Source organism: Triticum urartu, chromosome 2A (genome assembly GCF_056163025.1).
Source record: "Triticum urartu cultivar PI428250 chromosome 2A, HENAU_Tu73, whole genome shotgun sequence".
Classification (NCBI taxonomy): Eukaryota; Viridiplantae; Streptophyta; class Magnoliopsida; order Poales; family Poaceae; genus Triticum; species Triticum urartu.
In genome coordinates, this window is record NC_141874.1 from 33,991,196 (window position 1) to 34,135,374 (window position 144,179).

Sequence of the window (144,179 nt, forward strand, 5' to 3'; positions counted from 1 at the left end):
CTTCTTCGACGGCTTCGCACTGCGGGCCAACTCGCTTGGTCACCTTGAGCAGATCGAAAGTTACGCCCCTGTCCATCAGGTCAGGTTTGGAAGCCTAAACTACACGGCTGACATCCGCGGGGACTTGATCTTCGACGGATTCGAGCCACAGCCAAGCGTGCCGCACTGTCTCGATGGGCATGATATAGCTCTGCCGCCGAACAGCGCCTTGGAGGCTGCACACGCATCAGTTCCGACCATTGATTCGGAGCCCACTGCGCCAATCGACGATCAGCGGTTGGACGCTGCCTCAGGGGCTGCGATCTTAGAGGCGATCGAGCCGAACTCCAGCCCCGCACTCCGCATGGCCCGTGACTCAGAGGAGCCGGATTCCTCTCCGAACTCCGAGCCCCCCGCGCCCCCGCCGATCGAATCCGATTGGGCGCCGATAATGGAGTTCACCGCCGCGGACATCTTTTAGCACTCACCCTTCGGCGACATCCTGAATTCTCTAAAGTCTCTCTCTTTATCAGGAGAGCCCTGGCCGGACTACGTTCTGCAAGGTTGGGATACGGACGAGGAAGAAATTCAAAACCCACCCACCACCCACTTCGTAGCCACTATTGACGACTTAACCGACATGCTTGACTTCGACTCCGAAGACATCGACGGCATGGACGATGATGCAGGAGACGAACAAGAACCAGCACCTGTAAGGCGTTGGAAGGCCACCTCATCATATGACATATATATGGTGGACACTCCAAAGGATGGAGATGGCGATGGAACAGCGGTGGACGATCCCTCTAAGAAACAGCCCAAGCGCCGGCGTCAGCGGCGCCGCTCTAAATCCCGCCAAAGCAAAAACGGTGATTTCGGCACGGGAGATAATACTACTCCGGATAGCGCCGAAGAACACCCCCTCCAGCAAAATTCGGCACAGGAGGACAGAGAAGCCAGCCCTCACGAGAGGGCGGCGGACCAAGAGGTGGAGGACGATAATTATATGCCTCCCTCCGAAGACGAGGCAAGCCTCGACGACGACGAGTTCGTCGTGCCAGAGGATCTTGCCGAACAAGAGCGTTTTAAACGCAGGCTCATGGCCACGGCAAGCAAGCTCAAGAAAAAGCGGCAACAGCTTAGAGCTGATCATGATTTGCTAGCTGACAGATGGACTGAAGTCCTTGTGGCCAAAGAGTATGAACTCGAACGCCCCTCCAAGAGTTACCCAAAGCGCAGGCTGCTACCCCGACTAGAGGAGGAAGCACCTACATCAGCAGCGCATGACATGGCCGACCGGCCACCTCGTGGCCGCGACAGAGAGGCCTCTTGGCCCTCCACTCAAGCCATGCCCCGGCACCGCGTCAAGCATACTAAGGCACGGGAAAAATGCGCCCGACCTGCTCGACATCCTAGAGGACAAGGCAAGGCAAACAAGATCGATCTACGGATCGCGCAGGCGCCCCACGACACGTGACGGTGATCGTCACTCCGGACGCAATGAATCCGGCCGGGCCGAACTCAACAGACAAAGCTCCTTCGAGCTGCGTCGTGATATAGCCCAATACAGAGGCGCCGCACACCCACTATGCTTCACAGATGAAGTAATGGATCATAAAATCCCTGAGGGCTTCAAACCCGTAAACATCGAATCGTACGATGGCACAACATATCCTGCGGTATGGATCAAGGATTATCTCCTTCATATCCACATGGCCCGCGGCGATGATCTACACGCCATCAAATACCTCCCACTCAAACTTAAGGGACCGGCCCGACATTGGCTTAACAGCTTGCCAGCAAACTCAATCTGTTCTTGGGAGGACCTGGAAGCCGCATTCCATGACAACTTCCAGGGCACTTATGTGCGACCACCGGACGCCGATGACCTAAGCCACATAATTCAGCAGCTAGAAGAATCGGCCAGGCAATTCTGGACACGGTTCCTAACAAAGAAAAACCAGATAGTCGACTCTCCGGACGCAGAGGCCTTAGCGGCCTTCAAGCATAATATCCGTGACGAGTGGTTGGCCCGGCACCTGGGACAGGAAAAGCCGAAATCTATGGCAGCCCTCACGACACTCATGACCCACTTTTGCGCGGGAGAAGATAGCTGGCTAGCTCGCAGTAACAACTTAACCAAGAACACTGGTAATTCGAATACCAAGGACAAAAGTGACAGGTCGCGTCGGAACAAACAAAAGCGCTGCGTTAACAGCGACAGCAACGAGGATACGACAGTTAATGCCGGATTCCGAGGCTACAAATCCGGTCAATGGAAACAACCATTCAAAAGAAAAACTCAGGGCCCGTACAATTTGGACCGAATACTCGATCGCTTGTGCCAGATACATGGCACCCGAAAAGCCAGCCAATCACACCAACAGGGATTGTTGGGCGTTCAAGCAGGCAGGCAAGTTAAGAGCCGAAAACAAAGACAAGAGGCTACATAGCGACGACGAGGAGGAGCCCAGGCCGCCGAACAATAGTGGACAGAAGGGATTTCCCCCGCAAGTGCGGATGGTGAACATGATATACGCAACCCACATCCCCAAGAGGGAGCGGAAGTGTGCGTTACGGGACGTATATGCGATGGAGCGGGTTGCCCCAAAGTTCAACCCATGGTCCTGCTGCCCGATCACCTTTGATCGAAGGGACCACCCCACTAGCATCCGTCACGGCGGCTTCGCCGCATTGGTTCTAGACCCAATCATTGACGGATTTCATCTCACAAGAGTCCTCATGGACGGCGGCAGCAGCCTGAACCTGCTTTACCAGGATACAATGCGAAAGATGGGCATAGATCCCTCGAGGATCAAGCCCACCAAAAGACCTTTAAAGGCATCATACCAGGTGTAGAAGCCAACTGTACAGGCTCAGTTACACTAGAAGTGGTCTTCGGATCTCCGGATAACTTCCGAAGCGAGGAGTTAATCTTCGACATAGTCCCGTTCCGTAGTGGCTATCACGCACTGCTTGGGCGAACCGCATTCGCAAAATTCAACACGGTACCGCACTACGCATGAAGGAAATATGCCCTAGAGGCAATAATAAAGTTATTATTTATTTCCTTATATCATGATAAAAGTTTATTATTCATGCTAGAATTGTATTAACCGGAAACATAATACATGTGTGAATACATAGACAAACAGAGTGTCACTAGTATGCCTCTACTTGACTAGCTCGTTAATCAAAGATGGTTATGTTTCCTAACCATGGACAAAGAGTTGTCATTTGATTAACGGGATCACATCATTAGTTGAATGATCTGATTGACATGACCCATTCCGTTAGCTTAGCACCCGATCATTTAGTATGTTGCTATTGCTTTCTTCATGACTTATACATGTTCCTATGACTATGAGATTATGCAACTCCCATTTGCCAGAGGAACACTTTGTGTGCTACCAAACGTCACAACGTAACTGGGTGATTATAAAGGACCTCTACAGGTGTCTCCAAAGGTACATGTTGGGTTGGCGTATTTCGAGATTAGGATTTGTCACTCCGATTGTCGGAGAGGTATCTCTGGGCCCTCTCGGTAATGCACATCACTGAAGCACTCATTAGTTGCGGGATGATGTATTACGGAACGAGTAAAGAGACTTGCCGGTAACGAGATTGAACTAGGTATGGGATACCGACGATTGAATCTTGGGCAAGTAACATACCGATGACAAAGGGAACAACGTATGTTGTTATGCGGTCTGACCGATAAAAGATCTTCATAGAATATGTGGGAGCCAATATGAGCATCCAGGTTCCATTATTGGTTATTGACCGGAGATGTGTCTCGGTCATGTCTACATTGTTCTCGAACCCGTAGGGTCCGCATGCTTAAGGTTACGATGATAGTATTATTATGAGTTTATGCATTTTGATGTACCGAAGTTTGTTCGGAGTCCCGGATGTGATCATGAACATGACGAGGAGTCTCGAAATGGTCGAGACATAAAGATTGATATACTGGAAGCCTATGTTTGGATATCGGAAGTGTTCCGAGTGAAATCGGGATTTTACCGGAGTTCTGGGAGGTTACCGGAACCCCCCGGGAGGTATATGGGCCTTAGTGGGCCTTAGTGGAAGAGAGGAGAGGTGGCCAGAGATGGGCTGCGCGCCCCTCCCCCCCTTGGTACGAATAGGACAAGGAGAGGGGGCCGGCCCCCCTTCCTCCTCTCTCTCCTCTTTCCCCCCTCCGTGAATCCTATTCCAACTAGGGAAAGGGGGGAGTCCTACTCCCGGAGGGAGTAGGACTCCTCCTGGGGCGCCTCCTCTTGGCCGCCCCCCCCCCTTTGAGCCTTTATATATGGAGGCAAGGGGCACCCCTAGGAACACAAGTTGATCCACGTGATCATATTCTTAGCCGTGTGCGGTGCCCCCTTCCACCATAGTCCTCGATAATATTGTAGCGGTGCTTTGGCGAAGCCCTGCAACGGTAGTACATCAAGATCGTCACCACGCCATTGTGCTGATGGAACTCTTCCCCGACACTTTGCTGGATCAGAGTCCGGGGATCGTCATCGAGCTGAACGTGTGCTAGAACTCGGAGGTGCCGTAGTTTCGGTGCTTGATCGGTCGGACCGTGAAGACGTACGACTACATCAACCAAGTTAACGCTTCCGTTGTCGATCTACAAGGGTACGTAGATCACACTCTCCCCCTCTCGTTGCTATGCATCACCATGATCTTGCGTGTGCATAGGAAATTTTTTGAAATTACTCCGAAACCCAACAGTGGCATCTGAGCCTGGTTCTATGTGTTGTTGTTATATGCACGAGTAGAACACAAGTGAGTTGTGGGCGATATAAGTCATACTGCTTACCAGCATGTCATACTTTGGTTCAGCGGTATTGTTGGACGAAGCGGCCCGGACCGACATTACGCGTACGCTTACGCGAGACCGGTTCTCCCGACGTGCTTTGCACAAAGGTGGCTAGCGGGTGACAGTTTCTCTAACTTTAGTTGAACCGAGTGTGGCTACGCCCGGTCCTTGTGAAGGTTAAAAAAGCACCAACTTGACAAACTATCGTTGTGGTTTTGATGCGTAGGTAAGATTGGTTCTTGCTTAAGCCCGTAGCAGCCACGTAAAACTTGCAACAACAAAGTAGAGGTCGTCTAACTTGTTTTTGCAGGGCATGTTGTGATGTGATATGGTCAAGACATGATGCTAAATTTTATTGTATGAGATGATCATGTTTTGTAACTAAGTTATCGGCAACTGGCAGGAGCCATATGGTTGTCGCTTTATTGTATGCAATGCAATCGCGCTGTAATGCTTTACTTTATCACTAAGCGGTAGCGATAGTCGTGGAAGCATGAGATTGGCGAGACGACAACGATGCTATGATGGAGATCAAGGTGTCGCGCCGGTGACGATGGTGATCACGACGGTGCTTCGAGGATGGAGATCAAAAGCACAAGATGATGATGGCCATATAATATAACTTATATTGATTGCATGTGATGTTTATCTTTTATGCATCTTATCTTGCTTTGATTGACGGTAGCATTATAAGATGATCTCTCACTTCAAGAAGTGTTCTCCCTGAGTATGCACCGTTGCGAAAGTTCTTCGTGCTGAGACACCACGTGATGATCGGGTGTGATAGACTCTACGTTCAAATACAACGGGTGCAAAACAATTGCACACGCAGAATACTCAGGTTATACTTGACGAGCAAAGCATATACAGATATGGCCTCGGAACACAGAGATCGAAAGGTCAAGCGTGAATCATATAGTAGATATGATCAACATAGTGATGTTCACCAATGAAACTACTCCATCACGTAATCACTTACAGGATTAGAGGGATGTCTATCTAAGTGGGAGTTCTTTAAGTAATGTGATTAATTGAACCTAATTTTATCATGAACTTAGTACCTGATAGTATCTTGCTTATGTATGTTTGATTGTAGATAGATGGCCCGTGTTGTTGTTCCGTTGAATTTTAATGCGTTCCTTGAGAAAGCAAAGTTGAAAGATGATGGTAGCAATTACACGGACTGGGTCTGTAACTTGAGGATTATCCTCATTGCTGCACAGAAGAATTACGTCCTGGAAGCACCGCTGGGTGCCAGGTCTGCTGCTGGAGCAACACCAGATGTTATGAACGTTTGGCAGAGCAAAGCTGATGACTACTCGATAGTTCAATGTGCCATGCTTTACGGCTTAGAACCGGGACTTCAACGACGTTTTAAACGTCATGGGGCATATGAGATGTTCCAGGAGTTGAAGTTAATATTTCAAGCAAATGCCCGGATTGAGAGATATGAAGTCTCCAATAAGTTCTATAGCTGCAAGATGGAGGAGAACAGTTCTGCCAGTGAGCATATACTCAAGATGTCTGGGTATTGTAATCACTTGATTCAACTAGGAGTTAATCTTCCGGATGATAGCGTCATTGACAGAATTCTCCAGTCACTTCCACCAAGCTACAAGAGCTTCGTGATGAACTATAATATGCAAGGGATGAATAAGACTATTCCCGAGCTCTTCGCAATGCTGAAAGCTGCGGAGGTAGAAATCAAGAAGGAGCATCAAGTGTTGATGGTTAACAAGACCACTAGTTTCAAGAAAAAGGGCAAAGGGAAGAAGAAGGGGAACTTCAAGAAGAACAGCAAGCAAGTTGCTGCTCGAGAGAAGAAACCCAAGTCTGGACCTAAGCCTGAAACTGAGTGCCTCTACTGCAAGCAGACTGGTCACTGGAAGCGGAACTGCCCCAAGTATTTGGCGGATAAGAAGGATGGCAAGGTGAACAATGGTATATGTGATATACATGTTATTGATGTGTACCTTACTAATGCTCGCAGTAGCACCTGGGTATTTGATACTGGTTCTGTTGCTAATATTTGCAACTCGAAACAGGGACTATGGATTAAGCGAAGATTGGCCAAGGACGAGGTGACGATGCGCGTGGGAAACGGTTCCAAAGTCGATGTGATCGCGGTCGGCGCGCTACCTCTACATCTACCTTCGGGATTAATATTAGACCTAAATAATTGTTATTTGGTGCCAGTGTTAAGCATGAACATTATATCTGGATCTTGTTTGATGCGAGACGGTTATTCATTTAAATCAGAGAATAATGGTTGTTCTATTTATATGAGTAATATCTTTTATGGTCATGCACCCTTGAAGAATGGTCTATTCTTATTGAATCTCGATAGTAGTGACACACATATTCATAATGTTGAAGCCAAAAGATGCAGAGTTGATAATGATAGTGCAACTTATTTGTGGCACTGCCGTTTAGGTCATATCGGTGTAAAGCGCATGAAGAAACTCCATACTGATGGACTTTTGGAACCACTTGATTATGAATCACTTGGTAATTGCGAACCGTGCCTCATGGGCAAGATGACTAAAAAGCCGTTCTCCGGTACTATGGAGAGAGCAACAGATTTGTTGGAAATCATACATACAGATGTATGTGGTCCGAAGAATATTGAGGCTCGTGGCGGATATCGTTATTTTCTCACCTTCATAGATGACTTAAGCAGATATGGGTATATCTACTTAATGAAACATAAGTCTGAAACGTTTGAAAAGTTCAAAGAATTTCAGAGTGAAGTTGAAAATCATCGTAACAAGAAAATAAAGTTTCTACGATCTGATCGTGGAGGAGAATATTTGAGTTACGAGTTTGGTGTACATTTGAAACAATGCGGAATAGTTTCGCAACTCACGCCACCCGGAACACCACAGCGTAATGGTGTGTCCGAACGTCGTAATCGTACTTTACTAGATATGGTGCGATCTATGATGTCTCTTACTGATTTACCGCTATCGTTTTGGGGTTATGCTTTGGAGACAGCCGCATTCACGTTAAATAGGGCACCATCAAAATCCGTTGAGATGACGCCTTATGAACTATGGTTTGGCAAGAAACCAAAGTTGTCGTTTTTGAAAGTTTGGGCCTGCGATGGTTATGTGAAAAAGCTTCAACCTGATAAGCTCGAACCCAAATCGGAGAAATGTGTCTTCATAGGATATCCAAAGGAGACTATTGGATACACCTTCTATCACAGATCCGAAGGCAAGACTTTTGTTGCTAAGTTCGGAAAATTTCTGGAGAAGGAGTTTCTCTCGAAAGAAGTGAGTGGGAGGAAAGTAGAACTTGATGAGGTAACTGTACCTGCTCCCTTATTGGAAAGTAGTGCATCACAGAAAACTGTTTCTGTGACACCTACACAAATTAGTGAGGAAGCTAATGCTAATGATCATGAAACTTCAGAACAAGATACTACTGAACCTCGTAGATCAACCAGAGTGAGATCCGCGCCAGAGTGGTACGGTAATCCTGTTCCGGAAGTCATGCTACTAGACCATGATGAACCTACGAACTATGAAGAAGCGATGGTGAGCCCAGATTCCGCAAAATGGTTTGAAGCCATGAAATCTGAGATGGGATCCATGTATGAGAACAAGGTGTGGACTTTGGTTGACTTGCCCAATGATCGGCAAGCATTTTAGAATAAATGGATCTTCAAGAAGAATACTGACGCCGACGGTAATATTACTGTCTACCAAGCTCGACTTGTCGCAAAAGGGTTTCGGCAAGTTCAAGGGATTGACTACGATGAGACCTTCTCACCCGTAGCGATGCTTAAGTCTGTCCGAATCATGTTAGCAATTGCCGCATTTTATGATTATGAAAATTGGCAGATGGATGTCAAAACTGCATTCCTGAATGGATTTCTGGAAGAAGAGTTGTATATGATGCAACCAGAGGGTTTTGTCGATCCAAAGGGAGCTAACAAAGTGTGCAAGCTCCAGCGATCCATTTATGGACTAGTGCAAGCCTCTCGGAGTTGGAATAAACGCTTTGATAGTGTGATCAAAGCATTTGGTTTTATACAGACTTTCCGAGAAGCCTGTATTTACAAGAAAGTGAGTGGGAGCTCTGTAGCATTTCTGATATTATATGTGGATGACACACTGGTAGAAAAAGGGCCTATAGTCCCGGTTCGTAAGGGCCTTTAGTCCCGGTTCCTGAACCGGGACTAAAGTATCGGTACTAATGTCCCGACCCTTTAGTCCCGGTTCAATCCAGAACCGGGACTGATGGGCCTCCACGTGGGCAGTGCGCAAAGCCCAGTCAGGAGACCCTTTGGTCCCGGTTGGTGGCACCAACCGGGACCAATAGGCATCCACGCGTCAGCATTTCTGTGGCTGGGTTTTTGTTTTTTTTAAAAGGGGGGGGGTTGGGGGTTTTGGGGGGTTAATTTAGGTGTTTCATATATTGTGTTAGCTAGCTATAATTAATAGAGAGAAGTGTACTCTCTTATGTCCGTGCTTGGTCGACGCTACGTACTATACATACGTATAGAGAGGACTAGACACGCTGGCTAGCTAGTAAGAAAACAAAGGAAACAGAAGATCGTCATGAACATACATGCATACAGAGAGAAGTGATATCGACCACCTCTCCTTCTCCGAAAGATTGGTCGAACAACAAGTTCTCGTATATCTATCTGACACTACCGGCTACATATATACAATAATTATCTCTTACAAATATAATCATACGGACTCAGGGTCCACATAGAATTCTCCGTCTTCAGGGATCACGTGCTCAAGAAAGAATGCCGCCAATTCCTCTTGAATTGCTCGTATGCGAGCTGGTGCTAGGAGTTCATCCCGCTTCCGAAACATCTAATTTGAAGAAGGGGGTCAATACATATATATATGAATGAATGAAACTCAACACAAATGATGGTAATAAAATAAAATTGTGAATGTTGTTATTTACGTACTTCATATTGTTCGTTAGAGTACCCGCCCCGCTCACAGGTCGTGTGGCGGATGGACTCGCAGATGTAGTATCCACAAAAATCATTCCCTTGTTCCTGCCACAACCACTTTACAAGAAATAGAGGTCAATCAAATTGATAAGCAAGAATGCTAAATGGTATTGATGAAACTAGCGCTTGAATAGCTAGGAGATGCGCGGAACATGCTACTATAGTACTTACTTTCGGGTGTCTAAATTCCAGCTCCTTCGGCAGTCCCGGAACTGTTTTGGTGAATTTTCTCCAAACCCTGCCGGACAAAGAAAACAATTACTTGATATCAGGAAATGAACAAAGTTGCTGATATGGTGGATAATGATCGATTTAACTTACTTCTGGAGTATTTGAGTCATGTTGGCATAGTCCTGGGGATCTTTTCGTTTTGAGTCTAAGACGGTTACTAGTCCCTGCTCAAGCTTAATCTCTAGGAGAATATAGTGGAAACTGCACACGCATGCATAACTCATGAATTACATTACTATAACCTTGACTAATATATAAGGGAAACCGAATACGCACAAGACAGTAACACTCACCTGAAGTTGTAAGGAAAGAGTATTATATCTTTGTTTTGATTTATTATGAACGATCGTAGCAAGTTGGCCTCGGTAGCTGTGGCATGAAGTTTAACCTGAGTTGCATCTATGAGATATGTGTTAATGAACCCAATATCACCGACTTGTCTTTTCTTCAATTCGGCAATCTTCAATCTGCATAATATAGTGAGGATGATTATAAATACATGCAATGAAAGAGCTAAGCTATATAGAGAAACTTAATGACAGAAGTAGTACTACTTACAGACAGTAGCAGGCGACCGTTGTTTTATCGAGGGCCAATTGATTGAAAAACTGATAGAACTCCTCAAATGGAACAGGCAACAGATCAATTCCAACGAGGTCATGCTCCTTTTTAACTTCCACATACAAAGTACTCCTCCCCCAGAGTCTCTGCAGATTTTCAAGTACCAATCATGCAATCTTCGCATCATCGTTGATAGAGATCTTTCATCTTTGACGAGAGGCTTCCCGTACTCGTATCTTTGTATCTGCATGTCCATGGGTTCATAATGTACTTCGTCGGGCAGGTAATCTGCAATATTGCTATAACCGGGCACCATCCTCGGATCATTAGCGACGTTGTGGCTAGGCACCTTGAGTGGGGGGCACGATTGTTTCGCTTGTTCGCTGAGCTGGGAAATTTGTTTCCCAGCTCGTCGTTCTTTCAGCCTTTGATCACTGACAGTACTTCCCGACCGCTCCGGTTCGGCAAATTCCTTTCCAATAATGCGGTCATAGTTTCCTTTCGATGGATCAGACTTCGGTGGTTTTGTCAGGGCAGCCAGAGTGCGCTTCACTTTCACCCGATCTACCTTCTCCTCTGGAGGTGGATGTTTCTTTGCTTTCACCCCTTCAAAGAAGTTCCTCACTTCTTCTCGCGCGATCTCGGCGTTCTCCTCCAAGGTCCTCTCATATGGTAACTTCTCTGGAGTCTTCAGAGAAGGACCGAATCTGTATGTCCTCCCGCCTCTGGTTGTACTGCTAGACGCCGACCGAGCAGACGGAGCGGTTGTCTTCTTTACTTGCTTAAGAGGCGGAGGAGAAGGACTACGACGCGCCGGAGCAGCTGGAGCGGCGGCAGGTCTCTTCCGCCCTTGCTGACGAGGCGGAGAAGGAGGAGGCTGGCTGCTCAGGCGCGTCCGTGCAGGCGGAGAAGGAGGCGGAGTGCCGCCACGCGCCGGAGAAGGAGCCGGCCGAGGGCCCTGATCGTCACTCGCCGAAGGAGGAGGCGGTGGAGGCGGAGTGCCCTGACTTGCCGGAGGAGGAGGAGGAGGCGGAGGCGTCCAGTTCGGAAGGTTGATGAGCTCCTTCCGCCATAGGCATGGAGTCTTCAGAGCAGACCCCAGCCGAGTCTCCCCTTCACCGGTAGGGTGGTCAAGCTGGAGGTCCTCAAATCCCTCCGTTATCTCATCCACCATCACCCTAGCATATCCTTCTGGAATCGGCCGGCAGTGAAAAGTTGCGCCGGGTTCAGTAGGATAAACAGAGCCAACAGCCGCCTTGACCTTCAAATTCATCCATTGCGTCATAAGGTGGCAATTTTGAGACTCCGTTATAGCATCCACGGGATAGCTGGCAGGAGCCATCAAGGCATGCTCCGGCTGAAGCAGCTCGGTGGAAGCCACGCTGCTTCTGCGCTGAGATGGCGGGGTAGCTTCAGGGGAGGCTTCGGCAGTACGTTTGCTGTGATTTGCTTCTCGTTCCTCTATCGCATCTACCCTTGCTTGCAGCGCCTGCATTTGGGTCTGCTGCACTTTTTTCCTCCTCTCATGGGATTTGTAACCGCCTGCGTCCGGAAACCCAACCTTCCACGGAATGGAGCCTGGCATGCCTCGTGTCCGTCCAGGGTGCTCAGGATTCCCGAGGGCCATTGTGAGCTCGTCGTTCTCTCTGTCTGGAAAGAACGTCCCTTCCTGCGCTGCTTCGATATACTGCTTAAGCTTACTGACTGGTATGTCCATTTGATCGTTCGTCCAAATGCACTTCCCTGGTACAGGGTCCAAGGTTCCGCCAGCCCCGAAGAACCAAGTCCGGCAACGGTCTAGCCAGTTAATTGTCTCTGGTTCGATCCCTTTATGAACCAGATCATTCTCAGTCTTGGACCACTTAGGCCGGGCTACGAGGTAGCCACCTGACCCCGTGCGATGGTGAAGCTTCTTCTTCGCAGCATTTTGCTTGTTTGTCGCCGACATCTTCTGACTCTTTTCCGATGTGTTGTGGGCCACAAATGCGGGCCAGTGATCTCTGATCTTCTCATATCTGCCCTTGAATTCTGGTGTCTCAAATCGACAAACTTATTCAGCTCTTTCTTCCACCTCCTGAATAGTTCTGCCATCCTCTTCAGAGCAAAAGACTTGATTAATTTCTCTTTAACTGGGTTCTCTGAATTATCCTCAGGCGGTAGGGTGACATTTGACTTAGCTCAGTCCAAAGATCATTTTTCTGCATATCATTGACATAAGACACCTCAGGGTCTTCTGCAGCCGGCTTAAACCACTGCTGGATGCTTATCGGGATCTTGTCCCTAACCAGAACCCCGCACTGAGCAACAAATGTGCTCTTTGTCCGGAGGGGTTCAATAGGTTGGCCGTCGGGCGCGATTGCTATGATCTCAAACTTTTCATCCGAGCTCGACTTTTTCTTCGGGCCTCGTCTCTTTACCGAAGTTGTGCTCGATCCGGAGGGCTAGAAAAAAGAACAAAGACTTAATTAGTATGTGTACATACCAAAACAATGAATGCATCAATCAGCTAGTCAGCATAGGCTTAACTAATATATATACCTGGCCAGACTCGGTTCGGTCACCGGAGCCGTCATCACGGTCTCCTTCTTGCACCGGCATTGGGTCACCGGAGCCGTCCTCATGTTCTTCTTCTTGCACCGGCATTAGGTCACCGTAGCCAGCTTGTTCACCCTCTCCTTCCAGACCATCGATTTCGTTGAGAAACAACGAGATGGCATCACTTCCTTTTGCGATTATGTCCCTCAACAACGCTTCTTTTGTTGCTTCGTCTAGGACGGTGTCCATAGTTTCTACAAATATTTACAACATGGCAATTATTATTCAAACATGACAGATGGATATATTAGTGCAAGACGTAGAACTAGCTACCTAATCATAGTAAGCTATCGGGAGGGGGTATATATCGACAACGACGACACTCCATCTATGTCCCTCGATGACCCTCGTTCCCGATAAAAAAAAGAGGAAGAAGAAGAAAAAAAAAGAGGAGAAGAAAGAATAGAGGAGAAGAACCCTCGAACCCTCGAACCATCGACGACCCTGGAACCCTCGACCCCTAGACGACCCTCTTCTTCCTCTCATGTTTGAGAGGATCGCCGAGGGGTCGGGAGGTTGCCTAGTGTCAAAGGATTCAACAAAACCATGTCTTCATCATTAGGCGAAAGTAACATGTGCATGATGGTACGAAGCTCTTCAAAGTTGTTCTGGAACGGAGTCCCAGATAGGATAATTCGCCTTTTGGTACAAAGTTCAGAAAGAGCCTTCCGAATATCGCTATTTGGAAGGCCTTTGCTGAATTCGTACCAAAAGGCGGATTATTCTATCCGGGACTCCATTCCAGAACAACTTTGCAGAACTTCGTACCAACATGCCCTGGTTACTTCCGGCTAATGATGAAGGCCTGGATTTCTTCAATACTTTGACACTAGGAAACCTCTCTCGACCCCTCGGCGATCCTCGACCCCTCGAACCCTCGACGACCCTGGAACCCTCGACCCCTAGACGACCCTCTTCTTCCTCTCATGTTCGAGAGGATCGCCGAGGGGTCGGGAGGTTGCCTAGTGTCAAAGGATTCAACAAAACCATGTCTTCATCATTAGGCGAAAGTAACATGTGCATGATGGTACGAAGCTCTTCAAAGTTGTTCTGGAACGGAGTCCCAGATAGGATAATTCGCTTTTTGGTACAAAGTTCAGAAAGAGCCTTCCGAATATCGCTATTTGGAAGGCCTTTGCTGAATTCGTACCAAAAGGCGGATTATTCTATCCGGGACTCCATTCCAGAACAACTTTGCAGAACTTCGTACCAACATGCCCTGGTTACTTCCGGCTAATGATGAAGGCATGGATTTCTTCAATACTTTGACACTAGGAAACCTCTCTCGACCCCTCGAACCCTCGACGACCCTGGAACCCTCGACCCCTAGACGACCCTGCTGGAACCCTCGACCCTCGAACCTATAGAACCCTCGAACCCTCGACCCTGAAACCCTCGACCCTTGATCCCTTAACGACCCTCGACCCTCTACCCTAGTTCCCGACCCTCGACCCCTCGAAGAGGAGAAATAAATAAGAAGAAGAAAAAAGAAGAAAAAGAAGAGGAGAAGGAAGAAAGGAATAGTGGAGAAGAAGAGAAAATAGAATATAACTTCTTCTTATTTATTTCTCCTCTTCTTTTCCTCTCCTCTTCTTCTTTCTTTCCTCTTGTTATTTTCTTCTTTCCTATCCTTCTTTTTCTAAAATTGTAATTTTTGCATATATAGAACTTTTCTAAAATTGTAACTTTCTATATAAAACTTTCCTATCGGGAGGGGGAGAAGATCGAAGAAAAAAAAGAAGAAAAAAAAGAGGAGAAGAAGAAAGGAATAGAGGAGAAGAAGAAAAAATAGAAAAAAATTCTATTTTTTCTTCTTCTCCTCTATTCCTTCTTCTCCTCTTCCTTTTCTTCCTCTCCTCGTCTTCTCCTTCTTCTTCTCCTTCTTTCTCTACTTATTTTCCTTTTCCTTATTTTACTTTTTCCTCTCCACTAACATAAAATGCACTAACCTAAAATGCAACAAACATAAAATGCACTAAAGAGGCTCAACTAACCTAAAATCAGTGATAAAATGCACTAACCTAAAATCGATATCTACTAACAACTTAAAAAATTAATACATATATGAAAAAATGCATATATGAAAAAAAAACATCATCATATCATCAACAGAAAAAAACATCATCATATCATCAACAGAAAAAAAAACATCATCATATCATCAACAGAAAAAAAAACATCATCATATCATCAACATCATCATATCATCAACCTAAAGGGCGCCGGCGCGGGGCGACGACGGGCTCGGGGCGGCGACGGGCTCGGGGCGGCGACGGGGCGGGGCGACGGCGGCGGGCTCGGGGCGGCGACGGGGCGGGGCGACGGCGGCGGGCGCGGGGCGACGACGTACGGGCTCGGGGCGGCGACGGGGCGGGGCGGGGCGACGACGGCGGGCACGGGGCGACGGCGCGGGGCGACGACGGGCTCGGGGCGGCGACGACGACGACGAACGGCCTGGGGGCGTCGGGGCGAATGGGAGCGGTTGGCCAAAATTTCACAAGTGGTGGCTTATATAGCCAGAGCAATGGTCCCGGTTCGTGCTACGACCCGGGACTAATGCTCCCTTTAGTCCCGGTTGGTGCGATGAACCAGGACCAAAGGCCAATTTTCGGCAGCCGAAAGGGCGGGAAGCGAAGGCCATTGGTCCCGGTTGGTGGCACCAACCGGGACTAAAGGGGGGCAATGGTCACGGTTGGTGCCACGAACCGTGACCAATGCCCCATTTAGTCCCGGTTGGTGCCACCAACCGGGACCAATGGCCTTGTGCTGCATCGCTAGCTGAAGTTTAGTCCCACATCGCTAGCTGAAGGGCGTCGGCACTTGTTTATAAGCGCTGTTGTGCCTCCCCATTCGAGCTCCTCTCTAATGCAGGCTTTCGGACCTAAACTTGTTACTGCCTGTGGGCCTATTGGGCCTCTGCGGGCCTGAATCCTGGCCCATGTAGGGTTTCTAGTCGTATTCAGGCCGTGGAGGCCCAGTAGGTGGCATTTTTTTGGTTTTTTCTTTTTTATTTCTACATTTTTTTGGTTTTTTATTTTTTTATTTCTACTTAAAACTAAATACTTACAGTTTTTTAGTGATTTCTTTTTGCTTTTAGGTCACAAAAATTATAAACTTTCTGTTAGTGCCATTAGTTTTAAATTTTGAATAGTTTAAATTTGAATTTTTAAAAATTTGTGTGAATCACTAGTTTATGAATAACTTTACTATAAAAATAGAATTTTTTTTCTATTTATTTTTTATTTATACTTACAATTAAATACTTATAGTTTTTTAGTGATTTCTTTTTGATTTTAGGTCACAAAAATTATAAACTTTCTGTTAGTGCCATTAGTTTTAAAATTTTGAATAGTTTAAATTTGAATTTTATAAAATTTGTGTGAATCACTAGTTTATGAATAACTTTACTATAAAAATAGAATTTTTTTTCTTCTTTGCTATTTATTTTTTATTTATACTTACAATTAAATACTTATAGTTTGATTTTAGGTCACAAAAATTATATTCTTTTTGCTATTGAAGAATATTATAGTTTTATTTTAGTTCATCATAACATAATATTTTAATTGATTGTTTTTATTTTCATAAAAGTTTTGTAGTTCATTCTGTTTGCTATTAATTCATTATTGGAGCTAAATGACTCTGAAATTGGAAAGCATTTCAAAATGAACTCTGAAAAGGTTGAAAGTTGGCATGGTATCATAATTTCACCCACATAGCATGTGCATGTATAAAACGGACAATGGTAGCATGTTCGTCTGTTACAAATTTGGCATGGTACCATCATAATAGTTGCGGGAGAAAGTCTTCACTTTTTCTTCGCTTGTGTCATTTGCTTATTGCGCCGTAACCATGGATAATCTTCATTGTTTATCAGGATGCTTGGGTCAGCCTTGACATTGAAGGGAGGAATTTCATGAAACTTTTCATAATCTTCAGACATGTCTGTCTTGCCGTCCACTCCCAGGATGTCCCTTTTTCCTGAAAGAACTATGTGGCGCTTTGGCTCATCGTATGATGTATTCGCTTCCTTATCTTTTCTTTTTCTCGGTTTGGTAGACATGTCCTTCACATAGATAAACTGTGCCACATCATTGGCTAGGACGAACGGTTCGTCAGTGTACCCAAGATTTTTCAGATCCATTATCGTCATTCCGTACTGTGGGTCTACCTATACCCCGCCGCCTAACAGATTGACCCATTTGCACTTAAACAAAGGGACCTTAAAATCAGGTCCGTAGTCAAGTTCCCATATGTCCACTATGTAACCATAATATGTGTCCTTTCCGCTCTCGATTGCTGCATCAAAGCGGACACCGCTGTTTTGGTTGGTGCTCTTTTGATCTTGGGCGATCGTGTAAAATGTATTCCCATTTATCTCGTATCCTTTGTAAGTCAATACAGTCAAAGATGGTCCCCTGGACAACAAGTACAACTCATCACAAATAGTGTTGTCACCTCTGAGACGTGTTTCCAACCAACTGCTGAAAGTCCTGATGTGTTCACATGTAATCCAGTCATCGCACTGCTCCGGGTGTTTGGAGCGCAGACTGTTCTTGTGTTCATCGACATACGGGGTCACCAAGGTAGAGTTCTGTAGAACTGTGTAGTGTGCTTGAGACCAAGAATATCCGTCCCTGCATATTATTGAGTCTCTTCCAAGAGTGCCTTTTCCAGTCAGTCTCCCCTCATACCGCGATTTAGGGAGACCTATCTTGTTAAGGCCAGGAATGAAGTCAACACAAAACCCGATAACATCCTCTATTTGATGGCCCATGGAGATGCTTCCTTCTGGCCTAGCGCGGTTATGGACATATTTCTTTAGGACTCCCATGAACCTCTCAAAGGGGAACATATTGTGTAGAAATACGGGCCCCAGGATGACAATCTCGTCGACTAGATGAACTAGGACGTGCGTCATGATATTGAAGAAGGATGGTGGGAACACCAGCTCGAAACTGACAAGACATTGCGCCACATCACTCCTTAGCCTTGGTAGGATTTCTGGATCGATCACCTTCTAAGAGATTGCATTGAGGAATGCACATAGCTTCACAATGGCTAATCGGACGTTTTCCGGTAGAAGCCCCCTCAATGCAACCGGAAGCAGTTGCGTCATAATCACGTGGCAGTCATGAGACTTTAGGTTCTGAAACTTTTTCTATGGCATATTTATTATTCCCTTTATATTCGACGAGAAGCCAGTCGTGACCTTCATACTGAGCAGGCATTCAAAGAAGATTTCTTTCTCTTCTTTCGTAAGAGCGTAGCTGGCAGGACCTTTATACTGCTTCGGAGGCATGCCGTCTTTTTTGTGCAAACGTTGCAGGTCCTCTCGTGCCTCAGGTGTATCTTTTGTCTTCCCATACACGCCCAAGAAGCCTAGCAGGTTCACGCAAAGGTTCTTCGTCACGTGCATCACGTCGATTGAGGAGCGGACCTCTAGGTCTTTCCAGTAGGGTAGGTCCCAGAATATAGATTTCTTCTTCCACATGGGTGCGTGTCCCTCAGCGTCATTCGGAACATCTAGTCCACCGAGACCCTTTCCAAAGATTACGTAGTGTAAATCATTGACCATAGCAAGCACGTGATCACCGGTGCGCATGGCGGGCTTCTTCCGGTGATCTGCCTCGCCTTTGAAATGCTTGCCTTTCTTTCGACATTGATGGTTGGTCGGAAGAAATCGACGATGGCCCAGGTACACATTCTTCCTGCATTTGTCCGTCTAAACAGTGCGTGCATGCGTGGTATCCTTTGTTTGTCTGTCCTGAAAGGTTATTGAGAGTGGGCCAATCGTTGATGGTCACGAACAGCAACGCCTTAAGGTTAAATTCCTCCTGTCTGTGCTCATCCCACATACATACACCATTTCCATTCCACAGCTGTAAAAGTTCTTCAACTAATGGCCTTAGGTACACATCAATTTCGTTGCCGGGTTGCTTAGGGCCTTGGATGAGAACTGGCATCATAATGAACTTCCGCTTCATGCACATCCAAGGAGGAAGGTTATACATACATAGAGTCACGGGCCAGGTGTTGTGATTGCTGCTCTGCTCCCCGAAAGGATTAATGCCATCCGCGCTTAAAGCAAACCATACATTCCTTGGGTCCTTTGCAAACTCATCCCAATACTTTCTCTCGATTTTTCTCCACTGCGACCCGTCAGCGGGTGCTCTCAACTTCCCATCTTTCTTTCGGTTCTCACTGTGCCATCGCATCAACTTGGCATGCTCTTCGTTTCTGAACAGACGTTTCAACCGTGGTATTATAAGAGCATACCACATCACCTTCGCAGGAACCCTCTTCCTGAGGGGCTCGCCGTCAACATCACCAGGGTCATCTCGTCTGATCTTATACCGCAACGCACCGCATACCGGGCATGCGTTCAGATCCTTGTATGCACCGCGGTAGAGGATGCAGTCATTAGGGCATGCATGTATCTTCTCCACCTCCAATCCTAGAGGGCATACGACCTTCTTTGCTGCGTATGTACTATCGGGCAATTCGTTATCCTTTGGAAGCTTCTTCAATATTTTCAGTAGCTTCTCAAATCCTTTGTCAGCCACAGCATTCTCTGCCTTCCACTGCAGCAATTCCAGTACGGTAACGAGCTTTGTGTTGCCATCTTCGCAATTGGGGTATAACCCTTTTTTGTGATCCTCTAACATGCGATCGAACTTCAGCTTCTCCTTTTGACTAATGCATTGCGTCCTTGCATCGACAATGACCCGGCGGAGATCATCATCATCGGGCAAATCGTCTGGTTCCTCTTGATCTTCAGCAGCTTCACCCATGGCAGCATCATTGGGCACATCGTCTGGTTCCTCTTGATCTTCGCCAGCTCCCCCCATTGCAGCATCACCGTATTCAGGGGGCACATAGTTGTCATCGTACTCTTCTTCTTCGTCGTCTTCCATCATAACCCCTATTTCTCCGTGCCTCGTCCAAACATTATAGTGTGGCATGAAACCCTTGTAAAGCAGGTGGGAGTGAAGGATTTTCCGGTTAGAGTAAGACCTCGTATTCCCACATTCAGTGCATGGACAACACATAAAACCATTCTGCTTGTTTGCCTCAGCCGCATAGAGAAACTCATGCACGCCCTTAATGTACTCGCGGGTGTGTCTGTCACCGTACATCCATTGCCGGTTCATCTGCGTGCATTATATATAATTAAGTGTCCAAATTAATAGAAGTTCACCATCACATTAAAACCAAAGTGCATACATAGTTCTCATCTAACAACATATAGCTCTCCAAAGCATCTAATTAATTAAACCATACATTGAAACTATGTAAAACATTTCAATGCGAAAACAAATGCGATCATAATCGCAACCAAGGTAACAATTGATCCAACGGCATAATGATACCAAGCCTCGGTATGAATGGCATATTTTCTAATCTTTCTAATCTTCAAGCGCATTGCATCCATCTTGATCTTGTGATCATCGACGACATCCGCAACATGCAACTCCAATATCATCTTCTCCTCCTCAATTTTTTTTATTTTTTCCTTCAACAAATTGTTTTCTTCTTCAACTAAATTTAACCTCTCGACAATAGGGTCGGTTGGCATTTCCGATTCACATACATCCTAGATAAATAAAATCTATGTCATGTTGGTCGGCATAATTTTCATAAACAATAAATGAACCAATAGTTATAAAGATAATATACATACCAAATCCGAATCATAGACAGGACGGGGGCCGACGGGGGCGGATACCAAAACCATCGCACTATATAAGATGCAATAATAAATGTAAGAAAATGATACAAGTATCTATCTAAACATACAAGTAAGAATATTTTTTCTTTCAGAAAGAAGATAAGAACAAGAGCCTCACCACGGTGGTGTCGGTGATGAGATCGGCGCGGGTGATCGACGGCGGTGAAGACGGGGACGGGGCGTGACGGACCGCTAAATCTAGACAAATCTCGAGGAAAATGGAGCTTGGAGGTCGAGCTTCGAGAGGAGAAAGCTTAAGTAGTGTGGCTCGGGCATTCCATCGAACACCTCATGTGCATAGGAGGTGAGCTAGAGCACCACAAAGCCCTCTCCCCCTCGGCCAGAAAAACAGAGCACTGTGCTCTGCTCTTGCGCGAGGGGGTATATATAGGCACCTCATTGGTCCCGGTTGATGACATGAACCGGGACTAAAGGGAAGCCTTTGGTCCCGGTTCAAGCCACCAACCGGGACCAATGGTGGTGGGCTAGGAGCGAGGCCCATTGGTCCCGGTTCGTCCCACCAACCGGGACCAAAAGGTCCAGACGAACCGGGACCAATGGCCCACATGGCCCGGCCGGCCCCGTGGGCTCACGAACCGGGACCAATGCCCACATTGGTCCCGGTTCTAGACTGAACCGGGACTAATGGGCTGAGCCGGCCTGGACCATAGCCCTGTTTTCTACTAGTGACATATTACTGATTGGAAATGATATAGAATTTCGGGATAGCATAAAGGGATACTTGAATAAGAGTTTTTCAATGAAAGACCTCGGTGAAGCTGCTTACATATTAGGCATTAAGATCTATAGAGATAGATCAAGACGCTTAATTGGACTTTCACAAAGCACATACCTTGACAAAGTTTTGAAGAAGTTCAAAATGGATCAAGCAAAGAAAGGGTTCTTGCCTGTGTTACAAGGTGTGAAGTTGAGTCAGACTCAATGCCCGACCACCGCAGAAGATAGAGAGAAAATGAAAGATGTTCCCTATGCTTCAGCCATAGGCTCTATCATGTATGCAATGCTGTGTACCAGACCTGATGTGTGCCTTGCTATAAGTCTAGCAGGGAGGTACCAAAGTAATCCAGGAGTGGATCACTGGACAGCGGTCAAGAACATCCTGAAGTACCTTAAAAGGACTAAGGATATGTTTCTTGTATATGGAGGTGACAAAGAGCTCATCGTAAACGGTTACGTTGATGCAAGCTTTGACACTGATCCGGACGATTCTAAATCACAAACCGGATACGTGTTTACATTAAACGGTGGAGCTGTCAGTTGGTGCAGTTCTAAACAAAGCGTCATGGCGGGATCTACATGTGAAGCAGAGTACATAGCTGCTTCAGAAGCAGCAAACGAAGGAGTCTGGATGAAGGAATTCATATCCGATCTAGGTGTCATACCTAGTGCATCGGGTCCAATGAAAATCTTTTGTGACAATACTGGTGCAGTTGCCATGGCGAAGGAATCCAGATTTCACAAAAGAACCAAGCACATCAAAAGACGCTTCAATTCTATCTGGGATCTAGTCCAGGTGGGAGACATAGAGATTTGCAGGATACATACGGATTTGAATGTAGCAGACCCGTTGACTAAGCCTCTTCCACGAGCAAAACATGATCAGCACCAAGGCTCCATGGGTGTTAGAATCATTACAGTATAATCTAGATTATTGACTCTAGTGCAAGTGGGAGACTAAAGGAAATATGCCCTAGAGGCAATAATAAAGTTATTATTTATTTCCTTATATCATGATAAAAGTTTATTATTCATGCTAGAATTGTATTAACCGGAAACATAATACATGTGTGAATACATAGACAAACAGAGTGTCACTAGTATGCCTCTACTTGACTAGCTTGTTAATCAAAGATGGTTATGTTTCCTAACCATGGACAAAGAGTTGTCATTTGATTAACGGGATCACATCATTAGTTGAATGATCTGATTGACATGACCCATTCCATTAGCTTAGCACCCGATCATTTAGTATGTTGCTGTTGCTTTCTTCATGACTTATACATGTTCCTATGACTATGAGATTATGCAACTCCCGTTTGCCGGAGGAACACTTTGTGTGCTACCAAACGTCACAACGTAACTGGGTGATTATAAAGGAGCTCTACAGGTGTCTCCAAAGGTACATGTTGGGTTGGCGTATTTCGAGATTAGGATTTGTCACTCCGATTGTCGGAGAGGTATCTCTGGGCCCTCTCGGTAATGCACATCACTGAAGCCTTGCAAGCATTGCAACTAATGAGTTAGTTGCGGGATGATGTATTATGGAACGAGTAAAGAGACTTGCCGGTAACTAGATTGAACTAGGTATGGGATACGGATGATCGAATCTTGGGCAAGTAACATACTGATGACAAAGGGAACAACGTATATTGTTATGCGGTCTGACCGATAAAAGATCTTCGTAGAATATGTAGGAGCCAATATGAGCATCCAGGTTCCGCTATTGGTTATTGACCGGAGACGTGTCTCGGTCATGTCTACATTGTTCTCGAACCCGTAGGATCCGCACGCTTAAGGTTACGATGACAGTTATATTATGAGTTTATGCATTTTGATGTACCGAAGTTTGTTCAGAGTCCCGGATGTGATCACGGACATGACGAGGAGTCTCGAAATGGTCAATACATAAAGATTGATATATTGGAAGCCTATGTTTGGATATCGGAAGTGTTCCGGGTGAAATCGGGATTTTACCGGAGTACCGGGAGGTTACCAGAACCCCCCGGGAGATATATGGGCCTTAGTGGGCCTTAGTGGAAGAGAGGAGAGGTGGCCAGAGATGGGCTGCGCGCCCCTCCCCCCCTTGGTCCGAATAGGACAAGGAGAGGGGGCCGGCCCCCCTTCCTCCTCTCTCTCCTCTTTCCCCCCTCCGCGAATCCTATTCCAACTAGGAAAAGGGAGGAGTCCTACTCCCGGAGGGAGTAGGACTCCTCCTGGCGCGCCTCCTCTTGGCCGGCCGCCTCCCCCCCCTTTGAGCCTTTATATACGGAGGCAAGGGGCACCCCTAGGAACACAAGTTGATCCACATGATCATATTCTTAGCCGTGTGCGGTGCCCCCTTCCACCATAGTCCTCGATAATATTGTAGCGGTGCTTAGGCGAAGCGCTGCAACGGTAGTACATCAAGATCGTCACCACGCCGTTATGCTGACGGAACTCTTCCCCGACACTTTGCTGGACCGGAGTCCAGGGATCGTCATCGAGCTGAACGTGTGCTAGAACTCGGAGGTGCCGTAGTTTCGGTGCTTGATCGGTCGAGCCGTGAAGACGTACAACTACATCAACCAAGTTAACTCTTCCGTTGTCGATCTACAAGGGTACGTAGATCACACTCTCCCCCTCTCGTTGCTATGCATCACCATGATCTTGCATGTGCGTAGGAATTTTTTTGAAATTACTACGAAACCCAACAATGCATACCTCAAGCTCAAGATGCCAGGCCCTAGAGGAGTAATCACGGTCAATGGGAACACTGAACGCTCCCTCCGAACGGAGGAGCACACGGCAGCGCTCGCGGCAGAAGTACAAAGCAGCCTCTCTAGGCAGTTCTCCAGTTCGGCCTTCAAAAAGCCGGACACTGTCAAGCGCGCCCGGAGTACCCTACAACAAGACCGCCTGGCACGTTCCGAGCTAGCGTAGCAATGCGGCCCCAACCCTAGCCCTCGCGATATAGCGAAACCAGCGCTTCGCGTACATAACTACGCTCTTGAAATACCATGGGCACAGGGGAAGGGGCACTATCACGGCACGCCCGAAATACGTCTTAAACCGCACCAGGGGCTGCCGGATTCCTTCTTTTTTTCTCTTACTCTCAGGACTCCATACTTCGGACGACCCGTTCGGCAATTCAACTGCCGCACAAACGATGCAAGATCCAGGGAAGCAGACAAGCTACGCCGCATTATGGAACTCCCAGGTGGTCTCTATTGCGAGCAGTATACCTGTTTTTTAATACAATTCCGCGGCCTGCCACTGGCCAGGACATGTTAAATAGTCCAATTTATTTTGCTTATCGCACTATTTGTATCGTTCCGCTTTCATAGTAGCCTTTCTATAAACAATGCATAGCTTTTTGTCTATTTCTTGCATTACCCTCTTTTTATATATATGTTTGTTAATAACATGCTGCATCCGTACACTGTGGTACGGCAAAATACGCCAGGGGCTTCAGTACCCATCAATATGGCGTGAGAAGTCCATCCACTTTCACAAGTGCGGCACCCCGAACTTATAGCACTATATGCATTGGCTCCGAATCATGATTTGGGTCAATAGTTGGGTTTGCCCGGCTCCTTTGTTTTGGTGCCTTACGTTCCGCTATATCGGCTAAGGTAGCACTAGGAGAACCACTGCGATTGTGCCCCAGTTGAGCTGGGCCGAGCACCTCAGTGGAGAAAGCTAAAACTGACTGTCATGATGAGGCCAGAGACCGGTCGCTGTTCGAGAGGTTTTTCGAGTCCTTAAAGGCTTATGCCGCTTCGAGCGAGGAACCGGCTTTGTCCGGCCAAGGCGTGGATAGCGCCCCGAACTCGGTCTTCCGAATACTAGGGGCTTCGCCGAAATTTAAAATTATAGAGTTCTATGGCTAAGTGAGAGTGTTCAACCATTATAGTCCGATTGCCTTGTTCGTTGTGCTGACCGCCTCCCTCGACGGACCCAATCATGGGAAAAAGAGCGCTCAGGTTTATCCCGAACACCCCAGCACTAGTGGCATGGGGGAAGAATCCGACGACTGGCCATCTCTCAATTTTTTGATAAACGGCCGCACAGAAAGTAATATTTTAAATTCAAGCATTGCTTAGCGCATATGAACAAGTTTTCAGCGCACAGGATAACACGAGCGAGTTCATTCAAAAATTACATCCTTGGTACATTCATCCGCCACAAGGCGGGCACCAGCAAGAACATCCTTGTAATAGTTCTCGGGCTTGCGATGCTCCTTCCCCAGCGGTGGCCCGTCCTTCACAAGCTTCTCACCGTCCAGCTTACCCCAGTGCACCTTTGCACGGGCAAGGGCCCTACGGGCACCTTCGATGCAGACGGAGCGCTTGATGACCTCAAGCCTTGGACAAGCCTCCACCAGTCGCCGCACCAATCCAAAGTAGCTCCCAGGCAGGGCCTCTCCAGGCCACAGCCGAACTGTGAAGCCCTTCAGGGTCTGTTCGGCCGGCTTGTGGAGCTCGACCAGCTGCTTCAGCTGATCGCTCAAGGGCACAGGGTGTCCGGCCTCAGCGTACTGAGACCAGAACACCTTCTCCGTCGAGATGCCTTCCTCGTCTCGGTAGAATGCGGCGGCATCGGATACGCCGCAGGGAAGATCTGCGAATGCCCCTGGAGAGCTCCGGATTCGGGTAAGTAACAAGTAGTTTACTTTTATATGTCTGCTTTGCATATATAATGCCTTACCTGCCGCTATCTTTTTCACCGCATCCAATTCCTGGAGGGCCTTCTGGGCTTCGGCCTTGGCAGATTTGGCAGTTTTAAGGGCCGCAGCAAGCTCGGACGCTCGCGTCTTCGAGTCGAGCTCCAAACTCTCATGTTTTTGCATGAGAACCTGAAGCTCTTGCCGCACCTCGCTGACCTGCGCCTCAAATTTCTCCCGCTCGGCGTGCTCTGTGGCCGCTTTCTTCTCGGCCTCGGAGAGCGTCTGCTTGAGGGTCGCCACCTCAGTTGTGGCCCCTACAATAAGCAGTATACTCCTGTCATTTTTTGCAATTGCGCCTTCCTATAGGCATTTTTTCTATAAGGTATCTCTTACCTTCTTTCTCCTCGAGCTGCCGTTTGGCAAGGCCGAGCTCTTGCTCGGTCCGCTCGAGGCCCTGCTTCAGGGCACCCACCTCCGCAGTCGGTGCGGCGGTGGCCAGCAGCGAAGCCTGCATACGTATATTGACTTCTTTTTAGTTAGACTCCTGCGATATTTAATAGATCATCTATTCGGCTTTTCTTTCCGAACGCCAAACTGAGCATCAGGGGCTACTGTCTATACGGTAATATTTTTACATATTTTTACTTACCTCAAAGCCTGTTAGAAGGCTAGCACAAGCTTCAGTCAGTCCGCTTTTGGCGGACCGAACCTTCTGTACCACCGTACTCATGATGGCACGGTGCTCCTCGTCGATGGAGGCGCCCTTAAGCTCCTCCAGCAGATTGTCCGGCGCCTCCGGTTGGACGGGGGACGCCGGCTCAGTAGGCTTGCTCCTCTTGGCAGGGGTTCGCCTACCGCAGTCCGGAACCGTTGATGATTCCAGCGCAGTGTCCGGCTTAAAGCCGGACTTGGAGCCCAGGGGGGTCTTGTCCCCTTCACTCCTGGAGTCCGGGAGGTCGCCTCGCGGCTCCTCCTGGACCACCTCCTCTCGCCCTGGAGCTTGTCGCGACGCCACTTCGGCGTCATCCGCAGCACAGGGGGAAGCAGCAGGTGGAACTGAATTCACGTCCGATGAATCCAGGGAGCCGCTCGACGACTCGTCGAGCCCGTCCTTGGGCGGACTGCATGATTATATCCGACATTAGGGAAAGCTGTGCAACAAAAGGAATATCACGAGTTACTCTGGTATCCGAACACTTACGATCTCGCCGGACGCTTGGCCCTGTCCGGCCACTCCTCTTCGTTCCCGGACGGCGTCGGGGACGTAGTCCTGCGGAGGGGTTTTCCTCTTCTTGGACCCCTCGGCATCCCCTACTGGGGCGGCCTTCCTCTTCTTACCTCCCCCCGCTGGAGGGGGAGAGGTTTCTTCTTCCTCCTCCTCGTCTTCACGGGAGGAGTGCGTCTCGGACTCGTCGGACGACGAGTCCGACACCACCATATGCTGGGAAATCTTTCCAGTCCCCGTGGCCTTCTTATTCTTGGCCTTCTTCTCCGGCACCACATAAGGTGCCGGAACCAGCAGCTTCTCTAGGAGAGCAGGGGCTGGGTCTTCGGGCAAAGGGAGCCGGACAGTTAATCTGTCCGGACTTCTCCCGCCAATCCTGTCAAAGGTGAGGGAGTTTAGATCCCGCATAGAGTCAAACTATGAAAAACTTAACATCCTGTAAAAGGTGGAAATATCTTACCTCGCCAGCAGGACGCTGCGAGCTGAATCCACGGTCTTCGGAGGCGGATGTGGGAGCCTCAGCGCCTTTGGTTAGCCCCCTCCAGACATCTTCATACGTCGTGTCGAAGAGCCTGCTTAGAGTTCGGTGCTGCGCCGGGTTGAACTCCCACAAATTGAAGTCCCGTTCTTGACATAGAAGGATCCGGCGGACGAGCATGACCTGGATTACGTTGACAAGCTTGAGCTGCTTGTTCACCAGGGACTGGATGCATTTTTGCAGTCCGGTCAACTCTTCTTCGTCGCCCCACGACAAGCTCGTCTCCTTCCAGGACGTGAGCCGCGTAGGGGGTCCGGATCGGAATTCAGGGGCTGCGATCCACTTCGGATCACGTGGCTCGGTGATGTAAAACCACCCTGATTGTCACCCCTTCAAGGTCTCCACAAAGGAGCCCTCGAGCCATAGGACATTGGCAATTTTGCCCGCCATGGCACCTCCGCACTCCGCCTGGTTGCCGCGCACCACCTTTGGCTTGACGTTGAAGGTCTTGAGCCAGAGGCCAAAATGGGGGCGAATGCAGAGGAAAGCCTTGCACACGACGATAAACGCCGAGATATTGAGGATGAAGTTTGGGGCCAGATCGTGGAAATCTAGACCATAGTAGAACATGAGCCCGCGGACAAATGGGTGGAGAGGAAAACCCAGTCCGTGGAGGAAGTGGGGTAGAAATACTACCCTCTCATGGGGCCTTGGGGTGGGGAGAAGCTGCCCCTCCTCAGGAAGCCGGTGCGCGATGTCTTTGGACAAGTATCCGGCCTTCCTTAACCTTTTGACATGGCCCTCCGTGATGGAGGAGACCATCCACTTGCCTCCCGCTCCGGTCATTGTTGGAGAGGGTTGAGGTAGGAAGTGCGGGCTTGGGCGCTGGAGCTCGGGTGCGCAGACGATGGATAGGCAAAGGAGGAAGAAGGCGTAGGTAAAAAGGTGGATCCTTATCCCCTTATATGGGCGGATGCGACTATGCGTCACCACCAGCCTAGTAAAACTCGCTTGCCTCCCAAGCGCCGTGATAAGTGGCGCGGTTGGGTTACCCACGTCCGTATTAACGAAACAAAGGGGACACGATCTCCGCTTTAACAAGACGTGCCAAGGAAACCGCCTCGCAAAACACGCCGAGGTGGAGAAGTGAAAATGATTCGAATAAGGGCTTGGCCGTAGTGTGATGTCACGCTGCGGAATACGTCAGCAGATTAGATTGGTGTTAATATTATTCTCTCTATGGCAATACATGGAAGCTTATTTTGCAGAGCCGGACACTACTCTTGGTGTTTACAAACTTTTATGAAGAATTTGGAGGAGGAAACCGCCTTGCAATGCCGAAGACAATCTGCGCGCCGGACTCGTCGTCATTGAAGCCTGGTTCAGGGGCTACTGAGGGAGTCCTGGATTAGGGGGTGTTCGGGTAGCCGGACCATATCTTCAGCCGAACTCCAGGACTATGAAGATACAAGATTGAAGACTCCGTCCCGTGTCCGGATGGGACTTTCCTTGGCGTGGAAGGCAAGCTTGGCGATGCGAATATTCAAGATCTCCTACCATTGTAACCGACTTTGTGTAACCCTAACCCTCTCCGGTGTCTATATAAACCAGAGGGTTTTAGTCCGTAGGACAACTTCATCATACAACAATCATACCATAGGCTAGCTTTTAGGGTTTAGCCTCCTTGATCTCGTGGTAGATCTACTCTTGTACTACCCATATCATCAATATTAATCAAGCAGGACGTAGGGTTTTACCTCCATCAAGAGGGCCCGAACCTGAGTAAAACATTGTGTCCCTCGTCTTCTGTTACCATCCAGCCTAGACGCACAGTTCGGAACCCCCCACCCGAGATCCGCCGGTTTTGACACCGACAATAGGCAACCCCCACAAACAACTGACATCTTGCAACGTAATGGTCATTTCTCCTACAGGTAGGTGAAAACTGTTTGTCTCGGGCCTCCAACGCTCCACCAATGCCGATATCAAATATTTGTCGACATTGATTTTCCTCATCTTAGCAATCACTACCCCAAACTGACTTTTTCCTGACGGCCAAAATCCGTCAGGAACGAACCGATTTTGTCAGGAATGATACCCCACCGTCAGGGAACTCCCGTCAGCAACAGCTTGTCAGGAAAGATAGCCGTTCCTGACGGTACCCGTCACGAATAGATTTTCCTGACGGCGTTTTCCTGACCAGTGCCTGGAGCCACCCAAATTCATATTCCTGACGGCCGTACCGTCAGGAGATACCGTCAGAAAACTGGCCGTCGGGAACATGTTCTGTTTCCTGACAGCTAGTGGCACTCAGGACCATACCTTCAGGAATGAGCTCTACATATCCATGACGGCTGGCTTCGTCAGGAAAGAATTAAAACGGTCCTCAGGAATGAACCAAGAGCAAATAAAAATATTATTGGAAAGCGGTATATATATTCACAGCCACATGCCAAATCATTTCACATTCATGCATACACAAAGATCATATAACCCGGTTTAAAATCACATCCAATTCCTAGGTCACAATGTACCCATCCAATTTATTTAAATCTCGTTATTCACAAGATCTACATATTCATATCCAAGTCATGATTCATGGAGCCTTAACTTAACAGGAGGTGTCACCAAATACGAAACACGCATACTGGTTGATTCCTAAATTGCCAAGAGAAGCAATTGACAAAGAAAGCCTACCTGCACCCTATTTCACAATATTAACAACTAATTATACTACTGGAATTTCTAAATGTTGGAGTAGAACTATGCTCATCCACATGAGTAGCATGAGGATGGTCTTCCATCATGGGAAGATTCTGTTAATGGAGTGCATTCCCTTGGGCTTGGAATGTTCCATTCACCTATACAATAGAAAAATATAGGAGATTTTAATGAACAACGGTGAAAGGCAAAACTGTGATATGTACAAGCTTTCAAACCAAAAGGTAAACTACAGCTCATGACTTTTCTTATTGCCAAGTATAGGCTGCAATTAAATGTAACATGAACATAATTAAAAAAAGGCAAGAAAAATTAAATGATTGCCATCCAATGCCCTATACCCATAGTTTTCATGGCAAATGAAAATTTGTCATGACCAACCACCTTCACAACTTTACGTGGTAGCAAAAAAAATCATCACTTCATAGGAAAAATCTAAGTATGACAAGCACTAAACTGCATGTACAGAACTAGCACTACATGTAGAAAACTAGCAGTAAGCGTCATATTTATAGCTTTGCAATGCAAGTTCCGAACATCGGTAGTTTAACATTACTACAAGAACTTGCTGTATCTCAAGTAAGGACAAAACATGGGCATGAGCTAAAACAGTTGGGGAGCCTAAACAAGCTGCAAGGTAATCTGAAAATTCATCATCTTGAATATGTCAAAAACAAGAAGGAAGCAGACGATGCAAAGCTAGCTGATAAGAAAAGACTAATATGACTGGAACTGTCCTGGGGTGGTTCCTTACAGACTTGCTCACCAGAAGTTCAAGTGGAGGTGCTCAAGGGCGTTCGCCCACCCAAGGGTCTTACAAGTCTATGTCTCCATCACCACTACGCCCAGTACCTGGAACGATTTCTTCTCAGAAGCTGTATTCATGAAGGAAATTAGAATAACTGGAGACATACTCATAAATGCAGTCCTTAGATATAATATTAAGAGTTTAAGACAATGTTTTTTTGTCGCAAGAACACATTAATGAAAACTGACTGGAATAGAAATTAGAAACTCTAAATGATCTATAAATGGATCTCACCAGTCATAGTGAATCATTTCCTAAAATTATAAGCTAACATGTACAGAGAACATATTTAATTTTGTATGACAACTTAAATCATGAACTAAGTTATACTGACTACATGGTTGCAGTACACAGTCACTTAAGAAGGCAGCAACCACTAACTGAAATACACAAACACTTGGGCAGCATGAACAAGTTTACAAACCAAAAGGAAACTTCAGTTCACGACACACACATGTTGTTATCCACCAAGCAAGTGAAGAAGTCTTTTATTAAAGCTAAGTGTAGGCTGCACTTATGAAGAGCTAACAGGAACATAACGTACAAGGAAGAAAAGGAAATAAAATAAATGTTTATAATCCAATCCAAACTGAAAGCCAAGACCATGCACCTTTCGTACTTGAACTTGCTCCTCTACTTGTTGAGGTTGTCAAATATTTTAATACATGAATAAAATGTCAATACCATGCACATTCGAAACCATTCCAGCTTGCTATATAGCATCTATAGTGCGACAAACAGTTAGGTTTATGTGCAAATCATCAACAAGACCTATAGCACAGTCAGAGCAAACATGTGTAAAAGACATATATATGCAGTTGTGCACTGCACTGGCACTACACTACAAGGACAGAACTAGCACCACATTTACACAGAAAGAAACAGAGCAGCACATAAGCAAGCAGCAACCACTAATTGAAATACACAGGCACTGATTAAATAGATTGTTTCATATCATAAATTATTAACACATGAACTAGTTTGATGCATCCCTGTTTTGATGACACCACAATCTTACATGCACTATACTACATTGCTCTACTTGTATAATTCAGCTGCAGTTTACTTTGCTAACCATAGAAGTAACATGATCACAACCATTGTCAAGTTTGTGCATAGAGGAATTGGGGATCATAACAACAACTTACTGTATCACTATCTTCCATCTTCTAATCTTGAAAAGGAAGAAGCTCTTGGGTATTTCTTATCCATCTTGCTATATACCAACTGTAGTGCAACAAATGGTATATATCCTGTCTTGGGGTAGAACCATGCTCATCCAGATGAGTAGCATGAACATGGCCTTCAGCATGGGAAGGATCTGCCAGCGGAGTACCGGCATCCTCTTGGGCTGGGAAGGATCAATTCACCTACAATGGAAAAGAATATAGCATATTTCAATGAACAATGGTGAAAGGCAAAACTGTAATATATGTATACAAGTTTTCAAACACAAAGGTAAACTCCAGCTCATGACACACATGCTATTAGTCACCAAACAAATGAAAAGGTCTTTTCTTGGTGCCAAGTGCAGACTGCAACTATGAAGAAGTACCAGGAACATAACTTTGAAGACCGAGATGACGTTCCTTCCAATATACTGGATGTGCGTCTTGAAGATGCTTTGTGGTGGGTTCTTCTGAAACCATGGACATAGCATGTCGCTTTAATTTCAGATTAACAATAATTGTAGTGTTCAAGTTTGTTGCTGCTGCAGGCCCATACTTTCTTTCCTACATATGAAAACATGCTCTTTCAACAAACTTTCCATGAGTGGAACTTACCAACATGCCTGGATTGGACTTCTTGATCGAGAGGGTTGTGGTGTGGCAATGTCACTTCTCAAACTTGGCCTTTGTAGCGCTACAACTTCCTGATTTTGTAAGACCTTCAATGAAGAGAAAACAATAAAGCATGCATACGTAAACTGCACCTTCCTGAACAGGGGACATAACCTACAGCTTGCAGGTATTGACACGCATACAGATATGTATCACAACTCATCAATGAGACCAATTGAGGAACAACCCGATTTAATGTATGCACAAACTTAAAATTGCGCAGCACACTACCTAGACAGATGGCGACTATAATACCCCATGGCTGTTGCACTCAATCCTTTCAGAAGAACAACAAAACATCATTGTTTTAATCTCAAGAAGAGTGTACTAAACAATGAACATATTGCTGCAGCACATGTAAATTATTTGGAACAGCAATAGATGGGGAGGGGGGAGGAGAAGACGGGCACTCACTGGTCGGGGAGGGAGCCACCTCCACACGGCGACGGAGGTGGATCTGGAAGTTCGCCGGCCAGGGAGGCGGATCTGGAAGTCGCCGGCGATGGGGGCCGCGCTAGATGGGGAGGGAGGCTGTGCTGGAGGCGTGGAGTCGGTGCTCAACGGCGATGTGGGCGGTGCTCGATGGGGAGGGAGTCGGCGGATCAGAACTGGACGGCGGACACGGGGGCAAGCGGCGGCGCTGGTCGTGGGAGTGGGAGGAGCAGACCGATGGGGGAAGACCGGACCCTGTTTTAGGGATTTTGACCAAGCGCTCCACACGTGACCACAGCCACGCGAAAATATCCGACGAAAATATCCGATATCCGCGCGCTTTTCTCTCCCAAACGAAAAAATCAGCGCCTCCCGAGCGAAAATATCAGCGCATCCCGCGAACGTGTCTTCCTGACGGCCAGGTACACGTTCCTGAAGGTGCGTATCTGATTCGCGACGTGGATTGGGCCCCGACACGAACGTGCCACCTCGTTCCTGAAGGTTATTCTATTTCCTGAAGGCTATCGTGAAGAGCGTCAGGAACGTTGCCATCTTTCCTCTCGGCGGACCGTCCACGTCAGGAACGTGCCCACGTTCCTGAAGGAGGCATCGGGCCCGTCACGATGGTGCCTGGCCGTCACCAAAAAGTCTGCTTCGGGTAGTGAATCTGATAAAAACCAAGATTCTCTAAAGCTGATGTACATAGGGGGTCAAATGGGATGCCAACACGATGACACCGTACATTCAAGCAAATGTTAGGCTGCATCAATACACACAACAATTAGTCTTTAGTTAGTCGCTAAGTCTAATAGATGACATGCGAATTTAAAGGATACTCACATTTTCCCAAGTTTTGGATATTTTGTGTTGGCTGTGAGGCATCCATAGCAAATCACTGAAACATCCATGTGTATCCATTTTAAGACCCTGTTGCGGCATAAAAGCAATGAGTAAGATGTTGACGTGAAAGATCAAAGCAATCAATTGAATTTATTCTTCACAATACTACACTGATAAATAAAACTCAAACAATCCAATGTTTTCAGCTATGCCTACACAGTCAGTGTAATCAGTAAAGCTACAAGAAAATAGCAGAGGAATCAATTATGCTCAGCTGCTCAAGTACTATGTTATTTCGTAACAGTTCCGAAATTTATAATATTTTGGTTCGATGCACAATACCTTTTATGAAAGACAAGGAACTAATTTATATTATTTCATAAATGTTACTTCATATGAATCTATTAGACAGAATAAGAGACAAGTAGTAAATCCTTAGTCAGAAGTAATTTGAAAGCATTTGCTCCTGGTACAGTTTAATTTGAAAGCATCGACACTGTAATCACTAATTAGGGGCTAGTAGAATGCGTGGCCGGAGTACTGTTGTTTAATTGGGGAATAGCACAATGCGTACCTTCTATGACTGACAAATTACAGTGTAGCACCCTGGGAAGATCCAACAATGATAGGGACGGCGTACAGAGAAGCAATGGAGATAAGGGAGAGGGACGAACACCTCCGGCCAACTTGCTGATGCCGCCACAGTGGCGTCCTCCTCCCACCCCCTTTGGACAAGAGGAGGTCGGAGCCAGCCGTGAGGATGTGGGCGTCGGGGATGAGCCGAAGGGAGGGGCGGTCGTGAGGAGGCGGGGGACGAGGCGGAGGCCGAGCCGGTCGTAAGGAGGTGGGGGACGAGGCGGAGGCGGAGGCGGTCCGAGCAAGGTGGGCGGCGGGGATTTGCCGGAGGCTAGGGCGGGCCGTGGTAGGAGAGTAGATGAAGGTGGGCGACAGGCACAAGATGGATGCAGGCTGGACCCAACCAGATGGTGAATGGATGCTATCCAAAATAGCGTCCAGGGTGGACGTCATTAGCATGTGCGTCCGTATAGGTAAAATTTCCATTTACACTTTATTACTTTCCTAGTTACTGGATTATTAATTACTATTAATAAAAATTTCAGTCTATACGCAAGCGACATTATTATTTTCATTTTTTACCTTCAAGTATTTGTTAGTACTACAAAAGAAAGAAGGAATAGCAGCCCAGCATAGTGCCACGTCAATGTACAGTGGGACCCACATGCCAATACACGAGAGACAAGGAATAGCAGCAAAACAAATTGCAAGACGAAGGTTAGAACATGAGACCACTGGTTGCTGATTCAGAACACGCTTAATCTAAACACAAAGCACAAAAATGCTTTTGTTTTCGGAGATACTAACGCCCATACGTGTGGGCGTTTGCATCTTGCCGACACGCGTGCATCCACGTCCGTTTGTGGTTGCACGAATCTTGGCATGTTTGTGGTGTCATGTAGGACTAGGCTAGTGTGCGGTCATTTATCCGGTCGCCCACACGTCCATTTTCATCACACGGAAGGACCGGTGTGTGGGTGTCTAGCAGTTCGCCCACCCGTCAGTTTTCACTCACGCACAGGGGCTGGTGTATGGACATTTATCAGTTCCCCCACACGACCGCCTCCTCTCCCACACCCAAAGCTACCAGTTGCCATGTGTTTTGCAGGGTACATGGCAACAGCCCTAGTGTGCTTGTAAACAGATGGCAACTCTCTCTTTTATCCGAACATGTCAGTTGCCATGTGTTTTGCAGGGTACATGGCAACTACCCTGGTGTGCTTGTAAGCAGATGGCAACTCTCTCTTTACCCGGACAAGTTATTTTGCCATGTCTCTTTGTAGCGCTACACGGCAACTGCCTAGTGTTAGTAGGTGGCAACTCCTAAAGTTTTCAACTCATAGCAACTGTAGTAAACTAGACCATACATGGCAACTGCGTACTGTTAGTAGGTGGCAACCCCTAAAGTTTTCAAATCATGGCAATTATAGTAAACTAGACCATACATGGCAATAGCTGCAGTTGTCAAAAATGGCATCTGGCACTTGACCTCAGATGGGAACTGCAGTTGAGCAACCATGACAACTGTAGTTCAGCGCATGGCAACTGCACTTAAACGAACATGGAAGAGGGTCCGCACCATGGCAACCGCGGGGCGCGTGGTGACTGCCACGCGGGGCGTGCGGGACCATGAGGTAGGAGGCCTGACGTATGGGCGTGTGGCCGTTATCTATTTTGACCACACATAGGCGCGTGAGAGGGACCGGGAGGAAAAAACGAGGCGTGTGGGCATTACTTATTTTGCCCATATGTAAGCGTGTGGACTGATCTTTTTAGACACCATACAAAACGTGTGGTCAGACTCCTTAACACCATACGTGTGGGCGTTATCGGCGTCCTTTGTTTTATTTCTGAGCTAGACTTTTACGTGCATCTCCATGTACCTCACGAAGAGACTATGACATTCCTATTCTACTGTTTTTCTTTTTATTCTTTTAAGTTCACGTTTTTCTTTGATAACTTCCTCTTGTATTTTGTATCTTCTGTGGAGATTTCATTTGAATCGAAACCTATCTTAGAAACAGTTTACTGGCTGTTAAACCCATTCATTATTTTGGAAGCTCCCGCAGCACCTATGTGTTTTTCCTAAAACAATTAATCCGATTTCAATTGGATACCCATCATACATCGGCCATGCAACATGAAACCTGGGAGGAGGAAGTACAAGTGAGATTTTACATCAATTGGTGGTTAATATTGATGACGTCGAGCAGGAGCGTAGAGCAGTCAATTATTCTACAAGCATCGGCAGCATTATGTTTCTAATCGGAATTTATTCTCTTTGCCTATTTATATTCGGCGTCTTTAGTCGTGATGTATCGACCCAATTGTTTTTAAGAGTTCATGCTTGTAATTAAGTAGACGCTGATCACTACCCGGCAGAGCCCTCGGTGTTACGGGACACCAGGGTTCCGTCCCTCCCTCCCCCGCCGCCACCCGCGTGGCGCCAGGGAGGGCCCCAAGTTTCCGCCGCCGAACACCCATCCGCCTCCCCTCTCCTCCCTCGCCATCGCCAAAGGGCGCGGCCGGGCAAAGTCCGGTCGTTGCCAGCAACGGCGGGGCCTTCTCATCCCCCGCGCGTGGGGGTTGGCACGGATCCGATCTCACGGGCAGGGCGCAGCGCTCGGTGTCAGGCGTGGCGGCGCGGCGGCGCCCCGGAGCAAGCCGGCGATGGTGGCGTGGCGTCGGGCGGCGGATGGCATGGCGGTGGTGTGGGCTGGTGTGGCGTCGGCGGCGGCGTTCTGGCAGCGCCTCGGTGTCACGTCCGGCGCCGCGGGTTGTGGCTGACCGGGTCGCGGCCGGCCTCTCGCCATGGTCTCTGGTGGGGGCGGCGCGACGGCGGTGGTGGTGAGCTAATCCCTCCTAGTCGGCCCCTCGCGGCTGGGTGGCGGCGCTCAGCTTGGGCGGTCCCCCTTGTGGCGTCTCTGGGCGGCGGCGGCGACAGCTCGGGCACCCTCCCTCTTCGGCGTCTGGCGGAGCCAATGCCTCCCGGTGCCCTGGGCCTTCGACACGGGGGTGGAACTCGGTTTCGGGAGGGGAGGGGGCAGCTGGAGCCGGCAAGGCATCGGTCGTGGCCATGGGTCACTTCTCCACCTTCCCCTTCCCCCGATCGATGTATGGTTGCGGCCCTTCCCGAGGCAGGCTGGCCGCCGACAATTCTGGAGGTGGTTGGGGTTACAGACCTGAGCAAAGCCATGGCTTTTGGTTGCTACAGGGTTGTCTCATGACCGGGGCGGCGACCCTGTCAGTGAGAGCCGTGCGTTGGTCGTGGGCGGGCTGCGCGGCTCGGATGCGGGCAGGCAACCATGGCCACTTGGGCGGCATGGCTGCGGGTGTTGACAGACCGAGGCGGCGGAAGAGGTGAAGCACCGGGATACATCACCTACCCAGTTTGTGTACTGGTCGACGGTGATGGTGTCCGTGGACTTCGTGTCCTTCTTGCAGGCTCCGTCGTGGTGCTTCTACCCCTTCCATCTTACTCCGCGTGAAAACTCGATTCGCAGGTCGGACGGTGGCGACGTTCGTGGTCATGCCCTTCCTGGATGCACCGTCTTGAGGTCCTCGGTCCGACATGTCCGTTTCCCATCCTCCCGGACGACCGCTTGTCATGGTGGTGTTCTCCGTCGGCTCTAAGCAGATTCGTTTTGCTCATCTTCTAGGTGCTTTGTAGTCATTGTGGTTATGAGTTGATGCCCGGCATTCATGTATCTTACCTTGGGTGTATGGTGTGCATTTGTATCGGATACTTTGTTGTTGTGGTTCGTGCTTTATAATATAAAGCGGGGGAAAACCCTTTTTCGTATCTACAACTTCCTGGAATTCTCCGTCAGGCTATAACACTTGGTTCAGAATTGACAAGGTGAAAAATTGGTGGACTCATGTGGTGCATGATTCGTGCGGTAGTCGTAAAGCCACGGCGTATGTGCTTCTGTTGATCACTTTGGGAGATTTGAAAGGGGTGGAATACAAGGTTATTCACGGACAAGTCCTCGCCGCTGGCCATTCTCATGTGCTGCATAAGAAGCGAAGCCTCAATTTCGATGATTGCAGGTGTCAAAAATTTGGGTAAAAGAATACAATGAGAGTAAGTTGTTGTAACTTTTGTAGTAGCCTTTGGACTTGCGGAGTTGTTCAACTATGTTATTCTCTATTAAGGAAAGTGCAAAATTTATGGCCGCTTTTGAAGTAAAGAAATAACATGAAGAAGTTTCACCCTCATTTTTAGGCTAGGAGGACGACTAGTTGAGCTTGTTTGTAACTGGTACATTTACATGTGGTAGAGTTTGTTAGGGAATGGCCACTGTTAGTAAGGATTGGCCTGTGTAGAGTTAGCGGATAACACGAAGTTTTATTCATTAATTCTGAGAGCGGGCCATTGCATAGCTGGCTTATATATTGGGAGAGAGAGGAAACGGAATGAATGCTGAACACCTATATAAGTATTCTGTATCATTTTCAAGGTTCAGCTCAAGTAATTTATTTGGTTGTGTCAAAGATATCTTGCAGGCACTACATGGTTACACATTGTGTTCGTGTAGGATCAGGAGTCATTGGGAAACATAGTACTACTGTTTGGGCTCGTTCCACCTTAGTGCCCTTCGTATTAGCTACCTCCGCTTAAAGTTGGAGAGCAATCTCGTACTAAGACAGTAGCTACCTGTTCGGTCTTGTTTCAGAATACGTCGCCTTTAGCATGCCCAGTTAACCGAGCAGTACTGATCGTAGGTCTTCTGATCGCGAGAGCTTAACATGATGCACTGTAAAGGTTAAGTGTTTCAGTTACTTGGGACTTTTCCACGAGTAGAACTGCATGACTATCATTGTAGTAAGATTTTACTGTTGCCCGGCTGAATAGACGTCCATTCCCCTGTATTTTACTTCTCCACCTATAAAATTACCTTTCCCTTGCTGTACCTGCTGGACTAACAAAGGCTGACAGCTAGGATGGGGTCAACAGAATTATAGATCGAGCAGGAAACTAATTTTTCAAAATTCGGACAGCTCGAGTCCAAAGCGCATACATGATTGAAGAGCCACTTCCACACGCGATCTGCTGCACCTGCGACTATCATTGGCACAGTAAATGCGACTGGTTTGGCCGAATTACGAATACAAGTCTACGCTTGCAAGTAATTGCGCATACAAAGTACAAACTGCGCTGATTTACTTTCTCTGTTTCACTTTGTCTTCAGTCTTTGTCCTCTTCCTCAAATATCATGTCGTCCCTGGTATTTTGCACTACTGCAGTTTGCTGTTTGCATGCCCATGCGTTCAACACCCTCCATGGGCACTCGCTGGAGGCGGAGGACAACGGACCGTCGCATGAGGAGACTTTTGGTGCCTGGGGCAGCATGCCACGTTCTGTTAGAGTTGTGTCGAATATAATGTACAAGGTAGGTTATAGTTGGACTATGAGTTGTATTGTGTTTATATAGAATGTGGAGTCGTGTCCTAATAGGACACTTGTATCCTAGGCCTCTTATATATAGCGGGGGTAGACACACGATGTAACCTATGCCAACATAATAACACTGGAACGCAGGGGGAAGCCGGCGGCATGTGCCGGTGTCCAGGGCGACCGGATGCGGTATTGTAGCGGTGTCATGAGGAGGAGCGCCCATAGTTAGGCCCCGGAGATGTAGCCATATCGATGAACCTCGTTAACAAATCTCGGTGTCGTGCTCGTGTGGTTGCTTGATTCTCGGATGATCAACGGTATGCCTCGGATTTATTCTAACAAATGGTATCATGAGCTAGGTTGTTCGAAGGTTGTGGATCATTGATTCAGAGGAAAGATTGAGTTCGAGAGGAGACTGCCGCTGGCTGCGGCGTAGTTCTCGACGAGATCGGAAAAGGCTGATAACACAAGACCCACGGATTCAATGGATCAGCGGCAGGTTGGACGTGTGGCGATAGGTCGGCGGATCGACGGGCGAGCGTACAAGCGAGACGCGTGCGTGGGCAGACGTAAGGCGAGACGTGCGGCGGTCGATTGTGATCAATCGGGCGAGCGTCAGGCATCGTGCGTACACGTGATTGCCGGCTGGCGGCCCATGGCAGAAGGCCCATCCGAGGGTGCGAGGAAGTCGCGCGCTGGAGCAGCTAGCTAGCAGTGCGGACTGGCCGAAGCGCCGGGAAGGCCCAGGCAACGGGCAGTCCTGGTCCGCTGGAACATACAGAGGAATCGTGCAAGTGAGATTTGTTTGGACAAAAAAAAAGAGAGGACCGAGTCCTCAGTATGGCGCAAGGCAGCAGATCTTATCGAGAAAGCAAAATCCATTGGTACATCCATCGGGAACTAGCAAGGGACTTGGGCAAATAGCTTAGCATTTGGAGTTGGGCTTAGGAGCTACGCCATGTGAGAAGACCAGAGGATGTTTTGCGTTGATAGCTTGGATTATTTTTTCACAGTCAGTTGTACAAAGAACTATGGCATCAACGGATATCTGGTTTGAGGTGGAGAAGTTCGCGGAACTGAAATCCTTGGGTTATGGTAGACACGGATGAAAAATTTGTTGGCACAACAGGGATACTTGAAGGCGTTGCGGAAAATCATGTCAGCTAAGATGTAATTATCGTGTGACAGATGGAAATTCTTGAAAGACGATTTGGGAGCCTCAAGCGTGTCATACAGCCGGACAAGTTCGGCTGGGTCAGACTAGATAGTCTGACGGATCGACGCAAGTCGATTGGTACAGGAGACGGTGAGATCGGCGATGACGACATAGGTGCGTGATGTTGATGGTGACCGACTTCTGGGACGTGGAAACACTGGCGCAGGCCCGATGGCTTGTGCGGCTTCGACAAGACTATGGCGCGGGGTTGATCCAAGACGGTGCACATGAGATCTTGAAGTCGACGGGGCGCAAGGGGTGGACTGATCATCTACCATGGAGTCATGTTGAAGGTGGAGCTGGATTGAGGGGGCTGCGATGTAATGATCCAGGGAATCAAAGCCTATTCAGCAAGGGGGAATAGCGAGTGGCACGCAGTTCGGACTGGAGCCCAGTGGTCTGATGGAAGCGTGAAACTCGTCATCGGTCGGTGATGATCGATGGTACTCCGCAGTGGGGTTGAGTGGTGTGGTTTTGCGACCCTTGAGACTCGACCAAGACAGTGGAGGCTCGACGCGGTAATAGCGGCGAGGCATGCGGTATGCACGGGACATGGAGACGGGTCAGGGCTCTGGTGGTCATACATGTGATGAGACAACTGCGAATTTGACTCGGGATGATTACAAGCTATGGTGAAATTCCTTCAAGTTTCAGACAGACTGTCAAGAAAGGAGCGGCGATGTTGAGTTCAGGTAACTCTTATGTGTGACATCCAATATGTGAGTTGTTCATTTTCACACAGGTCAGTGATCAGTGTGTGATGGCGTTGGACTGATACTCTGGAAGTAGGGATCACAAACTAGAGTGACAAGGAACTTTATTTTGCTCGAGTGTTGACTGTGGTCAAGAAAAGAAGGGACTACAAGTTGCAGGTGGAGTCATATGGAGTCTTTGGAGTAGCAGCAGTGCTCATGGGATAAACTCAAGTTCAATGTACATGGAAGTTTGACGCATGGACAGATCCAGGGTGGTGGAGTATATTCGCCAAGGTGGAGTTTGTTACACTACTAGGAAAAGGGCTACTAATGGCGCACCAGTTTTGCCTACTAATGGCGCACTACTGGTGCGCCATTAGTATCACGCCACTAGTATTTCTTACTAATGGCGCACCATGCAGTGCGCCATTAGTATAGAACACCATGCGCCATTAGTATCTGGCATACTAATGGCGTACTGTTGGGTGATGCGCCATTAGTATGAATATTAGGTTTTTTTACTTTTCTGAATTTTGCACAGGTTACAAAATATATTATTGGACAGAATATAGACAGCACCCCACAGCACGAGCAGATTCATCGAATACAATAGAAGATTAGTCTCCGAATACAATTCATCATATTAGTCTCCGAATTCAAAAGACCGAACAAAGATAGAACATTACAAGTCTCGAGACCGCGAGTAGCGAGTTTGTCGGAAGTAATAGTAATGCTAGCAAGTCCTACTAATCATCATCATACAACTTCTACTCGTTATTAATAACAAGTCATACGATCATCATCTTGATAGTCATCGAACCAACCCTACTTAATTGTTCTTAGCACATGATCATCAGTATTAGGCAGGACCTAAATACCCTATTTAAGCTAAAATAGCATAAAACAATATAGACCGTGACTCTCCATTATGGAGAATGGATAACATCCTGTCTCCAATTCTTGCGCTTCGCTTCCTTTTGCTTTCAAGAACCTCCTTACGACTATCCATACATTTTTCCATCCTTTGATTTTTCATGTCTCCACTTCTTTTAGAAATCTCGTATGGACAGTTGAGATTCGTAGGATGACCTGACTGTATGTTCAAAACATTAAGACTACCTTTCTTATACATCAAATGAGGCACACAATTCTCTGGGATTATCTGTTGAAAAACATAGTAATAACTTCATAGTTAGCAATGATGTACTAGTTTTAGAAGTATGCAAAAGATGCATGGATGTCGTAATAGTAAAAATCTTACCAGGGTATCTCCATGGCAGTTACCGTAGTTGAACACATGCACTAGTGACACGTATTTACCATAACGTTGAGGAGTTTGATTGTGGATATTGTAATTCTCAATGTCAGTACAAAATCCGATCAGATGATTTTTCTCCTTATAAGTTGTTAATTCGGAGCCATCGGTGTAGTGGGTTTTGTTTACCATCTCCCGCACATTCTTTAAACAATAAAAATAAGCTGTCAATGGAAATAAGCTGTCAACTATTTTGAAATAAACAATATAAATTAGCTAATAACTATGTTTGAGAAACTCACATAGCGATAGAACTGGAGGCGTATCAACAAGGACCCAAATGTCCATATTGTCTTGGTTGATGTCAGGATTACCAAGATCCATGGTGATAAGCATACCCTCATCAAAACCATACTACTTGCAAAATGCTTCCCAATTTTTGCAACCAAAATGGGTTACGCTCTCAGAATTATATAGATTTACTTCAAAGTCCACATCGTGATGAGTCCTTAGGTGGATTTTCTTTGTTTCAGAAATTTCATGGTCTTCAAAATCCATCCTCTCCAAGACATAGCGTCTACATGGCATGAGATAAACTATACTCGAATTGTAAAAGATGAAAATTATACGTTGAAATAGTTGAAGTCATGCTTAATTATGAAAATAACACTTGTCGTCGTTGTGCACCGTTTCAACTTCGAAGGTCTCCTCGAGCTTAATGCTGAAGCGCCGATCATCGTCCAGGTGAGGCATGTCGCACAGACCTCGATCGTCATGGCACCAGTCGCACTCCCCCGGGAGACTTTCGTCGTCCGATGACGACATATCCTACGTTCATAATTCAAAACTACATAATTTAGGGTTTGTCGACACCGAGGCATCCTAAAAGCTAAGCTTTTATCATTTAGGGTTTGTCGACGCCGAGGCACCCTAAAAGCCTAAGCTTTCATCATTTAGGTTCTTATCGACACCGAGGCACCCTAAAAGCCAAGGTTTTATCATTTAGGGTTTGTCGACGCCGAGGCACCCTAAAAGCCTAAGCTTTCATCATTTAGGTTCTTATCGACACCGAGGCACCCTAAAACCTATATTTTAATGTAGCAAGAATAATGGGGTAGTTGATCCTACTTAATTAAGTACTAAGATACCCCGGCCCATGCATTAGTCGCAAGTACCCCATATGTCCTATTTTTAGCAAAGTCATGCTAAAATTCACGGAAAATTTCAACATGACCTTTGCTGAAAATAGGACATATACCCGAATTTGCCAGAATGGAAGTTAATCGACATTCCGGCAAACTCAAGGGCCTCTCGGGGTACCTGCAAATTCATCACGACACAATGGTCGGAGACAAAACCCAGCAAACTAGCAAGATGATCATCATATTTGCAAGTCATTACTTGTCAAACGCAGAAGTGCATAACACAAGCTCACCGACATAGACACACATAACAACCGCACAACAGCATAGACATTAAACATGTGCAGAGATCACAATCAACAAAGGTTTCCATCAGGTGTATTTCAGACTATTATTCCCATCCCGAGAAAGCATCGACTTCAGAATATCCCCTTTTCAAAGAATGTGTTCTGTGATGAAAGCACTAGCGAATCATGTTAAAGCTAACCCCTACTTTTGACCCTCAACTATAACAACCGCATGCAGTACAGAGAAGTGTTGATGCAAACATTATAATGCCGCAGGGCAAGGTCTCAAGTTACATGATCAGTTGTGCTTCACTGAAAATTTTGACAGGAAAATTTTGACTGAAATTTTGACTGCAGTAACAAAGGCATAACAGTAGAAATTACAGGTGTAGATTGCTTTGTTCAACAAACTTCCTATCAGTCCAACAATGTTTCTGAATCTAAACTTTTTCAGTTAACAGAACCTAAACCTGACAATGTTCAGATAACAGAAAGGGGGGGGGACCGGTGTAGCTCACCGAGAGGAAGACGATGGCGAGCTCGTGCGGGGCCGGGGTTGACGAGGTGACGCGGATCGATGGTGAGGCGTCGGTGTCGTAGAGGCGCCGGAGACCTTGCCCTGCGAGACAGAGAAGGGGCCGTCAGCCCCGGCGCAGGCGGGGGGCAAGGGGAGGAGGAGGAGGGGGAAGGGGAGGAGGAGGGTCGGGGGGGGGTACGGTGATGCGTCGCTGCTCGGCGCCGACGGCGAGGAGGAAGGCGAAGACGTTGAGGGTCAGGGCGGCGGGGGTGATTGCGCGGGGGCATGGGGGCGGCGGGGGTGGGGGCGCGGGGGTGGAGTCCGGCGGGGGTGGGGGCGCGGGGGTGCGGGGGCGGCGGGGGTGGAGTCCAGCGGGGGTCGGGGCGGCGGCGTCGTGGGTCTGGCGAGGGAGAGAGGGACGAATGGGATCTGGCGAGGGAGAGGGAGGACTTAGCTATAGGGGGGATGCTTACTAATGGCGCACCACCCGTCGGTGCGCCATTAGAAATCGTTTTTTTTAGATAGCAATGGCGCATCCACCGCCGGTGCGCCATTAGAAAACCTTTTTTTAGATAGCAATGGCGCACCACCAGGCCGGTGCGCCATTAGTATATTTTATTATTATTATTTTTTAATAAATGAATATGAATATGAAACAGTAATCCATGCATTTAAATAATTATTGTGTATTTGTATTCTGATAAATATTTGTTAGTTATTATGCCTGATTTATAGAATGATTGAAACTAGTTTAGTGGGTAAACCAAGTTAAGATTTATTTGTGGTGATGTTATAAATAATTTTTGTTATGAATGTTAGTAATTGTTTAAAGGTTTGTTCTTGCATACATAATTTGACCAGAGCGGGGGAGGGTGCGGGGGGTGCTCTTCGGCGGCGGTGGAGCGGGGGAGGGTGCTGGGGGTGCTCGTCGGCGGCGGTGGAGCGGGGGAGGGTGCGGTGGGTCGTCGGCGGCGGTGGAGCTAGCAGGGGAGGGTGCGGGTGGAATCGAGATCGAGATGGAGGGTGCGGGGGGTGCTCGTCGGCGGCGGTGGAGCGGGGGAGGGTGCGGTGGGTCGTCGGCGGCGGCGGAGCTAGCGGGGGAGGGTGCGGGTGGGATCGATATCGAGTGTCCTCATGAATTCAAAAAGTGCCCATGAAATTTAAAAATATTCATGATATCAAAAAGTATCTGTCTTGGTGATATCAAAAAATATCAAAAAGTGCCCATGAAATTTCGCGGTGACGTTTGCGCCCGCGGTCTTGGATTTGGCTTCGGGTATAACCATGGTGGTGAAATACCGGTCTTCTTTTACGATGCTTTTGGCCCATCTGACACGGAACATCGGGACCTTCTCTCCAGCGTAGCTCAGCTCCCAGATCTCCTCGATCCTTCCGTAGTATCTGTCCTTGTCGTTACCAGTGTAGGATTCCATCGTTACCCCGGAGTTCTGATAACCATTGCTCTTCATGTCCTTGTCCTCGGTGTAGAATGTGTAGCCGTTGATATCGTATGCCTCATAGGTCATTAGGTTGTGCTCGGTGAGGAGGAGGAGCCAGCCGACAAGCTTGGAGAAGAAGGTGGAGGGAATATATATACTAATGGCGCACCGTGGCAGAGTGCGCCATTACTAGTTTAAACTAGTAATGACGCACTTTGCAACGGTGCGCCATTAGTAGTTTTGCAAAAAACAGAATAAAAAAATACAGTAGTGGCGCACTTTATGGCTGGTGCGCCATTACTAGTTAGAACTACTAATGGCGCACTTTGTCCGGATGCGCCATTAGTATGTTTAGAAAAATGAGAAAAAAACATTTTGTTACTTGTGGCGCACCTTGTGACACTAATGGCGCATCACCACATGGTGCGCCATTAGTATATAGTAGTGGCGCACCACTTCTCTGGTGCGCCATTAGTGTCAATTTCATCTATAGCCCTTTTCCTGGTAGTGTTAGAGTTGTGTCGAATATAATGTACAAGGTAGGTTACAGTTGGACTATGAGTTGTATTGTGTTTACATAGGATGTGGGGTCGTGTCCTAATAGGACACTTATATCCTAGGCCTCTCATATATACCGGGGGTAGACACACGATGTAACCTATGCCAACATAATAGCACCGAAACGCAGGGGGAAGCCGGCGGCATGTGCCGGTGTACAGGGCGACCGGGTGCGGTATTGTAGCGGTGTCATGGGGAGGAGCGCCCATAGTCAGGCCCCGGAGATGTAGCCATATCGGTGAACCTCGTTAACAAATCTCGGTGTCATGCTCCTGTGGTTGCTTGATCCTCGAATGATCGACGGTATGCCTCGGATTTATTCTAACACGTTCATCAGATAGGAGGGCAATAACAGTGATTTGCGCCAGTGTATAGTAGCGATTTGGGCCCCACGCTACTCCAATCTACACAACTTCCATAGCCTTGTTTCTCCAATCTACACACCTCCCCCACCCGCTGGTAATTCTGGACATGATGATGATGCATACCTTTTGTAGTTATAAGCTGGTGATGTGTGTATCTATCTGTGAAATAACTGATTGGTTCAGAAGCTGCGTGTGCACGACAGTCTTGCAAGTTGAAATGTGGGCATCTCTATATCTATAATTATTGGAGAAGGCAATGCATAGGTTTGTTTAGCAAACGCCTGATGATGAGCAGTACGCATATGATAAATAACATGACCATTTATATTACTGAAGCAATCCAGCGTGGAAGATTTATAATTATGTAATTTGTTTAAAAAAAATGAAAACTCTGATATTGGATCTGAAAGGAAAAAAGAAATGAACAGCATGTGAGGTGTTCGGTGAAGGCACATCGTCTAGCGAAGTTACCATGATTGTGGTTCCGTCAACCATGTGCTATAGTTACATTTGTAGTAGAATGAAATAGGAGAAGTTTAAGAAAGAGGGCGGTTAATCATGTGTTCATTTTAGTTTGATTTTCCGATATATGCATTGTTGGTGTCCTTATTTATGTTTCTTGCTGTCAAAAAAACATTATCTTTGTTGTGACCGAATAATAAGGCAGACAAACATTGTCACAACATTACATGCTTATTCCATTATATATAAATATCAAATTAATACGCCATCATCCCTCACATGTACAATGCACCAACATCTCTAATTGTACGTGAGGACCATTCAAAAGGTTGGTAAATTTTAAAATGTGTCCAATTGATAGGCCGCATCAGGATTGGGTGTGCATCCCTGGAACAGGAGGAGTGGAGTAGAAGGCTTTAGGTATGTGGTTGCGGCTTGCTGTGTTCGTCGGGCTATCTCAAACAAGAAGATGAGCTAATGTGAATTCTACATCTCGCCGCTTGCTGTTTAATTGTATCCACTTTGAGTAGTGACTCTGTGGCTATGTGGAGTTGTCGGTGAATTGCCAGCTTTGATGTGGTTGAGTTGGTGATGAAATGAGATGGTTAGTAGGTGCAGGTGTGAAGCATCCGTTTGAGTATATATAGGAGGATTGATGGCATATGTAGTGCGCTGAGGCATAAGGGTGCGCACAGGTCAACTAACATCTGGCCCCACGACCTCAATAGTGACAGAGCCACATACACAGCCAACCATTCACTTTCCTCTGAATTGGGATTGATGATTTCAATGATGAGGATGGCCTGTGTGTTCGTATCCAGTTATTGATGAATCGTAGCCATAGGGTGATGTTTATCATTTGAAAGTTCTTGCAAACAATTGCGTTGTAAATTGTAGATACCATACCCAAAAAAGTTTCCGCCTTGCTTTATATATAATGCACCGAACCACAAGTACCACGACACAAACTCATGCCGCAACCGCACATGACTCACACACCCAAGGGAAGATAAAAGGTGCCGAGCACAGTCACACCACCCCAACGACTACCAAGCTAAGCCACTACATATGCGCTAGGACGAACCGCTTGGAGCCACCGGAGACCTCCAATCCTCTGAGGAGAGGTGAGATGGAAACGATGGAACGACGACTCGAAGATGGTGTCTCCAAGAAGGGAACGAACACTGGTAGTCGCCACTATCCGATCCCAAAGATCGGGTTTTCACCCAGAGCAACCCGAAGGAGAAAGGCCACCGCGATGGAGCCTATAAGAAGGATTCGGTGTCCACGGACGCCGCCGCCGTCAGCCAATACAAGATTGGGCAAGTGATGTACCCCAGCATGCCCACCCCTCCGAGGCAACCTAGCTTCGCCAACACCAGCGACCACCCACCCCCGTGCCCATGGCCGCTCACCCATCCCCGAGGTGCAAGTTATGCCCGCGAACGTCGTGCCTCCTGCTGCCAGGGCCGCCGCCCTGCACCCAGACACCCCAAAGACAGACCAAAGTGATTGGCTTTGGGCCAAAGGACACATCTGACCGAAGAAACCGCAACATACGTCCCACCTCGAACAAACGAAAGAGCTGTGTCAGGCCACACATGGCGGGGAACGGGGGAGGAGGGGGGAGCGGACGCATCCGGGTCGGCACGCCCCTGTGCCAGCGACGGCTGGCCTGAGCTCGTCGGTGCCTCCCATCCCTCCAGCCTAAATTAATACGGCATTAAATTTATAATATTGAATTCAAATATACAAACAATTACAATCTTGTATTCATCACAGTTACATTCTTCTATTCATCACAATATACCATAGATCAATACACAACATACCATTTAACATATATAAAATATTCATTAGTCTTCTTTACTCAAGTTAGCTACAATGGATACAAAATCTTGCATTATGCACTGTTATTACACGTTATGGTGTAATTCTTGTGCCTTTTATCTTTTATTTTGCAAAATTTACATTAAGAGGCAGAATGTCGTCAGCTGGAATTCTAGACCAAAAATGAGCAAATCCGAGATCCCTATTCTGCACAACTTAAAAAATCCTGAAATTTTACGAAGAATTATTTTGGTTTATATAAAAAGTATTGGGCGAAGAAATACCAAGAGGGGACTATGCCCTTGAAGAATTTCTCCACTCCTTTCGACAGCACGAACATTTGAAGATTCTGACGTACATCTATCTGAACCGTAAACGGCTAGGGGTATGAACATCAGGAACATGGCCTGTTTTTTTGGACGGCCCCTGCCCCTGTACTCACTCCTACGTGCCCCGGCAATATCCACAACTCCCGTCTTGGTGAAAACTCGTTCTTCACAAGCTGGTTGTGAGGTCAGTCTGGGCGTTCCGGTGAAGCCGGACGAGGTTAAGCACAACGCTGGACCAGTGCAGCAGGAGCAGCAGGAGAACATGCAAGGCTATAGATAGATGAATCCTGCAACGAGGAAATTACGCTGTGAATGTAGGTTGAAGCGACAAAAAAACTTCTTCTGTACTTAACGCAACGCGAGTTACTTACACCACCGGGCGCAATGGTCCTTGCTTGCTGCGTACAATCAGCCAATACATCTCTGTGTCTTTTCTTCTCACGTTGCGCTGGAAGCAAGGAGCCCTGTACAGTTGTCTCCGCCAGCGTTGAAATACGAGGTGCTGGCAGGCCATGGTTCGGTACTTCATTTTAACCTCCTGCATTCATTTAGCAGTCCGCAAGAACACGGGATTATTTACAGTACAAGCCATATAACGTAGCGATGTATGAAGTAAACATATTAGAAAACCCCAATTACAAAATCATAATCATGAATTTATGTGGTTCTCATAGTTCCTTGTTGGGGATAGCCGTCATTTCAAATACTACATCAAAAAAGTGGAATGCCTAAGAACTTGGCGTTTCTATGTGCTTGGGGACGCATCGAAAAGGTTCAGGTACAAAGGTAGGAAGATCCGTATCTATTTTTGATGAGGATTAAGCCTAGCTTCTAAAATTAATCTAGTGTGACCAATTCCATGCGGTTATAAAAGGAACAACTGTGTATAAAAAAAAACCTTGCAAATCCTTCAGCCTAGATTGGAACGGCCAGATCATTCATCCACCTATTTGAATATAGGCAAAGACGGAGATTTGACAAAACCTAGCACGCAAATCTGTTGTAGCAACAACGACGGGAAGGATTGATTACAGTACGGGGCACATTGCTGCTGCTGGACTGAACATCTCGTTGCCGAGTGCCAGCTATCTCCGCCGCCAGTCTGGCGCTCTATGCGTACTTCCCATCCAAGAAGCTTCGGACTTTGACTCCCCTACTATGTCCTGATCCTAGACGCATACACATTGCATTTTATTTCCAACGACAGACGCATTGCCTTTTGTTTTGCGGGTGAGAGGCATTGCCTTTTTTTATTACAGAAGAAGGATAAAAAGGACCATGGCCAATGAAACGGTGGCATGGATGGAATGTAAAACCTCTATGTACGCGTGTTCTGTCACCATCTATCAAAAAATATTGTTACATGAAAAGGTAAAAAAAAACTCTATATGCTAGGTTGATATACTAAATCAATGGTCAGATGTTTCTGATTATAGTGGGATCTTCTACAATATCTCTCTATTTTTCATCCTTATTTTTCTTTTAGTATATAATAGAAGATAGATAGATAGATATATGGCTGTATGCATGGTCCTGGTGCGGGATATCCTCCTTCTAGAAGAAGAAAAAAACAGAAGCTGGCTATAGGTTGTAATATATTTTTTAATTCTAGGGCAAGAGCAGACGAGATCGGGGATAAGAGTGCAGGAAAACGGCTGCTAACTGCAGGCTGAGTGTAGACTTTCTAAAATTCTAGATCAAGAGCGAATGAGATCGGCATGCAAGCGAGTTGCCGCCATGTCCGCCTGCTGGTGCCCGGCTTGTCCGTCCATCTGTTTGGGCTAACTCGATCTGCTCTACTGCTCCTTACCTCCTCGCACTTGGTTTCAAGCAGCTGGATGTACACATGCATGTCTAGAGCAAACGTGACTCCATGGAATTTGCATATAAGCTGAGCACACATGTACGGAATCCTCCACGAAAACACGGAAACAAGCGGTGTGTATTTATGAGCAATATGCGTGAAATGTACTCCTATGGTAGTTTGAAATAACCAATTTGATTGTAGTTTATCTAATGTTGCTAATGCTTAGATGGGAGTTTTTTAATTGTATTTTCCAGTCAGAGATACAGGAGGTCTATCCATTAATAGTGCAATTACCAATCTATCATTAAATAAATAATAATAATATTAACAATAATAATATAGGTACTGGTCCTACCGATATGTTTTTGAACACCATACAGATGCAGACGCTCAAATATACGCACATACACTCACCCTATGAACCATAGTTCTAAATAGCCGCACATAGGCAAATACACTCGCCATAGCCTTTTTAGCAGGGTGCCGCTAACAGATACTCATGTATAATAGTCGGCTATTAGCCCGCTATAGCTGATTTGGAGGACAGCCACTATTTGGCATATCCCGCTATTTAAAATATTATGAACGCACGCAAGCATATCCTATCCATATGAGCAACTTCGGGAGACTGAGTCAGGACATCATCTTGAGATTGAAAAAGTCGTCACGGATACCTTCCTAGTCGACGGAAATGTCTCCTCCCACAAAACGGACATCGTCGGAAGGCCTGAAATAAATCCAAGAAATGCGACCACCAATGTCAAGTTTTCGACTTGGTTCGATCCACCACAGGGAACCTAATTAACCGTCCGTGTTATGCTCAGTTCTCTGGTCCTATCATTTTTGGTAATGGTAATACCTTTTACGTACTTTCTTATTGGTACCTCCTTTTTTTCATCGTTACATTATTTCTGATGGACAACTCTTACTTTTCTCAACCACCATAAAACTTGTAATGTGATCAAGATGCAATAGCAAAATGAAAGAACACGTACCTTAGAATTCTTGTTTTTTTAGCCAACTGCTACCCTTGACCTAAGGGATTTGTTCAACTTCTCCTCCCGGTCGAATCTGAGAACCATTTATGGACTTTGTGTCATAGAGTGTTCTTTCAATTGGTACATTTCTGCCTATTATATTCCATTTTCTCTCAGATTTTGCTAGATAGATTATCCAAGGACTAATGCCATCCTGCTCTTTTAACACTACTGTGGCAAACCACAAGATGAAAATCACTCGTAACCAGTACTAGGCTGGGCTTGAAGGTTCAGAAGTTGATTATATGCTGAAAACAACTAGCCTAGTGGTGAAAGATGGGATAAAACATGGTTTTATAGTGATGTGATGAGAATTGGAAGACCGGATAATCCAGCTATACGTCGAAACACTTCTAAAGGCGACAAGATGATATGCAAATTTTTTGAACACCTCTGCATACGATTACAAACACCAATGCAAAGGTGTTGCATCGAGGAAGACAACGCAAGTCTCCAACACGATGTTCTTCCTGATGAGCATGCGATTAGGAACACGAATGACCTTTCTAACATCAGAACGTCAGTTAACATGGACAACATATTCGAAGAAACTATCTTCATCGTCTGTAGTGAGTTAAAATGCAAAGCAAACATGTGAACATTTACTGCTATTGTAGTTTAAGTTACTGAATGGAGAGAGGTTATATCAAGTTATAAGTACACTCCTGAGGATATATGTATTAACAAAATCACACATGCTCGCCATGGTTATATATGTTACTCGATCAGGTGTTTATGACACCGAAGTTTGGCACTAGCTACATGGTAGCGCACCTCAGTGTAATAGATTGTAGGATTAGGAGGCATTCGGGAACGATACTATAGATCTTGCAAAAATGCTTTGGCTCCACGCTAGAACTACTAACGCAGCTATCTGCTGCACAGTATTGTCTTGAATACCCCTCGTACTGTACTCAGTGGCCAATTTGCCACAGGACTTCATCAAGCGGTGGACCTTACACGTCACTAGATAGCAGAAGAAGAATGCAACATCTTGTCAACAAGGATAAACCAGTTCCTTTCTCGCATCACTTCTAGGATCTGGTTCTGTGCCTAGTTATGATCTTTTGCCGAGTTCATTTCATCGGGACCTCGGCAGTTATGATCTTTTGCACATGAAGTTTATGTATCTACCGAGTTTGATTCAAACTTGAACTCGGCAATAAGAAGATACTCAGCAAACTTCTCATTTTGATTAGCGTCTGCAAAAAAGGACTCGACAAAAGACAGAAACTCGACAGTACCTCACGTTCGCCCCAAGATAAAAACTCGGCAAAGTATGACACGTAGGCCCCATACACGAGGAGGCGACGGTGACCTGACGGCCGTCCATGTTTGCCCGATTTCGGCTAAAGGAAACTCAGCAACTATTTTCCATTTTCTTTTTTTAGAATGACCGGGGTCATGGCTTTCTCAAGCACCCCGGGAAAAACACCCGGCAAAGTGCCTATGACCCGTAAGTAAAATCAAGCTCAAATTTTGCATCTTCTGAGTTGGTTTGCTATTTTTAAAATTAATTTATTTTCTGGACATTTAAAAAGAAAGAACGCTCTTTGGTTAGAAATAACGTGGAAGCGAGCTCCGAAGAGAATAAAACGTGGCATGGCTTCTTTATAGGACCCTTGTACAAAATTTGAGGATGGTGTGTGTTAACATACTCGACCGAAGTTTGAACTGAAACGTGGCAAAACCTTGATGCATTTCATGTACAAATTGAACACTCTTTGCCAAAGTATCATTGTTTCCAAATGAAAACGACCACCTACCAAACAAAACTCAATTTTCTTACATCATTTATCATTCCAACTTTTTTTGTGCTACCATTGGAAAGTAGCATGCTCAAAATTTGAGGACTTTTAGAGTTGGTTTGCTAAAAGGACATTAATTAATTTTTGGGCCATTAAAGAGGGCAAAAAGGTTTTCGGTTCAAAATAGTGTGCAAACTAGCTCTGAACTGGATGAAAGTTGGCAAGGTGTCTTGATATGAACCCTGTAGGATTTAATAAAATTTTGAGAGCTTTACGGCAAAAACTTAATTTACTTTGTGTACAAACTAGACAATCTTCAGTGATGTATTGTAATTTCGAACAAAAACCACCGCCTATCGCACACTACTCAATTTTTATACTACTTCCATTCCTTTATACTGGGCCACTATGGAAAAAAAATACATTTTGCACCTATACAAGGCCACTAACAGTAATCGAGACAAAAATGAATGATGTTTTCTCGTACTAGCAACTTATTTAATACTTGCATGCATGTAGTCATAATGACACTGTGCTACTTCCTTCTCATTCCTTTCTTGCATGCATGCGACGTATTAATTTTATCTTAGTACCTGTAATATGAGTTTGTGACCTTGTATAAGGGAATCGATGGTTACATCAATTTCAGTTCAAACTTTTTCTATGTTAATACACACCGTCGGAAGTGCCATGCTCAAATTTTAGACTTTTTTAGTTTATTATATAATTTTTTCCACCATTTTTTTACTTACTACATGTGTCGCGGGTGGTCGAGTATGCCGGCCATTGCTAACTTTTGGAAATTGGTGAGGGTCACCAAAATATTGCCGGCGGGCAACCTTTCTGCCCACTACTTCTTTATCTCACGGCTAAATTTGTAAACAAATTACGAGTGGCGTGTGGTAAGTTCCGCCCATCGCTACTGTCCACCACTACAACACGGTGGTTAATTAGAGACGTCATGATGGTGGCATTTTCTAAAATGCATTGTTACTTGCAGTCCGAAGGCGTTTTCAGAAATTGCCTTAAAAGAGCAAAGTATTTCAGGCGTTTTAGAAGAACGCCTCAAAACCGAGACGCAACAGTGGCAAAACTACAAAACGCCGTGGTTCCGTCGTACATACAGAGACGCATTAGCAGAACGCCGTGGATCCTTTTGGCGGCATTTTGAATCGGGCCTTCCTGTATTAGATTTTAGAAGGCGTTTCGACGAATGGTATAGGCGTAGGTTGGCTGGCCTGTAGAGCGGCTGGTGTGTTACGGCAGGCCAGGGACTGAGCTGCTGCGGCTTATGTCGTGAGGGCAGCCGGCGGCCGAGCTGCTGCGGCGCCCATGCATGAGAAAGACGCTGATGCGCGTGACTCAAACTCAATCCTGAATAAGCCGACTTCAAGTCGAAACAATTCTCGGGCGTGAGCTCACAGTGAATCAGTTTAATTAGTCCCACACGGCTTACCGAGTAAGAGTTGGACCTACTTAAAACTAGGAAGCATCTTTACTATTTAAAGATGACAGCAACTGCCTAAAAGATGAAAGCTGCTGGTTACTTTACTCAAGCGTCTAGGGAGCGGCCCCTAGCAGTCCCAAGCGGCCTTCTAGAATATGGTAAGTTTCTGTCCCCCACCCAATCCAAAAGTAAAGAAAGGGAGATGGCAACCCCCCACGCGCACGAAAACCAGCTGGTCCCCAGCGCCCAACCTTTTGCAAAAATACACATAAAACCCCAGGAACACATGAACATGGAATTGCATATTGTGCAAATTTTGTGTTGGTTGCGACCAACTATTTCAGGTAATCCAACCAATTTTGTTTCATATTGTGCAACTCACACACAGATACAAGAGACAAACGAACATAATATCTAAAATGCAGTAAAGTTTTAGTTCAACAGACAAACAATGACTAAAGAAACTAAAAAAGACATAGTAGCAGATTGCTTCTTGGTGATCACTTCTTCTGTGCAAAATTTGTTTGTTAGAAGCTCATCTACCTAGCACCTGATTGGCAGACAAAACCAAAAGAAAAAGAAGATGTGTTACTACTTGTAAAATTGTTGATGCATGAAAAAACAAAAACTTCATGAAAAAAGATGGGACCCCATGTTGTATGCCATCTTGGCGAAAATTGGAAAAAAATGTAACAGACAAACAATGACTAAAGAAACTAAAAAAGACATAGTAGCAGATTGCTTCTTGGTGATCACTTCTTCTGTGCAAAATTTGTTTGTTAGAAGCTCATCTACCTAGCACCTGATTGGCAGACAAAACCAAAAGAAAAAGAAGATGTGTTACTACTTGTAAAATTGTTGATGCATGAAAAAACAAAAACTTCATGAAAAGAGATGGGACCCCATGTTGTATGCCATCTTGGCGAAAATTGGAAAAAAATAAAAACTTCATGAAAAAATGTAATATAACAGCAAAAACCAGTGCCCATCATGTGTGTTATTTGTGCAACTTGTGTGTGCATTTGTGCAACTAATTAGACCCATGTATGCAACTGAGAGAATTTACTTGGATGTTTAGTTTGATAAAAAAAAAGTGCTGCCAAAGTTTGATTTGATTATTTCGAACTCATGTTGATTTTTTTGTTTGTTACCCTTCCACTACCTTTTAGAGAAAAAGGTATAAGCATCAGTGCAACTAGCATGGGTTATTGTGATAGACTGTAATGCCTAGTCGTGCAACTACCAGAACAAACATGTGCTAAGGAAAAAACATGAGAGATGTATTCAAAAATAAAAGAAGGGTAGCAAAAAGGTTTACTCACTTGTAGCTTGCCAAAACACACCAGATGCCTTTAGGTCCATCTTAATGACTCTAGCGATTAGATTGCTATCCCATGCCATTGGTTGGATGGGGCAAATTGCTTGCACACACGTCTAATTGAAATAATTAAGACAAGAAACGTGTTAGATCTGTCTACTTGAAATAGTGAGTTTTAAAAGATGACCACTAATATCTGGTTCATGTGCAACTATGTCTTATATCACTAGTAAAAAAAGGGTCAAATGTAAAGCACATTAGTGCCGGTTTGAATTTGAGCCGGCACTAATGTGACCATTAGTGCCGGTTCCAACGGCTAGGCGGGCGGGCATCATTAGTACCGGTTCGTGGACAACCTTTAGTACCGGTTCATGCCACGAACCGGTACTAATGAGGCTGTGTGAGGCTATGGTCAGGCTGGGGCCCCCACGAAGACCTTTAGTACTGGTTCATGCCCTGAACCGGTACTAGAGTTTCTTAGTAAGCTGATTTTTAGTCCCAACTCGCCAAGAGAGAGGCAGTATGAGCGGTTTATAAGCCGTGAGTGCACAAACAATGACGAAGAGTTGCAATGCTCACCTGCATGTTGATTAGCTTCAAGCCTTGCGGAATAGCATAGATTGCACTAAGCTATGTGCAGTGCAGTCTACACTATTCCGAATGGCTTGAAGCAAATTAACCAGCATTGCACCTCTTTTTTATTTTTAATAACTTATTTGAACTCCGGACTTCTTTTCACTAGTAGAAAACAGGGCTATGGTCCAGGCCGGCTCAGCCCATTAGTCCCGGTTCAGTCTAGAACCGGGACTAATGTGAGCATTGGTCCCGGTTCGTGCGGCTAAGGCATTAGTCCCGGTTCATATAGACCTTTTGGTCCCGGTTGGTGGGATGAACCGGGACCAATGGGCCTCGCTCCTGGCCCACAACCATTGGTCCCGGTTCGTGCCACAAACCGGGACTAAAGATTAGACCTTTAGTCCCGGTTTGAGGCACGAACCGGGACTAATGGGGATGAGACCTTTAGTCCCGGTTCGTGCCAGGTACTAAAGGTCCCATTTTCAAACTATACCCCCTCGGTGGATCGCCTTTTCAGTTTTTAAAAAAATAAAAGAAAATGATGAAAATGTCAAAAAAATAAAAGAAATTAAGTTTCACATGTGATATGTGGTCTAGTTGTTGGGAAAATTTATAAATATGAATTTCGACTTTATTTACAAAATCTCTCTGGAATTTGTAAAATGGGCATAACTTTTGCATACGAACTCGGATGAAAAAGTTTTTTATATGAAAAATCATCTACTCGAAAAGTTACATCCGATGGAGACGGCCTACGGCCTGTTTGCAAATTTCTAGAATCCTCAAATTCCAAAAGGAAAAAAAGTTATGCTCAAATTTCAGTTTTTTTAAATTTTCAGTAAATCTGGTCAAACTATGGTCAAACTACTTATTCAAGAAGTATTAGTGTTACTAAATAATTATTCAAGAATATTAGTGTTATTAAATAATTATTTCACCTTTTTTGAATTTTGGTCAAATCTGGTCAAACTATGGTCAAACAATGGTCAAACTACTTATTCAAAAATATTAGTGTTACTAAAAAATTATTGTTTTTTAGAACAATAGTTTTAAACTCAAACAGTGAAATATGTGACTTCATGCTCAAGCTAAATTCCTGAGGGTTAATAGAATTGACATCTTACTATTGTCAGGAAAACAACAAGTGCAGACTTGGAAACGAGGGAGAATAGAACCCGGAAGTTAAGCGTGCTCAGGCTGGAGTAGTGAGAGGATGGGTGACCGTTCGGGAAGTGAGATGATTTGGAATGATGAGGGGTGATTAGAGATTAAATTGAGCAGTGATGAGGGGTGATTAGAGATTAGAGGTTAAAATAATTCAGAAATTTGAAAATAAAAAAAATTCAAAAAGAATTTCAAAATTTTTTTTTTAGGAAATTTCCTTTAGTACCGGTTGGTGTTACCAACCGGGACTAAAGGTGGACAGGCCACGTGGAGGGCCTTTAGTCCCGGTTCTGGATTGAACCGGGACTAAAGGGTCAGGGCATTAGTACCGACACTTTAGTCCCGGTTTCAGAACCGGGACTAAAGGCCCTTACGAACCGGGACTAAAGGCCCTTTTTCTACCAGTGTTTATGTTCAGTATGCAGCATTCAAAGCGACGTCATCAATTTCCAACATGTTCTGACATCATTTGTTGTTTTTCGGTCATTTACCTAATTGTTTAGAGAGCTAAATGACCGTGAAATTGTTAAGGGTGTGCATACTTTTCTGCTTGCGGCTGAGGCAAACAAGCGGGCGGATGGTTTTATGCCTTGTCCATGTGCTGGCTGTAAGAATGGTCACAATTACTCTACGTCAAGAACCATTCACGTCCACCTGTTTAAGTCCGGTTTCATGCCCCACTATAATGTTTGGACAAAGCACGGAGAAAGAGGGGTTATGATGGAAGACAATGAAGAAGAAGAGGACGACGACAGCTATCCTGGCCATGGGTTCCCTGAATACGATGATACAACAATGGGGGAAGAAGCTGAGCCGGTAATGCGGGAAGAAGCTGAGCCGGCAATGCGAGAAGAACCTGAAGAATAGGCATCCGATGAGCCCGTTGATGATCTAGGTCGGGCCATTGCCTATGCAAAGAGAAACTGCGCAAGTGATTCGGAGAAGAAGAAGTTGCAGCGCATGTTAGAGGATCACAAAAAATTGTTGTACCCGAATTGCGTAGGTGACAAGAAAAAGCTGGGCACCACACTGGAATTGCTGCAATGGAAGACAGAGAATGGTGTATCTGACAAGGGATTTTTAAAGTTAATTTATTCACAACCTAGTGATTCAAACTAATTTCAAATAATTCAAACTTTAAACTATTCAAATTTGAAAACTACGGGCACTAACAGAAAGTTTGTAATTTTTTATACCTAAAGCAATAATATTCACAAAGAAACTCTAAATACACAAAAAAACAACTCAAAAATAAATAAAGCAAAAAAAATAAAAAAAAAACCCGCCTACTAGGCCAGAGACTAGAAACCCAACCTGTTGTTGGGCCAGGATGCAGGCCCGCAAAGGCCCAGTAGGCCAACAGGGCAGCACAGAACATGTAAGCCCAGTAGGCCTGCTTTGGAGAGGAGCGAGAGAGAGCTACCGCACGGGGGTTTATAAACCAGTGCGGTCGCCCTTCGGCTAGCGAGGTGGGACTAAACTTGCGCACCGCACCTGCGCCAGCACACCCCCTTTAGTACCGGTTCGTGGCACCAAGCGGTACTAAAGGGGGGCCTTTAGTACCGGTTGGAGCCACCAACCGGTACTAAAGGGGGTGCGGTTCCCGCCGCTTGGCCCGGCCAAAACAGGCCTTTAGTACTGGTTGGTGGCTCCAACCGGTACTAAAGGTGCCTTCTATATATACAACACTTACGAAAATTTCATTCTCCCTCTGTTTCTTCCTCTGTTTCCCCATTGAAGCACCGCCCACGCGCCCCGATCGATCGACCATACCTTCAGGAATGAGCTCTACATATCCATGACGGCTGGCTTCGTCAGGAAAGAATTAAAACGGTCCTCAGGAATGAACCAAGAGCAAATAAAAATATTATTGGAAAGCGGTATATATATTCACAGCCACATGCCAAATCATTTCACATTCATGCATACACAAAGATCATATAACCCGGTTTAAAATCACATCCAATTCCTAGGTCACAATGTACCCATCCAATTTATTTAAATCTCGTTATTCACAAGATCTACATATTCATATCCAAGTCATGATTCATGGAGCCTTAACTTAACAGGAGGTGTCACCAAATACGAAACACGCATACTGGTTGATTCCTAAATTGCCAAGAGAAGCAATTGACAAAGAAAGCCTACCTGCACCCTATTTCACAATATTAACAACTAATTATACTACTGGAATTTCTAAATGTTGGAGTAGAACTATGCTCATCCACATGAGTAGCATGAGGATGGTCTTCCATCATGGGAAGATTCTGTTAATGGAGTGCATTCCCTTGGGCTTGGAATGTTCCATTCACCTATACAATAGAAAAATATAGGAGATTTTAATGAACAACGGTGAAAGGCAAAACTGTGATATGTACAAGCTTTCAAACCAAAAGGTAAACTACAGCTCATGACTTTTCTTATTGCCAAGTATAGGCTGCAATTAAATGTAACATGAACATAATTAAAAAAAGGCAAGAAAAATTAAATGATTGCCATCCAATGCCCTATACCCATAGTTTTCATGGCAAATGAAAATTTGTCATGACCAACCACCTTCACAACTTTACGTGGTAGCAAAAAAAATCATCACTTCATAGGAAAAATCTAAGTATGACAAGCACTAAACTGCATGTACAGAACTAGCACTACATGTAGAAAACTAGCAGTAAGCGTCATATTTATAGCTTTGCAATGCAAGTTCCGAACATCGGTAGTTTAACATTACTACAAGAACTTGCTGTATCTCAAGTAAGGACAAAACATGGGCATGAGCTAAAACAGTTGGGGAGCCTAAACAAGCTGCAAGGTAATCTGAAAATTCATCATCTTGAATATGTCAAAAACAAGAAGGAAGCAGACGATGCAAAGCTAGCTGATAAGAAAAGACTAATATGACTGGAACTGTCCTGGGGTGGTTCCTTACAGACTTGCTCACCAGAAGTTCAAGTGGAGGTGCTCAAGGGCGTTCGCCCACCCAAGGGTCTTACAAGTCTATGTCTCCATCACCACTACGCCCAGTACCTGGAACGATTTCTTCTCAGAAGCTGTATTCATGAAGGAAATTAGAATAACTGGAGACATACTCATAAATGCAGTCCTTAGATATAATATTAAGAGTTTAAGACAATGTTTTTTTGTCGCAAGAACACATTAATGAAAACTGACTGGAATAGAAATTAGAAACTCTAAATGATCTATAAATGGATCTCACCAGTCATAGTGAATCATTTCCTAAAATTATAAGCTAACATGTACAGAGAACATATTTAATTTTGTATGACAACTTAAATCATGAACTAAGTTATACTGACTACATGGTTGCAGTACACAGTCACTTAAGAAGGCAGCAACCACTAACTGAAATACACAAACACTTGGGCAGCATGAACAAGTTTACAAACCAAAAGGAAACTTCAGTTCACGACACACACATGTTGTTATCCACCAAGCAAGTGAAGAAGTCTTTTATTAAAGCTAAGTGTAGGCTGCACTTATGAAGAGCTAACAGGAACGTAACGTACAAGGAAGAAAAGGAAATAAAATAAATGTTTATAATCCAATCCAAACTGAAAGCCAAGACCATGCACCTTTCGTACTTGAACTTGCTCCTCTACTTGTTGAGGTTGTCAAATATTTTAATACATGAATAAAATGTCAATACCATGCACATTCGAAACCATTCCAGCTTGCTATATAGCATCTATAGTGCGACAAACAGTTAGGTTTATGTGCAAATCATCAACAAGACCTATAGCACAGTCAGAGCAAACATGTGTAAAAGACATATATATGCAGTTGTGCACTGCACTGGCACTACACTACAAGGACAGAACTAGCACCACATTTACACAGAAAGAAACAGAGCAGCACATAAGCAAGCAGCAACCACTAATTGAAATACACAGGCACTGATTAAATAGATTGTTTCATATCATAAATTATTAACACATGAACTAGTTTGATGCATCCCTGTTTTGATGACACCACAATCTTACATGCACTATACTACATTGCTCTACTTGTATAATTCAGCTGCAGTTTACTTTGCTAACCATAGAAGTAACATGATCACAACCATTGTCAAGTTTGTGCATAGAGGAATTGGGGATCATAACAACAACTTACTGTATCACTATCTTCCATCTTCTAATCTTGAAAAGGAAGAAGCTCTTGGGTATTTCTTATCCATCTTGCTATATACCAACTGTAGTGCAACAAATGGTATATATCCTGTCTTGGGGTAGAACCATGCTCATCCAGATGAGTAGCATGAACATGGCCTTCAGCATGGGAAGGATCTGCCAGCGGAGTACCGGCATCCTCTTGGGCTGGGAAGGATCAATTCACCTACAATGGAAAAGAATATAGCATATTTCAATGAACAATGGTGAAAGGCAAAACTGTAATATATGTATACAAGTTTTCAAACACAAAGGTAAACTCCAGCTCATGACACACATGCTATTAGTCACCAAACAAATGAAAAGGTCTTTTCTTGGTGCCAAGTGCAGACTGCAACTATGAAGAAGTACCAGGAACATAACTTTGAAGACCGAGATGACGTTCCTTCCAATATACTGGATGTGCGTCTTGAAGATGCTTTGTGGTGGGTTCTTCTGAAACCATGGACATAGCATGTCGCTTTAATTTCAGATTAACAATAATTGTAGTGTTCAAGTTTGTTGCTGCTGCAGGCCCATACTTTCTTTCCTACATATGAAAACATGCTCTTTCAACAAACTTTCCATGAGTGGAACTTACCAACATGCCTGGATTGGACTTCTTGATCGAGAGGGTTGTGGTGTGGCAATGTCACTTCTCAAACTTGGCCTTTGTAGCGCTACAACTTCCTGATTTTGTAAGACCTTCAATGAAGAGAAAACAATAAAGCATGCATACGTAAACTGCACCTTCCTGAACAGGGGACATAACCTACAGCTTGCAGGTATTGACACGCATACAGATATGTATCACAACTCATCAATGAGACCAATTGAGGAACAACCCGATTTAATGTATGCACAAACTTAAAATTGCGCAGCACACTACCTAGACAGATGGCGACTATAATACCCCATGGCTGTTGCACTCAATCCTTTCAGAAGAACAACAAAACATCATTGTTTTAATCTCAAGAAGAGTGTACTAAACAATGAACATATTGCTGCAGCACATGTAAATTATTTGGAACAGCAATAGATGGGGAGGGGGGAGGAGAAGACGGGCACTCACTGGTCGGGGAGGGAGCCACCTCCACACGGCGACGGAGGTGGATCTGGAAGTTCGCCGGCCAGGGAGGCGGATCTGGAAGTCGCCGGCGATGGGGGCCGCGCTAGATGGGGAGGGAGGCTGTGCTGGAGGCGTGGAGTCGGTGCTCAACGGCGATGTGGGCGGTGCTCGATGGGGAGGGAGTCGGCGGATCAGAACTGGACGGCGGACACGGGGGCAAGCGGCGGCGCTGGTCGTGGGAGTGGGAGGAGCAGACCGATGGGGGAAGACCGGACCCTGTTTTAGGGATTTTGACCAAGCGCTCCACACGTGACCACAGCCACGCGAAAATATCCGACGAAAATATCCGATATCCGCGCGCTTTTCTCTCCCAAACGAAAAAATCAGCGCCTCCCGAGCGAAAATATCAGCGCATCCCGCGAACGTGTCTTCCTGACGGCCAGGTACACGTTCCTGAAGGTGCGTATCTGATTCGCGACGTGGATTGGGCCCCGACACGAACGTGCCACCTCGTTCCTGAAGGTTATTCTATTTCCTGAAGGCTATCGTGAAGAGCGTCAGGAACGTTGCCATCTTTCCTCTCGGCGGACCGTCCACGTCAGGAACGTGCCCACGTTCCTGAAGGAGGCATCGGGCCCGTCACGATGGTGCCTGGCCGTCACCAAAAAGTCTGCTTCGGGTAGTGAATCTGATAAAAACCAAGATTCTCTAAAGCTGATGTACATAGGGGGTCAAATGGGATGCCAACACGATGACACCGTACATTCAAGCAAATGTTAGGCTGCATCAATACACACAACAATTAGTCTTTAGTTAGTCGCTAAGTCTAATAGATGACATGCGAATTTAAAGGATACTCACATTTTCCCAAGTTTTGGATATTTTGTGTTGGCTGTGAGGCATCCATAGCAAATCACTGAAACATCCATGTGTATCCATTTTAAGACCCTGTTGCGGCATAAAAGCAATGAGTAAGATGTTGACGTGAAAGATCAAAGCAATCAATTGAATTTATTCTTCACAATACTACACTGATAAATAAAACTCAAACAATCCAATGTTTTCAGCTATGCCTACACAGTCAGTGTAATCAGTAAAGCTACAAGAAAATAGCAGAGGAATCAATTATGCTCAGCTGCTCAAGTACTATGTTATTTCGTAACAGTTCCGAAATTTATAATATTTTGGTTCGATGCACAATACCTTTTATGAAAGACAAGGAACTAATTTATATTATTTCATAAATGTTACTTCATATGAATCTATTAGACAGAATAAGAGACAAGTAGTAAATCCTTAGTCAGAAGTAATTTGAAAGCATTTGCTCCTGGTACAGTTTAATTTGAAAGCATCGACACTGTAATCACTAATTAGGGGCTAGTAGAATGCGTGGCCGGAGTACTGTTGTTTAATTGGGGAATAGCACAATGCGTACCTTCTATGACTGACAAATTACAGTGTAGCACCCTGGGAAGATCCAACAATGATAGGGACGGCGTACAGAGAAGCAATGGAGATAAGGGAGAGGGACGAACACCTCCGGCCAACTTGCTGATGCCGCCACAGTGGCGTCCTCCTCCCACCCCCTTTGGACAAGAGGAGGTCGGAGCCAGCCGTGAGGATGTGGGCGTCGGGGATGAGCCGAAGGGAGGGGCGGTCGTGAGGAGGCGGGGGACGAGGCGGAGGCCGAGCCGGTCGTAAGGAGGTGGGGGACGAGGCGGAGGCGGAGGCGGTCCGAGCAAGGTGGGCGGCGGGGATTTGCCGGAGGCTAGGGCGGGCCGTGGTAGGAGAGTAGATGAAGGTGGGCGACAGGCACAAGATGGATGCAGGCTGGACCCAACCAGATGGTGAATGGATGCTATCCAAAATAGCGTCCAGGGTGGACGTCATTAGCATGTGCGTCCGTATAGGTAAAATTTCCATTTACACTTTATTACTTTCCTAGTTACTGGATTATTAATTACTATTAATAAAAATTTCAGTCTATACGCAAGCGACATTATTATTTTCATTTTTTACCTTCAAGTATTTGTTAGTACTACAAAAGAAAGAAGGAATAGCAGCCCAGCATAGTGCCACGTCAATGTACAGTGGGACCCACATGCCAATACACGAGAGACAAGGAATAGCAGCAAAACAAATTGCAAGACGAAGGTTAGAACATGAGACCACTGGTTGCTGATTCAGAACACGCTTAATCTAAACACAAAGCACAAAAATGCTTTTGTTTTCGGAGATACTAACGCCCATACGTGTGGGCGTTTGCATCTTGCCGACACGCGTGCATCCACGTCCGTTTGTGGTTGCACGAATCTTGGCATGTTTGTGGTGTCATGTAGGACTAGGCTAGTGTGCGGTCATTTATCCGGTCGCCCACACGTCCATTTTCATCACACGGAAGGACCGGTGTGTGGGTGTCTAGCAGTTCGCCCACCCGTCAGTTTTCACTCACGCACAGGGGCTGGTGTATGGACATTTATCAGTTCCCCCACACGACCGCCTCCTCTCCCACACCCAAAGCTACCAGTTGCCATGTGTTTTGCAGGGTACATGGCAACAGCCCTAGTGTGCTTGTAAACAGATGGCAACTCTCTCTTTTATCCGAACATGTCAGTTGCCATGTGTTTTGCAGGGTACATGGCAACTACCCTGGTGTGCTTGTAAGCAGATGGCAACTCTCTCTTTACCCGGACAAGTTATTTTGCCATGTCTCTTTGTAGCGCTACACGGCAACTGCCTAGTGTTAGTAGGTGGCAACTCCTAAAGTTTTCAACTCATAGCAACTGTAGTAAACTAGACCATACATGGCAACTGCGTACTGTTAGTAGGTGGCAACCCCTAAAGTTTTCAAATCATGGCAATTATAGTAAACTAGACCATACATGGCAATAGCTGCAGTTGTCAAAAATGGCATCTGGCACTTGACCTCAGATGGGAACTGCAGTTGAGCAACCATGACAACTGTAGTTCAGCGCATGGCAACTGCACTTAAACGAACATGGAAGAGGGTCCGCACCATGGCAACCGCGGGGCGCGTGGTGACTGCCACGCGGGGCGTGCGGGACCATGAGGTAGGAGGCCTGACGTATGGGCGTGTGGCCGTTATCTATTTTGACCACACATAGGCGCGTGAGAGGGACCGGGAGGAAAAAACGAGGCGTGTGGGCATTACTTATTTTGCCCATATGTAAGCGTGTGGACTGATCTTTTTAGACACCATACAAAACGTGTGGTCAGACTCCTTAACACCATACGTGTGGGCGTTATCGGCGTCCTTTGTTTTATTTCTGAGCTAGACTTTTACGTGCATCTCCATGTACCTCACGAAGAGACTATGACATTCCTATTCTACTGTTTTTCTTTTTATTCTTTTAAGTTCACGTTTTTCTTTGATAACTTCCTCTTGTATTTTGTATCTTCTGTGGAGATTTCATTTGAATCGAAACCTATCTTAGAAACAGTTTACTGGCTGTTAAACCCATTCATTATTTTGGAAGCTCCCGCAGCACCTATGTGTTTTTCCTAAAACAATTAATCCGATTTCAATTGGATACCCATCATACATCGGCCATGCAACATGAAACCTGGGAGGAGGAAGTACAAGTGAGATTTTACATCAATTGGTGGTTAATATTGATGACGTCGAGCAGGAGCGTAGAGCAGTCAATTATTCTACAAGCATCGGCAGCATTATGTTTCTAATCGGAATTTATTCTCTTTGCCTATTTATATTCGGCGTCTTTAGTCGTGATGTATCGACCCAATTGTTTTTAAGAGTTCATGCTTGTAATTAAGTAGACGCTGATCACTACCCGGCAGAGCCCTCGGTGTTACGGGACACCAGGGTTCCGTCCCTCCCTCCCCCGCCGCCACCCGCGTGGCGCCAGGGAGGGCCCCAAGTTTCCGCCGCCGAACACCCATCCGCCTCCCCTCTCCTCCCTCGCCATCGCCAAAGGGCGCGGCCGGGCAAAGTCCGGTCGTTGCCAGCAACGGCGGGGCCTTCTCATCCCCCGCGCGTGGGGGTTGGCACGGATCCGATCTCACGGGCAGGGCGCAGCGCTCGGTGTCAGGCGTGGCGGCGCGGCGGCGCCCCGGAGCAAGCCGGCGATGGTGGCGTGGCGTCGGGCGGCGGATGGCATGGCGGTGGTGTGGGCTGGTGTGGCGTCGGCGGCGGCGTTCCGGCAGCGCCTCGGTGTCACGTCCGGCGCCGCGGGTTGTGGCTGACCGGGTCGCGGCCGGCCTCTCGCCATGGTCTCTGGTGGGGGCGGCGCGACGGCGGTGGTGGTGAGCTAATCCCTCCTAGTCGGCCCCTCGCGGCTGGGTGGCGGCGCTCAGCTTGGGCGGTCCCCCTTGTGGCGTCTCTGGGCGGCGGCGGCGACAGCTCGGGCACCCTCCCTCTTCGGCGTCTGGCGGAGCCAATGCCTCCCGGTGCCCTGGGCCTTCGACACGGGGGTGGAACTCGGTTTCGGGAGGGGAGGGGGCAGCTGGAGCCGGCAAGGCATCGGTCGTGGCCATGGGTCACTTCTCCACCTTCCCCTTCCCCCGATCGATGTATGGTTGCGGCCCTTCCCGAGGCAGGCTGGCCGCCGACAATTCTGGAGGTGGTTGGGGTTACAGACCTGAGCAAAGCCATGGCTTTTGGTTGCTACAGGGTTGTCTCATGACCGGGGCGGCGACCCTGTCAGTGAGAGCCGTGCGTTGGTCGTGGGCGGGCTGCGCGGCTCGGATGCGGGCAGGCAACCATGGCCACTTGGGCGGCATGGCTGCGGGTGTTGACAGACCGAGGCGGCGGAAGAGGTGAAGCACCGGGATACATCACCTACCCAGTTTGTGTACTGGTCGACGGTGATGGTGTCCGTGGACTTCGTGTCCTTCTTGCAGGCTCCGTCGTGGTGCTTCTACCCCTTCCATCTTACTCCGCGTGAAAACTCGATTCGCAGGTCGGACGGTGGCGACGTTCGTGGTCATGCCCTTCCTGGATGCACCGTCTTGAGGTCCTCGGTCCGACATGTCCGTTTCCCATCCTCCCGGACGACCGCTTGTCATGGTGGTGTTCTCCGTCGGCTCTAAGCAGATTCGTTTTGCTCATCTTCTAGGTGCTTTGTAGTCATTGTGGTTATGAGTTGATGCCCGGCATTCATGTATCTTACCTTGGGTGTATGGTGTGCATTTGTATCGGATACTTTGTTGTTGTGGTTCGTGCTTTATAATATAAAGCGGGGGAAAACCCTTTTTCGTATCTACAACTTCCTGGAATTCTCCGTCAGGCTATAACACTTGGTTCAGAATTGACAAGGTGAAAAATTGGTGGACTCATGTGGTGCATGATTCGTGCGGTAGTCGTAAAGCCACGGCGTATGTGCTTCTGTTGATCACTTTGGGAGATTTGAAAGGGGTGGAATACAAGGTTATTCACGGACAAGTCCTCGCCGCTGGCCATTCTCATGTGCTGCATAAGAAGCGAAGCCTCAATTTCGATGATTGCAGGTGTCAAAAATTTGGGTAAAAGAATACAATGAGAGTAAGTTGTTGTAACTTTTGTAGTAGCCTTTGGACTTGCGGAGTTGTTCAACTATGTTATTCTCTATTAAGGAAAGTGCAAAATTTATGGCCGCTTTTGAAGTAAAGAAATAACATGAAGAAGTTTCACCCTCATTTTTAGGCTAGGAGGACGACTAGTTGAGCTTGTTTGTAACTGGTACATTTACATGTGGTAGAGTTTGTTAGGGAATGGCCACTGTTAGTAAGGATTGGCCTGTGTAGAGTTAGCGGATAACACGAAGTTTTATTCATTAATTCTGAGAGCGGGCCATTGCATAGCTGGCTTATATATTGGGAGAGAGAGGAAACGGAATGAATGCTGAACACCTATATAAGTATTCTGTATCATTTTCAAGGTTCAGCTCAAGTAATTTATTTGGTTGTGTCAAAGATATCTTGCAGGCACTACATGGTTACACATTGTGTTCGTGTAGGATCAGGAGTCATTGGGAAACATAGTACTACTGTTTGGGCTCGTTCCACCTTAGTGCCCTTCGTATTAGCTACCTCCGCTTAAAGTTGGAGAGCAATCTCGTACTAAGACAGTAGCTACCTGTTCGGTCTTGTTTCAGAATACGTCGCCTTTAGCATGCCCAGTTAACCGAGCAGTACTGATCGTAGGTCTTCTGATCGCGAGAGCTTAACATGATGCACTGTAAAGGTTAAGTGTTTCAGTTACTTGGGACTTTTCCACGAGTAGAACTGCATGACTATCATTGTAGTAAGATTTTACTGTTGCCCGGCTGAATAGACGTCCATTCCCCTGTATTTTACTTCTCCACCTATAAAATTACCTTTCCCTTGCTGTACCTGCTGGACTAACAAAGGCTGACAGCTAGGATGGGGTCAACAGAATTATAGATCGAGCAGGAAACTAATTTTTCAAAATTCGGACAGCTCGAGTCCAAAGCGCATACATGATTGAAGAGCCACTTCCACACGCGATCTGCTGCACCTGCGACTATCATTGGCACAGTAAATGCGACTGGTTTGGCCGAATTACGAATACAAGTCTACGCTTGCAAGTAATTGCGCATACAAAGTACAAACTGCGCTGATTTACTTTCTCTGTTTCACTTTGTCTTCAGTCTTTGTCCTCTTCCTCAAATATCATGTCGTCCCTGGTATTTTGCACTACTGCAGTTTGCTGTTTGCATGCCCATGCGTTCAACACCCTCCATGGGCACTCGCTGGAGGCGGAGGACAACGGACCGTCGCATGAGGAGACTTTTGGTGCCTGGGGCAGCATGCCACGTTCTGTTAGAGTTGTGTCGAATATAATGTACAAGGTAGGTTATAGTTGGACTATGAGTTGTATTGTGTTTATATAGAATGTGGAGTCGTGTCCTAATAGGACACTTGTATCCTAGGCCTCTTATATATAGCGGGGGTAGACACACGATGTAACCTATGCCAACATAATAACACTGGAACGCAGGGGGAAGCCGGCGGCATGTGCCGGTGTCCAGGGCGACCGGATGCGGTATTGTAGCGGTGTCATGAGGAGGAGCGCCCATAGTTAGGCCCCGGAGATGTAGCCATATCGATGAACCTCGTTAACAAATCTCGGTGTCGTGCTCGTGTGGTTGCTTGATTCTCGGATGATCAACGGTATGCCTCGGATTTATTCTAACAAATGGTATCATGAGCTAGGTTGTTCGAAGGTTGTGGATCATTGATTCAGAGGAAAGATTGAGTTCGAGAGGAGACTGCCGCTGGCTGCGGCGTAGTTCTCGACGAGATCGGAAAAGGCTGATAACACAAGACCCACGGATTCAATGGATCAGCGGCAGGTTGGACGTGTGGCGATAGGTCGGCGGATCGACGGGCGAGCGTACAAGCGAGACGCGTGCGTGGGCAGACGTAAGGCGAGACGTGCGGCGGTCGATTGTGATCAATCGGGCGAGCGTCAGGCATCGTGCGTACACGTGATTGCCGGCTGGCGGCCCATGGCAGAAGGCCCATCCGAGGGTGCGAGGAAGTCGCGCGCTGGAGCAGCTAGCTAGCAGTGCGGACTGGCCGAAGCGCCGGGAAGGCCCAGGCAACGGGCAGTCCTGGTCCGCTGGAACATACAGAGGAATCGTGCAAGTGAGATTTGTTTGGACAAAAAAAAAGAGAGGACCGAGTCCTCAGTATGGCGCAAGGCAGCAGATCTTATCGAGAAAGCAAAATCCATTGGTACATCCATCGGGAACTAGCAAGGGACTTGGGCAAATAGCTTAGCATTTGGAGTTGGGCTTAGGAGCTACGCCATGTGAGAAGACCAGAGGATGTTTTGCGTTGATAGCTTGGATTATTTTTTCACAGTCAGTTGTACAAAGAACTATGGCATCAACGGATATCTGGTTTGAGGTGGAGAAGTTCGCGGAACTGAAATCCTTGGGTTATGGTAGACACGGATGAAAAATTTGTTGGCACAACAGGGATACTTGAAGGCGTTGCGGAAAATCATGTCAGCTAAGATGTAATTATCGTGTGACAGATGGAAATTCTTGAAAGACGATTTGGGAGCCTCAAGCGTGTCATACAGCCGGACAAGTTCGGCTGGGTCAGACTAGATAGTCTGACGGATCGACGCAAGTCGATTGGTACAGGAGACGGTGAGATCGGCGATGACGACATAGGTGCGTGATGTTGATGGTGACCGACTTCTGGGACGTGGAAACACTGGCGCAGGCCCGATGGCTTGTGCGGCTTCGACAAGACTATGGCGCGGGGTTGATCCAAGACGGTGCACATGAGATCTTGAAGTCGACGGGGCGCAAGGGGTGGACTGATCATCTACCATGGAGTCATGTTGAAGGTGGAGCTGGATTGAGGGGGCTGCGATGTAATGATCCAGGGAATCAAAGCCTATTCAGCAAGGGGGAATAGCGAGTGGCACGCAGTTCGGACTGGAGCCCAGTGGTCTGATGGAAGCGTGAAACTCGTCATCGGTCGGTGATGATCGATGGTACTCCGCAGTGGGGTTGAGTGGTGTGGTTTTGCGACCCTTGAGACTCGACCAAGACAGTGGAGGCTCGACGCGGTAATAGCGGCGAGGCATGCGGTATGCACGGGACATGGAGACGGGTCAGGGCTCTGGTGGTCATACATGTGATGAGACAACTGCGAATTTGACTCGGGATGATTACAAGCTATGGTGAAATTCCTTCAAGTTTCAGACAGACTGTCAAGAAAGGAGCGGCGATGTTGAGTTCAGGTAACTCTTATGTGTGACATCCAATATGTGAGTTGTTCATTTTCACACAGGTCAGTGATCAGTGTGTGATGGCGTTGGACTGATACTCTGGAAGTAGGGATCACAAACTAGAGTGACAAGGAACTTTATTTTGCTCGAGTGTTGACTGTGGTCAAGAAAAGAAGGGACTACAAGTTGCAGGTGGAGTCATATGGAGTCTTTGGAGTAGCAGCAGTGCTCATGGGATAAACTCAAGTTCAATGTACATGGAAGTTTGACGCATGGACAGATCCAGGGTGGTGGAGTATATTCGCCAAGGTGGAGTTTGTTACACTACTAGGAAAAGGGCTACTAATGGCGCACCAGTTTTGCCTACTAATGGCGCACTACTGGTGCGCCATTAGTATCACGCCACTAGTATTTCTTACTAATGGCGCACCATGCAGTGCGCCATTAGTATAGAACACCATGCGCCATTAGTATCTGGCATACTAATGGCGTACTGTTGGGTGATGCGCCATTAGTATGAATATTAGGTTTTTTTACTTTTCTGAATTTTGCACAGGTTACAAAATATATTATTGGACAGAATATAGACAGCACCCCACAGCACGAGCAGATTCATCGAATACAATAGAAGATTAGTCTCCGAATACAATTCATCATATTAGTCTCCGAATTCAAAAGACCGAACAAAGATAGAACATTACAAGTCTCGAGACCGCGAGTAGCGAGTTTGTCGGAAGTAATAGTAATGCTAGCAAGTCCTACTAATCATCATCATACAACTTCTACTCGTTATTAATAACAAGTCATACGATCATCATCTTGATAGTCATCGAACCAACCCTACTTAATTGTTCTTAGCACATGATCATCAGTATTAGGCAGGACCTAAATACCCTATTTAAGCTAAAATAGCATAAAACAATATAGACCGTGACTCTCCATTATGGAGAATGGATAACATCCTGTCTCCAATTCTTGCGCTTCGCTTCCTTTTGCTTTCAAGAACCTCCTTACGACTATCCATACATTTTTCCATCCTTTGATTTTTCATGTCTCCACTTCTTTTAGAAATCTCGTATGGACAGTTGAGATTCGTAGGATGACCTGACTGTATGTTCAAAACATTAAGACTACCTTTCTTATACATCAAATGAGGCACACAATTCTCTGGGATTATCTGTTGAAAAACATAGTAATAACTTCATAGTTAGCAATGATGTACTAGTTTTAGAAGTATGCAAAAGATGCATGGATGTCGTAATAGTAAAAATCTTACCAGGGTATCTCCATGGCAGTTACCGTAGTTGAACACATGCACTAGTGACACGTATTTACCATAACGTTGAGGAGTTTGATTGTGGATATTGTAATTCTCAATGTCAGTACAAAATCCGATCAGATGATTTTTCTCCTTATAAGTTGTTAATTCGGAGCCATCGGTGTAGTGGGTTTTGTTTACCATCTCCCGCACATTCTTTAAACAATAAAAATAAGCTGTCAATGGAAATAAGCTGTCAACTATTTTGAAATAAACAATATAAATTAGCTAATAACTATGTTTGAGAAACTCACATAGCGATAGAACTGGAGGCGTATCAACAAGGACCCAAATGTCCATATTGTCTTGGTTGATGTCAGGATTACCAAGATCCATGGTGATAAGCATACCCTCATCAAAACCATACTACTTGCAAAATGCTTCCCAATTTTTGCAACCAAAATGGGTTACGCTCTCAGAATTATATAGATTTACTTCAAAGTCCACATCGTGATGAGTCCTTAGGTGGATTTTCTTTGTTTCAGAAATTTCATGGTCTTCAAAATCCATCCTCTCCAAGACATAGCGTCTACATGGCATGAGATAAACTATACTCGAATTGTAAAAGATGAAAATTATACGTTGAAATAGTTGAAGTCATGCTTAATTATGAAAATAACACTTGTCGTCGTTGTGCACCGTTTCAACTTCGAAGGTCTCCTCGAGCTTAATGCTGAAGCGCCGATCATCGTCCAGGTGAGGCATGTCGCACAGACCTCGATCGTCATGGCACCAGTCGCACTCCCCCGGGAGACTTTCGTCGTCCGATGACGACATATCCTACGTTCATAATTCAAAACTACATAATTTAGGGTTTGTCGACACCGAGGCATCCTAAAAGCTAAGCTTTTATCATTTAGGGTTTGTCGACGCCGAGGCACCCTAAAAGCCTAAGCTTTCATCATTTAGGTTCTTATCGACACCGAGGCACCCTAAAAGCCAAGGTTTTATCATTTAGGGTTTGTCGACGCCGAGGCACCCTAAAAGCCTAAGCTTTCATCATTTAGGTTCTTATCGACACCGAGGCACCCTAAAACCTATATTTTAATGTAGCAAGAATAATGGGGTAGTTGATCCTACTTAATTAAGTACTAAGATACCCCGGCCCATGCATTAGTCGCAAGTACCCCATATGTCCTATTTTTAGCAAAGTCATGCTAATTCACGGAAAATTTCAACATGACCTTTGCTGAAAATAGGACATATACCCGAATTTGCCAGAATGGAAGTTAATCGACATTCCGGCAAACTCAAGGGCCTCTCGGGGTACCTGCAAATTCATCACGACACAATGGTCGGAGACAAAACCCAGCAAACTAGCAAGATGATCATCATATTTGCAAGTCATTACTTGTCAAACGCAGAAGTGCATAACACAAGCTCACCGACATAGACACACATAACAACCGCACAACAGCATAGACATTAAACATGTGCAGAGATCACAATCAACAAAGGTTTCCATCAGGTGTATTTCAGACTATTATTCCCATCCCGAGAAAGCATCGACTTCAGAATATCCCCTTTTCAAAGAATGTGTTCTGTGATGAAAGCACTAGCGAATCATGTTAAAGCTAACCCCTACTTTTGACCCTCAACTATAACAACCGCATGCAGTACAGAGAAGTGTTGATGCAAACATTATAATGCCGCAGGGCAAGGTCTCAAGTTACATGATCAGTTGTGCTTCACTGAAAATTTTGACAGGAAAATTTTGACTGAAATTTTGACTGCAGTAACAAAGGCATAACAGTAGAAATTACAGGTGTAGATTGCTTTGTTCAACAAACTTCCTATCAGTCCAACAATGTTTCTGAATCTAAACTTTTTCAGTTAACAGAACCTAAACCTGACAATGTTCAGATAACAGAAAGGGGGGGGGACCGGTGTAGCTCACCGAGAGGAAGACGATGGCGAGCTCGTGCGGGGCCGGGGTTGACGAGGTGACGCGGATCGATGGTGAGGCGTCGGTGTCGTAGAGGCGCCGGAGACCTTGCCCTGCGAGACAGAGAAGGGGCCGTCAGCCCCGGCGCAGGCGGGGGGCAAGGGGAGGAGGAGGAGGGGGAAGGGGAGGAGGAGGGTCGGGGGGGGGGGGTACGGTGATGCGTCGCTGCTCGGCGCCGACGGCGAGGAGGAAGGCGAAGACGTTGAGGGTCAGGGCGGCGGGGGTGATTGCGCGGGGGCATGGGGGCGGCGGGGGTGGGGGCGCGGGGGTGGAGTCCGGCGGGGGTGGGGGCGCGGGGGTGCGGGGGCGGCGGGGGTGGAGTCCAGCGGGGGTCGGGGCGGCGGCGTCGTGGGTCTGGCGAGGGAGAGAGGGACGAATGGGATCTGGCGAGGGAGAGGGAGGACTTAGCTATAGGGGGGATGCTTACTAATGGCGCACCACCCGTCGGTGCGCCATTAGAAATCGTTTTTTTTAGATAGCAATGGCGCATCCACCGCCGGTGCGCCATTAGAAAACCTTTTTTTAGATAGCAATGGCGCACCACCAGGCCGGTGCGCCATTAGTATATTTTATTATTATTATTTTTTAATAAATGAATATGAATATGAAACAGTAATCCATGCATTTAAATAATTATTGTGTATTTGTATTCTGATAAATATTTGTTAGTTATTATGCCTGATTTATAGAATGATTGAAACTAGTTTAGTGGGTAAACCAAGTTAAGATTTATTTGTGGTGATGTTATAAATAATTTTTGTTATGAATGTTAGTAATTGTTTAAAGGTTTGTTCTTGCATACATAATTTGACCAGAGCGGGGGAGGGTGCGGGGGGTGCTCTTCGGCGGCGGTGGAGCGGGGGAGGGTGCTGGGGGTGCTCGTCGGCGGCGGTGGAGCGGGGGAGGGTGCGGTGGGTCGTCGGCGGCGGTGGAGCTAGCAGGGGAGGGTGCGGGTGGAATCGAGATCGAGATGGAGGGTGCGGGGGGTGCTCGTCGGCGGCGGTGGAGCGGGGGAGGGTGCGGTGGGTCGTCGGCGGCGGCGGAGCTAGCGGGGGAGGGTGCGGGTGGGATCGATATCGAGTGTCCTCATGAATTCAAAAAGTGCCCATGAAATTTAAAAATATTCATGATATCAAAAAGTATCTGTCTTGGTGATATCAAAAAATATCAAAAAGTGCCCATGAAATTTCGCGGTGACGTTTGCGCCCGCGGTCTTGGATTTGGCTTCGGGTATAACCATGGTGGTGAAATACCGGTCTTCTTTTACGATGCTTTTGGCCCATCTGACACGGAACATCGGGACCTTCTCTCCAGCGTAGCTCAGCTCCCAGATCTCCTCGATCCTTCCGTAGTATCTGTCCTTGTCGTTACCAGTGTAGGATTCCATCGTTACCCCGGAGTTCTGATAACCATTGCTCTTCATGTCCTTGTCCTCGGTGTAGAATGTGTAGCCGTTGATATCGTATGCCTCATAGGTCATTAGGTTGTGCTCGGTGAGGAGGAGGAGCCAGCCGACAAGCTTGGAGAAGAAGGTGGAGGGAATATATATACTAATGGCGCACCGTGGCAGAGTGCGCCATTACTAGTTTAAACTAGTAATGACGCACTTTGCAACGGTGCGCCATTAGTAGTTTTGCAAAAAACAGAATAAAAAAATACAGTAGTGGCGCACTTTATGGCTGGTGCGCCATTACTAGTTAGAACTACTAATGGCGCACTTTGTCCGGATGCGCCATTAGTATGTTTAGAAAAATGAGAAAAAAACATTTTGTTACTTGTGGCGCACCTTGTGACACTAATGGCGCATCACCACATGGTGCGCCATTAGTATATAGTAGTGGCGCACCACTTCTCTGGTGCGCCATTAGTGTCAATTTCATCTATAGCCCTTTTCCTGGTAGTGTTAGAGTTGTGTCGAATATAATGTACAAGGTAGGTTACAGTTGGACTATGAGTTGTATTGTGTTTACATAGGATGTGGGGTCGTGTCCTAATAGGACACTTATATCCTAGGCCTCTCATATATACCGGGGGTAGACACACGATGTAACCTATGCCAACATAATAGCACCGAAACGCAGGGGGAAGCCGGCGGCATGTGCCGGTGTACAGGGCGACCGGGTGCGGTATTGTAGCGGTGTCATGGGGAGGAGCGCCCATAGTCAGGCCCCGGAGATGTAGCCATATCGGTGAACCTCGTTAACAAATCTCGGTGTCATGCTCCTGTGGTTGCTTGATCCTCGAATGATCGACGGTATGCCTCGGATTTATTCTAACACGTTCATCAGATAGGAGGGCAATAACAGTGATTTGCGCCAGTGTATAGTAGCGATTTGGGCCCCACGCTACTCCAATCTACACAACTTCCATAGCCTTGTTTCTCCAATCTACACACCTCCCCCACCCGCTGGTAATTCTGGACATGATGATGATGCATACCTTTTGTAGTTATAAGCTGGTGATGTGTGTATCTATCTGTGAAATAACTGATTGGTTCAGAAGCTGCGTGTGCACGACAGTCTTGCAAGTTGAAATGTGGGCATCTCTATATCTATAATTATTGGAGAAGGCAATGCATAGGTTTGTTTAGCAAACGCCTGATGATGAGCAGTACGCATATGATAAATAACATGACCATTTATATTACTGAAGCAATCCAGCGTGGAAGATTTATAATTATGTAATTTGTTTAAAAAAAATGAAAACTCTGATATTGGATCTGAAAGGAAAAAAGAAATGAACAGCATGTGAGGTGTTCGGTGAAGGCACATCGTCTAGCGAAGTTACCATGATTGTGGTTCCGTCAACCATGTGCTATAGTTACATTTGTAGTAGAATGAAATAGGAGAAGTTTAAGAAAGAGGGCGGTTAATCATGTGTTCATTTTAGTTTGATTTTCCGATATATGCATTGTTGGTGTCCTTATTTATGTTTCTTGCTGTCAAAAAAACATTATCTTTGTTGTGACCGAATAATAAGGCAGACAAACATTGTCACAACATTACATGCTTATTCCATTATATATAAATATCAAATTAATACGCCATCATCCCTCACATGTACAATGCACCAACATCTCTAATTGTACGTGAGGACCATTCAAAAGGTTGGTAAATTTTAAAATGTGTCCAATTGATAGGCCGCATCAGGATTGGGTGTGCATCCCTGGAACAGGAGGAGTGGAGTAGAAGGCTTTAGGTATGTGGTTGCGGCTTGCTGTGTTCGTCGGGCTATCTCAAACAAGAAGATGAGCTAATGTGAATTCTACATCTCGCCGCTTGCTGTTTAATTGTATCCACTTTGAGTAGTGACTCTGTGGCTATGTGGAGTTGTCGGTGAATTGCCAGCTTTGATGTGGTTGAGTTGGTGATGAAATGAGATGGTTAGTAGGTGCAGGTGTGAAGCATCCGTTTGAGTATATATAGGAGGATTGATGGCATATGTAGTGCGCTGAGGCATAAGGGTGCGCACAGGTCAACTAACATCTGGCCCCACGACCTCAATAGTGACAGAGCCACATACACAGCCAACCATTCACTTTCCTCTGAATTGGGATTGATGATTTCAATGATGAGGATGGCCTGTGTGTTCGTATCCAGTTATTGATGAATCGTAGCCATAGGGTGATGTTTATCATTTGAAAGTTCTTGCAAACAATTGCGTTGTAAATTGTAGATACCATACCCAAAAAAGTTTCCGCCTTGCTTTATATATAATGCACCGAACCACAAGTACCACGACACAAACTCATGCCGCAACCGCACATGACTCACACACCCAAGGGAAGATAAAAGGTGCCGAGCACAGTCACACCACCCCAACGACTACCAAGCTAAGCCACTACATATGCGCTAGGACGAACCGCTTGGAGCCACCGGAGACCTCCAATCCTCTGAGGAGAGGTGAGATGGAAACGATGGAACGACGACTCGAAGATGGTGTCTCCAAGAAGGGAACGAACACTGGTAGTCGCCACTATCCGATCCCAAAGATCGGGTTTTCACCCAGAGCAACCCGAAGGAGAAAGGCCACCGCGATGGAGCCTATAAGAAGGATTCGGTGTCCACGGACGCCGCCGCCGTCAGCCAATACAAGATTGGGCAAGTGATGTACCCCAGCATGCCCACCCCTCCGAGGCAACCTAGCTTCGCCAACACCAGCGACCACCCACCCCCGTGCCCATGGCCGCTCACCCATCCCCGAGGTGCAAGTTATGCCCGCGAACGTCGTGCCTCCTGCTGCCAGGGCCGCCGCCCTGCACCCAGACACCCCAAAGACAGACCAAAGTGATTGGCTTTGGGCCAAAGGACACATCTGACCGAAGAAACCGCAACATACGTCCCACCTCGAACAAACGAAAGAGCTGTGTCAGGCCACACATGGCGGGGAACGGGGGAGGAGGGGGGAGCGGACGCATCCGGGTCGGCACGCCCCTGTGCCAGCGACGGCTGGCCTGAGCTCGTCGGTGCCTCCCATCCCTCCAGCCTAAATTAATACGGCATTAAATTTATAATATTGAATTCAAATATACAAACAATTACAATCTTGTATTCATCACAGTTACATTCTTCTATTCATCACAATATACCATAGATCAATACACAACATACCATTTAACATATATAAAATATTCATTAGTCTTCTTTACTCAAGTTAGCTACAATGGATACAAAATCTTGCATTATGCACTGTTATTACACGTTATGGTGTAATTCTTGTGCCTTTTATCTTTTATTTTGCAAAATTTACATTAAGAGGCAGAATGTCGTCAGCTGGAATTCTAGACCAAAAATGAGCAAATCCGAGATCCCTATTCTGCACAACTTAAAAAATCCTGAAATTTTACGAAGAATTATTTTGGTTTATATAAAAAGTATTGGGCGAAGAAATACCAAGAGGGGACTATGCCCTTGAAGAATTTCTCCACTCCTTTCGACAGCACGAACATTTGAAGATTCTGACGTACATCTATCTGAACCGTAAACGGCTAGGGGTATGAACATCAGGAACATGGCCTGTTTTTTTGGACGGCCCCTGCCCCTGTACTCACTCCTACGTGCCCCGGCAATATCCACAACTCCCGTCTTGGTGAAAACTCGTTCTTCACAAGCTGGTTGTGAGGTCAGTCTGGGCGTTCCGGTGAAGCCGGACGAGGTTAAGCACAACGCTGGACCAGTGCAGCAGGAGCAGCAGGAGAACATGCAAGGCTATAGATAGATGAATCCTGCAACGAGGAAATTACGCTGTGAATGTAGGTTGAAGCGACAAAAAAACTTCTTCTGTACTTAACGCAACGCGAGTTACTTACACCACCGGGCGCAATGGTCCTTGCTTGCTGCGTACAATCAGCCAATACATCTCTGTGTCTTTTCTTCTCACGTTGCGCTGGAAGCAAGGAGCCCTGTACAGTTGTCTCCGCCAGCGTTGAAATACGAGGTGCTGGCAGGCCATGGTTCGGTACTTCATTTTAACCTCCTGCATTCATTTAGCAGTCCGCAAGAACACGGGATTATTTACAGTACAAGCCATATAACGTAGCGATGTATGAAGTAAACATATTAGAAAACCCCAATTACAAAATCATAATCATGAATTTATGTGGTTCTCATAGTTCCTTGTTGGGGATAGCCGTCATTTCAAATACTACATCAAAAAAGTGGAATGCCTAAGAACTTGGCGTTTCTATGTGCTTGGGGACGCATCGAAAAGGTTCAGGTACAAAGGTAGGAAGATCCGTATCTATTTTTGATGAGGATTAAGCCTAGCTTCTAAAATTAATCTAGTGTGACCAATTCCATGCGGTTATAAAAGGAACAACTGTGTATAAAAAAAAACCTTGCAAATCCTTCAGCCTAGATTGGAACGGCCAGATCATTCATCCACCTATTTGAATATAGGCAAAGACGGAGATTTGACAAAACCTAGCACGCAAATCTGTTGTAGCAACAACGACGGGAAGGATTGATTACAGTACGGGGCACATTGCTGCTGCTGGACTGAACATCTCGTTGCCGAGTGCCAGCTATCTCCGCCGCCAGTCTGGCGCTCTATGCGTACTTCCCATCCAAGAAGCTTCGGACTTTGACTCCCCTACTATGTCCTGATCCTAGACGCATACACATTGCATTTTATTTCCAACGACAGACGCATTGCCTTTTGTTTTGCGGGTGAGAGGCATTGCCTTTTTTTATTACAGAAGAAGGATAAAAAGGACCATGGCCAATGAAACGGTGGCATGGATGGAATGTAAAACCTCTATGTACGCGTGTTCTGTCACCATCTATCAAAAAATATTGTTACATGAAAAGGTAAAAAAAAACTCTATATGCTAGGTTGATATACTAAATCAATGGTCAGATGTTTCTGATTATAGTGGGATCTTCTACAATATCTCTCTATTTTTCATCCTTATTTTTCTTTTAGTATATAATAGAAGATAGATAGATAGATATATGGCTGTATGCATGGTCCTGGTGCGGGATATCCTCCTTCTAGAAGAAGAAAAAAACAGAAGCTGGCTATAGGTTGTAATATATTTTTTAATTCTAGGGCAAGAGCAGACGAGATCGGGGATAAGAGTGCAGGAAAACGGCTGCTAACTGCAGGCTGAGTGTAGACTTTCTAAAATTCTAGATCAAGAGCGAATGAGATCGGCATGCAAGCGAGTTGCCGCCATGTCCGCCTGCTGGTGCCCGGCTTGTCCGTCCATCTGTTTGGGCTAACTCGATCTGCTCTACTGCTCCTTACCTCCTCGCACTTGGTTTCAAGCAGCTGGATGTACACATGCATGTCTAGAGCAAACGTGACTCCATGGAATTTGCATATAAGCTGAGCACACATGTACGGAATCCTCCACGAAAACACGGAAACAAGCGGTGTGTATTTATGAGCAATATGCGTGAAATGTACTCCTATGGTAGTTTGAAATAACCAATTTGATTGTAGTTTATCTAATGTTGCTAATGCTTAGATGGGAGTTTTTTAATTGTATTTTCCAGTCAGAGATACAGGAGGTCTATCCATTAATAGTGCAATTACCAATCTATCATTAAATAAATAATAATAATATTAACAATAATAATATAGGTACTGGTCCTACCGATATGTTTTTGAACACCATACAGATGCAGACGCTCAAATATACGCACATACACTCACCCTATGAACCATAGTTCTAAATAGCCGCACATAGGCAAATACACTCGCCATAGCCTTTTTAGCAGGGTGCCGCTAACAGATACTCATGTATAATAGTCGGCTATTAGCCCGCTATAGCTGATTTGGAGGACAGCCACTATTTGGCATATCCCGCTATTTAAAATATTATGAACGCACGCAAGCATATCCTATCCATATGAGCAACTTCGGGAGACTGAGTCAGGACATCATCTTGAGATTGAAAAAGTCGTCACGGATACCTTCCTAGTCGACGGAAATGTCTCCTCCCACAAAACGGACATCGTCGGAAGGCCTGAAATAAATCCAAGAAATGCGACCACCAATGTCAAGTTTTCGACTTGGTTCGATCCACCACAGGGAACCTAATTAACCGTCCGTGTTATGCTCAGTTCTCTGGTCCTATCATTTTTGGTAATGGTAATACCTTTTACGTACTTTCTTATTGGTACCTCCTTTTTTTCATCGTTACATTATTTCTGATGGACAACTCTTACTTTTCTCAACCACCATAAAACTTGTAATGTGATCAAGATGCAATAGCAAAATGAAAGAACACGTACCTTAGAATTCTTGTTTTTTTAGCCAACTGCTACCCTTGACCTAAGGGATTTGTTCAACTTCTCCTCCCGGTCGAATCTGAGAACCATTTATGGACTTTGTGTCATAGAGTGTTCTTTCAATTGGTACATTTCTGCCTATTATATTCCATTTTCTCTCAGATTTTGCTAGATAGATTATCCAAGGACTAATGCCATCCTGCTCTTTTAACACTACTGTGGCAAACCACAAGATGAAAATCACTCGTAACCAGTACTAGGCTGGGCTTGAAGGTTCAGAAGTTGATTATATGCTGAAAACAACTAGCCTAGTGGTGAAAGATGGGATAAAACATGGTTTTATAGTGATGTGATGAGAATTGGAAGACCGGATAATCCAGCTATACGTCGAAACACTTCTAAAGGCGACAAGATGATATGCAAATTTTTTGAACACCTCTGCATACGATTACAAACACCAATGCAAAGGTGTTGCATCGAGGAAGACAACGCAAGTCTCCAACACGATGTTCTTCCTGATGAGCATGCGATTAGGAACACGAATGACCTTTCTAACATCAGAACGTCAGTTAACATGGACAACATATTCGAAGAAACTATCTTCATCGTCTGTAGTGAGTTAAAATGCAAAGCAAACATGTGAACATTTACTGCTATTGTAGTTTAAGTTACTGAATGGAGAGAGGTTATATCAAGTTATAAGTACACTCCTGAGGATATATGTATTAACAAAATCACACATGCTCGCCATGGTTATATATGTTACTCGATCAGGTGTTTATGACACCGAAGTTTGGCACTAGCTACATGGTAGCGCACCTCAGTGTAATAGATTGTAGGATTAGGAGGCATTCGGGAACGATACTATAGATCTTGCAAAAATGCTTTGGCTCCACGCTAGAACTACTAACGCAGCTATCTGCTGCACAGTATTGTCTTGAATACCCCTCGTACTGTACTCAGTGGCCAATTTGCCACAGGACTTCATCAAGCGGTGGACCTTACACGTCACTAGATAGCAGAAGAAGAATGCAACATCTTGTCAACAAGGATAAACCAGTTCCTTTCTCGCATCACTTCTAGGATCTGGTTCTGTGCCTAGTTATGATCTTTTGCCGAGTTCATTTCATCGGGACCTCGGCAGTTATGATCTTTTGCACATGAAGTTTATGTATCTACCGAGTTTGATTCAAACTTGAACTCGGCAATAAGAAGATACTCAGCAAACTTCTCATTTTGATTAGCGTCTGCAAAAAAGGACTCGACAAAAGACAGAAACTCGACAGTACCTCACGTTCGCCCCAAGATAAAAACTCGGCAAAGTATGACACGTAGGCCCCATACACGAGGAGGCGACGGTGACCTGACGGCCGTCCATGTTTGCCCGATTTCGGCTAAAGGAAACTCAGCAACTATTTTCCATTTTCTTTTTTTAGAATGACCGGGGTCATGGCTTTCTCAAGCACCCCGGGAAAAACACCCGGCAAAGTGCCTATGACCCGTAAGTAAAATCAAGCTCAAATTTTGCATCTTCTGAGTTGGTTTGCTATTTTTAAAATTAATTTATTTTCTGGACATTTAAAAAGAAAGAACGCTCTTTGGTTAGAAATAACGTGGAAGCGAGCTCCGAAGAGAATAAAACGTGGCATGGCTTCTTTATAGGACCCTTGTACAAAATTTGAGGATGGTGTGTGTTAACATACTCGACCGAAGTTTGAACTGAAACGTGGCAAAACCTTGATGCATTTCATGTACAAATTGAACACTCTTTGCCAAAGTATCATTGTTTCCAAATGAAAACGACCACCTACCAAACAAAACTCAATTTTCTTACATCATTTATCATTCCAACTTTTTTTGTGCTACCATTGGAAAGTAGCATGCTCAAAATTTGAGGACTTTTAGAGTTGGTTTGCTAAAAGGACATTAATTAATTTTTGGGCCATTAAAGAGGGCAAAAAGGTTTTCGGTTCAAAATAGTGTGCAAACTAGCTCTGAACTGGATGAAAGTTGGCAAGGTGTCTTGATATGAACCCTGTAGGATTTAATAAAATTTTGAGAGCTTTACGGCAAAAACTTAATTTACTTTGTGTACAAACTAGACAATCTTCAGTGATGTATTGTAATTTCGAACAAAAACCACCGCCTATCGCACACTACTCAATTTTTATACTACTTCCATTCCTTTATACTGGGCCACTATGGAAAAAAAATACATTTTGCACCTATACAAGGCCACTAACAGTAATCGAGACAAAAATGAATGATGTTTTCTCGTACTAGCAACTTATTTAATACTTGCATGCATGTAGTCATAATGACACTGTGCTACTTCCTTCTCATTCCTTTCTTGCATGCATGCGACGTATTAATTTTATCTTAGTACCTGTAATATGAGTTTGTGACCTTGTATAAGGGAATCGATGGTTACATCAATTTCAGTTCAAACTTTTTCTATGTTAATACACACCGTCGGAAGTGCCATGCTCAAATTTTAGACTTTTTTAGTTTATTATATAATTTTTTCCACCATTTTTTTACTTACTACATGTGTCGCGGGTGGTCGAGTATGCCGGCCATTGCTAACTTTTGGAAATTGGTGAGGGTCACCAAAATATTGCCGGCGGGCAACCTTTCTGCCCACTACTTCTTTATCTCACGGCTAAATTTGTAAACAAATTACGAGTGGCGTGTGGTAAGTTCCGCCCATCGCTACTGTCCACCACTACAACACGGTGGTTAATTAGAGACGTCATGATGGTGGCATTTTCTAAAATGCATTGTTACTTGCAGTCCGGAGGCGTTTTCAGAAATTGCCTTAAAAGAGCAAAGTATTTCAGGCGTTTTAGAAGAACGCCTCAAAACCGAGACGCAACAGTGGCAAAACTACAAAACGCCGTGGTTCCGTCGTACATACAGAGACGCATTAGCAGAACGCCGTGGATCCTTTTGGCGGCATTTTGAATCGGGCCTTCCTGTATTAGATTTTAGAAGGCGTTTCGACGAATGGTATAGGCGTAGGTTGGCTGGCCTGTAGAGCGGCTGGTGTGTTACGGCAGGCCAGGGACTGAGCTGCTGCGGCTTATGTCGTGAGGGCAGCCGGCGGCCGAGCTGCTGCGGCGCCCATGCATGAGAAAGACGCTGATGCGCGTGACTCAAACTCAATCCTGAATAAGCCGACTTCAAGTCGAAACAATTCTCGGGCGTGAGCTCACGGTGAATCAGTTTAATTAGTCCCACACGGCTTACCGAGTAAGAGTTGGACCTACTTAAAACTAGGAAGCATCTTTACTATTTAAAGATGACAGCAACTGCCTAAAAGATGAAAGCTGCTGGTTACTTTACTCAAGCGTCTAGGGAGCGGCCCCTAGCAGTCCCAAGCGGCCTTCTAGAATATGGTAAGTTTCTGTCCCCCACCCAATCCAAAAGTAAAGAAAGGGAGATGGCAACCCCCCACGCGCACGAAAACCAGCTGGTCCCCAGCGCCCAACCTTTTGCAAAAATACACATAAAACCCCAGGAACACATGAACATGGAATTGCATATTGTGCAAATTTTGTGTTGGTTGCGACCAACTATTTCAGGTAATCCAACCAATTTTGTTTCATATTGTGCAACTCACACACAGATACAAGAGACAAACGAACATAATATCTAAAATGCAGTAAAGTTTTAGTTCAACAGACAAACAATGACTAAAGAAACTAAAAAAGACATAGTAGCAGATTGCTTCTTGGTGATCACTTCTTCTGTGCAAAATTTGTTTGTTAGAAGCTCATCTACCTAGCACCTGATTGGCAGACAAAACCAAAAGAAAAAGAAGATGTGTTACTACTTGTAAAATTGTTGATGCATGAAAAAACAAAAACTTCATGAAAAAAGATGGGACCCCATGTTGTATGCCATCTTGGCGAAAATTGGAAAAAAATGTAACAGACAAACAATGACTAAAGAAACTAAAAAAGACATAGTAGCAGATTGCTTCTTGGTGATCACTTCTTCTGTGCAAAATTTGTTTGTTAGAAGCTCATCTACCTAGCACCTGATTGGCAGACAAAACCAAAAGAAAAAGAAGATGTGTTACTACTTGTAAAATTGTTGATGCATGAAAAAACAAAAACTTCATGAAAAGAGATGGGACCCCATGTTGTATGCCATCTTGGCGAAAATTGGAAAAAAATAAAAACTTCATGAAAAAATGTAATATAACAGCAAAAACCAGTGCCCATCATGTGTGTTATTTGTGCAACTTGTGTGTGCATTTGTGCAACTAATTAGACCCATGTATGCAACTGAGAGAATTTACTTGGATGTTTAGTTTGATAAAAAAAAAGTGCTGCCAAAGTTTGATTTGATTATTTCGAACTCATGTTGATTTTTTTGTTTGTTACCCTTCCACTACCTTTTAGAGAAAAAGGTATAAGCATCAGTGCAACTAGCATGGGTTATTGTGATAGACTGTAATGCCTAGTCGTGCAACTACCAGAACAAACATGTGCTAAGGAAAAAACATGAGAGATGTATTCAAAAATAAAAGAAGGGTAGCAAAAAGGTTTACTCACTTGTAGCTTGCCAAAACACACCAGATGCCTTTAGGTCCATCTTAATGACTCTAGCGATTAGATTGCTATCCCATGCCATTGGTTGGATGGGGCAAATTGCTTGCACACACGTCTAATTGAAATAATTAAGACAAGAAACGTGTTAGATCTGTCTACTTGAAATAGTGAGTTTTAAAAGATGACCACTAATATCTGGTTCATGTGCAACTATGTCTTATATCACTAGTAAAAAAAGGGTCAAATGTAAAGCACATTAGTGCCGGTTTGAATTTGAGCCGGCACTAATGTGACCATTAGTGCCGGTTCCAACGGCTAGGCGGGCGGGCATCATTAGTACCGGTTCGTGGACAACCTTTAGTACCGGTTCATGCCACGAACCGGTACTAATGAGGCTGTGTGAGGCTATGGTCAGGCTGGGGCCCCCACGAAGACCTTTAGTACCGGTTCATGCCCTGAACCGGTACTAGAGTTTCTTAGTAAGCTGATTTTTAGTCCCAACTCGCCAAGAGAGAGGCAGTATGAGCGGTTTATAAGCCGTGAGTGCACAAACAATGACGAAGAGTTGCAATGCTCACCTGCATGTTGATTAGCTTCAAGCCTTGCGGAATAGCATAGATTGCACTAAGCTATGTGCAGTGCAGTCTACACTATTCCGAATGGCTTGAAGCAAATTAACCAGCATTGCACCTCTTTTTTATTTTTAATAACTTATTTGAACTCCGGACTTCTTTTCACTAGTAGAAAACAGGGCTATGGTCCAGGCCGGCTCAGCCCATTAGTCCCGGTTCAGTCTAGAACCGGGACTAATGTGAGCATTGGTCCCGGTTCGTGCGGCTAAGGCATTAGTCCCGGTTCATATAGACCTTTTGGTCCCGGTTGGTGGGATGAACCGGGACCAATGGGCCTCGCTCCTGGCCCACAACCATTGGTCCCGGTTCGTGCCACAAACCGGGACTAAAGATTAGACCTTTAGTCCCGGTTTGAGGCACGAACCGGGACTAATGGGGATGAGACCTTTAGTCCCGGTTCGTGCCAGGTACTAAAGGTCCCATTTTCAAACTATACCCCCTCGGTGGATCGCCTTTTCAGTTTTTAAAAAAATAAAAGAAAATGATGAAAATGTCAAAAAAATAAAAGAAATTAAGTTTCACATGTGATATGTGGTCTAGTTGTTGGGAAAATTTATAAATATGAATTTCGACTTTATTTACAAAATCTCTCTGGAATTTGTAAAATGGGCATAACTTTTGCATACGAACTCGGATGAAAAAGTTTTTTATATGAAAAATCATCTACTCGAAAAGTTACATCCGATGGAGACGGCCTACGGCCTGTTTGCAAATTTCTAGAATCCTCAAATTCCAAAAGGAAAAAAAGTTATGCTCAAATTTCAGTTTTTTTAAATTTTCAGTAAATCTGGTCAAACTATGGTCAAACTACTTATTCAAGAAGTATTAGTGTTACTAAATAATTATTCAAGAATATTAGTGTTATTAAATAATTATTTCACCTTTTTTGAATTTTGGTCAAATCTGGTCAAACTATGGTCAAACAATGGTCAAACTACTTATTCAAAAATATTAGTGTTACTAAAAAATTATTGTTTTTTAGAACAATAGTTTTAAACTCAAACAGTGAAATATGTGACTTCATGCTCAAGCTAAATTCCTGAGGGTTAATAGAATTGACATCTTACTATTGTCAGGAAAACAACAAGTGCAGACTTGGAAACGAGGGAGAATAGAACCCGGAAGTTAAGCGTGCTCAGGCTGGAGTAGTGAGAGGATGGGTGACCGTTCGGGAAGTGAGATGATTTGGAATGATGAGGGGTGATTAGAGATTAAATTGAGCAGTGATGAGGGGTGATTAGAGATTAGAGGTTAAAATAATTCAGAAATTTGAAAATAAAAAAAATTCAAAAAAAATTTCAAAATTTTTTTTTTTAGGAAATTTCCTTTAGTACCGGTTGGTGTTACCAACCGGGACTAAAGGTGGACAGGCCACGTGGAGGGCCTTTAGTCCCGGTTCTGGATTGAACCGGGACTAAAGGGTCAGGGCATTAGTACCGACACTTTAGTCCCGGTTTCAGAACCGGGACTAAAGGCCCTTACGAACCGGGACTAAAGGCCCTTTTTCTACCAGTGTTTATGTTCAGTATGCAGCATTCAAAGCGACGTCATCAATTTCCAACATGTTCTGACATCATTTGTTGTTTTTCGGTCATTTACCTAATTGTTTAGAGAGCTAAATGACCGTGAAATTGTTAAGGGTGTGCATACTTTTCTGCTTGCGGCTGAGGCAAACAAGCGGGCGGATGGTTTTATGCCTTGTCCATGTGCTGGCTGTAAGAATGGTCACAATTACTCTACGTCAAGAACCATTCACGTCCACCTGTTTAAGTCCGGTTTCATGCCCCACTATAATGTTTGGACAAAGCACGGAGAAAGAGGGGTTATGATGGAAGACAATGAAGAAGAAGAGGACGACGACAGCTATCCTGGCCATGGGTTCCCTGAATACGATGATACAACAATGGGGGAAGAAGCTGAGCCGGTAATGCGGGAAGAAGCTGAGCCGGCAATGCGAGAAGAACCTGAAGAATAGGCATCCGATGAGCCCGTTGATGATCTAGGTCGGGCCATTGCCTATGCAAAGAGAAACTGCGCAAGTGATTCGGAGAAGAAGAAGTTGCAGCGCATGTTAGAGGATCACAAAAAATTGTTGTACCCGAATTGCGTAGGTGACAAGAAAAAGCTGGGCACCACACTGGAATTGCTGCAATGGAAGACAGAGAATGGTGTATCTGACAAGGGATTTTTAAAGTTAATTTATTCACAACCTAGTGATTCAAACTAATTTCAAATAATTCAAACTTTAAACTATTCAAATTTGAAAACTACGGGCACTAACAGAAAGTTTGTAATTTTTTATACCTAAAGCAATAATATTCACAAAGAAACTCTAAATACACAAAAAAACAACTCAAAAATAAATAAAGCAAAAAAAATAAAAAAAAACCCGCCTACTAGGCCAGAGACTAGAAACCCAACCTGTTGTTGGGCCAGGATGCAGGCCCGCAAAGGCCCAGTAGGCCAACAGGGCAGCACAGAACATGTAAGCCCAGTAGGCCTGCTTTGGAGAGGAGCGAGAGAGAGCTACCGCACGGGGGTTTATAAACCAGTGCGGTCGCCCTTCGGCTAGCGAGGTGGGACTAAACTTGCGCACCGCACCTGCGCCAGCACACCCCCTTTAGTACCGGTTCGTGGCACCAAGCGGTACTAAAGGGGGGCCTTTAGTACCGGTTGGAGCCACCAACCGGTACTAAAGGGGGTGCGGTTCCCGCCGCTTGGCCCGGCCAAAACAGGCCTTTAGTACTGGTTGGTGGCTCCAACCGGTACTAAAGGTGCCTTCTATATATACAACACTTACGAAAATTTCATTCTCCCTCTGTTTCTTCCTCTGTTTCCCCATTGAAGCACCGCCCACGCGCCCCGATCGATCGACCATACCTTCAGGAATGAGCTCTACATATCCATGACGGCTGGCTTCGTCAGGAAAGAATTAAAACGGTCCTCAGGAATGAACCAAGAGCAAATAAAAATATTATTGGAAAGCGGTATATATATTCACAGCCACATGCCAAATCATTTCACATTCATGCATACACAAAGATCATATAACCCGGTTTAAAATCACATCCAATTCCTAGGTCACAATGTACCCATCCAATTTATTTAAATCTCGTTATTCACAAGATCTACATATTCATATCCAAGTCATGATTCATGGAGCCTTAACTTAACAGGAGGTGTCACCAAATACGAAACACGCATACTGGTTGATTCCTAAATTGCCAAGAGAAGCAATTGACAAAGAAAGCCTACCTGCACCCTATTTCACAATATTAACAACTAATTATACTACTGGAATTTCTAAATGTTGGAGTAGAACTATGCTCATCCACATGAGTAGCATGAGGATGGTCTTCCATCATGGGAAGATTCTGTTAATGGAGTGCATTCCCTTGGGCTTGGAATGTTCCATTCACCTATACAATAGAAAAATATAGGAGATTTTAATGAACAACGGTGAAAGGCAAAACTGTGATATGTACAAGCTTTCAAACCAAAAGGTAAACTACAGCTCATGACTTTTCTTATTGCCAAGTATAGGCTGCAATTAAATGTAACATGAACATAATTAAAAAAAGGCAAGAAAAATTAAATGATTGCCATCCAATGCCCTATACCCATAGTTTTCATGGCAAATGAAAATTTGTCATGACCAACCACCTTCACAACTTTACGTGGTAGCAAAAAAAATCATCACTTCATAGGAAAAATCTAAGTATGACAAGCACTAAACTGCATGTACAGAACTAGCACTACATGTAGAAAACTAGCAGTAAGCGTCATATTTATAGCTTTGCAATGCAAGTTCCGAACATCGGTAGTTTAACATTACTACAAGAACTTGCTGTATCTCAAGTAAGGACAAAACATGGGCATGAGCTAAAACAGTTGGGGAGCCTAAACAAGCTGCAAGGTAATCTGAAAATTCATCATCTTGAATATGTCAAAAACAAGAAGGAAGCAGACGATGCAAAGCTAGCTGATAAGAAAAGACTAATATGACTGGAACTGTCCTGGGGTGGTTCCTTACAGACTTGCTCACCAGAAGTTCAAGTGGAGGTGCTCAAGGGCGTTCGCCCACCCAAGGGTCTTACAAGTCTATGTCTCCATCACCACTACGCCCAGTACCTGGAACGATTTCTTCTCAGAAGCTGTATTCATGAAGGAAATTAGAATAACTGGAGACATACTCATAAATGCAGTCCTTAGATATAATATTAAGAGTTTAAGACAATGTTTTTTTGTCGCAAGAACACATTAATGAAAACTGACTGGAATAGAAATTAGAAACTCTAAATGATCTATAAATGGATCTCACCAGTCATAGTGAATCATTTCCTAAAATTATAAGCTAACATGTACAGAGAACATATTTAATTTTGTATGACAACTTAAATCATGAACTAAGTTATACTGACTACATGGTTGCAGTACACAGTCACTTAAGAAGGCAGCAACCACTAACTGAAATACACAAACACTTGGGCAGCATGAACAAGTTTACAAACCAAAAGGAAACTTCAGTTCACGACACACACATGTTGTTATCCACCAAGCAAGTGAAGAAGTCTTTTATTAAAGCTAAGTGTAGGCTGCACTTATGAAGAGCTAACAGGAACGTAACGTACAAGGAAGAAAAGGAAATAAAATAAATGTTTATAATCCAATCCAAACTGAAAGCCAAGACCATGCACCTTTCGTACTTGAACTTGCTCCTCTACTTGTTGAGGTTGTCAAATATTTTAATACATGAATAAAATGTCAATACCATGCACATTCGAAACCATTCCAGCTTGCTATATAGCATCTATAGTGCGACAAACAGTTAGGTTTATGTGCAAATCATCAACAAGACCTATAGCACAGTCAGAGCAAACATGTGTAAAAGACATATATATGCAGTTGTGCACTGCACTGGCACTACACTACAAGGACAGAACTAGCACCACATTTACACAGAAAGAAACAGAGCAGCACATAAGCAAGCAGCAACCACTAATTGAAATACACAGGCACTGATTAAATAGATTGTTTCATATCATAAATTATTAACACATGAACTAGTTTGATGCATCCCTGTTTTGATGACACCACAATCTTACATGCACTATACTACATTGCTCTACTTGTATAATTCAGCTGCAGTTTACTTTGCTAACCATAGAAGTAACATGATCACAACCATTGTCAAGTTTGTGCATAGAGGAATTGGGGATCATAACAACAACTTACTGTATCACTATCTTCCATCTTCTAATCTTGAAAAGGAAGAAGCTCTTGGGTATTTCTTATCCATCTTGCTATATACCAACTGTAGTGCAACAAATGGTATATATCCTGTCTTGGGGTAGAACCATGCTCATCCAGATGAGTAGCATGAACATGGCCTTCAGCATGGGAAGGATCTGCCAGCGGAGTACCGGCATCCTCTTGGGCTGGGAAGGATCAATTCACCTACAATGGAAAAGAATATAGCATATTTCAATGAACAATGGTGAAAGGCAAAACTGTAATATATGTATACAAGTTTTCAAACACAAAGGTAAACTCCAGCTCATGACACACATGCTATTAGTCACCAAACAAATGAAAAGGTCTTTTCTTGGTGCCAAGTGCAGACTGCAACTATGAAGAAGTACCAGGAACATAACTTTGAAGACCGAGATGACGTTCCTTCCAATATACTGGATGTGCGTCTTGAAGATGCTTTGTGGTGGGTTCTTCTGAAACCATGGACATAGCATGTCGCTTTAATTTCAGATTAACAATAATTGTAGTGTTCAAGTTTGTTGCTGCTGCAGGCCCATACTTTCTTTCCTACATATGAAAACATGCTCTTTCAACAAACTTTCCATGAGTGGAACTTACCAACATGCCTGGATTGGACTTCTTGATCGAGAGGGTTGTGGTGTCGCAATGTCACTTCTCAAACTTGGCCTTTGTAGCGCTACAACTTCCTGATTTTGTAAGACCTTCAATGAAGAGAAAACAATAAAGCATGCATACGTAAACTGCACCTTCCTGAACAGGGGACATAACCTACAGCTTGCAGGTATTGACACGCATACAGATATGTATCACAACTCATCAATGAGACCAATTGAGGAACAACCCGATTTAATGTATGCACAAACTTAAAATTGCGCAGCACACTACCTAGACAGATGGCGACTATAATACCCCATGGCTGTTGCACTCAATCCTTTCAGAAGAACAACAAAACATCATTGTTTTAATCTCAAGAAGAGTGTACTAAACAATGAACATATTGCTGCAGCACATGTAAATTATTTGGAACAGCAATAGATGGGGAGGGGGGAGGAGAAGACGGGCACTCACTGGTCGGGGAGGGAGCCACCTCCACACGGCGACGGAGGTGGATCTGGAAGTTCGCCGGCCAGGGAGGCGGATCTGGAAGTCGCCGGCGATGGGGGCCGCGCTAGATGGGGAGGGAGGCTGTGCTGGAGGCGTGGAGTCGGTGCTCAACGGCGATGTGGGCGGTGCTCGATGGGGAGGGAGTCGGCGGATCAGAACTGGACGGCGGACACGGGGGCAAGCGGCGGCGCTGGTCGTGGGAGTGGGAGGAGCAGACCGATGGGGGAAGACCGGACCCTGTTTTAGGGATTTTGACCAAGCGCTCCACACGTGACCACAGCCACGCGAAAATATCCGACGAAAATATCCGATATCCGCGCGCTTTTCTCTCCCAAACGAAAAAATCAGCGCCTCCCGAGCGAAAATATCAGCGCATCCCGCGAACGTGTCTTCCTGACGGCCAGGTACACGTTCCTGAAGGTGCGTATCTGATTCGCGACGTGGATTGGGCCCCGACACGAACGTGCCACCTCGTTCCTGAAGGTTATTCTATTTCCTGAAGGCTATCGTGAAGAGCGTCAGGAACGTTGCCATCTTTCCTCTCGGCGGACCGTCCACGTCAGGAACGTGCCCACGTTCCTGAAGGAGGCATCGGGCCCGTCACGATGGTGCCTGGCCGTCACCAAAAAGTCTGCTTCGGGTAGTGAATCTGATAAAAACCAAGATTCTCTAAAGCTGATGTACATAGGGGGTCAAATGGGATGCCAACACGATGACACCGTACATTCAAGCAAATGTTAGGCTGCATCAATACACACAACAATTAGTCTTTAGTTAGTCGCTAAGTCTAATAGATGACATGCGAATTTAAAGGATACTCACATTTTCCCAAGTTTTGGATATTTTGTGTTGGCTGTGAGGCATCCATAGCAAATCACTGAAACATCCATGTGTATCCATTTTAAGACCCTGTTGCGGCATAAAAGCAATGAGTAAGATGTTGACGTGAAAGATCAAAGCAATCAATTGAATTTATTCTTCACAATACTACACTGATAAATAAAACTCAAACAATCCAATGTTTTCAGCTATGCCTACACAGTCAGTGTAATCAGTAAAGCTACAAGAAAATAGCAGAGGAATCAATTATGCTCAGCTGCTCAAGTACTATGTTATTTCGTAACAGTTCCGAAATTTATAATATTTTGGTTCGATGCACAATACCTTTTATGAAAGACAAGGAACTAATTTATATTATTTCATAAATGTTACTTCATATGAATCTATTAGACAGAATAAGAGACAAGTAGTAAATCCTTAGTCAGAAGTAATTTGAAAGCATTTGCTCCTGGTACAGTTTAATTTGAAAGCATCGACACTGTAATCACTAATTAGGGGCTAGTAGAATGCGTGGCCGGAGTACTGTTGTTTAATTGGGGAATAGCACAATGCGTACCTTCTATGACTGACAAATTACAGTGTAGCACCCTGGGAAGATCCAACAATGATAGGGACGGCGTACAGAGAAGCAATGGTGATAAGGGAGAGGGACGAACACCTCCGGCCAACTTGCTGATGCCGCCACAGTGGCGTCCTCCTCCCACCCCCTTTGGACAAGAGGAGGTCGGAGCCAGCCGTGAGGATGTGGGCGTCGGGGATGAGCCGAAGGGAGGGGCGGTCGTGAGGAGGCGGGGGACGAGGCGGAGGCCGAGCCGGTCGTAAGGAGGTGGGGGACGAGGCGGAGGCGGAGGCGGTCCGAGCAAGGTGGGCGGCGGGGATTTGCCGGAGGCTAGGGCGGGCCGTGGTAGGAGAGTAGATGAAGGTGGGCGACAGGCACAAGATGGATGCAGGCTGGACCCAACCAGATGGTGAATGGATGCTATCCAAAATAGCGTCCAGGGTGGACGTCATTAGCATGTGCGTCCGTATAGGTAAAATTTCCATTTACACTTTATTACTTTCCTAGTTACTGGATTATTAATTACTATTAATAAAAATTTCAGTCTATACGCAAGCGACATTATTATTTTCATTTTTTACCTTCAAGTATTTGTTAGTACTACAAAAGAAAGAAGGAATAGCAGCCCAGCATAGTGCCACGTCAATGTACAGTGGGACCCACATGCCAATACACGAGAGACAAGGAATAGCAGCAAAACAAATTGCAAGACGAAGGTTAGAACATGAGACCACTGGTTGCTGATTCAGAACACGCTTAATCTAAACACAAAGCACAAAAATGCTTTTGTTTTCGGAGATACTAACGCCCATACGTGTGGGCGTTTGCATCTTGCCGACACGCGTGCATCCACGTCCGTTTGTGGTTGCACGAATCTTGGCATGTTTGTGGTGTCATGTAGGACTAGGCTAGTGTGCGGTCATTTATCCGGTCGCCCACACGTCCATTTTCATCACACGGAAGGACCGGTGTGTGGGTGTCTAGCAGTTCGCCCACCCGTCAGTTTTCACTCACGCACAGGGGCTGGTGTATGGACATTTATCAGTTCCCCCACACGACCGCCTCCTCTCCCACACCCAAAGCTACCAGTTGCCATGTGTTTTGCAGGGTACATGGCAACAGCCCTAGTGTGCTTGTAAACAGATGGCAACTCTCTCTTTTATCCGAACATGTCAGTTGCCATGTGTTTTGCAGGGTACATGGCAACTACCCTGGTGTGCTTGTAAGCAGATGGCAACTCTCTCTTTACCCGGACAAGTTATTTTGCCATGTCTCTTTGTAGCGCTACACGGCAACTGCCTAGTGTTAGTAGGTGGCAACTCCTAAAGTTTTCAACTCATAGCAACTGTAGTAAACTAGACCATACATGGCAACTGCGTACTGTTAGTAGGTGGCAACCCCTAAAGTTTTCAAATCATGGCAATTATAGTAAACTAGACCATACATGGCAATAGCTGCAGTTGTCAAAAATGGCATCTGGCACTTGACCTCAGATGGGAACTGCAGTTGAGCAACCATGACAACTGTAGTTCAGCGCATGGCAACTGCACTTAAACGAACATGGAAGAGGGTCCGCACCATGGCAACCGCGGGGCGCGTGGTGACTGCCACGCGGGGCGTGCGGGACCATGAGGTAGGAGGCCTGACGTATGGGCGTGTGGCCGTTATCTATTTTGACCACACATAGGCGCGTGAGAGGGACCGGGAGGAAAAAACGAGGCGTGTGGGCATTACTTATTTTGCCCATATGTAAGCGTGTGGACTGATCTTTTTAGACACCATACAAAACGTGTGGTCAGACTCCTTAACACCATACGTGTGGGCGTTATCGGCGTCCTTTGTTTTATTTCTGAGCTAGACTTTTACGTGCATCTCCATGTACCTCACGAAGAGACTATGACATTCCTATTCTACTGTTTTTCTTTTTATTCTTTTAAGTTCACGTTTTTCTTTGATAACTTCCTCTTGTATTTTGTATCTTCTGTGGAGATTTCATTTGAATCGAAACCTATCTTAGAAACAGTTTACTGGCTGTTAAACCCATTCATTATTTTGGAAGCTCCCGCAGCACCTATGTGTTTTTCCTAAAACAATTAATCCGATTTCAATTGGATACCCATCATACATCGGCCATGCAACATGAAACCTGGGAGGAGGAAGTACAAGTGAGATTTTACATCAATTGGTGGTTAATATTGATGACGTCGAGCAGGAGCGTAGAGCAGTCAATTATTCTACAAGCATCGGCAGCATTATGTTTCTAATCGGAATTTATTCTCTTTGCCTATTTATATTCGGCGTCTTTAGTCGTGATGTATCGACCCAATTGTTTTTAAGAGTTCATGCTTGTAATTAAGTAGACGCTGATCACTACCCGGCAGAGCCCTCGGTGTTACGGGACACCAGGGTTCCGTCCCTCCCTCCCCCGCCGCCACCCGCGTGGCGCCAGGGAGGGCCCCAAGTTTCCGCCGCCGAACACCCATCCGCCTCCCCTCTCCTCCCTCGCCATCGCCAAAGGGCGCGGCCGGGCAAAGTCCGGTCGTTGCCAGCAACGGCGGGGCCTTCTCATCCCCCGCGCGTGGGGGTTGGCACGGATCCGATCTCACGGGCAGGGCGCAGCGCTCGGTGTCAGGCGTGGCGGCGCGGCGGCGCCCCGGAGCAAGCCGGCGATGGTGGCGTGGCGTCGGGCGGCGGATGGCATGGCGGTGGTGTGGGCTGGTGTGGCGTCGGCGGCGGCGTTCCGGCAGCGCCTCGGTGTCACGTCCGGCGCCGCGGGTTGTGGCTGACCGGGTCGCGGCCGGCCTCTCGCCATGGTCTCTGGTGGGGGCGGCGCGACGGCGGTGGTGGTGAGCTAATCCCTCCTAGTCGGCCCCTCGCGGCTGGGTGGCGGCGCTCAGCTTGGGCGGTCCCCCTTGTGGCGTCTCTGGGCGGCGGCGGCGACAGCTCGGGCACCCTCCCTCTTCGGCGTCTGGCGGAGCCAATGCCTCCCGGTGCCCTGGGCCTTCGACACGGGGGTGGAACTCGGTTTCGGGAGGGGAGGGGGCAGCTGGAGCCGGCAAGGCATCGGTCGTGGCCATGGGTCACTTCTCCACCTTCCCCTTCCCCCGATCGATGTATGGTTGCGGCCCTTCCCGAGGCAGGCTGGCCGCCGACAATTCTGGAGGTGGTTGGGGTTACAGACCTGAGCAAAGCCATGGCTTTTGGTTGCTACAGGGTTGTCTCATGACCGGGGCGGCGACCCTGTCAGTGAGAGCCGTGCGTTGGTCGTGGGCGGGCTGCGCGGCTCGGATGCGGGCAGGCAACCATGGCCACTTGGGCGGCATGGCTGCGGGTGTTGACAGACCGAGGCGGCGGAAGAGGTGAAGCACCGGGATACATCACCTACCCAGTTTGTGTACTGGTCGACGGTGATGGTGTCCGTGGACTTCGTGTCCTTCTTGCAGGCTCCGTCGTGGTGCTTCTACCCCTTCCATCTTACTCCGCGTGAAAACTCGATTCGCAGGTCGGACGGTGGCGACGTTCGTGGTCATGCCCTTCCTGGATGCACCGTCTTGAGGTCCTCGGTCCGACATGTCCGTTTCCCATCCTCCCGGACGACCGCTTGTCATGGTGGTGTTCTCCGTCGGCTCTAAGCAGATTCGTTTTGCTCATCTTCTAGGTGCTTTGTAGTCATTGTGGTTATGAGTTGATGCCCGGCATTCATGTATCTTACCTTGGGTGTATGGTGTGCATTTGTATCGGATACTTTGTTGTTGTGGTTCGTGCTTTATAATATAAAGCGGGGGAAAACCCTTTTTCGTATCTACAACTTCCTGGAATTCTCCGTCAGGCTATAACACTTGGTTCAGAATTGACAAGGTGAAAAATTGGTGGACTCATGTGGTGCATGATTCGTGCGGTAGTCGTAAAGCCACGGCGTATGTGCTTCTGTTGATCACTTTGGGAGATTTGAAAGGGGTGGAATACAAGGTTATTCACGGACAAGTCCTCGCCGCTGGCCATTCTCATGTGCTGCATAAGAAGCGAAGCCTCAATTTCGATGATTGCAGGTGTCAAAAATTTGGGTAAAAGAATACAATGAGAGTAAGTTGTTGTAACTTTTGTAGTAGCCTTTGGACTTGCGGAGTTGTTCAACTATGTTATTCTCTATTAAGGAAAGTGCAAAATTTATGGCCGCTTTTGAAGTAAAGAAATAACATGAAGAAGTTTCACCCTCATTTTTAGGCTAGGAGGACGACTAGTTGAGCTTGTTTGTAACTGGTACATTTACATGTGGTAGAGTTTGTTAGGGAATGGCCACTGTTAGTAAGGATTGGCCTGTGTAGAGTTAGCGGATAACACGAAGTTTTATTCATTAATTCTGAGAGCGGGCCATTGCATAGCTGGCTTATATATTGGGAGAGAGAGGAAACGGAATGAATGCTGAACACCTATATAAGTATTCTGTATCATTTTCAAGGTTCAGCTCAAGTAATTTATTTGGTTGTGTCAAAGATATCTTGCAGGCACTACATGGTTACACATTGTGTTCGTGTAGGATCAGGAGTCATTGGGAAACATAGTACTACTGTTTGGGCTCGTTCCACCTTAGTGCCCTTCGTATTAGCTACCTCCGCTTAAAGTTGGAGAGCAATCTCGTACTAAGACAGTAGCTACCTGTTCGGTCTTGTTTCAGAATACGTCGCCTTTAGCATGCCCAGTTAACCGAGCAGTACTGATCGTAGGTCTTCTGATCGCGAGAGCTTAACATGATGCACTGTAAAGGTTAAGTGTTTCAGTTACTTGGGACTTTTCCACGAGTAGAACTGCATGACTATCATTGTAGTAAGATTTTACTGTTGCCCGGCTGAATAGACGTCCATTCCCCTGTATTTTACTTCTCCACCTATAAAATTACCTTTCCCTTGCTGTACCTGCTGGACTAACAAAGGCTGACAGCTAGGATGGGGTCAACAGAATTACAGATCGAGCAGGAAACTAATTTTTCAAAATTCGGACAGCTCGAGTCCAAAGCGCATACATGATTGAAGAGCCACTTCCACACGCGATCTGCTGCACCTGCGACTATCATTGGCACAGTAAATGCGACTGGTTTGGCCGAATTACGAATACAAGTCTACGCTTGCAAGTAATTGCGCATACAAAGTACAAACTGCGCTGATTTACTTTCTCTGTTTCACTTTGTCTTCAGTCTTTGTCCTCTTCCTCAAATATCATGTCGTCCCTGGTATTTTGCACTACTGCAGTTTGCTGTTTGCATGCCCATGCGTTCAACACCCTCCATGGGCACTCGCTGGAGGCGGAGGACAACGGACCGTCGCATGAGGAGACTTTTGGTGCCTGGGGCAGCATGCCACGTTCTGTTAGAGTTGTGTCGAATATAATGTACAAGGTAGGTTATAGTTGGACTATGAGTTGTATTGTGTTTATATAGAATGTGGAGTCGTGTCCTAATAGGACACTTGTATCCTAGGCCTCTTATATATAGCGGGGGTAGACACACGATGTAACCTATGCCAACATAATAACACTGGAACGCAGGGGGAAGCCGGCGGCATGTGCCGGTGTCCAGGGCGACCGGATGCGGTATTGTAGCGGTGTCATGAGGAGGAGCGCCCATAGTTAGGCCCCGGAGATGTAGCCATATCGATGAACCTCGTTAACAAATCTCGGTGTCGTGCTCGTGTGGTTGCTTGATTCTCGGATGATCAACGGTATGCCTCGGATTTATTCTAACAAATGGTATCATGAGCTAGGTTGTTCGAAGGTTGTGGATCATTGATTCAGAGGAAAGATTGAGTTCGAGAGGAGACTGCCGCTGGCTGCGGCGTAGTTCTCGACGAGATCGGAAAAGGCTGATAACACAAGACCCACGGATTCAATGGATCAGCGGCAGGTTGGACGTGTGGCGATAGGTCGGCGGATCGACGGGCGAGCGTACAAGCGAGACGCGTGCGTGGGCAGACGTAAGGCGAGACGTGCGGCGGTCGATTGTGATCAATCGGGCGAGCGTCAGGCATCGTGCGTACACGTGATTGCCGGCTGGCGGCCCATGGCAGAAGGCCCATCCGAGGGTGCGAGGAAGTCGCGCGCTGGAGCAGCTAGCTAGCAGTGCGGACTGGCCGAAGCGCCGGGAAGGCCCAGGCAACGGGCAGTCCTGGTCCGCTGGAACATACAGAGGAATCGTGCAAGTGAGATTTGTTTGGACAAAAAAAAAGAGAGGACCGAGTCCTCAGTATGGCGCAAGGCAGCAGATCTTATCGAGAAAGCAAAATCCATTGGTACATCCATCGGGAACTAGCAAGGGACTTGGGCAAATAGCTTAGCATTTGGAGTTGGGCTTAGGAGCTACGCCATGTGAGAAGACCAGAGGATGTTTTGCGTTGATAGCTTGGATTATTTTTTCACAGTCAGTTGTACAAAGAACTATGGCATCAACGGATATCTGGTTTGAGGTGGAGAAGTTCGCGGAACTGAAATCCTTGGGTTATGGTAGACACGGATGAAAAATTTGTTGGCACAACAGGGATACTTGAAGGCGTTGCGGAAAATCATGTCAGCTAAGATGTAATTATCGTGTGACAGATGGAAATTCTTGAAAGACGATTTGGGAGCCTCAAGCGTGTCATACAGCCGGACAAGTTCGGCTGGGTCAGACTAGATAGTCTGACGGATCGACGCAAGTCGATTGGTACAGGAGACGGTGAGATCGGCGATGACGACATAGGTGCGTGATGTTGATGGTGACCGACTTCTGGGACGTGGAAACACTGGCGCAGGCCCGATGGCTTGTGCGGCTTCGACAAGACTATGGCGCGGGGTTGATCCAAGACGGTGCACATGAGATCTTGAAGTCGACGGGGCGCAAGGGGTGGACTGATCATCTACCATGGAGTCATGTTGAAGGTGGAGCTGGATTGAGGGGGCTGCGATGTAATGATCCAGGGAATCAAAGCCTATTCAGCAAGGGGGAATAGCGAGTGGCACGCAGTTCGGACTGGAGCCCAGTGGTCTGATGGAAGCGTGAAACTCGTCATCGGTCGGTGATGATCGATGGTACTCCGCAGTGGGGTTGAGTGGTGTGGTTTTGCGACCCTTGAGACTCGACCAAGACAGTGGAGGCTCGACGCGGTAATAGCGGCGAGGCATGCGGTATGCACGGGACATGGAGACGGGTCAGGGCTCTGGTGGTCATACATGTGATGAGACAACTGCGAATTTGACTCGGGATGATTACAAGCTATGGTGAAATTCCTTCAAGTTTCAGACAGACTGTCAAGAAAGGAGCGGCGATGTTGAGTTCAGGTAACTCTTATGTGTGACATCCAATATGTGAGTTGTTCATTTTCACACAGGTCAGTGATCAGTGTGTGATGGCGTTGGACTGATACTCTGGAAGTAGGGATCACAAACTAGAGTGACAAGGAACTTTATTTTGCTCGAGTGTTGACTGTGGTCAAGAAAAGAAGGGACTACAAGTTGCAGGTGGAGTCATATGGAGTCTTTGGAGTAGCAGCAGTGCTCATGGGATAAACTCAAGTTCAATGTACATGGAAGTTTGACGCATGGACAGATCCAGGGTGGTGGAGTATATTCGCCAAGGTGGAGTTTGTTACACTACTAGGAAAAGGGCTACTAATGGCGCACCAGTTTTGCCTACTAATGGCGCACTACTGGTGCGCCATTAGTATCACGCCACTAGTATTTCTTACTAATGGCGCACCATGCAGTGCGCCATTAGTATAGAACACCATGCGCCATTAGTATCTGGCATACTAATGGCGTACTGTTGGGTGATGCGCCATTAGTATGAATATTAAGTTTTTTTACTTTTCTGAATTTTGCACAGGTTACAAAATATATTATTGGACAGAATATAGACAGCACCCCACAGCACGAGCAGATTCATCGAATACAATAGAAGATTAGTCTCCGAATACAATTCATCATATTAGTCTCCGAATTCAAAAGACCGAACAAAGATAGAACATTACAAGTCTCGAGACCGCGAGTAGCGAGTTTGTCGGAAGTAATAGTAATGCTAGCAAGTCCTACTAATCATCATCATACAACTTCTACTCGTTATTAATAACAAGTCATACGATCATCATCTTGATAGTCATCGAACCAACCCTACTTAATTGTTCTTAGCACATGATCATCAGTATTAGGCAGGACCTAAATACCCTATTTAAGCTAAAATAGCATAAAACAATATAGACCGTGACTCTCCATTATGGAGAATGGATAACATCCTGTCTCCAATTCTTGCGCTTCGCTTCCTTTTGCTTTCAAGAACCTCCTTACGACTATCCATACATTTTTCCATCCTTTGATTTTTCATGTCTCCACTTCTTTTAGAAATCTCGTATGGACAGTTGAGATTCGTAGGATGACCTGACTGTATGTTCAAAACATTAAGACTACCTTTCTTATACATCAAATGAGGCACACAATTCTCTGGGATTATCTGTTGAAAAACATAGTAATAACTTCATAGTTAGCAATGATGTACTAGTTTTAGAAGTATGCAAAAGATGCATGGATGTCGTAATAGTAAAAATCTTACCAGGGTATCTCCATGGCAGTTACCGTAGTTGAACACATGCACTAGTGACACGTATTTACCATAACGTTGAGGAGTTTGATTGTGGATATTGTAATTCTCAATGTCAGTACAAAATCCGATCAGATGATTTTTCTCCTTATAAGTTGTTAATTCGGAGCCATCGGTGTAGTGGGTTTTGTTTACCATCTCCCGCACATTCTTTAAACAATAAAAATAAGCTGTCAATGGAAATAAGCTGTCAACTATTTTGAAATAAACAATATAAATTAGCTAATAACTATGTTTGAGAAACTCACATAGCGATAGAACTGGAGGCGTATCAACAAGGACCCAAATGTCCATATTGTCTTGGTTGATGTCAGGATTACCAAGATCCATGGTGATAAGCATACCCTCATCAAAACCATACTACTTGCAAAATGCTTCCCAATTTTTGCAACCAAAATGGGTTACGCTCTCAGAATTATATAGATTTACTTCAAAGTCCACATCGTGATGAGTCCTTAGGTGGATTTTCTTTGTTTCAGAAATTTCATGGTCTTCAAAATCCATCCTCTCCAAGACATAGCGTCTACATGGCATGAGATAAACTATACTCGAATTGTAAAAGATGAAAATTATACGTTGAAATAGTTGAAGTCATGCTTAATTATGAAAATAACACTTGTCGTCGTTGTGCACCGTTTCAACTTCGAAGGTCTCCTCGAGCTTAATGCTGAAGCGCCGATCATCGTCCAGGTGAGGCATGTCGCACAGACCTCGATCGTCATGGCACCAGTCGCACTCCCCCGGGAGACTTTCGTCGTCCGATGACGACATATCCTACGTTCATAATTCAAAACTACATAATTTAGGGTTTGTCGACACCGAGGCATCCTAAAAGCTAAGCTTTTATCATTTAGGGTTTGTCGACGCCGAGGCACCCTAAAAGCCTAAGCTTTCATCATTTAGGTTCTTATCGACACCGAGGCACCCTAAAAGCCAAGGTTTTATCATTTAGGGTTTGTCGACGCCGAGGCACCCTAAAAGCCTAAGCTTTCATCATTTAGGTTCTTATCGACACCGAGGCACCCTAAAACCTATATTTTAATGTAGCAAGAATAATGGGGTAGTTGATCCTACTTAATTAAGTACTAAGATACCCCGGCCCATGCATTAGTCGCAAGTACCCCATATGTCCTATTTTTAGCAAAGTCATGCTAAAATTCACGGAAAATTTCAACATGACCTTTGCTGAAAATAGGACATATACCCGAATTTGCCAGAATGGAAGTTAATCGACATTCCGGCAAACTCAAGGGCCTCTCGGGGTACCTGCAAATTCATCACGACACAATGGTCGGAGACAAAACCCAGCAAACTAGCAAGATGATCATCATATTTGCAAGTCATTACTTGTCAAACGCAGAAGTGCATAACACAAGCTCACCGACATAGACACACATAACAACCGCACAACAGCATAGACATTAAACATGTGCAGAGATCACAATCAACAAAGGTTTCCATCAGGTGTATTTCAGACTATTATTCCCATCCCGAGAAAGCATCGACTTCAGAATATCCCCTTTTCAAAGAATGTGTTCTGTGATGAAAGCACTAGCGAATCATGTTAAAGCTAACCCCTACTTTTGACCCTCAACTATAACAACCGCATGCAGTACAGAGAAGTGTTGATGCAAACATTATAATGCCGCAGGGCAAGGTCTCAAGTTACATGATCAGTTGTGCTTCACTGAAAATTTTGACAGGAAAATTTTGACTGAAATTTTGACTGCAGTAACAAAGGCATAACAGTAGAAATTACAGGTGTAGATTGCTTTGTTCAACAAACTTCCTATCAGTCCAACAATGTTTCTGAATCTAAACTTTTTCAGTTAACAGAACCTAAACCTGACAATGTTCAGATAACAGAAAGGGGGGGGGGAACCGGTGTAGCTTACCGAGAGGAAGACGATGGCGAGCTCGTGCGGGGCCGGGGTTGACGAGGTGACGCGGATCGACGGTGAGGCGTCGGTGTCGTAGAGGCGCCGGAGACCTTGCCCTGCGAGATAGAGAAGGGGCCGTCAGCCCCGGCGCAGGCGGGGGGCAAGGGGAGGAGGAGGAGGGGGAAGGGGAGGAGGAGGGTCGGGGGGGGGGGCGTACGGTGATGCGTCGCTGCTCGGCGCCGACGGCGAGGAGGAAGGCGAAGACGTTGAGGGTCAGGGCGGCGGGGGTGATTGCGCGGGGGCACGGGGGCGGCGGGGGTGGGGGCGCGGGGGTGGAGTCCGGCGGGGGTGGGGGCGCGGGGGTGCGGGGGCGGCGGGGGTGGAGTCCAGCGGGGGTCGGGGCGGCGGCGTCGTGGGTCTGGCGAGGGAGAGAGGGACGAATGGGATCTGGCGAGGGAGAGGGAGGACTTAGCTATAGGGGGGATGCTTACTAATGGCGCACCACCCGTCGGTGCGCCATTAGAAATCGTTTTTTTTAGATAGCAATGGCGCATCCACCGCCGGTGCGCCATTAGAAAACCTTTTTTTAGATAGCAATGGCGCACCACCAGGCCGGTGCGCCATTAGTATATTTTATTATTATTATTTTTTAATAAATGAATATGAATATGAAACAGTAATCCATGCATTTAAATAATTATTGTGTATTTGTATTCTGATAAATATTTGTTAGTTATTATGCCTGATTTATAGAATGATTGAAACTAGTTTAGTGGGTAAACCAAGTTAAGATTTATTTGTGGTGATGTTATAAATAATTTTTGTTATGAATGTTAGTAATTGTTTAAAGGTTTGTTCTTGCATACATAATTTGACCAGAGCGGGGGAGGGTGCGGGGGGTGCTCTTCGGCGGCGGTGGAGCGGGGGAGGGTGCTGGGGGTGCTCGTCGGCGGCGGTGGAGCGGGGGAGGGTGCGGTGGGTCGTCGGCGGCGGTGGAGCTAGCAGGGGAGGGTGCGGGTGGAATCGAGATCGAGATGGAGGGTGCGGGGGGTGCTCGTCGGCGGCGGTGGAGCGGGGGAGGGTGCGGTGGGTCGTCGGCGGCGGCGGAGCTAGCGGGGGAGGGTGCGGGTGGGATCGATATCGAGTGTCCTCATGAATTCAAAAAGTGCCCATGAAATTTAAAAATATTCATGATATCAAAAAGTATCTGTCTTGGTGATATCAAAAAATATCAAAAAGTGCCCATGAAATTTCGCGGTGACGTTTGCGCCCGCGGTCTTGGATTTGGCTTCGGGTATAACCATGGTGGTGAAATACCGGTCTTCTTTTACGATGCTTTTGGCCCATCTGACACGGAACATCGGGACCTTCTCTCCAGCGTAGCTCAGCTCCCAGATCTCCTCGATCCTTCCGTAGTATCTGTCCTTGTCGTTACCAGTGTAGGATTCCATCGTTACCCCGGAGTTCTGATAACCATTGCTCTTCATGTCCTTGTCCTCGGTGTAGAATGTGTAGCCGTTGATATCGTATGCCTCATAGGTCATTAGGTTGTGCTCGGTGAGGAGGAGGAGCCAGCCGACAAGCTTGGAGAAGAAGGTGGAGGGAATATATATACTAATGGCGCACCGTGGCAGAGTGCGCCATTACTAGTTTAAACTAGTAATGACGCACTTTGCAACGGTGCGCCATTAGTAGTTTTGCAAAAAACAGAATAAAAAAATACAGTAGTGGCGCACTTTATGGCTGGTGCGCCATTACTAGTTAGAACTACTAATGGCGCACTTTGTCCGGATGCGCCATTAGTATGTTTAGAAAAATGAGAAAAAAACATTTTGTTACTTGTGGCGCACCTTGTGACACTAATGGCGCATCACCACATGGTGCGCCATTAGTATATAGTAGTGGCGCACCACTTCTCTGGTGCGCCATTAGTGTCAATTTCATCTATAGCCCTTTTCCTGGTAGTGTTAGAGTTGTGTCGAATATAATGTACAAGGTAGGTTACAGTTGGACTATGAGTTGTATTGTGTTTACATAGGATGTGGGGTCGTGTCCTAATAGGACACTTATATCCTAGGCCTCTCATATATACCGGGGGTAGACACACGATGTAACCTATGCCAACATAATAGCACCGAAACGCAGGGGGAAGCCGGCGGCATGTGCCGGTGTACAGGGCGACCGGGTGCGGTATTGTAGCGGTGTCATGGGGAGGAGCGCCCATAGTCAGGCCCCGGAGATGTAGCCATATCGGTGAACCTCGTTAACAAATCTTGGTGTCGTGCTCCTGTGGTTGCTTGATCCTCGAATGATCGACGGTATGCCTCGGATTTATTCTAACACGTTCATCAGATAGGAGGGCAATAACAGTGATTTGCGCCAGTGTATAGTAGCGATTTGGGCCCCACGCTACTCCAATCTACACAACTTCCATAGCCTTGTTTCTCCAATCTACACACCTCCCCCACCCGCTGGTAATTCTGGACATGATGATGATGCATACCTTTTGTAGTTATAAGCTGGTGATGTGTGTATCTATCTGTGAAATAACTGATTGGTTCAGAAGCTGCGTGTGCACGACAGTCTTGCAAGTTGAAATGTGGGCATCTCTATATCTATAATTATTGGAGAAGGCAATGCATAGGTTTGTTTAGCAAACGCCTGATGATGAGCAGTACGCATATGATAAATAACATGACCATTTATATTACTGAAGCAATCCAGCGTGGAAGATTTATAATTATGTAATTTGTTTAAAAAAAATGAAAACTCTGATATTGGATCTGAAAGGAAAAAAGAAATGAACAGCATGTGAGGTGTTCGGTGAAGGCACATCGTCTAGCGAAGTTACCATGATTGTGGTTCCGTCAACCATGTGCTATAGTTACATTTGTAGTAGAATGAAATAGGAGAAGTTTAAGAAAGAGGGCGGTTAATCATGTGTTCATTTTAGTTTGATTTTCCGATATATGCATTGTTGGTGTCCTTATTTATGTTTCTTGCTGTCAAAAAAACATTATCTTTGTTGTGACCGAATAATAAGGCAGACAAACATTGTCACAACATTACATGCTTATTCCATTATATATAAATATCAAATTAATACGCCATCATCCCTCACATGTACAATGCACCAACATCTCTAATTGTACGTGAGGACCATTCAAAAGGTTGGTAAATTTTAAAATGTGTCCAATTGATAGGCCGCATCAGGATTGGGTGTGCATCCCTGGAACAGGAGGAGTGGAGTAGAAGGCTTTAGGTATGTGGTTGCGGCTTGCTGTGTTCGTCGGGCTATCTCAAACAAGAAGATGAGCTAATGTGAATTCTACATCTCGCCGCTTGCTGTTTAATTGTATCCACTTTGAGTAGTGACTCTGTGGCTATGTGGAGTTGTCGGTGAATTGCCAGCTTTGATGTGGTTGAGTTGGTGATGAAATGAGATGGTTAGTAGGTGCAGGTGTGAAGCATCCGTTTGAGTATATATAGGAGGATTGATGGCATATGTAGTGCGCTGAGGCATAAGGGTGCGCACAGGTCAACTAACATCTGGCCCCACGACCTCAATAGTGACAGAGCCACATACACAGCCAACCATTCACTTTCCTCTGAATTGGGATTGATGATTTCAATGATGAGGATGGCCTGTGTGTTCGTATCCAGTTATTGATGAATCGTAGCCATAGGGTGATGTTTATCATTTGAAAGTTCTTGCAAACAATTGCGTTGTAAATTGTAGATACCATACCCAAAAAAGTTTCCGCCTTGCTTTATATATAATGCACCGAACCACAAGTACCACGACACAAACTCATGCCGCAACCGCACATGACTCACACACCCAAGGGAAGATAAAAGGTGCCGAGCACAGTCACACCACCCCAACGACTACCAAGCTAAGCCACTACATATGCGCTAGGACGAACCGCTTGGAGCCACCGGAGACCTCCAATCCTCTGAGGAGAGGTGAGATGGAAACGATGGAACGACGACTCGAAGATGGTGTCTCCAAGAAGGGAACGAACACTGGTAGTCGCCACTATCCGATCCCAAAGATCGGGTTTTCACCCAGAGCAACCCGAAGGAGAAAGGCCACCGCGATGGAGCCTATAAGAAGGATTCGGTGTCCACGGACGCCGCCGCCGTCAGCCAATACAAGATTGGGCAAGTGATGTACCCCAGCATGCCCACCCCTCCGAGGCAACCTAGCTTCGCCAACACCAGCGACCACCCACCCCCGTGCCCATGGCCGCTCACCCATCCCCGAGGTGCAAGTTATGCCCGCGAACGTCGTGCCTCCTGCTGCCAGGGCCGCCGCCCTGCACCCAGACACCCCAAAGACAGACCAAAGTGATTGGCTTTGGGCCAAAGGACACATCTGACCGAAGAAACCGCAACATACGTCCCACCTCGAACAAACGAAAGAGCTGTGTCAGGCCACACATGGCGGGGAACGGGGGAGGAGGGGGGAGCGGACGCATCCGGGTCGGCACGCCCCTGTGCCAGCGACGGCTGGCCTGAGCTCGTTGGTGCCTCCCATCCCTCCAGCCTAAATTAATACGGCATTAAATTTATAATATTGAATTCAAATATACAAACAATTACAATCTTGTATTCATCACAGTTACATTCTTCTATTCATCACAATATACCATAGATCAATACACAACATACCATTTAACATATATAAAATATTCATTAGTCTTCTTTACTCAAGTTAGCTACAATGGATACAAAATCTTGCATTATGCACTGTTATTACACGTTATGGTGTAATTCTTGTGCCTTTTATCTTTTATTTTGCAAAATTTACATTAAAAGGCAGAATGTCGTCAGCTGGAATTCTAGACCAAAAATGAGCAAATCCGAGATCCCTATTCTGCACAACTTAAAAAATCCTGAAATTTTACGAAGAATTATTTTGGTTTATATAAAAAGTATAGGGCGAAGAAATACCAAGAGGGGACTATGCCCTTGAAGAATTTCTCCACTCCTTTCGACAGCACGAACATTTGAAGATTCTGACGTACATCTATCTGAACCGTAAACGGCTAGGGGTATGAACATCAGGAACATGGCCTGTTTTTTTGGACGGCCCCTGCCCCTGTACTCACTCCTACGTGCCCCGGCAATATCCACAACTCCCGTCTTGGTGAAAACTCGTTCTTCACAAGCTGGTTGTGAGGTCAGTCTGGGCGTTCCGGTGAAGCCGGACGAGGTTAAGCACAACGCTGGACCAGTGCAGCAGGAGCAGCAGGAGAACATGCAAGGCTATAGATAGATGAATCCTGCAACGAGGAAATTACGCTGTGAATGTAGGTTGAAGCGACAAAAAAACTTCTTCTGTACTTAACGCAACGCGAGTTACTTACACCACCGGGCGCAATGGTCCTTGCTTGCTGCGTACAATCAGCCAATACATCTCTGTGTCTTTTCTTCTCACGTTGCGCTGGAAGCAAGGAGCCCTGTACAGTTGTCTCCGCCAGCGTTGAAATACGAGGTGCTGGCAGGCCATGGTTCGGTACTTCATTTTAACCTCCTGCATTCATTTAGCAGTCCGCAAGAACACGGGATTATTTACAGTACAAGCCATATAACGTAGCGATGTATGAAGTAAACATATTAGAAAACCCCAATTACAAAATCATAATCATGAATTTATGTGGTTCTCATAGTTCCTTGTTGGGGATAGCCGTCATTTCAAATACTACATCAAAAAAGTGGAATGCCTAAGAACTTGGCGTTTCTATGTGCTTGGGGACGCATCGAAAAGGTTCAGGTACAAAGGTAGGAAGATCCGTATCTATTTTTGATGAGGATTAAGCCTAGCTTCTAAAATTAATCTAGTGTGACCAATTCCATGCGGTTATAAAAGGAACAACTGTGTATAAAAAAAAACCTTGCAAATCCTTCAGCCTAGATTGGAACGGCCAGATCATTCATCCACCTATTTGAATATAGGCAAAGACGGAGATTTGACAAAACCTAGCACGCAAATCTGTTGTAGCAACAACGACGGGAAGGATTGATTACAGTACGGGGCACATTGCTGCTGCTGGACTGAACATCTCGTTGCCGAGTGCCAGCTATCTCCGCCGCCAGTCTGGCGCTCTATGCGTACTTCCCATCCAAGAAGCTTCGGACTTTGACTCCCCTACTATGTCCTGATCCTAGACGCATACACATTGCATTTTATTTCCAACGACAGACGCATTGCCTTTTGTTTTGCGGGTGAGAGGCATTGCCTTTTTTTATTACAGAAGAAGGATAAAAAGGACCATGGCCAATGAAACGGTGGCATGGATGGAATGTAAAACCTCTATGTACGCGTGTTCTGTCACCATCTATCAAAAAATATTGTTACATGAAAAGGTAAAAAAAAACTCTATATGCTAGGTTGATATACTAAATCAATGGTCAGATGTTTCTGATTATAGTGGGATCTTCTACAATATCTCTCTATTTTTCATCCTTATTTTTCTTTTAGTATATAATAGAAGATAGATAGATAGATATATGGCTGTATGCATGGTCCTGGTGCGGGATATCCTCCTTCTAGAAGAAGAAAAAAACAGAAGCTGGCTATAGGTTGTAATATATTTTTTAATTCTAGGGCAAGAGCAGACGAGATCGGGGATAAGAGTGCAGGAAAACGGCTGCTAACTGCAGGCTGAGTGTAGACTTTCTAAAATTCTAGATCAAGAGCGAATGAGATCGGCATGCAAGCGAGTTGCCGCCATGTCCGCCTGCTGGTGCCCGGCTTGTCCGTCCATCTGTTTGGGCTAACTCGATCTGCTCTACTGCTCCTTACCTCCTCGCACTTGGTTTCAAGCAGCTGGATGTACACATGCATGTCTAGAGCAAACGTGACTCCATGGAATTTGCATATAAGCTGAGCACACATGTACGGAATCCTCCACGAAAACACGGAAACAAGCGGTGTGTATTTATGAGCAATATGCGTGAAATGTACTCCTATGGTAGTTTGAAATAACCAATTTGATTGTAGTTTATCTAATGTTGCTAATGCTTAGATGGGAGTTTTTTAATTGTATTTTCCAGTCAGAGATACAGGAGGTCTATCCATTAATAGTGCAATTACCAATCTATCATTAAATAAATAATAATAATATTAACAATAATAATATAGGTACTGGTCCTACCGATATGTTTTTGAACACCATACAGATGCAGACGCTCAAATATACGCACATACACTCACCCTATGAACCATAGTTCTAAATAGCCGCACATAGGCAAATACACTCGCCATAGCCTTTTTAGCAGGGTGCCGCTAACAGATACTCATGTATAATAGTCGGCTATTAGCCCGCTATAGCTGATTTGGAGGACAGCCACTATTTGGCATATCCCGCTATTTAAAATATTATGAACGCACGCAAGCATATCCTATCCATATGAGCAACTTCGGGAGACTGAGTCAGGACATCATCTTGAGATTGAAAAAGTCGTCACGGATACCTTCCTAGTCGACGGAAATGTCTCCTCCCACAAAACGGACATCGTCGGAAGGCCTGAAATAAATCCAAGAAATGCGACCACCAATGTCAAGTTTTCGACTTGGTTCGATCCACCACAGGGAACCTAATTAACCGTCCGTGTTATGCTCAGTTCTCTGGTCCTATCATTTTTGGTAATGGTAATACCTTTTACGTACTTTCTTATTGGTACCTCCTTTTTTTCATCGTTACATTATTTCTGATGGACAACTCTTACTTTTCTCAACCACCATAAAACTTGTAATGTGATCAAGATGCAATAGCAAAATGAAAGAACACGTACCTTAGAATTCTTGTTTTTTTAGCCAACTGCTACCCTTGACCTAAGGGATTTGTTCAACTTCTCCTCCCGGTCGAATCTGAGAACCATTTATGGACTTTGTGTCATAGAGTGTTCTTTCAATTGGTACATTTCTGCCTATTATATTCCATTTTCTCTCAGATTTTGCTAGATAGATTATCCAAGGACTAATGCCATCCTGCTCTTTTAACACTACTGTGGCAAACCACAAGATGAAAATCACTCGTAACCAGTACTAGGCTGGGCTTGAAGGTTCAGAAGTTGATTATATGCTGAAAACAACTAGCCTAGTGGTGAAAGATGGGATAAAACATGGTTTTATAGTGATGTGATGAGAATTGGAAGACCGGATAATCCAGCTATACGTCGAAACACTTCTAAAGGCGACAAGATGATATGCAAATTTTTTGAACACCTCTGCATACGATTACAAACACCAATGCAAAGGTGTTGCATCGAGGAAGACAACGCAAGTCTCCAACACGATGTTCTTCCTGATGAGCATGCGATTAGGAACACGAATGACCTTTCTAACATCAGAACGTCAGTTAACATGGACAACATATTCGAAGAAACTATCTTCATCGTCTGTAGTGAGTTAAAATGCAAAGCAAACATGTGAACATTTACTGCTATTGTAGTTTAAGTTACTGAATGGAGAGAGGTTATATCAAGTTATAAGTACACTCCTGAGGATATATGTATTAACAAAATCACACATGCTCGCCATGGTTATATATGTTACTCGATCAGGTGTTTATGACACCGAAGTTTGGCACTAGCTACATGGTAGCGCACCTCAGTGTAATAGATTGTAGGATTAGGAGGCATTCGGGAACGATACTATAGATCTTGCAAAAATGCTTTGGCTCCACGCTAGAACTACTAACGCAGCTATCTGCTGCACAGTATTGTCTTGAATACCCCTCGTACTGTACTCAGTGGCCAATTTGCCACAGGACTTCATCAAGCGGTGGACCTTACACGTCACTAGATAGCAGAAGAAGAATGCAACATCTTGTCAACAAGGATAAACCAGTTCCTTTCTCGCATCACTTCTAGGATCTGGTTCTGTGCCTAGTTATGATCTTTTGCCGAGTTCATTTCATCGGGACCTCGGCAGTTATGATCTTTTGCACATGAAGTTTATGTATCTACCGAGTTTGATTCAAACTTGAACTCGGCAATAAGAAGATACTCAGCAAACTTCTCATTTTGATTAGCGTCTGCAAAAAAGGACTCGACAAAAGACAGAAACTCGACAGTACCTCACGTTCGCCCCAAGATAAAAACTCGGCAAAGTATGACACGTAGGCCCCATACACGAGGAGGCGACGGTGACCTGACGGCCGTCCATGTTTGCCCGATTTCGGCTAAAGGAAACTCAGCAACTATTTTCCATTTTCTTTTTTTAGAATGACCGGGGTCATGGCTTTCTCAAGCACCCCGGGAAAAACACCCGGCAAAGTGCCTATGACCCGTAAGTAAAATCAAGCTCAAATTTTGCATCTTCTGAGTTGGTTTGCTATTTTTAAAATTAATTTATTTTCTGGACATTTAAAAAGAAAGAACGCTCTTTGGTTAGAAATAACGTGGAAGCGAGCTCCGAAGAGAATAAAACGTGGCATGGCTTCTTTATAGGACCCTTGTACAAAATTTGAGGATGGTGTGTGTTAACATACTCGACCGAAGTTTGAACTGAAACGTGGCAAAACCTTGATGCATTTCATGTACAAATTGAACACTCTTTGCCAAAGTATCATTGTTTCCAAATGAAAACGACCACCTACCAAACAAAACTCAATTTTCTTACATCATTTATCATTCCAACTTTTTTTGTGCTACCATTGGAAAGTAGCATGCTCAAAATTTGAGGACTTTTAGAGTTGGTTTGCTAAAAGGACATTAATTAATTTTTGGGCCATTAAAGAGGGCAAAAAGGTTTTCGGTTCAAAATAGTGTGCAAACTAGCTCTGAACTGGATGAAAGTTGGCAAGGTGTCTTGATATGAACCCTGTAGGATTTAATAAAATTTTGAGAGCTTTACGGCAAAAACTTAATTTACTTTGTGTACAAACTAGACAATCTTCAGTGATGTATTGTAATTTCGAACAAAAACCACCGCCTATCGCACACTACTCAATTTTTATACTACTTCCATTCCTTTATACTGGGCCACTATGGAAAAAAAAATACATTTTGCACCTATACAAGGCCACTAACAGTAATCGAGACAAAAATGAATGATGTTTTCTCGTACTAGCAACTTATTTAATACTTGCATGCATGTAGTCATAATGACACTGTGCTACTTCCTTCTCATTCCTTTCTTGCATGCATGCGACGTATTAATTTTATCTTAGTACCTGTAATATGAGTTTGTGACCTTGTATAAGGGAGTCGATGGTTACATCAATTTCAGTTCAAACTTTTTCTATGTTAATACACACCGTCGGAAGTGCCATGCTCAAATTTTAGACTTTTTTAGTTTATTATATAATTTTTTCCACCATTTTTTTACTTACTACATGTGTCGCGGGTGGTCGAGTATGCCGGCCATTGCTAACTTTTGGAAATTGGTGAGGGTCACCAAAATATTGCCGGCGGGCAACCTTTCTGCCCACTACTTCTTTATCTCACGGCTAAATTTGTAAACAAATTACGAGTGGCGTGTGGTAAGTTCCGCCCATCGCTACTGTCCACCACTACAACACGGTGGTTAATTAGAGACGTCATGATGGTGGCATTTTCTAAAATGCATTGTTACTTGCAGTCCGGAGGCGTTTTCAGAAATTGCCTTAAAAGAGCAAAGTATTTCAGGCGTTTTAGAAGAACGCCTCAAAACCGAGACGCAACAGTGGCAAAACTACAAAACGCCGTGGTTCCGTCGTACATACAGAGACGCATTAGCAGAACGCCGTGGATCCTTTTGGCGGCATTTTGAATCGGGCCTTCCTGTATTAGATTTTAGAAGGCGTTTCGACGAATGGTATAGGCGTAGGTTGGCTGGCCTGTAGAGCGGCTGGTGTGTTACGGCAGGCCAGGGACTGAGCTGCTGCGGCTTATGTCGTGAGGGCAGCCGGCGGCCGAGCTGCTGCGGCGCCCATGCATGAGAAAGACGCTGATGCGCGTGACTCAAACTCAATCCTGAATAAGCCGACTTCAAGTCGAAACAATTCTCGGGCGTGAGCTCACAGTGAATCAGTTTAATTAGTCCCACACGGCTTACCGAGTAAGAGTTGGACCTACTTAAAACTAGGAAGCATCTTTACTATTTAAAGATGACAGCAACTGCCTAAAAGATGAAAGCTGCTGGTTACTTTACTCAAGCGTCTAGGGAGCGGCCCCTAGCAGTCCCAAGCGGCCTTCTAGAATATGGTAAGTTTCTGTCCCCCACCCAATCCAAAAGTAAAGAAAGGGAGATGGCAACCCCCCACGCGCACGAAAACCAGCTGGTCCCCAGCGCCCAACCTTTTGCAAAAATACACATAAAACCCCAGGAACACATGAACATGGAATTGCATATTGTGCAAATTTTGTGTTGGTTGCGACCAACTATTTCAGGTAATCCAACCAATTTTGTTTCATATTGTGCAACTCACACACAGATACAAGAGACAAACGAACATAATATCTAAAATGCAGTAAAGTTTTAGTTCAACAGACAAACAATGACTAAAGAAACTAAAAAAGACATAGTAGCAGATTGCTTCTTGGTGATCACTTCTTCTGTGCAAAATTTGTTTGTTAGAAGCTCATCTACCTAGCACCTGATTGGCAGACAAAACCAAAAGAAAAAGAAGATGTGTTACTACTTGTAAAATTGTTGATGCATGAAAAAACAAAAACTTCATGAAAAAAGATGGGACCCCATGTTGTATGCCATCTTGGCGAAAATTGGAAAAAAATGTAACAGACAAACAATGACTAAAGAAACTAAAAAAGACATAGTAGCAGATTGCTTCTTGGTGATCACTTCTTCTGTGCAAAATTTGTTTGTTAGAAGCTCATCTACCTAGCACCTGATTGGCAGACAAAACCAAAAGAAAAAGAAGATGTGTTACTACTTGTAAAATTGTTGATGCATGAAAAAACAAAAACTTCATGAAAAGAGATGGGACCCCATGTTGTATGCCATCTTGGCGAAAATTGGAAAAAAATAAAAACTTCATGAAAAAATGTAATATAACAGCAAAAACCAGTGCCCATCATGTGTGTTATTTGTGCAACTTGTGTGTGCATTTGTGCAACTAATTAGACCCATGTATGCAACTGAGAGAATTTACTTGGATGTTTAGTTTGATAAAAAAAGTGCTGCCAAAGTTTGATTTGATTATTTCGAACTCATGTTGATTTTTTTGTTTGTTACCCTTCCACTACCTTTTAGAGAAAAAGGTATAAGCATCAGTGCAACTAGCATGGGTTATTGTGATAGACTGTAATGCCTAGTCGTGCAACTACCAGAACAAACATGTGCTAAGGAAAAAACATGAGAGATGTATTCAAAAATAAAAGAAGGGTAGCAAAAAGGTTTACTCACTTGTAGCTTGCCAAAACACACCAGATGCCTTTAGGTCCATCTTAATGACTCTAGCGATTAGATTGCTATCCCATGCCATTGGTTGGATGGGGCAAATTGCTTGCACACACGTCTAATTGAAATAATTAAGACAAGAAACGTGTTAGATCTGTCTACTTGAAATAGTGAGTTTTAAAAGATGACCACTAATATCTGGTTCATGTGCAACTATGTCTTATATCACTAGTAAAAAAAGGGTCAAATGTAAAGCACATTAGTGCCGGTTTGAATTTGAGCCGGCACTAATGTGACCATTAGTGCCGGTTCCAACGGCTAGGCGGGCGGGCATCATTAGTACCGGTTCGTGGACAACCTTTAGTACCGGTTCATGCCACGAACCGGTACTAATGAGGCTGTGTGAGGCTATGGTCAGGCTGGGGCCCCCACGAAGACCTTTAGTACTGGTTCATGCCCTGAACCGGTACTAGAGTTTCTTAGTAAGCTAATTTTTAGTCCCAACTTGCCAAGAGAGAGGCAGTATGAGCGGTTTATAAGCCGTGAGTGCACAAACAATGACGAAGAGTTGCAATGCTCACCTGCATGTTGATTAGCTTCAAGCCTTGCGGAATAGCATAGATTGCACTAAGCTATGTGCAGTGCAGTCTACACTATTCCGAATGGCTTGAAGCAAATTAACCAGCATTGCACCTCTTTTTTATTTTTAATAACTTATTTGAACTCCGGACTTCTTTTCACTAGTAGAAAACAGGGCTATGGTCCAGGCCGGCTCAGCCCATTAGTCCCGGTTCAGTCTAGAACCGGGACTAATGTGAGCATTGGTCCCGGTTCGTGCGGCTAAGGCATTAGTCCCGGTTCATATAGACCTTTTGGTCCCGGTTGGTGGGATGAACCGGGACCAATGGGCCTCGCTCCTGGCCCACAACCATTGGTCCCGGTTCGTGCCACAAACCGGGACTAAAGATTAGACCTTTAGTCCCGGTTTGAGGCACGAACCGGGACTAATGGGGATGAGACCTTTAGTCCCGGTTCGTGCCAGGTACTAAAGGTCCCATTTTCAAACTATACCCCCTCGGTGGATCGCCTTTTCAGTTTTTAAAAAAATAAAAGAAAATGATGAAAATGTCAAAAAAATAAAAGAAATTAAGTTTCACATGTGATATGTGGTCTAGTTGTTGGGAAAATTTATAAATATGAATTTCGACTTTATTTACAAAATCTCTCTGGAATTTGTAAAATGGGCATAACTTTTGCATACGAACTCGGATGAAAAAGTTTTTTATATGAAAAATCATCTACTCGAAAAGTTACATCCGATGGAGACGGCCTATGGCCTGTTTGCAAATTTCTAGAATCCTCAAATTCCAAAAGGAAAAAAAGTTATGCTCAAATTTCAGTTTTTTTAAATTTTCAGTAAATCTGGTCAAACTATGGTCAAACTACTTATTCAAGAAGTATTAGTGTTACTAAATAATTATTCAAGAATATTAGTGTTATTAAATAATTATTTCACCTTTTTTGAATTTTGGTCAAATCTGGTCAAACTATGGTCAAACAATGGTCAAACTACTTATTCAAAAATATTAGTGTTACTAAAAAATTATTGTTTTGTAGAACAATAGTTTTAAACTCAAACAGTGAAATATGTGACTTCATGCTCAAGCTAAATTCCTGAGGGTTAATAGAATTGACATCTTACTATTGTCAGGAAAACAACAAGTGCAGACTTGGAAACGAGGGAGAATAGAACCCGGAAGTTAAGCGTGCTCAGGCTGGAGTAGTGAGAGGATGGGTGACCGTTCGGGAAGTGAGATGATTTGGAATGATGAGGGGTGATTAGAGATTAAATTGAGCAGTGATGAGGGGTGATTAGAGATTAGAGGTTAAAATAATTCAGAAATTTGAAAATAAAAAAAATTCAAAAAAAAATTCAAAATTTTTTTTTTAGGAAATTTCCTTTAGTACCGGTTGGTGTTACCAACCGGGACTAAAGGTGGACAGGCCACGTGGAGGGCCTTTAGTCCCGGTTCTGGATTGAACCGGGACTAAAGGGTCAGGGCATTAGTACCGACACTTTAGTCCCGGTTTCAGAACCGGGACTAAAGGCCCTTACGAACCGGGACTAAAGGCCCTTTTTCTACCAGTGTTTATGTTCAGTATGCAGCATTCAAAGCGACGTCATCAATTTCCAACATGTTCTGACATCATTTGTTGTTTTTCGGTCATTTACCTAATTGTTTAGAGAGCTAAATGACCGTGAAATTGTTAAGGGTGTGCATACTTTTCTGCTTGCGGCTGAGGCAAACAAGCGGGCGGATGGTTTTATGCCTTGTCCATGTGCTGGCTGTAAGAATGGTCACAATTACTCTACGTCAAGAACCATTCACGTCCACCTGTTTAAGTCCGGTTTCATGCCCCACTATAATGTTTGGACAAAGCACGAAGAAAGAGGGGTTATGATGGAAGACAATGAAGAAGAAGAGGACGACGACAGCTATCCTGGCCATGGGTTCCCTGAATACGATGATACAACAATGGGGGAAGAAGCTGAGCCGGTAATGCGGGAAGAAGCTGAGCCGGCAATGCGAGAAGAACCTGAAGAATAGGCATCCGATGAGCCCGTTGATGATCTAGGTCGGGCCATTGCCTATGCAAAGAGAAACTGCGCAAGTGATTCGGAGAAGAAGAAGTTGCAGCGCATGTTAGAGGATCACAAAAAATTGTTGCACCCGAATTGCGTAGGTGACAAGAAAAAGCTGGGCACCACACTGGAATTGCTGCAATGGAAGACAGAGAATGGTGTATCTGACAAGGGATTTTTAAAGTTAATTTATTCACAACCTAGTGATTCAAACTAATTTCAAATAATTCAAACTTTAAACTATTCAAATTTGAAAACTACGGGCACTAACAGAAAGTTTGTAATTTTTTATACCTAAAGCAATAATATTCACAAAGAAACTCTAAATACACAAAAAAACAACTCAAAAATAAATAAAGCAAAAAAAATAAAAAAAAACCCGCCTACTAGGCCAGAGACTAGAAACCCAACCTGTTGTTGGGCCAGGATGCAGGCCCGCAAAGGCCCAGTAGGCCAACAGGGCAGCACAGAACATGTAAGCCCAGTAGGCCTGCTTTGGAGAGGAGCGAGAGAGAGCTACCGCACGGGGGTTTATAAACCAGTGCGGTCGCCCTTCGGCTAGCGAGGTGGGACTAAACTTGCGCACCGCACCTGCGCCAGCACACCCCCTTTAGTACCGGTTCGTGGCACCAACCGGTACTAAAGGGGGGCCTTTAGTACCGGTTGGAGCCACCAACCGGTACTAAAGGGGGTGCGGTTCCCGCCGCTTGGCCCGGCCAAAACAGGCCTTTAGTACTGGTTGGTGGCTCCAACCGGTACTAAAGGTGCCTTCTATATATACAACACTTACGAAAATTTCATTCTCCCTCTGTTTCTTCCTCTGTTTCCCCATTGAAGCACCGCCCACGCGCCCCGATCGATCGACGCCGTCGCCGCCCCCGTCCCCGTCGCCGCCCTCGTCTCCGTCGCTGCCCCAGGCCCGTCCCCGTCGCGCCGTCCCCGCGTCGCCGCCCCCGCGTCACGCCCCGGCCCGTCGCCGCCCCCGGCCGTCGCCTCGCCGTCGCCGTCGCCCCGCTGTGAGCTCTCCCCCTCTAACCCCTCTCCCTCGCCCCCGGCGGCCACCATGGGCGCCGCCCCTCCCCGAGCCCATACACACACAAGCATGATGAACACACACACACACACACGTACGTATGTATGAATTAATGCATGTATATATTAGTATATACGTATTTTGTATGTTTAATTAGTTTAGATTTTTTAGATTATTATTTTTTCACTAGTATATATGTATGAATGCATGTTAGCTGGATATAATTAGTGTTTAATTAATATGGATTTTTTTTATATAATGTTGTTTTTCAGTTTTTTAATGGATGTATAAAAGTTGTGTTTTCTGTTTTTAGTGTTAGATGCTTAATTAGTATGAAATAGCATGTAGAATTTTGACATATGCAATGATAGCATAATTAGTGTTATATAGAAATGTTAGAAATTTTAGTTATCAAAATCCAATCATTAAAAAAATGTTACTTTTTGTAGGCATATAGCTAGTATTTGTTCTCGACGATGCCCGGCCCGCATCCTCGCCGTCGACCCGCCCGCGACGACGTCCGACTGACCCATGTCCGGGACTGGGCTCCGCCGGGCTGGCACTGGGAGGTGCTGCCTGGAGGGGTGCGTCGCTTGATGAGGAACCCGGCCCCGGGTCCCGTCGTCGACCCTGATCTCGTTTGGTGGCGTTCGCATGGGCCAGTTTCGGTGCGGAGGGAGCCGGCCCCGCCGGAGGTGGTACGTCGCCGTGTCAGGGAGGAGGACGAGCACGTCCATCGCTACATGGTTGCGTTAGAGGGCGGCAGGTTCTCCAATACCTGGCAGTTTCTTCAGGGATCTCACTTCAGCTATGATCCTGTGAGGGTTCCTTCTCTTTGGGTGTCCACCGCCCGCGCCGCAGGAACCGCGAGTGTCCTAGATTCTTCTGTAGTATTCGATCTTTAATTAGCTACCTAGCCAGTGATGTACTATTTAATATTATATATTATTCGAGACGATGTATTCGAGATTATATCTATTATTCGAGACGATGTATTCGAGATTATATCTATTATTCGAGACGATGTATTCGAGATTATATCTATTATTCGAGACGATGTAATTTGAATACTAAATTGTTTTATATTTCTTTTGGCATAGTTAAATAAAAGCTATGGCGGACAATACCGACAGAGAGGGAGAACAGACCATGTTCGATATGATACGCGGGCCAGATGATGATCAGAATGAAGAAGATTACATTGGTAGAAAAAGGGCCTGTTGTCCCGGTTCGTAAGGGCCTTTAGTCCCGGTTCCTGAACCGGGACTAAAGTGTCGGTACTAATGCTCTGTACCTTTAGTCCCGGTTCAATCCAGAACCGGGACTGATGGGCCTCCACGTGGCCTGTGCGCGGAGCCCAGGCAGGAGACCCTTTGGTCCCGGTTGGTGGCACCAACCGGGACCAATAGGCATCCACGCGTCAGCATTTCTGTGGCTGGGTTTTTTTTGAAAGGGGGGGAGGTTGGGGGTTTTGGGGGGTTAATTTAGGTGTTTCATATATTGTGTTAGCTAGCTATAATTAATAGAGAGAAGTGTCCTCTCTTATGTCCGTGCTTGGTCGACGCTACGTACTATACATACGTATAGAGAGGACTAGACACGCTAGTTAGCTAGTAAGCAAACGAAGGAAACAGAAGATCGTCATGAACATATATGCATACAGAGAGAAGTGATATCGACCACCTCTCCTTCTCTGAGAGATTGGTCGAACAACAAGTTCTCGTACATCTGTCCGACACTACCGGCTACATATATACAATAATTATCTCTTACAAATATAATCATACGGACTCATGGTCCACATAGTATTCTCCGTCTTCAGCGATCACGTGGTCAAGAAAGAATGCCGTCAATTCCTCTTGAATTGCTCGCATACGAGCTGGTGCTAGGAGTTCATCCCGCTTCCGAAACATCTAATTTGAAGAAGGGGGTCAATACATATATATATCAATGAATGAAACTCAATAAAAATGATGGTAATAAAATAAAATTGTGAATGTTGTTATTTACATACTTCATATTGTTTGTCAGAGTACCCGCCCCGCTCACAGGTCGTGTGGCGGATGGACTCGCAGACGTAGTATCCACAGAAATCATTCCCTTTTTCCTGCCACAACCACTTTACAAGAAATAGAGGTCAATCAAACTGATAAGCAAGAATGCTAAATGGTATTGATGAAACTAGCGCTTAAATCACTAGGAGATGTGCGGAACATGCTACTATAGTACTTACTTTTGGGTGTCTAAATTCCAGCTCCTTTTCTGGTGAATTTTCTGGTGAATTTTCTCCAAACCCTGCCGGACAAAGAAAACAATTACTTGATATCAGGAAATGAACAAAGTTGATGATATGGTGGATAATGATCGATTTAACTTACTTCTTGAGGATTTCAGTCATGTCCGCATACTCCTAGGGATCTTTTCGTTTAGAGTCCAAGATGGTTACTACTCCCTGCTCAAGCCTAATCTCTAGGAGAATATAGTGGAAACTGCACACGCATGCATAACTCATCAATTACATTACTATAACCTGGACTAATATATAAGGGAAACCGAATATGCACAAGACAGTAACACTCACTTGAAGTTGTAAGGAAAGAGTATTATATCTTTGTTTTCATTTTTTTTGAATGATCGTAGCAAGTTGGCCTCGGTATCTCCGGGACGATGTTCAACCTCAGTTGCATCTATGAGATATGTGTTAACGAACCCAATATCATCGATTTGTCTTTTCTTCAATTCGACGATCTTCATTCCGCATAATATAGTGAGGATAATTATAAATACATGCAATGAAAGAGATGAGCTATATAGAGAGACTTAATGACAGAAGAAGTAGTAGTACTTACAGACAGTAGCAGATGATCGTTGTTTTATCGAGGGCCAATTGATTGAAAAACTGATAGAACTCCTCAAATGGAATAGGCAACAGTTCAATTCCAACGAGGTCATGCTCCGGTTTAACTCTCGCATACAAAGTACTCCTCCCCCAGACTCTCTACAGATTTTCAAGTACCAATCATGTAATCTTCGCATCATCGTTGTTAAAGATTTTTCATCTTTGACGAGAGGCTTCCCGTACTCGTATCTATGTATCTGCACCTCCATGGGATCATAATGTACATCGTCGGGCAGGTAATCATCAACATTGCCATAACCGGGCACCATCCTCGGATCGGCGATGTCGCTAGGCACCTTGAGGGGGGGGCACGATTGCTTCGCTTGTTCGCCGATCTGGGCAATTTGTTTCCCAGCTGCTCGTCGTTCTTTCAGCCTTTGATCACTGACTGTACTTCCCGACCGCTCCGCTTCGGCCCATGTCTTTGCAATAATGCACTCATAGTTGCCTTTCGGCGGAGACTTGGGTGGTTTTCCCAGGGCAGCCAGAGTGCGCTTCACTTTCACCGGATCTACCTTCTCCTCCGGAGGTGGATGTCTCTTTGCTCTCAACCCTTGAAACCAGTCACCCACTTCGGTTCGCGCGATCTCGGCGTCCTCCTCCGGGGTCCTCTCATATGGTAACTTCTCTGGAGTCTTCAGAGAAGGACCGAATCTGTATGTCCTCCCGCCTCTGGTTGTACTGCTAGACGTCGATCGAGCAGATGGAGCGGTTGTCTTCTTTACTTGCTTACGAGGCGGAGGAGAAGGATTACGACGCGCCGGAGCAGCTGGAGCGGCGGCAGGTCTCTTCCGCCCTTGCTGACGAGGCGGAGAAGGAGGAGGCTGGCTGCTCGGGCGCGTCGGCGCAGGCGGAGAAGGAGGCGGAGTGCCGCCACGCGCTGGATAGGGAGCCGGCCGAGGGCCCTGATCGTCACTCGCCGGAGGAGGAGGCGGTGGAGGAGGCGGATTGGCCTGACTCGCCGGAGGAGGAGGAGGAGGCGGAGGCGTCCAGTTCGGAAGGTTGATGAGCTCCTTCCGCCATAGGCATGGAGTCTTCAGAGCAGACCCCAGCCGAGTCTCCCCTTCACCGGTAGGGTGGTCAAGCTGGAGGTCCTCAAATCCCTCCGTTATTTCATCCACCATCACCCTAGCATATCCTTCTGGAATCGGCCGGCAGTGAAAAGTTGCGTCGGGTTCAGTAGGATAAACAGAGCCAACAGCCGCCTTGACCTTCAAATTCATCCATTGCGTCATAAGGTGGCAATTTTGAGACTCTATGATAGCATCCAAGGGATAGCTGGCAGGAGCCATCAAGGCATGCTCCGGCTAAAGCAGCTCGGTGGAAGCCACGCTGCTTCTGCGCTGAGATGGCGGGGTAGCTTCGGGGGAAGCTTCGGCAGTACGTTTGCTGCGATTTGCTTCTCGTTCCTCTATCGCGTCTACCCTTTCTTGCAGCGCCTGCATTTGGGTCTGCTGCACTTTTTTCCTCCTCTCATGGGATTTGTAACCCCCTGCGTCCGGAAACCCAAACTTCCACGGAATGGAGCCTGGCGTGCCTCGTGTCCGTCCAGGGTGCTCAGGATTCCCGAGGGCCATTGTGAGCTCGTTGTTCTCTTTGTCTGGAAAGAACTTCCCTTGCTGCGCTGCTTCGATATACTGCTTAAGCTTCCTGACTGGTATGTCCATTTGATCGTTCGTCCAAATGCACTTCCCTGTTACAGGGTCCAAGGTTCCGCCAGCCCCGAAGAACCAAGTCCGGCAACGGTCTGGCCAGCTAATTGTCTCTGGTTCGATCCCTTTATCAACTAGATCATTCTTAGTCTTGCCCACTTAGGCCGGGCTACGAGGTAGCCACCTGACCCCGTGCGATGGTGAAGCATCTTCTTCGCAGCATTTTGCTTGTTTGTCGCCGACATCTTCTTACTCTTTTCCAATGTCTTGTGGGCCACAAATGCGGGCCAGTGGTCTCTGATCTTCTCATATCTGCCCTTGAATTCTGGTGTCTCATTATTTTCGACAACTTATTCAGCTCTTTCTTCCACCTCCTGAATAGTTCTGCCATCCTCTTAAGAGCAAAAGACTAGATTAATTGCTCTTTAACTAGGTTCTCTGGATTATCCTCTGGCGGTAGGGTGAAATTTGACTTCAGCTCAGTCCAAAGATCATTTTTCTGCATATAATTGACATAAGACACCTCAGGGTCTTCTGTAGCCGGCTTAAACCATTATTGGATGCTTATCGGGATCTTGTCCCTAACCAGAACCCCGCACTGAGCAACAAATGCGCTCTTTGTCAAGAGGGGTTCAATCGGTTGGCCATCGGGCGCGATTGCTATGATCTCAAACTTTTCATCCGAGCTCAACTTTTTCTTCGGGCCTCGTCTCTTTACCGAAGTTGTGCTCGATCCAGAGGGCTAGAAAAAAGAACAAAGACTTAATTAATATGTGTACATACCAAAACAATGAATGGAGCAATCAACTAGTCAGCACAGGCTTAACTAATATATATACCTGGCCGGACTCGGTTCGGTCACCGGAGCCGTCATCACGGTCTCCTTCTTGCACCGGCATTGGGTCACCGGAGCCGTCCTCATGTTCTTCTTCTTGCACCGGCATTAGGTCACCGTAGCCAGCTTCTTCACCCTCTCCTTCCAGACCATCGGTGTCGTTGAGAAACAACGAGACGGCATCACTTCCTGCTGCGATTATGTCCCTCAACAACGCTTCTTTTGCTTCATCTCGGGCGGTGTCCATAGTCTCTACAAATATTTACAACATGGCAATTATTATTCATACATGACAGATGGATATATATTAGTGCCAAACATAGAACTAGGTACCTAATCATAGTAAGGAATCATATATATTAATTAGTGGCCTCGACCCCCCCCCCCCACGTGTTGAAGCTATCGGGAGGGGGTATATATCGACAACGATGACACTACATCTATATGTCCCTCGACGACCCTCGTTCCCGATAAAAAAAGAGGAAGAAGAAGAAAAAAAGAGGAGAAGAAAGAATAGAGGAGAAGAGGATCGCCGAGGGGTCGGAAGGTTGCCTAGTGTCAAAGGATTCAACAAAACCATGTATTCATCATTAGGCGAAAGTAACATGTGCATGATGGTACGAAGCTCTCCAAAGTTATTTTGGAACGGAGTCCCAGATATGATAATTCGCTTTTTGGTACAAAGTTCAACAACACCTTCCAAATATCGTTATTTGGAAGGCCTTTGCTGAAATTCATACAAAAAGGCAAATTATCCTATCCGGGACACCATTCCAAAATAACTTTGGAGGACTTCGTCATGCCCTGGTTACTTCCGGCTAATGATGAAGCCATGGATTTCTTTAATACTTTGACACTAGGAAACCTCTCTCGACCCCTCGGCGATCCTCGACCCCTCGAACCCTCGACGACCCTGGAACCCTCGACCCCTAGACGACCCTGGAACCCTCGACCCTCGATCCCTCGACCCTATAGAACCCTCGAAGAAAGGAATAGCTAGAGGAGAAGATCGAAGAAAAAAAAGAAGAAAAAAAAGAGGAGAAGAAGAAAGGAATAGTGGAGAAGAAGTGAAAATAGAATATTCTATTTTCTCTTCTTCTCCACTATTCCTTTCTTCTTCTCCTCTTCTTTTCCTTCTTTTTTCTTCTTCTTATTTATTTCTCCTCTTCTTTTACTCTCCTCTTCTCCTTTCTTTCCTCTTCTTATTTTCTTCTTTCCTATCCTCGACGACCCTGGAACCCTCGACCCCTAGACGACCCTAGAACCCTCGACCCTCGATCCCTCGACCCTATATATAGAACCCTCGAACCCTCGACCCTGAAACCCTCGACCCTTGACCCCTTAACGACCCTCGACCCTCTACCCTAGTTCCCAACCCTCGACCCTCTACCCTAGTTCCCGACCCTCGACCCCTCGGCGATCCTCGACACCCTTGTTCCCGATAAAAATTAAGAAGAAGAAGAAGAAGAAAAAAGAGGAGAAGAAGAAAGGAATAGCTAGAGGAGAAGATCGAAGAAAAAAAGAAGAAAAAAAGAGGAGAAGAAGAAAGGAATAGTGGAGAAGAAGAGAAAATAGAATATTCTATTTTCTCTTCTTCTCCTCTATTCCTTTCTTCTTTTCCTCTTCTTTTTCTTTTTCTTCTTCTTCTTATTTATTTCTCCTCTTCTTCCTCTCCTCTTCTTCTCCTTTCTTCCTCTTCTTATTTTCCTTTTTCCTCTCATTCTATTTCATATAAATTTTTGACATTTTTGACATATTTAGCACATTCTAAATTTTCCTAACTATTTTACAACCACAAAAATTACTCCAACTTCATGACAGTACCCACACTCCATTTCACCAAAAACCTTCTGATCCATAGTTTAAATTTTTTAAATTTCATTCAAATGAAATTTGAACCAGATTCAAATTCCTTGCTGAAAACCTATTCTAAACCAATCAAAAAATTCTGAAATTTGCCATCACCTTTGTCTTGCTTCAGTACCTCACCACAAAAAATATCATAAATCCTAAAAATGCCCAAAGCCATCTAGCATTTGATCAAACACCCTTTATATGCACTATTCATATCTGTAAAAAAAATTCAGAAATTTCAGAAAAGTTTGCTACTGCTCCACTCCTTCTCCTCTCCTCTCCTTCTCCTCTCCTTCTGCTCTTCAATGCGTCGGGGCCGGAGGCGACCATGGAGCAGGGGCAGAGAGCAAGGGCCGCACTCGATCAGGACCATGGGAAAGGGGGGGGGTCACTTCGAGGGGGGCGGCGATGGCAGGAGTCAGGCGACGAGGACGGCGGGCTCGGGGCGGCACGCGGTGACGAGGACGGCGCGCGGCCGGCGACAGGGACGAGGTGGGGTGGGCTCGGGGAGGCACGCCGCGACGGGGATGACGAGGACGGCGGGCTCGGGGATGCCGGCGATGAGGACGACGCGGGCTCGTGGAGGCGACGACGTTGGCGGCGGCGGCGTAGACAGCGAGCTGGAGCAGCCTGACGGCGTCGTCGGCGGGGGAGGGGGGAACTGGCGATGCAAACTGAAAATAAGTCCAAGCTTGAGTCCCGGTTCGTGGCACCAACCGGGACTAATTCCCCCTTTAATCCCGGTTGGTGCCAGCAACCGGGACCAAAGGCCTCTTTTCAGCAGCCCAAAGGGCGGGAAGCGGCGGCCTTTGGTCCCGGTTGGTGGCACCAACCGGGACTAAAGGGGGGCATTGGTCATGGTTGGTGCCACGAACCGTGACCAATGCCCCCTTTAGTCCCGGTTGGTGCCACCAACCGGGACCAATGGCCTTGTGCTGCCCCACGCCCAAAAGTTTAGTCCCACCGTGCTAGTTGAGAGGGCTCGGGAGTGGTTAATAAGCGCTGCTGCGCCCACCCTCCCGAGCTCCCCTCAATTGCAGGCTTTCGGGCCTAATCTGTCAGTGCAATGCCTGTGGGCCTGCTGAGCCTGCTGCGGGCCCGAATCCTGGCCCATGGTAGGGTTTCTAGTCGTATTCAGGCCGTGGTGGCCCAGTAGGTGGCATTTTTTTGTTTTTTGTTGCTTTATTTATTTTCTTTTGTTTTTTGCTTTATTTTTTAATTCTTTATGCTTTTAGTTTTAGAAAAATTATAAACTTTTTGTTAAGGCCATTTTTTCAAATTTGAAAATAATTTTTTTGTTTTTTAGTTTTCTTTGTTGCTTTATTTATTTTATTTTGTGATTAACTGTACTATAAAAATAGTTTTTTCCTGTTTTTTTGATTTGTTTTTTGCATTATTTATTTTCTTTTGTTTTTTGCTTTAATTTTTAATTCTGTTTGCTTTTAGGTTAGCAAAATTATAAACTTTCTGTTAGTGCCATTAGTTTTAGAAAAATTATAAACTTTTTGTTAATGCCATTAGTTTTCAAATTTGAAAACACTTTTTTAGTTTTCTTTGTTGCTTTAATTATTTTATTTTGTGATTAACTTTACTATAAAAATAGTTTTTTCCTGTTTTTTGATTTGTTTTTTGCATTATTTATTTTCTTTTGTTTTTTGCTTTAATTTTTAATTCTGTTTGCTTTTAGGTTAGAAAAATTATAAACTTTCTGTTAGTGCCATTAGTTTTAGAAAAATTATAAACTTTCTGTTAGTGCCATTAGTTTTCAAATTTGAAAACACTTTTTTTAGTTTTTTTGTTTTCTTTGTTGCTTTATTTATTTTATTTTGTGATTAACTTTACTATAAAAATAGTTTTTTCCTGTTTTTTGATTTGTTTTTTGCATTATTTATTTTCTTTTTTTTTTGCTTTGATTTTTAATTCTGTTTGCTTTTAGGTTAGCAAAATTATAAACTTTCTATTAGTGCCATTTGTTTTCGAAAAATTATAAACTTTCTGTTAGTGCCATTAGTTTTTAAATTTGAATAGTTAAAATTTGAATTCTTTGAAAATTGTTTGAATCACAAGTTTGTGATTAACTTACTAAAAAAATGAGAATAGATGCGCTTATAGAGAAAATTCAACCTAAATTCCTAGTAAATTTCTATGAATTTTAGAGAAATTCACTATGAATTTAGGTTAAACTTTTCTCTATTAGGGCATCTATTTTCACTTTGAGAGGAGCTTAACAAGGCAGAGAGGGAAGGGCTTATAAACCGGTGTGAGCCCCCTTCGGTTGGCGAGGTGGGACTAAACTCGGCCCGCAACGAGGAACAACCCTTTAGTCCCGGTTTGTGGCACAAACCGGGACTAATGGTCACGGGCCAGGGGCAAGGAGCAAAATTATAAACTTTTTGTTAGTGCCATTAGTTTTAGAAAGTTGAAAGTTGGCATGGGCCAGGGACTAATGGTCATGGTATTACGAGGGCCGAACCATAAGACATGAAAGCATTTCAAATGAACTCTGAAAAAGTTGAAAGTTGGGATGGTATCATAATTTCACCCACATAGCATGTGCATGTACAAAACGGACAATGGTAGCATGTTCGTGTGTTACAAAGTTGCGGGAGAAAGTCTTCACTTTTTCTTCGCTTGTGTCATTTGCTTATTGCGTCGTAACCATGGATAATCTTCATTGTTTATCAGGATGCTTGGGTCAGCCTTGACATTGAAGGGAGGAATTTCATGAAACTTTTCATAATCTTCAGACATGTATGTCTTGCCGTCCACTCCCAGGATGTCCCTTTTTCCTGAAAGAACTATGTGGCGCTTTGGCTCATCGTATGATGTATTCTTTTCCTGATCTTTTCTTTTTCTCGGTTTGGTAGACATGTCCTTCACATAGATAACCTGTGCCACATCATTGGCTAGGACGAATGATTCGTTAGTGTACCCAAGATTTTTCAGATCCACTGTTGTCATTCCGTACTGTGGGTCTACCTGTACCCCGCCGCCTAACAGATTGACCCATTTGCACTTAAACAAAGGGACCTTAAAATCAGGTCCATAGTCAAGTTCCCATATGTCCACTATGTAACCATAATATGTATCCTTTCCGCTCTTGGTTGCTGCATCAAAGCGGACACTGCTGTTTTGGTTGGTGCTCTTTTGATCTTGGGCGATCGTGTAAAATGTATTCCCATTTATCTCGTATCCTTTGTAAGTCAATACAGTCAAAGATGGTCCCCTGGACAACAAGTACAACTCATCACAAATAGTGTTGTCACCTCTGAGACGTGTTTCCAACCAACTGCTGAAAGTCCTGATGTGTTCACATGTAATCCAGTTGTCGCGCTGCTCCGGGTGTTTGGAGCGCAGACTGTTCTTGTGTTCATCGACATACGGGGTCACCAAGGTAGAGTTCTGTAGAACTGTGTAGTGTGCTTGAGACCAAGAATATCCATCCCTGCATATTATTGAGTCTCTTCCAAGAGTGCCTTTTCCAGTCAGTCTCCCCTACAACCGCAATTTAGGGAGACCTATCTTGTTAAGGCCAGGAATGAAGTCAACACAAAACCCGATAACATCCTCTGTTTGATGGCCCATGGAGATGCTTCCTTCTGGCCTAGCGCGATTACGGACATATTTCTTTAGGACTCCCATGAACCTCTCAAAGGGGAACATATTGTGTAGAAATACGGCCCCCAGGATGACAATCTCGTCGACTAGATGATCTAGGACTTGCTTCATGATATTGAAGAAGGATGGTGGGAACACCAGCTCGAAACTGACAAGACATTGCGCCACATCACTCCTTAGCCTTGGTACGATTTCTGGATCGATCACCTTCTGAGAGATTGCATTGAGGAATGCACATAGCTTCACAATGGCTAATCAGACATTTTCCGGTAGAAGCCCCCTCAATGCAACCGGAAGCAGTTGCGTCATAATCACGTGGCAGTCATGAGACTTTAGGTTCTGAAACTTTTTCTCTGGCACATTTATTATTCCCTTTATATTCGACCTGAAGCCAGTCGTGACCTTCATACTGAGCAGGCATTCAAAGAAGATTTCTTTCTCTTCTTTCGTAAGAGCGTAGCTGGCAGGACCTTTATACTGCTTTGGAGGCATGCCATCTTTTTCGTGCAAACGTTGCAGGTCCTCCCGTGCCATAGGTGTATCTTTTGTCTTCCCATACACGCCCAAGAAGCCTAGCAGGTTCACGCAAAGGTTCTTCGTCACGTGCATCACGTCGATTGAGGAGCGGACCTCTAGGTCTTTCCAGTAGGGTAGGTCCCAAAATATAGATTTCTTATTCCACATGGGTGCGTGTCCCTCAGCGTCATTCGGAACAGCTAGTCCACCGGGACCCTTTCCAAAGATTACGTAGTGTAAATCATTGACCATAGCAAGCACGTGATCACCGGTGCGCATGGCGGGCTTCTTCCGGTGATCTGCCTCGCCTTTGAAATGCTTGCCTTTCTTTCGACATTGATGGTTGGTCGGAAGAAATCGACGATGGCCCCGGTACACATTCTTCCTGCATTTATCCAGGTATATACTTTCAGTGTCATCTATACAGTGCGTGCATGCATGGTATCCTTTGTTTGTCTGTCCTGAAAGGTTACTGAGAGCGGGCCAATCGTTGATGGTCACGAACAGCAACGCCTTAAGGTTAAATTCCTCCTATCTGTGCTCATCCCACGTACGTACACCGTTTTCATTCCACAGCTATAAAAGTTCTTCAACTAATGGCCTTAGGTACACATCCATTTCGTTGCCGGGTTGCTTAGGGCCTTGGATGAGAACTGGCATCATAATGAACTTCCGCTTCATGCACATCCAAGGAGGAAGGTTATACATACATAGAGTCACGGGCCAGGTGCTGTGATTGCTGCTCTGCTCCCTGAAAGGATTAATGCCATCCGTGCTTAAAGCAAACCATACATTCCTTGGGTCCTTTGCAAACTCATCCCAGTACTTTCTCTCGATTTTTCTCCACTGCGACCTGTCAGCGGGTGCTCTCAACTTCCCATCTTTCTTTCGGTTCTCACTGTGCCATCGCATCAACTTGGCATGCTCTTCATTTTTGAACAGATGTTTTAACTGTGGTATTATAGGAGCATACCACATCACCTTTGCAGGAACCCTCTTCCTGGGGGGCTCGCCATCAACATCACCAGGGTCATCTCATCTGATCTTATACCGCAATGCACCGCATACCGGGCATGTGTTCAGATCCTTGTATGCACTGCGGTAGAGGATGCAGTCATTAGGGCATGCATGTATCTTCTCCACCTCCAATCCTAGAGGGCATACGACCTTCTTTGCTGCATATGTACTGTCGGGCAATTCGTTATCCTTTGGAAGCTTCTTCTTCAATATTTTCAGTAGCTTCTCAAATCCTTTGTCAGCCACAGCATTCTCTGCCTTCCACTGCAGCAGTTCCAGTACGGTACCGAGCTTTGTGTTGCCATCTTCGCAATTGGGGTATAACCCTTTTTTGTGATCCTCTAACATGCGATCAAACTTCAGCTTCTCCTTTTGACTAATGCATTGCGTCCTTGCATCGACAATGACCCGGCGGAGATCATCATCATCGGGCACATCGTCTGGTTCCTCTTGATCTTCAGCAGCTTCACCCGTTGCAGCATCATTGGGCACATCGTCTGGTTCCTCTTGATCTTCACCAGCTCCCCCCGTTGCAGCATCACCATATTCAGGGGGCACATAGTTGTCATCGTAGTCTTCTTCTTCGCTGTCTTCCATCATAACCCCTATTTCTCGGTGCCTCGTCCAAACATTATAGTGTGGCATGAAACCCTTGTAAAGCAGGTGGGAGTGAAGGATTTTCCGGTTAGAGTAAGACCTCGTATTCCCACATTCAGTGCATGGACAACACATAAAACCATTCTTCTTGTTTGCCTCAGCCGCATCGAGAAACTCATGCACGCCCTTAATGTACTCGTGGGTGTGTCTGTCACCGTACATCCATTGCCGGTTCATCTGCGTGCATTATATATAATTAAGTGTCCAAATTAATAGAAGTTCATCATCACATTAAAACCAAAGTGCATACATAGTTCTCATCTAACAACATATAGCTCTCCAAAGCATCTAATTAATTAAACCATACATTGAAACTATGTAAAACATTTCAATGCGAAAAAAATGCGATCATAATCGCAACCAAGGTAACAATTGATCCAACGGCATAATGATACCAAGCCTCGGTATGAATGGCATATTTTCTAATCTTTCTAATCTTCAAGCGCATTGCATCCATCTTGATCTTGTGATCATCGACGACATCCGCAACATGCAACTCCAATATCATCTTCTCCTCCTCAATTTTTTTATTTTTTCCTTCAACAAATTGTTTTCTTCTTCAACTAAATTTAACCTCTCGACAATAGGGTCGATTGGCATTTCCGATTCACATACATCCTAGATAAATAAAATCTATGTCACGTTGGTCGGCATAATTTTCATAAACAATAAATGAACCAATAGTTATAAAGATAATATACATACCACATCCGAATCATAGACAGGACGAGGGCCGACGGTGGCGGATACCAAAACCATCGCACTGTATAAGATGCAATAATAAATGTAAGAAAATGATACAAGTATCTATCTAAACATACAAGTAAGAATATTTTTCCTTTCAGAAAGAGGATAAGAACAAGAGGCTCACCACGGTGGTGTCGGTGATGAGATCGGCGCGGGTGATCGACGGGGTGAAGACGGGGACGAGGCGTGACGGAACGCTAAATCTAGACAAATCTCGAGGAAAATGGAGCTTGGAGGTCGAGCTTCGAGAGGAGAAAGCTTAAGTAGTGTGGCTCGGGCATCCCATCGAACACCTCATGTGCATAGGAGGTGAACAAAGCACCACAAAGCCCTCTCCCCCTCGGACAGAGAAAAACAGAGCACTGGGGTGCTCTGCTCGCGAGCGAGGGGTATATATAGGCACCTCATTGGTCCCGGTTGGTGACATGAGCAGGGACTAAAGGGGAGCCTTTGGTCCCGGTTCAAGCCACCAACCGGGACCAATGATGGTGGGCCTGGAGCGAGGCCCATTGGTCCCGGTTCATCCCACCAACCGGGACCAAAAGGTCCAGATGAACCGGGACCAATGGCCCACGTGGCCCGGCCGGCCCCCTGGGCTCACGAATCGGGACCAATGCCCACATTGGTCTCGGTTCTGGACTGAACCGGGACTAATGGGCTGACCCGGCCTGGACCAAAGCCCTGTTTTCTACTAGTGTTATGACGGCTCCGAATTTCTAAACAACACCAGAGAGGGTGATATGATATTCGATCGCGACGACCGAATTGATGAAGTCATGAACTACGATTATGACGATGACAAAGAACATGTTGATCTTGAAACAACAAAGACCGGCGAGGTATATATATTTATATAAGCAGGCATCTAGTGATCATCACATGTTTTAAATGAGTTGAAGATATTATCATGCTTTAATTATCATGCTTGATTAATTATTATCTGATCAAATTAAATTCCATTCTCGTAATTAAGGCCTTGAAGCAGGCGCAGGGGACTGATCTGTGTGCATTCTGCGTTTGCGAGAACATTCACATGATGACGTCCGAAAGGAGCAGATCTCAAAGACAGGAATGGGTACGCTTATCAGAACACTATTGACAATTTTTACACCATTATCGATATCTAGTCACACAACTAATACACATGCATATTGATCTCCTTCTTAACAGTTCACAGAGGTGCGGGACAAGCTCCTAGAAACGGAGCGCGTAGAAGCACTTCAAGAGGAAATAGCGGGGTTTTTGCTCGACCAGGTCATAAATCCGAAGGGAGAATACTATTACCCGCTACCGCCCCCATCGACCAGGTCATGAACCACTTCCAATTGTCATCGTGCTCCGAAGGCACCAATTTGGCTAATTCCACTAGCTCTGAAGGCAACATGCATATGTAGGAGAAATTGTATATAGCTATACATGTGTGTATGTGTGAATTAATATGGTGGTTTGTGAGACATTGATTATATATATATGATTGGTTCTACTAGAAATTCTATTTATATATATATATGCATAACGTGTACAATGTGTAGTATCGTAAAATACCAGCAAACGAAAAAGAATTAAAATGGAAAACACAAAATTAAATGAAAAAGAAATCATAAAACCAAAACCCCCCCAACATTTTAGTACCGGTTCGTGTTACCAACCGGTACTAAAGGGCTCCCGGCCCCCGGAGCTGGCTCATGCCACGTGGTTGCCCTTTAGCACCGGTTCGTGCTGAACCGGTACTAAAGGGGGGGGGTGGCTTTAGTGCCCACCCTTTAGTGCCGGTTAGGCCTTATGAACCGGTGCTATTGCCCGGTTCTGCACTAGTGTATGGATGCTAACTACTATAAGGTTCATGTGCAACTACAAACTGTAGGGGTGCCAACTTGAATCATTTTCGTGTACGAAAAAGTAACTAACATGATATATGGAGCCAACTACTATGAGGTTCGTGTGCAACTACAACTGCTAGAGATGCCAAAAAAATGTGACTGAAGAAACAAGATAATTAAACTGCTGACTAAGTATGGTCGTATTGTGCAACTTTCTCATGCTCATATCCAACTAGGGATACTAGAATGGCCAAATAGTACTACAAAAATGACCAAAATGGATAAACTGCAGGCACTGAAATTCGATGTCATGCGTCTCTCTTACTGATGCCCTGCTATTTCAAGTACTAGTTACGCAAACCTACTATTGACAGAAAATCATGTACATAAAATTGGAAAAAGAAATATAAATATCAACAATGGCTTGTGTGAATCACTCACAAACAATCCGTGGTATGCAACTTCTACATAAATTAATTACAATCACTAGAGGAACTACATTTAGTCACAGCCACGAAAAAAAGAAATAAAATCATGTAGCATATGAAAAAATGCAAAAAATCTTCATTGGGAACAAGTGTATCATATAATGGGCAAAATGCCATCGATTACTTAGTTAACAACGAGAGTAGACCAACTGAGCATCTGTGTGGTATGCAACTTATACTGATTCTTGACACAACTACTAAAAAAGTGTGTGCAATTAGACAACTATGCAAGCCAAATGAGCATACATGTCTGTGCAAAAATACACCCCAGACCGAACATGCTTTGTGTAGTGCAGTCGACTACCTAGAGGTTCATGTGCAACTACAGAACCTGACTGCCAACTAGGTACTACTCTGCCTGCAACTTCATGTTGGGGAACATAGTAATTTCAAAAAAATTCCTACGCACACGCAAGATCATGGTGAGGCATAGCAACGACAGGGAAGAGTATCGTCCATGTACCCTCGTAGACTGTAAGCGGAAGCATTAGGAGAACGCGGTTGATGTAGTCAAACGTCTTCACGATCCGACCGATCTAAGTACCGAACGCACGGCACCTCTGAGTTCAGCACACGTTTAGCTCGATGACGTCCCACGAACTTTGATCCAGCAGAGCTTCACGGGAGAGTTCCGACAGCACAACGGCGTGATGACGGTGATGATATTGCTACCGACGCAGGGCTTCGCCAAAGCACCGCTATGATATGATCGAGGTGGATTATGATGGAGGGGGACACCGCACACGGCTAAGGGATCAATGATCAACTTCTGTGTTCTAGGGTGCCCCTGCCCCCGTATATAAAGGAGTAAGGGGGGAGGCTGGCTGACCCCTATAGGGCATGCCAGGAGGAGGAGTCCTCCTCCTAGTAGGAGTAGGACTCCCCTTTCCTACTCCTACTAGGAGGAGGAAAGGAAGGGGGAAGGGGAGAAGGAAGGAGACGAAGAAAAGGAGGAAAGGGGGGCCGGCCCCCTAGTTCAATTCGGTTTGGGCTAGGGGGGTTGCACGCCCTGCCTCGTCTCTTCCACCACTTGGCCCATGAGGCACAATACTTCTTCCCCGTATTCCCATAACTCCTCGGTACTCCGAAAAATACCCGAATCACTCGAAACCTTTCCGATGTCCGAATATAGTAGTCCAATATATTGATCTTTATGTCTTGACCATTTCGAGACTACTCATCATGTCCCTGATCTCATCTGGGACTCCGAACTACCTTCGGTACATCAAATCACTTAAACTCATAATACCAATCATCACCGAATGTTAAGCGTGCGGATCCTACGGGTTCAAGAACTATGTAGACATGACTGAGACTCATCTTCGGTAAATAACCAATAGCGGAACCTGGGTGCTCATATTGGTTCCGACATATTCTACGAAGATCTTTATCAGTCAAATGGCATAACAACATACGTTGTTCCCTTTGTCATCGGTATGTTACTAGCCCGAGATTCTATCGTCGGTATCTCAATACCTAGTTAAATCTCGTTACCGGCAAGTCTCTTTACTCGTTTCCGTAAGGCACTATCCCACAACTAACTCATTATTTGCATTGCTTGCAAGGCTTATAGTGATGTGCATTACCGGGAGGGCACAGAGATACCTCTCCGACAATCGGAGTGACAAATCCTAATCTCGATCTATGCCAACTCAACAAGTACCATCGGAGACACCTGTAGAGCACCTTTGTAATCACCCAGTTACGTTGTGACGTTCGGTAGCACACAAAGTGTTCCTCCGGTAATCGGGAGTTGCATAATCTCATAGTCATAGGAACATGTATAAGTCTTGAAGAAAGCAGTAGCAACAAACTAAACGATCATCGTGCTAAGCTAACGGAATGGGTCAAGTCAATCACATCATTCTCTAATGATGTGATCCCGTTAATCAAATGACAACTCATGTCTATGGCTAGGAAACTTAATCATGTCTGATTCAACGAGCTAGTAAAGTAGAGACAAACTAGTGACACTATGTTTGTCTATGTATTCACACATGTACTAAGTTTTCGGTTAATACAATTCTAGCATGAATAATAAACATTTACCATGATATAAGGACATATAAATAATAACTTTATTATTGCCTCTAGGACATATTTCTTTCAGTCTTCCACTTGCACTAGAGTCAATAATCTAGGTCATATCATCATGTGATTTAACAACAATAGTTCACATCTTTATGTGATTAGTTCACATCTCCGTGTGACTAACACCCAAAGGGTTTACTAGAGTTAATAATCTAGTTCACATCTGTATGTGATTAACACCCAAAGAGTGATCATGTTTTGTTTGTGAGAGAAATTTAGTCAACGAGTCTGACATATTCAGAGCCCTATGTATTTTGCAAATTTTCTATGTCTACAATGCTTTGCACGGAGCTACTCTAGCTAATTGCTCCCACTTTCAATATGTATCTAGATCGAGACTTATAGTCATCCAGATCGGTGTCAAAGCTTGCATCGACGTAACTCTTTACGACGAACTCTTTATCACCTCCATAACCGAGAAACATTTTCTTATTCCACTAAGGATATTTTTGACCGCTGTCCAGTGATCCACTCCTGGATCACTATTGTAACCTCTGGCCAAACTTATGGTGAGGTACACAATAGGTCTGGTGCACAGCATAACATACTTTGTAGAACCTATGACTGAGGCATATGGAATGGCTTTTCATTCTCTTTCTATTTTCTACCGTGGTCGGGTTTTGAGTCTTTACTTAACTTCTGACCTTGCAACACAGGCAAGAACTTCTTCTTTGGTTGTTCCATTTTGAACTACTTCAAAATCTTGTCAAGGTATGTACTCATTGAAAATATATCAAGCGTCTTGATCTATCTCTATAGATCTTGATGCTCAATATGTAAGCAGCTTCATCGAGGTCTTTCTTTGAAAAACTCTTTTCAAACACTCCTTTATGCTTTCCAGAAAATTCTACATTATTTCCGATCAACAATATGTCATTCACATATACTTATCAGAAATGTTGTAGTGCTCCCACTAACATTCTTGTAAATACAAGCTTCACCGCAAGTCTTTATAAAACCATATGCTTTGATCACTTTATCAAAGCATATATTCCAACTCCGAGATGCTTGCACCAATCCATAGATGGATCACTGGAGCTTGCTCACTTTGTTAGCACCTTTAGTATCTACAAAACCTTCTGGTTGCATCATATACAACTTCTTCTTTAATAAATCCATTAAGGAATGCAGTTTTGACATCCATTTGCCAGATTTCATAAAATGCGGCAACTGCTAACATGATTCAGACAGACTTTTAAGTATCGATACGAGTGAGAAAATCTCATCGTAGTTAACACCTTGAACTTGTCAAAAACATTTTGCGACAATTCGAGCTTTGTATATAGTAACACTACTAACAGTGTCCGTCTTCGTCTTGAAGATCCATATATTCTCAATGACTCACTGATCATTGGGCAAGTCAATCAAAGTCCATACTTTGTTCTCATACATGGATCCCATCTCAGATTTCATGGCCTCAAGCCATTTCGCGGAATCTGGGCTCATCATCGCTTCCTCATAGTTCGTAGGTTCGTCATGGTCTAGTAACCTGATTTCCAGAAAGGATTACCGTACCACTCTGGTGCGGACCATACTCTGGTTGTCCTACGAGGTTCGGTAGTAACTTGATCTGAAGTTTCATGATCATCATCATTAGCTTCCTCACTAATTGGTGTAGAGATCACTAGAACTGATTTATGTGATGAACTACTTTCCAATTTGGGAGAAGGTACTATTACCTCATCAAGTTCTACATTCCTCCCACTCACTTCTTTCGAGAGA

The 144,179-nt window shown here is 45.4% G+C and overlaps 1 protein-coding gene, 5 long non-coding RNA genes, 1 other non-coding gene and 3 pseudogenes across 20 annotated transcripts; 3 read left to right on the plus strand and 7 right to left on the minus strand.

Annotated features, from left to right (window-relative positions):
* Positions 1 to 25,660: 25,660 nt before the first annotated feature.
* Positions 25,661 to 26,814, minus strand: LOC147983263 (uncharacterized). The gene is made up of 2 exons (XM_087539474.1): positions 26,687 to 26,814; positions 25,661 to 26,607 (listed from the first exon to the last, which is right to left on the minus strand). Exons 1-2 carry the CDS (start codon positions 26,805 to 26,807, stop codon positions 25,775 to 25,777), a joined length of 954 nt encoding a protein of 317 aa, XP_087395600.1. The 5' UTR covers positions 26,808 to 26,814; the 3' UTR covers positions 25,661 to 25,774.
* Positions 26,815 to 30,446: 3,632 nt separating this feature from the next.
* On the minus strand, positions 30,447 to 34,099 carry LOC125544844 (uncharacterized). Of its 5 annotated transcripts, XR_015615611.1 has the most exons (6): positions 33,781 to 34,095; positions 33,598 to 33,643; positions 33,310 to 33,413; positions 32,674 to 33,164; positions 31,484 to 31,592; positions 30,447 to 30,857 (listed from the first exon to the last, which is right to left on the minus strand). It is a non-coding gene; the product is annotated as an uncharacterized LOC125544844 (transcript). The 5 variants fall into 5 exon arrangements; XR_015615610.1 differs by having other exon boundaries at positions 33,310 to 33,643; positions 33,781 to 34,099; XR_015615612.1 differs by lacking the exon at positions 33,598 to 33,643 and having other exon boundaries at positions 30,478 to 30,857; positions 31,484 to 31,569; positions 33,781 to 34,094.
* Positions 34,100 to 34,467: 368 nt separating this feature from the next.
* LOC147983264 (uncharacterized) lies at positions 34,468 to 35,605 on the minus strand. The gene is made up of 3 exons (XR_015615614.1): positions 35,315 to 35,605; positions 35,213 to 35,244; positions 34,468 to 34,725 (listed from the first exon to the last, which is right to left on the minus strand). It is a non-coding gene; the product is annotated as an uncharacterized LOC147983264 (long non-coding RNA).
* Positions 35,606 to 36,731: 1,126 nt separating this feature from the next.
* LOC147983265 (uncharacterized) lies at positions 36,732 to 38,400 on the plus strand (annotated as a pseudogene).
* A 23,305-nt stretch (positions 38,401 to 61,705) lies between these two features.
* Positions 61,706 to 65,358, minus strand: LOC147983266 (uncharacterized). 5 transcript variants are annotated; one of them, XR_015615618.1, is made up of 6 exons: positions 65,040 to 65,354; positions 64,857 to 64,902; positions 64,569 to 64,672; positions 63,933 to 64,423; positions 62,743 to 62,851; positions 61,706 to 62,116 (listed from the first exon to the last, which is right to left on the minus strand). It is a non-coding gene; the product is annotated as an uncharacterized LOC147983266 (long non-coding RNA). The 5 variants fall into 5 exon arrangements; XR_015615617.1 differs by having other exon boundaries at positions 64,569 to 64,902; positions 65,040 to 65,358; XR_015615619.1 differs by lacking the exon at positions 64,857 to 64,902 and having other exon boundaries at positions 61,737 to 62,116; positions 62,743 to 62,828; positions 65,040 to 65,353.
* A 369-nt stretch (positions 65,359 to 65,727) lies between these two features.
* On the minus strand, positions 65,728 to 66,880 carry LOC147983267 (uncharacterized). The gene is made up of 3 exons (XR_015615621.1): positions 66,574 to 66,880; positions 66,472 to 66,503; positions 65,728 to 65,984 (listed from the first exon to the last, which is right to left on the minus strand). It is a non-coding gene; the product is annotated as an uncharacterized LOC147983267 (long non-coding RNA).
* Positions 66,881 to 67,990: 1,110 nt separating this feature from the next.
* On the plus strand, positions 67,991 to 69,659 carry LOC147983268 (uncharacterized; annotated as a pseudogene).
* A 23,306-nt stretch (positions 69,660 to 92,965) lies between these two features.
* On the minus strand, positions 92,966 to 96,616 carry LOC125524163 (uncharacterized). Of its 6 annotated transcripts, XR_007290578.2 has the most exons (6): positions 96,300 to 96,610; positions 96,117 to 96,162; positions 95,829 to 95,932; positions 95,193 to 95,683; positions 94,003 to 94,111; positions 92,966 to 93,376 (listed from the first exon to the last, which is right to left on the minus strand). It is a non-coding gene; the product is annotated as an uncharacterized LOC125524163 (long non-coding RNA). The 6 variants fall into 6 exon arrangements; XR_015615623.1 differs by having other exon boundaries at positions 95,829 to 96,162; positions 96,300 to 96,616; XR_007290579.2 differs by lacking the exon at positions 96,117 to 96,162 and having other exon boundaries at positions 95,829 to 95,917.
* A 371-nt stretch (positions 96,617 to 96,987) lies between these two features.
* Positions 96,988 to 98,134, minus strand: LOC147983269 (uncharacterized). The gene is made up of 3 exons (XR_015615625.1): positions 97,834 to 98,134; positions 97,732 to 97,763; positions 96,988 to 97,244 (listed from the first exon to the last, which is right to left on the minus strand). It is a non-coding gene; the product is annotated as an uncharacterized LOC147983269 (long non-coding RNA).
* A 1,116-nt stretch (positions 98,135 to 99,250) lies between these two features.
* Positions 99,251 to 100,919, plus strand: LOC147983270 (uncharacterized; annotated as a pseudogene).
* Positions 100,920 to 144,179: the final 43,260 nt, after the last annotated feature.

Bases quoted from the DNA above. Each gene is read 5' to 3' on its own strand.
- LOC147983263 (XM_087539474.1), bottom strand. From the start codon at position 26,807: ATGCAGGCTTCGCTGCTGGCCACCGCCGCACCGACTGCGGAGGTGGGT. The intron at 26,608-26,686 runs GTAAGAGATACC...TGCTTATTGTAG, and splicing joins GCAGCTCGAGGAGAAAGAAG to GGGCCACAACTGAGGTGGCG.